At 35.6% G+C, this 144,179-nt stretch overlaps 5 protein-coding genes across 10 annotated transcripts in view; 3 read left to right on the top strand and 2 right to left on the bottom strand.

The window, feature by feature from the left end:
• The window catches only part of LOC115953802 (zinc finger protein ZAT11-like), an 805-nt gene extending 562 nt beyond the window's left edge, over window positions 1-243 (top strand). The window contains exon 1 of the mRNA XM_031071599.1: window positions 1-243. This exon is cut by the window's left edge and continues 562 nt beyond it. Within this exon, the coding sequence (XP_030927459.1) occupies window positions 1-65 (65 nt within the window). The 3' untranslated portion in view covers window positions 66-243.
• Window positions 244-36,475: 36,232 nt separating this feature from the next.
• LOC115954182 (type I inositol polyphosphate 5-phosphatase 8-like) lies at window positions 36,476-44,369 on the top strand. 3 transcript variants are annotated; one of them, XM_031072089.1, is made up of 11 exons: window positions 36,476-36,740; window positions 37,778-37,834; window positions 37,924-38,011; window positions 38,106-38,174; window positions 38,511-38,586; window positions 39,101-39,205; window positions 40,529-41,000; window positions 41,155-41,351; window positions 41,936-42,044; window positions 42,220-42,368; window positions 43,304-44,369. In XM_031072089.1, exons 2-11 carry the CDS (start codon window positions 37,805-37,807, stop codon window positions 43,584-43,586), a joined length of 1,578 nt encoding a protein of 525 aa, XP_030927949.1. In that variant the 5' UTR covers window positions 36,476-36,740; window positions 37,778-37,804; the 3' UTR covers window positions 43,587-44,369. The 3 variants fall into 3 exon arrangements, with proteins under 3 accessions (XP_030927949.1, XP_030927948.1, XP_030927950.1); XM_031072088.1 differs by having other exon boundaries at window positions 38,103-38,174; XM_031072090.1 differs by lacking the exons at window positions 36,476-36,740; window positions 37,778-37,834; window positions 37,924-38,011; ... (1 more) ...; window positions 38,511-38,586; window positions 39,101-39,205 and adding an exon at window positions 39,671-39,764.
• Window positions 44,370-72,314: 27,945 nt separating this feature from the next.
• On the top strand, window positions 72,315-76,612 carry LOC115953120. 3 transcript variants are annotated; one of them, XM_031070626.1, is made up of 6 exons: window positions 72,315-72,693; window positions 73,029-73,174; window positions 74,194-75,471; window positions 75,563-75,628; window positions 75,869-76,067; window positions 76,170-76,612. In XM_031070626.1, the coding sequence occupies exons 2-6, from the start codon at window positions 73,172-73,174 to the stop codon at window positions 76,238-76,240; spliced, it is 1,617 nt and encodes a 538-aa protein (XP_030926486.1). In that variant the 5' UTR covers window positions 72,315-72,693; window positions 73,029-73,171; the 3' UTR covers window positions 76,241-76,612. The 3 variants fall into 3 exon arrangements, with proteins under 3 accessions (XP_030926486.1, XP_030926487.1, XP_030926485.1); XM_031070627.1 differs by having other exon boundaries at window positions 72,316-72,693; window positions 74,203-75,471; window positions 75,560-75,628; XM_031070625.1 differs by having other exon boundaries at window positions 72,316-72,693; window positions 75,560-75,628.
• Window positions 76,613-76,691: 79 nt separating this feature from the next.
• LOC115953121 (WAT1-related protein At2g37460-like) lies at window positions 76,692-82,829 on the bottom strand. 2 transcript variants are annotated; one of them, XM_031070629.1, is made up of 8 exons: window positions 82,752-82,829; window positions 82,368-82,663; window positions 82,178-82,240; window positions 81,973-82,089; window positions 80,305-80,545; window positions 80,044-80,205; window positions 77,744-77,895; window positions 76,692-77,670 (listed from the first exon to the last, which is right to left on the bottom strand). In XM_031070629.1, exons 2-8 carry the CDS (start codon window positions 82,553-82,555, stop codon window positions 77,469-77,471), a joined length of 1,125 nt encoding a protein of 374 aa, XP_030926489.1. In that variant the 5' UTR covers window positions 82,556-82,663; window positions 82,752-82,829; the 3' UTR covers window positions 76,692-77,468. The 2 variants fall into 2 exon arrangements, with proteins under 2 accessions (XP_030926489.1, XP_030926488.1); XM_031070628.1 differs by having other exon boundaries at window positions 82,368-82,667; window positions 82,752-82,824.
• A 22,851-nt stretch (window positions 82,830-105,680) lies between these two features.
• Window positions 105,681-111,472, bottom strand: LOC115953688 (ras-related protein RABE1c-like). Its single transcript, XM_031071446.1, has 9 exons — window positions 111,322-111,472; window positions 111,096-111,198; window positions 107,930-108,002; window positions 107,735-107,835; window positions 106,927-106,992; window positions 106,600-106,697; window positions 106,390-106,452; window positions 106,200-106,292; window positions 105,681-105,965 (listed from the first exon to the last, which is right to left on the bottom strand). Exons 2-9 carry the CDS (start codon window positions 111,166-111,168, stop codon window positions 105,882-105,884), a joined length of 651 nt encoding a protein of 216 aa, XP_030927306.1. The 5' UTR covers window positions 111,169-111,198; window positions 111,322-111,472; the 3' UTR covers window positions 105,681-105,881.
• Between the last annotated feature and the right edge of the window lie 32,707 nt (window positions 111,473-144,179).

Raw genomic sequence — 144,179 nt, 5'->3', positions numbered from 1 at the left:
AGAATGATTTGAAGTTACTATTTGGGAAGAAGGCTCCTCAAATTGACTTTACTTTGATGGTTTGATTTGATACCACAATTTGTAGTGGGTGCTAGCTATTTTTCATTTCAGATTCATTGATTTATTTCATGTACAATACCATTCTTTTTATTTTTTCCAATTTTTGTATTGAATTACAATTTTTTTTCTTATTTTGGTTCATGTCTAATGTATTAAAACTTTACATCCTCTATGTTGTTGGTTTTTTGGACTAATGGAATTCTTAATATTAGTTACGTTCAATTATATTCGTCATTTTGTAAGCAAAACAAAAAACCAAAAGGTTCATCTTGGCAAACAAAAAGAAAAGAAAAACCATCCATTCAATTTTGAAATGAGTTTTTATTGAGTCACTGGTAAGACTTGAATTTCAGATCTAATCTCACTCTAGAAATGCTTGAATGCCTCCTTGAGTATGAAAGGATTTGAGTGATAATTTTCTATTTACTTTGATTTATTATTATATATTAAAAAAAAAACATAATTTGCAATCTAGAAACATTATTTCCAATTTGACTTTAAAAAAAATAGAGCAAGGGCAGCCAATGAAAAAGCAAAATAAAACTCCAATTTGACTAATCTTCCCTCAATCACAGTTTGGTGGTAAACAGCAAACACCCCAGCACACAAGTTAGGTTTCCACTTTAGTACGTAGCCTTTATGTTTTCTTTTACTTCTTTCAAAAAGAGAGAATTCTCATTCAAATATTAAGAAGTTAATAAAATTACCCAGAAATGCATGTTCTGAATTCTAACTTCTAAGTCAAGAAAAGGAGTAGTACACGCCGTGAAAGACTACAATAAGCCGTGGGTGGTCAAATCTGGCATGTGTTGTGGGCTTTCTTCGTGGTTTCCTTTTCTGGGCCATCCTAAAAAGATGAGCATCTTTCTGGAGATGGCCTAAAACAAACATGTCCTACTCTTGTCCAACACGACATTGGTTTCACTGGGCCTGACCTAGCAAATTGGGAAACGTTATCCAAATTGGCTACTTGGAAATCAAAATTATTAAATGCAAGTCAAGACCAAGTTTATAATATATATATATATATATTAAGAAATGTTAGTTACATAACACTTTCATAATATTTTCCCAACAATCTAACAGTAACAAAATATTATAACCAGTTACAGCATACCACCTAAGTTCGTTGTAAAAATATTATAAAAATAAAATTACTCTTTTTTTTTTTTTACATGACTAACTCTTAAATTGTTTATTACTACTGTACATTTAGTGTTTCTACATCATGCATATGTTTTTTTTTATTCCATATATAACATGTCTTGCAAAAAAAATAAAATTACATCAGCAGCCTAATAAGTCATAATATGCACACATAGTAACATTCTTATTTAAGCAACTAATAATGGAAAGGATCCTCGACTATCCTAAATAAAAGTGTATTTAAGGAAGAAAATAAAAACAAAGTTAAAAAAAGAAGAAAGTCATACAATTGTAAAAAGTCAAAAGAGGATTTTGATTCATTATGTTGCTTGTGAAAATTGCTTTCAATGAAAATGACCAATCATCTTTCCAATAATGTCAATGAAACTTTCCATTACCATTAGTATATCCAAAGTGTTCTTTCAAAACCCATGTCTCGTAGCAACCAGTCCATGCTTTTGAATAAATAGTCAAAAATTATTTATCAATTGAAATGTGGGTTTTGGACAAAATTTATGTATAATAAGTTAAGTGCAGTGCATTTAGTTCCTTAATTGATTCTTAAAAAATAATTGATTCTCAAAAAAAAAAAAAAAAAAAAAAAAGTTCCTTAATTAAATTCAAACATACAATTGAATTTAATTTAGCCTGTCACAAATTATTTCATTCTCAAAGAGATCATAATGAAATAGCGATGACTGTTTTAGCAACAAAAAAAAAAAATAGCGATGACTGAATTTTGGCCTTTTGCATTGGGATGTCCTTAAGCTTCAAATCCATTTTTACAACTAAGATCCATAGTTAAAACTTAAAAGGCTCCCTCTAAGTTAATCCATTTTGTATGGAACACATGACTAGGAAATTAACCTCATAACATGATCATTTCTTTTTAATAATTTTTTTATGCAAAGGTGACTAGCATTTATTTGTTCAACCATCAGGATCATTCCCGCTAAAAAATAAAAATGATTCCAAATTTTTTTTTTCAGTATTAATTAATTATACTAAAATGAAAAAGCTTAGCTAAATTTTTCTTGTGTTTTACAAATCATCATGCTTTCAAAGCAAATGAAAATGTTTTAATAAATTAGTTCGTTATAAGCATACCAAAATAGTGTATTGTCAAATAATACTATTGAATCTTGTCACTAAAAAAAATTATCTATGCATTAATTTAAAATTAGTTGTGGGAAAATTTCAAAAAAAAAAAAAGTTGTGGGAAGACAAGTGGTGAAGAGTGACCTAAACCGAAATTTGATTAACTAAATTAAGTAATCATCAAGATCTTGTTGGGAAATTTTATGTCTACGACGCCACGCAACCACCATGCCTCGCCGAAGGTATTTTGCTTGCAGCCTCAAGTCAAGTGTTACATCATCAGACATAAACATAGTAGTATTTCATTATTTAGAATTATTAGTTTATATATATGCCTGGTTTGTAGAATTTTCTCAAACTGATCAAGAACTGGAAGGAGAATGGCTCCTTGATCAATTCTTCTAGAGGGAAGTAGCTCTAGCTAATACATGCTCCAATCATAAAGCTGAAAACCAAAAATAATATATTAAGTTATTAACCACTCACACATGTATACCCAACAATTCTTATGTATTAAACTGTGCAAAAGTCTTTATATAGACGCACTATATGACGATGATATGCAACTGAGAGCAAAGAAATGAGCATGTGTGGCATGTGTCAGTGGCTGTTGGCACATGTGGGCACATGAGATCTCCTGACAACAAATGATTGGAGAAGTCATTTACTAGTTTGATCGATTTGAGTACAAGGAATTATATGGGATCAATTTCGCAATATACAAGCTCGGTGTGAAGTCAAAGGATGATTGGAGAACTCCTTTATTGATGGATCAAACTACATAGGGCCATAAGAACGTGGCTCTGATACCATGTTGGGAGAGAAAGAGTATTCTGTATATTTCTATGTATCAAACCATACAAGATCAGTATATTTATGTGCATCAAACTGTACAAGAGAGAGTCTTTATATGCACATTATATGTGTAGTACAAGTAGTATGAGTGTAGCGCATGTACAACAACACAATGGGCCAGGCCCATTGGGCTAATAACCACTAACAGTAACAGGTAGGAACTAGGAAGTGCTTATCTAATCTAAGGGTCTCTATAACAAACATAATCAACTTTATATTCAAAGGCCACTGGGGATTTTTGTGTTTAAACTGTCATGAATCATGATCGTCTATTTATATATTTTTGTTCGTAGAAATTTGTATTCAATGAAAAGCTTCCTTAAACTTACTATTGGGTTTGCCAAAACATGGTTTTCAAAGAAAATGACGGATCATTTTTCAAATCAGTCATTATAAGCTAATGTTTCTCCTAGATATATTACTTTAGAGCCCATGTCGGCAAGAAAATGATTGATGCATTGTATCTAATCCAAGCAGCAGCGCGTGCCTCCCGGAAGGTATATAGCTGCGTCAAGACTCGAGAGACAAACAAGTGGGTCAGTTACATCATGTGATATATATACGTAATAGTATTAGGGTCTAATTAAGTAATTAGAATATAACTTAGTTTACAAATATGCATGGTTAATTTTGTAGAATTTCTCAGTGTGATCATCAACAAGGACCACACTATAGTTCCTCTGGTATAGGGAATTAACTATTAAGGGCTAGATACTTGACCAATTCTAGCATACATCACTGTGATATAGGTCGGTCCAATATTATAAAGCTATTAATGGTCGTTTTTGGCTCTCGAAAGATCTTTTTTTATAATTATATATAAGGCTCTCGAATGATCTTATCCTCATTTAGTATTTTCAACTGAAGCGTACATCTCAGGTTCAAATCTTTTATTTCTATTTTAATTATTGAATTGAAAAAGGAAAATGTATTTTAGGATTAGTTCAAGTTGTGGGGAATATAAACTGCTCGCCACTCGATGCAGAGTAGTTTAAACAAATTTTAGATTCACCTAAGTCAGACATGAAGTCATTAATTTGGGAAAATTATTTATCTCGGGTGCAACCCATTCGTGCCTCCTGAGAGGTAAAATTGCAGTCTCAATAGTGTTTGATTAGTCAGACTTGCATTATGTTTTCAGGGAAAAAAAAAAGGCAGACATGCATTATATATATTTAGGTATGGGACTTTGCTGAAGTGATCGAGAGGACCACACTAGTAGCTCTATTTGGAGGAGAATAGAGCTCTATGAACAACTGTAATAGACTAAGTGTGAGTTTGGATAGCACTGAGAATGAAATTTTCAACTGTGTTTGGCATTTTGTGTAGGTCCCGTGCACTGTTCATGAAATCTACAAATATGAATTTCAGCAATTTTTTTTTAAATTAGGTCACACGGCACTATTTACACATTTAAAAATTATTTTGGTACAAAATTTTCAGTTTTTAGTAATAAGTAGTATCTCAAACAAACCCTAACACATCATTGAGATATTTTGTATTTTGCTTTAAGCTTGTATTTTTGTTTCTTGTTCTCTTAATTTCTAATTGAAGTACTTTTAAGCAAGAAAAAGGAGGGAGGGGGCAAACTCTAAAAGGACTAAAACGTCATTGAATTGCTAATGCATGTAAATTTATAAGGGTGCCCGTTAACAATAATCTTTTGCAGCTTTTTATTCTTTTTGACAATTTTTAATAGTTTTTTTTTATAAAGCTAAAAACCTTTTACCTCAAACCAAATATGATTTTAACAGGCTCTCCTTTTTATATGCATCACTTACCATATGTGAGTCATGAGTCATGACTATGACACTAAGCTTTAATCCGTAAATTTATGTATGATGGTCAACTGAACTGTTTTAAGTTTTGATTTTACCAATTGTCCAACACAAATTTAAGTTGTTAAGAAATAGTAAATTTAAACATTTAACATAATTTATAAAATCATATCAAATAAATATCATTGCTCCTAACACATGGAAAGAGAGACAATGATTCTTTGCTGGATATATTAATTCAAGCTCATGCAGCTTCATGCTAATCTCAAGTCCTTCACGATAACATCATTTTTGTTTTATAATGTGTGAATTGAATGAATTTTCTCTTCGGTAAAACACTGCTGCTCTATCTGGCAATATCATTTGCTTATTATGTTTAACTTTGTAATAATAATTTTATGCTTCTCTAAATTGCAGTCTCTAGATCTATGTCATCTAAGAAGGAAAGGTCAATCTTTCCGATTATCCAAACCACATGTTTTCTGCCTTTGAATTGAATTTTCTTTTCTAAAGAGAAGCAGTTATAATGGTCCAATCATGTGATTATTTTTGACTAATGAAAAGAGCCTAATTGTTTGAGAGAATCTCAAACTTATATACTTGCCACCTTCGGTTGCTATCCATGCATCACAATTATTCTTCTCAGAAGTCAAAAGACCTCAAAGTTAAATCCTGGTTACATGCATTTCAATGGACCAATAATTTGGAGATCCAAAGCACCAATCACAGTAATGATAACAGTTTAGTAATCGACTTTAAAATTCCCTTATAATGTAAATAACCAATCAATGTTGGCAATCCATACTAATCAATCCTACCCAACTTTGATAATTAAATTTCACTATAAAAAAATAAATAAAAATAATGGTTCTTAACTTAAGTGGTGGAGGACCATGCTCTTTGAAAATGCATTCCTAACTGGTAACCAGTTATGCAGATTCTGAAGAAATCAAATTTGTTTGATTCTAATGGGATAAACAAACAAAATTTCAACTTTACAACTCGCAATGTGCTATAGTTGATTAGTTTAGCTACCCTCTTGGTCCCTCATCTAATTCAAGTTTACATTAATCGTAGATTCTAAGGATCTCTCAAACCAAAACAAAATTAGAGACTATTTTCCAATTCATGGGGTTCTATCACCTGAAATCATCAGTGACGAAACATTCCAATTTTATGCAAGGCTTTTAAGAGTCCTCGGTAGTCATTCAAGAAACTCATTGTACAACTTAATTTTCTAGTTTTATTCTTTAAGTCAATTGGTGAGAGCTACTTTTTTAGTGGCTCGTGTTCCTTATTATAATTTTGATTATATTCTGCTACTATGTGTATCACGTTTCTGCTGTCAATTTTACCAAAATCATTTTAGAGAAACCATGATTTAGAGCAAAGAGACAATTAAAATGAAAGTCACTGCTGACCTGATTTATAGTGGGAAAAAATGTTTCTTGGTGGTTTTTATTTTTTTTATTCCTTATTGGAGTAACAGTTTCGCATAATGCCAGACTGAAAAATACAATGGAAATTTCGTTAAGACTTATTCGGCAGATGTCCCATATGTTATGGCCAAAACGCAGAAGATTCCTACTGAATCAGTGATAATGTGCTCATAATAGAGAAATTCTATAGTGATGAATTTATATAACAACCTGTAAAAACTTGCAAACTCAACTATTATAAAAATGTTGTGATTTTTTTTTTTTTTGGTATATAACATTGCTCTCATATAAAAACACAGCATATTGCAACTAGCCTGGCCCATGAAGATCCATGATCCGTCTCTGTTCTTGCTATTTCTCAAGTCAAGGAATAAATAATTAAGGAAAATGATCAAATTAACTATCAAACCATGTGGCAATTAATTTAATATATGCCTTATAATCACTACTTGGAACTGTTCTCTAATATATTCAGCAAAAAAAAACAAACAAAAACTGCGCTCTTGTTTATATTTATCAAAAGTTAACTTTTTTATTTTATAAAAAAGTTAACTTTTGGGAGTTGGGAGGCCCCACATTTGTTTATGGAGTAGTTGAAAGCAAAAATAAGTAATTATGATAACATACAACTATGACATTGGGGTATCGGCCATGGGTGTGATAATTTGAAAAGCTTTCCAAATTTGAAGTTGGTATAGCTAGCCTATGATGTAACCTATACCCTCCTTATTATTGCAAGGCTTCAAATTCTTCCCTTGTCAACGTGTCACAATAAAGCTTCACAACATTTTTATAATATATTAAATTGTCAACTCACTATATCACAATAAAATAGAAAGGGTTGGGTCCAAGTTACATGTGGTATAATTTTAAGTAATGTTACACTATTCAATAACTTGTTATTGAATTAATATTTTGAAAATTCAACCGTTAAATTACATGTTCCATATGTTCTTAGCATGCATACCAATTTTCATATCAATCGGATGCTATTTACCATTTAATTTATAAACTCATCTTTTATGCATTATTTTAAACTACAAAAATTTGAATTTTAACAATTGATTGATAACATGACTATTAATCTTTGATCACATCAAAATTTTGCAAGCATGAAAAATATACAAAGATAATATAATTTAATATATATATATATATATATATTAGTATATCTCACAAAAAATCTAAATAACAGTATTGCCAAAATATTATAAAATTTTATTATGTGTTTAGGTATTTGAATATTGACCCCACCGATTCTTTCAATTCAAGTGATATCAAGAAGGATTCTATATGGAAATCACTTAGAAGCATATTAGCATATTTTATGTGAATGGAAAATGATCATGACAGTTACTAGAATTTATTATCAAAAAAGTTTTGTGAAGTTTTAAAAATTTATAGTTACGAATTTAATCATCTCTTATGGTGAACAAAAATAAGGTGAATTCATTTTCAAGCAACATCGAATTTAATCATCTCTTATGGTATATTGTTATGGCTGTGATGGGGGTTAGGTCGGTTTTTCTCTTTGAGGAAAAAGGGGAAAATGATTTAGCCAGAAGAAAATAAGTTGGGTTAGGTTTATTAATCAGGATTAGGTATGATTTGATGAAAATCCCTGACTATAGTCCATAGCATGGCTAAAAAGCACTAATGAGTGGGGGTCATGCCACCCAGTTCTTGAAGAGCACAAAATTATTACCACGATTATTATATTATGCATGCTTGAAGGATCCCCTATAGAGCATAATTATCATAATAGAGCTAATGATTAGGAAGCTAATTACCAGAAATCATAGTAGTCCTAATCTGATAATTGATTGGCTTCTAATTGCTACACTCATCTTTTTTTAAATAGTTAGTCCAATTCTCATTGCTGTTTTTGTCCAGCCATGGCCTAAAGTGAGGCATAGCTTGTGTTCAAATAAGTTTTTAATTAGTCTTGAACATATTTTATATCACTGATTAGTGATTGCGATTATGAATCTTAAACAACCCAACCCGCCGACACCACATGATTTGACAATTTGTGGGGACTAACAAATTCTCACCTTTTGAGTGACCCTTTCGAAGGAACTAAATCCTAACCTATGATTGAGGCTGATGATAAGGAATTTTACCAAAGCAAACTAATCTTCACTACAAAAGAATCTCAGAAAAGAGCATAATAGCATTCAGTTTCGGGTCCAAGTGCTTTTTTGGGGTGAAAAATGTCATGTAGGAATGTTCACTTAAGGAGAGGATTGAAATAGCTTGACAATGACAATGATATAATCAATTTCATAGTTATAGGCATACATACACTCATTCATGAAAGATTAAATTTTTTTTCAGGAATTAAGTTGTGTTGTGTCCCTCCTAACATTTGCAAAAGGTTGTAATCATTTACCAAAAATTACACATGTTGATCAAGTACTTACACTTGTTTAGCTAGGCAACATCACTACATGAAAAGTTATCACCATATATCCAAGGAGAGAATGCAAGATATGAGGAGTGAGGACACACCATTGTCATGGTGTTGATCGCCCCCACTCTTGCAGTGCAGTCATGCAAAAAAGTTTCAAGAATATATTTTAACCCTAATCATGCATGTATGAGCATTAAAAAGTGACAACGATGAGTATAAGAAATCTATTGAATAGGTTGTAGTAGGACCACACAGTTCTCATCTACTCACATGACTGCAGGTCAGTTGCATAAGAAATATAGTGAGGGTCCCCAATAACTTATTTCTCAATTCTAACAATTGAAGCATGTTGTTTATCTGTCAATGGCCATTAGTCTTTTGGTCTAATGGCTCCTCGATCTTTATTGGTGGAAAATGTCAAGGATTCAATCTAGAGGCCGGGGGTAAATCACTTGAGCCCAAGAGGTGGCAAAGTAGGTTTAGTTCGAGTAGACCTAATATTGTTGGCACAACCAAACAGGTTAAGCCAAGATGCAACCATCGACTGCTCATCAAGTATCTTGATCAAGACCCTAGCATAGTTCCTCAATCAAGGGGAACAAGCCCACCAACTAACACTACCGAGGAAACACTATAGAAACCCCTCTAAATTAACTAGCGAGTCATGTACACTCTATTATCTAAACACTCTTACCACCTTTCTTAAACTCATTATATGATTTAGTTCACACTCTATTATCTAAACACTCTTGCCACTTTTCTTAAACTCATCATATGATTTTCTTCATTAACTTAATCGTCAAAGTGCCTCTAATCAAACCCCATTGCTTGGTCTCAAACATAGTAAGTCATTCTTATTGTATTAGTTTAGAATCCTTGTAGTATTTTGATTTTCCATTTATCCCACCTACACCATCATTCCTACTTTGACTGGGGATAAAAACAAATAACTTTCACCTTTTAAGCTATTCAATTTCGATGCATCACTTCTTTGGTTGGTTGATTTGCATTATTGAACAACAATTCCTAATCTCTTTCTGTTATGTTGTGTGTCTTTTCCTATCTCGCTCCCCCCCCCCCCTTTTTTTCCTGGTTAGCATAATAATGCCAACACAATTATAACATTTTAGATTTTAATTTGTTTTTGTAATGAAAAGTAATTTAGACGTTTAGTTACTTTGTAACGAAATATATCAACTTGTTGAATTAACCACCAATTATGCAATACTGGTTATTACCAACCACAGTTTATGCAAGTCATCAATTATAAAACATTAAGTGATAAAGTAAATAACACAAATATTGGTAACAAAGTAGAAAACCTATGGACATATTCAAAAGAAAAAACCACTATAGTGTTTCCAAACTCAAAGGAGAAATTCATTTATATGGAATTAATGTTTATACATGAATCATATCCATGAATCTAGACTATACACGAATCATATCCATGAATCATCGCCAAATCATTTAGACTATTTGTTGAAGTGGGCCGTGTGTGTGGCTTGAATTGCCACAAGCCCAAGTCAATTACAAGTATACCAAATACTTGTTGTATTAGGAGTCCAAGGCAACCGACCTAACATATATCCTTATATATATATATATATATATATATATGTTATTAGTTACGGCAATACAGTTATTCCTAATAACCTAGCAATTGCAGCCGTGAGAGAGAATTAGAGTAATTCCTAAAACCCTAGCAGTAGCCGCATAAGAAGAAGAATAGTGTTTTTTTGTCTTGTGGGTGAGAGAGAGTTAGGGTGTATTGGGATTTGGGTTTCTTGAGAGTGTTATTGTGCACTATTGTATCTCCCTATTTTTTTATAGTGAAATTTCTCCATCGTCTTCGTGGAGGTAGGCAATTTGCCGAACCACGTAAATTCTTGTGTTCTTTGTGTGTGCTTGTTATTTAATTTCCGCTTATTTACTGTTATTGATTTGAGTCCTAGGATGCTATTTGCACAACAAGTGATATCAAAGCAAAGTTAGGATTCAATCCTTTGAATATAGTAAAGATGTCAAGCACAAAATATGATGTAGAGAAGTTTTGTGGTAAGGGAAATTTTTCACTTTGGCAAAGGCGAATAAAGGATCTCCTAATTCAACAAGGAGTTCACAAGACCTTGCTTGGGAAGGAGAAGAAACTGGAAACGATGAAGGATGTAGAATGAGTAGAGATGGATGAGAAAGCAGCTAGCGCTAGTCGTCTCAACCTAGGTGATGAGGTCATTCACAACATCCTAGAAGCAAAGACCACAAAGGAGGTTTAGGAAAAACTAGAAGGTCTTTATATGAGAAAGAATCTGATGAACAAGTTATACGTGAAGAAGCAATTGTATAGTTTGCGTATGAAGGAAGGTTGTGATCTGTTGGAGCATCTCAACACATTTAATATGTTGAACACCCAACTGTCAAGTTTTGGGGTGAATTATGAGGACGAAGATAAAGCGTTACTCTTATTAGCGTTGCTTCCTACTTCTTTTGATCATCTAGTGACTACGTTGATGTACGGGAAAGAAACTATAGTACTCGAGGATATGACTAGTGCTCTCTTGTCACACATAAAGATAAAGCAAGATGGTAATGGTTCTAAGGCTAATGGACTTATTGTAAAGTCTGAGTCGAGCAATAGGGGTAGAAGTAGGTCAAGAGGACGGAACTCCAATAGGAACAGATCACAATCTAAATCACATGCAAAGAAAGATGTAGAGTGCTTTTATTATCACAAGAAAGGGCACTACAAGAATCAGTGTAAAGAGTTGAAAGAGCATTTAGAGGAGAAGAAGAATGGAAAGAAGCCCCTAGAATCAGCTAGTGTTGCTGAAGAAACATTAGATTACAGTGAAGTTGGTGCAGATTTACTTTCAGTCTCATCAGGTAACAATGTTCTATTGGAATCTTGGGTTTTAGATTCAGCATGCTTATATCAAAGACTCCAAAGAAAGATTGGTTTGACACGTATAAGTCTTACAACGGTGGTATGGTCCAAATGGGTAATGATGCTACATGCCCAGTTATTGGAATTAGTACCATAAAGATCAAGATGTTTGATGAAGTTGTGAGAGTTCTTAGTAATGTCAGACATGTTCCAGATCTTAGAAAGAATTTAATTTCTTTAGGAGTGTTGGATGATTTGGGCTATTCATACTCATCAAAGGATGAAATCATGAAGATTACCAAAGGTGCTTTCATGGTGATGAAGGGACAGAAAATAAGCACACTTTACAGATTGATTGGGAACACAGTTGTAGGAAGAGTTGCAATCACCACTCCGATGGAGTCCAGCACTGACAACACAAAATTATGGCATATGCGACTTGGCCATATTGGTGGACATGGTATGTTAGAGCTGCACAAGAGAAATTTATTGAAAGGAGTGAAGACATGCAAGCTAGACTTCTGCAAGTATTGTGTGTATGGGAAGCAGCATAGAGTTAGTTTTAAGATAGGCTCTCATACAAGTAAGAGTGTTCTTGACTACATTCATTCAAATGTTTGGGGCCCAGTATCAGTTTCTTCTCATAGCGGTGCTCAGTACTTTGTCAGTTTCATTGATGACTACTCTAAAAAGGTATGGATTTATTTTATGAAGTATAAGTCTGATGTGTTTGGCATATTTAAAAAGTGGAAAGCACAGGTTGAGAATCAGACTGGCAAGAAAATAAAATACCTTAGAACAGATAATGGACTAGAGTATAGAGATAAAGAATTCATAAGATTTTGTGAATTAGAAGGCATTACTCGTCACTTCACAGTTAAAGGAACTCCACAGCAAAATGGGGTTGCAAAGAGAATGAACAAAACCTTAGCAGAAAGAGCCAAATGCATGAGATTGAATGCAGGGTTGTCTAAGGTGTTCTGAGCAGAGACAGTTAACACAGCAAGCTTCATTATTAATAGATCTCCATCATCAGCCATTGATTTCAAGATTCCAAAAGAGGTTTGGTCAGGTAGACTAGTTGATTATTCGAGTCTAAAAATCTTTGGTTATCCAGCTTATATGCATATGCAGAGTGGAGAGCATTCTAAATTGGATTCGAAGTCAAGAAAATGTGTATTTCTTGGTTTTGAAAAAGGTGTTAAAGGCTACAGGCTTTGGGATTCAATCTCAAAGAAAACGATGACCAGCAGAGATGTCATATTTGATAAAGCCTTTATGTTGAAACAAAATGAAGCAGAGACTTGTGATGATAGTATACAGGAGAAATTAACCGTTGAGGTGGAGTTTAACGAGAATAGTTCACCCAGTGATAAGGGTGATGTTGAGATTGATCCACAACAACAACAACAAGAGTCTTATTCAATTGCTAAAGGTAGAGAGAAGCGGGTTCACAAAGCACCACAAAGATATGGCTTTAAAGACATGGTTAGCTTTGCTCTCATAACTAGTAGTGGAAATCCATTGTCTTACTGGGATGTAGAAGAGATGGGATCACTACAAAAGAATAAGACTTGGGAATCCTTTAGTATGTTGACAAAGTCAGTTCCAACAGATAAGTTCAAGAGTTACTTGGACTTGGTTGGTGTTTGCAGCTTGTGAGCCCTTAAGGGCTAAGGTGGAGGTGATGGAGGAGTTTGCTCGTGTAGCTTGATTAATTCAAGCCAAGGTGGAGATTTGTTGAAGTGGGCCGTGTGTGTGGCTTGAATTGCCACAAGCCCAAGTCAATTACAAGTATACCAAATACTTGTTGTATTAGGAGTCCAAGGCAGCCGACCTAACATATATCCCTATATATATATATATATATATATATATGTTATTAGTTACGGCAATACAATTATTCCTAATAACATAGCAAGTGCAGCCGTGAGAGAGAATTAGAGTAATTCCTAAAACCCTAACAGCAGCCGCATAAGAAGAAGAATAGCGTTTTCTTGTCTTGTGGGTGAGAGAGAGTTAGGGTGTATTGGGATTTGGGTTTCTTGAGAGTGTTCTTATGTACTATTGTATCTCTCTATTTTTTTTATAGTGAAATTTCTCCGTCGTCTCTGTGGAGGTAGGCAATTTGCCGAACCACATAAATTCTTGTGTTTTTTGTGTGTGCTTGTTATTAATTTCCGTTTATTTACTGTTATTGAGATTTGAATCCTGAGGTGCTATCTGCACAATACTATTCTATCTAGAATTCCTTCCTCAAACAATGACTGTGACTCCAAGGACTGCCTTAAAGGGTTGGATGAAATGAACCCAATTAATTTTAATCATCGGAATAATCAAGATTATCACGGATGAGATATCTTGGCCTTGGTTTATTTTATTTACCTGTAAAAAAAAAATAATAATAACAAAAATCAATGGTCTCTTTTTTTTCATCGAAATTAGGTACGTATCGCCAAAAATTGTTAGTTAACTTAATTTTGATATTTCCTCACAATCCTAATACGGATGGGTACATTGATTAAGTAATCTAGAATGTGAGATTTGATAATCCACAAGTAGAAGTCATTTTAGTGCATATCATAAAAGGTCCACTAACTAATGCCTCGAATAATTTAATGACTCAAAAGCTAGCTTCCCTCGTAGATGAATCCTGCGATGAAGCAAAGAGACAATTCACTTGTAGGTTGGTTGTAGCATGGGGTCACCTTTTGACAATTTCTTCAGCAATAATATCATTTTTTGTTAATTGCTAATAATATCGTATAACATTCCCGTATCCCAGAATTCCACTATATCATTCCTTTATAATGGCCTGAAACATGGAAGGTTCCAAGGACAAAGATTGGACCGGCCATATATATAAGCCACTATCTGTGAAATGTGAATGCGTTTTTTCAAGCTGCTTGCTATTGCGCCCGTCAAAAAGTTCTCCGAGGAAATTGATTAGGACATACGTGATACGTGTCCACAATATATGATTTAAAACCTAATTTTTAATATTATACTTCATTAAAGATTGTTTTTAATATTATACTTCATTTTCATTAATAAAGTGTGATGGGGCCATTGAAAAGTTTGAAATGGTTGGGGCCGCCATATTGGCATCAGCAATATAGATCATCAAAAATGCGTTGGGATTGTTAAAGTTGTTGATGGATTGAGGGACTAAAAAGAAAGAAAAAATGTGAAAGTAAGAATTTTCTGTGGTTGGATCTATCGATTACATTTACAATAGAAATTAAGCTCCTAACGATTACATATTTACTATTAAATATGTATGCTAATAAATCTAATATAGAGTTTATATACTAAAGAATTCTAGATTAATCCTAGGATTAGTTTGCTTGTTGTATAAACACATGACCCTACAATTGGTTTAGGTTTTTAGGGCCATGATATCTTTACACCAACCTTAAACTTCAAATGGATCCTTAGTTTGTAAGGTCTTGAATGCATAACGTGATTAGTTTGAAAATGTGGAAGGCGTTCTAAAGTAGCAAACGGCCACAGTTGATGATTATCGCCGACACAAATTGCTGCAAGTTGCTCCAATTAATGGAAGCATTGTGTGTGACTGGTGTTGCTAATGCTACGCGACATGTGGTTCATGAGAAATGTGTACCCTAAAAAGACTAAGGAGTGATCATGGTCAATGGGCGATTTGGGATGCATGCACAGTGGGCTTGCATGGATTGGCATGATGCCGGAGATTGGGCACTAGGCAAGTAAGATGTTGGTATGCATGATAGCTGGTGTTATAATGTGATGAGTGACATGGCATACTAACGTTTGGTTGGCATGACAAGATCTTTTGTTATAGATATGGCATTAATGATAAGACTAACGTTTAGTTGACATGATAAAATCATTTGTTATAGACATGGCATTGATAATAAGACTAACGATTGGTAACTTTGCTTGAAATGACAAGACCTTATATCAATACTTGACATAGGGGGCACTTTGGCATAGCTAGCTAAGTTGCTAGGGGGTGACTTGGAAACACATATTGATGCCATGTCAAGCGTGGTGGGGATTTTTTTTTTTTTTTTCTTTGAATTAAGTGAATCACAATGGCTTGCAAAATATTTGGTTGTGACGTGTGGGTATTTGGATTTTGGAGTATCTGGCATTGATAATTGATAGTATATTAAAATTGTTAAATGATTGAGGTATTGAAAGAGAGAAAAGAGAAAAGTGGAAGTAAGAATCTTACATGGTTCAGCTTAACGGTCTAAGAAAATCCTTGACATTATATCTTAACTATTGAAATTGTGTTTTATATTGAATTAATCTAATGTGGGGTTCATTTAGAACTCTAAGACAATCTTAGACTAATCCTAAGGTTAGTGTGCTTATTTTACAATTACGTGTGCCTATAATAGGTTTGGACCTTTTGGAGTATAATATCTCTAACATGATAATGCAATTCGATTTAAGTTAGAATGCAAAAATATTATGATAGGTTAATGTCTCATACTTTGTTTGAAGACATGAGAAAAAGGTCCTAACCACATCAACAAAAGGCAGGATACACTAAGTTATAACTTAAGAGATTCAACAAAATAACAGTCAAAGGCGTGCTAATAAACAAATGCACACTCGCACAAACTTGAATTGTACAAGTTAGATAAATCTGAGTTCAAAGATTAGGGAAGAACTTTCGATGCAGTCAAGCTTCACATAAGCTAGGATAAAAGTACATACACTTTTTATTTTCCTGATAAATAAACAAAAGTACGCATGCACTTTCTTCTTTACTTTCCAATGCTTTCTTTCTTTTGGTAAACGGATAGGTTTGCTTCCTCTCTCTGTGTTAGAATTTCTGCAGGTCTGACGTGGCCATGCCTCCCTTAAGGAGTTTCATGACGTCCTAGCCAGTCTATTTGTTTAATTAAGCCCTATCATATATAGAGGCATATTGGGTTAGGTTGTGGAAATGATTTTTGTCGAATCTCCAAAAGCCAATGGCTGAGAGCCACAATCACTAGAACACAACGTGGTCATGACACTTAGCAAACCAGCATTGGTACGTCTCTTTCTCTTTAAACTCCTTATACCCAACAATACTATGATAATCATATAAAAACTAATCTCTTTTGAAAGTTCAAGTTATCTTTGTAAGGAAAACAAAAAAAAAAATAGAAAAGAGGTTCAACGTATCTTTGTTTATCTCAGATTAGAAATTAAGGACGTTTAATCTTTTTTATTGTCACCTCTTACCAATAAAACCCTAATATGGGATATGATTGGTTTTCTGAGGAGATTTTCTTTCTTCACCTTCTCCCTAATCCTCAAGTTAATATTGACCGTAACATAAGGACATAGCACGTGTACGAAATAACATGTTACAGGTCGATTATGTTGAGGTAATGGAGGGTCTATTTTACAATAATCACTCGACACATGTTCATATATGAAGGATATGCTTTCGTTGAGACAGCGATGTTACAAGTTAAAAGGTAGAAAAAGGCTCCAAATATGTACTTATCGTGCCACTTAGTAGCATTTTTTAAAAATAATTTTTCTGTGATAATGATAAATCTTTCAGAATCTTCGGTTGGCAACATGGCCAAGTGTATGTAGTCATATTTGGCTCGCTCCTATGAAGAATTAGATGTGATTTTGTAGAGGCCGTTGCTTTTACCTTACCTCAATTCAGGGACGTAGTTAGCTTTGGAATAGGGGGGCAATGACCCCCCTAAATTTTAAAAAAAAATATTATTATATATGTGTAATAATTTTAGCAATTTTGTTCTATAATTTTTTTTTCCCTTAAACAATATCATTGATTCTTTTAAGAGTAATGTTATACTCATAAACTTTTTTACAACATTCTTACAAAGTATTTTGGTAGCAAATTCTTATTGGTTCACACATGTACCTTTCACTCACATCATTTTTTTACTTACTGGTAACCACTTATTACATCAATAATATATAAAAAAGTTTGTAGTGCTAGTATTTTCTTCATTTTAGTGACTATAAAAAAAATTATAGATCTAAAATCTAAAACAAAATATACAAGCACAAAAAAAATAAAAATAAAAAATAAGCTCAACAACAAAAATTACCAATAGTAAAACTTTAAAAAAAAAATTAAGCTCAATTAACCAATTTTATTTAAAATAAACAACCCTATCATTTAAAAAATTATAAACAAAAATAGTTTTGTTCTTAATAACATAAAAAATAAATAAATAAATAAAAAATCTCAGTAGGTAAGTAGTAGTAAAGTGAAAGGTTGAAATCACTGCACACAGTTAACAGTAAAGTCACCTCCCTTAACTCAAAAGTCTAACTCTGGCTCCGATTCCTACCTCAATTTAAGATGAATATGCCTTATCAATTATTCATTTTATTGCGTTAATTTGTATAACATGATCATATGCTACTACTGCATTCAAAATTCCAAATTGAGTATGAAAACTACATCAAAAAGAAGAGAGGGTAAAAAAAAAGTAGCTTAATTTTTCATATATGCTTTCTTATGGAGATTGCACTTGCACTGATTCGCCAAAAGAAAGCCAGACAAAACTGCAATTGGGGGCGTAGAAGTCATTATTGAATTGTTGGAATATATACCAAGGCACAGTTGATTGGCACTGTATTCTTCTTATAGATCCACCAAAAAAAAAAAAAAAAAAAAAAAAAAGGAAAACGATCGAGAACTTAGAATAAAAAATTATAAATAAACGACCACATTTTTAGTTGAATAGTTTTATCCAAAAAAGAAATTAAGTGTTTGTTGAATTTTTACTACCGCCAGTAGTGCCCATTGTTTTATTTTTTCTGAAAGCCAGTCAGATAGATAATACTTTTTTCCTAAATACTTAAGATTTAAGAAGCCTATGTGTGTATATTCCTTCAGGATCTGGATTACCATCCGCAGATACCAGCTGGGTGACTAATTAATTTGTGTCACATCAAGGTTCAAATTGTAGCCACCATTTCAGTTTATTGGCTTTTTTTTCTTTTAAACTACAACTATTGAATTTGTCCATTAATTAGGGTCTTGACTCTTGAGGCTGGAGCTTTAAATGAATTGATAGAGTATTTTATAAATAAATTTTTTTTAAAGCCATTTCTTTTATTTAACAAACATGCTAATCAAACTCAATCTTAAATTTAGGCTTGATTATTAAGTGAGTCAAGCACAAATAAATTAACATGTTTAGAGGGTTATAAATAAGTCAAGCTTTGTCAAGTAGTACTGCATATTCAAACTTGGGTTGTCTGTAAAATTCAAAAGCTTAAACTTAGCTTGAGTTTGAGACAAGCCTATAATATTGTTTGAGCTTAAACTCATGGAAAAGTAAAAAAAAATCTTGAGCTTGACTTGACTTAGCTTGATTCATTAGTCAAGCCAAGCTCAAGTTTAATATCAAACTCAAACTCGAGCTCAGATCAAGCTTTTGAACTTAAGATCCAATAAAATTATATTATCAAATGCTCAAATTTTTCAAAATCAAGTAAACAAAAATTAAAAAATAACATACTCATTTTATTGTGCTTTTAGTCTGACCTATGATTAGCCGTTGTTCAAATTACAACTTTACAAAATTAAATCATTAATTCATCATTCATTGTCTATAGCTTCATCAATTGTTTAAAATATAATTTTTACATCCAAATTAGATGGCAAAGAACTAGAAAAAGACTTGTGCCCCACTTATAATTTTTTTTTTTTATTAAAAAGTAACTAAAGTCTAAAGTGGTGCTTGATAAATTTAGAGAGAAGTAAAAAAATTAAGGTAAAGGATGGTCCAATATGAGACATGTTATTATTAAAATATGTGTAATGAATTTATTTAGAAAGCAAATATCAAGCTTATAAATGAGTTTATAGTCAGCTTCTTTTGTATCGAGCTTTATAGCTCACGAGCTACTTATGAACAAATATTTTTGCTTAGGCTCAGCTTGTTTATTAAATAAGCCTAAAACTAATGCTCAAGTTTTGGCTTATTTATAAACAAATAAACATGAACAAGCTTTTTATCGAGTCAAGTCCGAATTGTTTATAAACAGTTTGATTCATTTACAACCTATTAGGATTAAGCTTGGAAGTATAAAGTTCAAGATATATATATATAAAGAAATTCATAAGATTTCAAATTATTATTTATAATATATTGATAATTAAAAATGATTTATTTTGTAGTAAAAATTATATTTAAAAAATATAGGCTGGCCGGCTGGGTGAATTTTTTTTTCTTTCCTTTTTTTGAGGCAGTGAATCTAGTTTCTATAAGTTTCATATAAGAAAATATGTTTGGAAAGTCATAGGCCTAAGGTCCATTTCGTTCACATTCCTGTCATGAGTAATGACACAGCCGTTCACCCCTTACCATTACTTCTTTCTACGACCTCCTTTTCTAAACAAGACCATCTTTAATGTTTGATATGACCAACCCAAACAAATCAAATCAAAAGGCAAATCATCACAGTTGAATAATGATGCATAGACCGCTAAGTAAAAGTTCAATCAATGATTAGCGTGTAAAGGAAGCCGCTTTTGGTGCTACCCACACCCCTTTTTATGGTGTGTTTTTTGGATAGGGAGAAGAGACAGGACGGCGAAGAAGACCAGATGGAGAGGATAAACTATTACGCCTCCTGGAGGAGTTGTTCCCACTCTCTTCAATGGGGGAAAAAAATCAGATTATTACTCATTTGATACTTATTTTTAAACATCAGTTTTTAGTTTTTATGAAAATATATATAGATAAAAAAAATATATAAAAATACGTATAATATTATTTAAAAATTAAAAATATATGTTTAAACATATTTATCAAATAGACCCTATTTACCACATTTTGCACAAAATTAATGTTCAAAATGTGATTTACTTTTTAGTAAAGTTTATAAACCCTGCCTTTTAGTCTTGGGTTTTTTTTTTAATCGTGTTGTACTAAATGATAGCAATAACAAAATATGGTTTTTTTTTTTCCTTTCAAAAAGGTTAAATCAAATTTACCCCTTACATCTCTTTCACAATAAAAAAATAATATGTCTACAATATTTTTACAACAAATTCTAAATGGCAGGTGTAAGGACGCGATTCGTGACGGACCGTAACAGTGTCGGGTTCGCACGTGAAAAGACCCCTAACAATATCATTTGTAGAGCGTGGGTTTGGAAGGCTAGGCCTTGTTCGATAGGCGGTGGGTTTCTCGCGGTGTTCGTATGAACTTAAGCTTTCCTACACCCCTGGAGTCTTTCTCCTGGAGGTGGGCTGGGAGGCCCTGGTTTCTGGCCATTTTTCCCAACCTCCTTTTAGGTTACTTCTTTTTCCTTTTATATTCGCCTGCGTTCATTGTCCTTCGTCCACGTATAGGGTCAATCTTTCCAAAATTGATACTTGTCCCATCAGCCTATCCCCCAAAGTCGTTGGGGATGGTTGTAAAAGCCAAAGAATGCGGCTCTGTCAGGTTCAGAGCATTAAATGGCAATAACAGCAGCTTTCCCTGGATATTTTAGATCTTTTGTCCTGGTTTCGGTCCTATACCGTTTCTGCCCTCCTTTCAGAGGGGGAACTTTGGGTCTGCCGAGGACTGAGCCGTCCTCGGCGATGTCCATAGGCTATTTGGTCGAGTTTGGGCCATAGCCCTCCTCGGCTTGGGCCTTTGGATTTTCCCCAGGTAGATGGGCCCGGCCCGTAAATCGTTTGGGCCCCACAATAGCCCCTCAAAACCCGGCTGTCCAACCTCTTGGTTGGAAAGGGGGGTTTTGGTGATGCCAAACCTCTCCTGTGGCCCAATCTATTCGGCATATTTAACATGCTGGCGGTTCCTCACGAGCGTACCTAATATGGCACCGGCGTGTTAGGAGTCAGGGCGGAGGCAGGGGCTAAGTGCTTCTGCTTCTCCCTCTTTTGCTCCTTGGTGCCCTTCCCCTCCCTCTTCTTATTGTCTTCCCAGCACCAGTTCCGCCCTGGTGCTGTTTCTTTTCTATCTTTTGTTCTTCTCTTTGTCTCTTCATCTCTCTCTCTTCTTCTCTTCCTTCTTTACTCATGTCCTCCATCTTCTTTATTCATCCCCCTCATCTTCGTCATTGATTTCTTCCTTACTATTTCCTTCTTCTTCATTCATTTTCTTTTTTAAAGTGAGTCCCTCTCTCAGTATGAGCAGCAATGAGGCAGAGATTGGAGAAACTTTGAAGACGAGTTTAAAAGACGCTTGACAGTTTACTTTTTTGTACTACAGATGTAATGGTTGCTTAGGCAGTTTACATTTTGTATAGGCTCGTTTGAGCCCCTTTTTGTATGTTGTAATGATTTTTTTATATTAATAAAAATTGTTGTCTACCTTATTTCGCATGTTATGTCTCTATGTTTTCATAAATTTGCAAGCGCTGATCGGCACAATAATATAGCATCTAAATCAATGACGACTAAGACCAAAATATTTGATAATAAAATGATGTCGCCATAACTTTAATAGAAGTGCTTGGCACAATAAGGCCGACCCGTAAAAAATAGTACTCACCCGGAACTAGCCGAGGAGAGAACCGAAGGCTTGATGCCTTGTGAGAAATAGCCGTCCGAGGACATATCCCCTACCAAATGAATAGCCCTCTTATACGACTAAATGCTGGGGCGTTCCACCCCTTTCCTTACACCTTTACTGGCCTTAACATTCTATGGTGTTTAAGCCGTGGATGAAGTGACCTGACATTTTGACCAAGTAACCTTTCTTATGAGAGTCAAACCTTTTCTTATCCAAGTATTTGGTTTTCCTATAGGCTTGAGTCCGAGGACCATGCAAGGCCTTGGTTCTGTCCAATAACTTGTAATTTTTATAATTTTTCGTGCTTGGCCTCCCCATAGGCTTGAGTCCGAGGACCATACAAGGCCTTGGTTCTGCCCAAAAACTTGTAATTTTTATAATTTTTCGTGCTTGGCTTCCCCATAGGCTTGAGTCCGAGGACCATACAAGGCCTTGGTTCTGTCCCTGGGCCCATATGCCGAACGGGCCTGGGCCGCGAATTTACTGGGCCCACAAATTAAGAGGTGTTTCCATAACTTTTGATCACGCGGTACCTTTTGGCGTCCCAGTGTTCAAGGTGCACCTTCTCGAGACTCCTTTAACCTCAGGGTTGCAGACGACGTTGGAAGTCGAGCCAGAGACGTTTTGTCTGTAGCGTTCCTTGGGACGCTGCGCGAATTAAATGCCACCACCTTATCTTTTAACATAAATAGGAGAGAAAGTTGCTCCTTTTCACACACAAATCCTTCAGATTCCTCCCTTAGTGCATCATGCTTGAGGCAGAGATTGGGAAAAAGGAGCTCCCTCCGCCACAAAGGCGTCATGTCCCCCCGAGACTCAGAGTAGGGAGGTACGGGCCAAGGAGGTGCAAGTTCAAGGGAGCATTCCATTTCGTCATAGGGGAGGGGGTCCTCTTCCCTCTTTTAGTCAAAATCCGAAGCAGGTTCTGGTCATGCCAGTTTTTCGGTATGTCCAAAGAAGGAATTTCCACCATCAGCACTGTCTACCTTGTGGCAGGCAAATTTTTGTGGGGGCTTCCCAACCTCAAGCTCCTAGCACCTTTTCTGTAGATGGTGTTAGCATGAGGTCAGGTTCTTTGGCTGCCTGAGTTATGGGCATGCAGAGGTGTCGAGGAATGGTTTCCTTAGACAATAACTTGGCGCAGTAGCCAACCTCTCCTCTGAGCTGTCCCCACGGCCTTCTCTCCACTTGCTTGTATTTTCCTTTACTTATGTGGTCAGCTTTAGTGTAAGCTTGTTTCAGCTTTTCATTGTACACTGTACTGTTCCTTTGTCTTAATAAAATATGTGCCTATTTCTCCATACATATCTTTCTTCTCCGTAACAACTACTTTATGCATGAATATTAAATGCAAGCTTGCCCTTAAGGATATTCCAGGCAGAAAAAATGCTTTAACACGGGTTCCTACTAATTTAAACTCACAAATATTATCAAGTATAACAATGGTAACTTTCAATAAATTAAATTCTTGGAACTAACCGGGATAAGCGTTGAGTACTACGCGATGCATGTTAGACCAATGTCCGAGAACGATAATCTCTAAATAATTCGTCTGAAAGGGTAGCTAAGTAGCGAGGGACTCTGGTTGTGCTTTTGGGGCAATATGTTGCGCCGTATCGCATCAACCCCTTTGATACTGGGGATCCGAGGGTAGACCGAGGAATCCGCGCAATCAAGATATTAACCCGTCTGCTAACGCGGAGTTCTCTTCGGAGGGATTTCGAGGTTTACGGGCCATAGTTTTTTCTTTAAATAGTTGGTTCCTCATCCAAGTAGTTGGTTTCCCCTGAGGCTTGGGTCCGAGGACCATGCAATGCCTTGGTTCTGTCCAAAACCTAGTTTTCCACATCCAGGTAGTTGGTTTCCCCTGAGGCTTGGGTCCGTGGACCATGCAATGCCTTGGTTCTGTCCAAAACCTAGTTTTCCACATCCAGGTAGTTGGTTTCCCCTGAGGCTTGGGTCCGTGGACCATGCAATGCCTTGGTTCTATCCAAAACCTAGTTTTCCACATCCAGGTAGTTGGTTTCCCCTGAGGCTTGGGTCCGAGGCCATGCAATGCCTTGGTTCTGTCCAAAACCTAGTTTTCCACATCCAGGTAGTTGGTTTCCCCTGAGGCTTGGGTCCGTGGACCATGCAATGCCTTGGTTCTGTCCAAAACCTAGTTTTCCACATCCAGGTAGTTGGTTTCCCCTGAGGCTTGGGTCCGAGGACCATGCATGCAACCTAGTTTTTTGGTTGAGGCTTGTCCATGCAATGCCTTGGTTCTGTCCAAAACCTAGTTTTCCACATCCAGGTAGTTGGTTTCCCCTGAGGCTTGGGTCCGAGGACCATGCAATGCCTTGGTTCTGTCCAAAACCTATTTTTCCACCCAGTAGTTGGTTTCCCCTGAGGCTTGGTCCGAGGACCTGCTTGGTTCTGTCCAAAACCTAGTTTTCCACCAGGTAGTTGGTTTCCCCTGAGGCTTGGTCCGAGGACCATGCAATGCCTTGGTTCTGTCCAAAACCTAGTTTTCCACATCCAGGTAGTTGGTTTCCCCTGAGGCTTGGGTCCGAGGACCATGCAATGCCTTGGTTCTGTCCAAAACCTAGTTTTCTACATCCAGGTAGTTGGTTTCCCCTGAGGCTTGGGTCCGTGGACCATGCAATGCCTTGGTTCTGTCCAAAACCTAGTTTTCTACATCCAGGTAGTTGGTTTCCCCTGAGACTTGAGTCCGGTGGACCATGCAATGCCTTGGTTCTGTCCAAAACCTAGTTTTCTCATTGTGTGGGATCTTGGCTTTAGGGGAGTTAGCTCCTCGGCCAAGCCCCTAGAGTTTATCCATACGGTTAACGTTACAAGGTACCTAGTTTACTCTTTACAGGGGACCTTGGCTTTAAGGGAGTTGGCTCCCCAACCAAGCCCCTAATCAAGAAACACAGCCCCTAACAGAACTTTATACTAGAACTCTATAACCGACGGTTAGATATAACGAAGAAGCTCCATCGACCCACTTCCTATACCAACACACAAGCCTTTCCCACAGACGGCGCCAATTGTAAGGACGCGATTCGTGACGGACCGTAACAGTGTCGGGTTCGCACGTGAAAAGGCCCCTAACAATATCATTTGTAGAGCGTGGGTTTGGAAGGCTAGGCCTTGTTCGATAGGCGGTGGGTTTCTCGCGGTGTTCGTATGAACTTAAGCTTTCCTACACCCCTGAAGTCTTTCTCCTGGAGGTGGGCTGGGAGGCCCTGGTTTCTGGCCATTTTTCCCAACCTCCTTTTAGGTTACTTCTTTTTCCTTTTATATTCGCCTGTGTTCATTGTCCTTCGTCCACGTATAGGGTCAATCTTTCCAAAATTGATACTTGTCCCATCAGCCTATCCCCCAAAGTCGTTGGGGATGGTTGTAAAAGCCAAAGAATGCGGCTCTGTCAGGTTCAGAGCATTAAATGGCAATAACAGCAGCTTTCCCTGGATATTTTAGATCTTTTGTCCTGGTTTCGGTCCTATACCGTTTCTGCCCTCCTTTCAGAGGGGGAACTTTGGGTCTGCCGAGGACTGAGCCGTCCTCGGCGATGTCCATAGGCTATTTGGTCGAGTTTGGGCCATAGCCCTCCTCGGCTTGGGCCTTTGGATTTTCCCCAGGTAGATGGGCCCGGCCCGTAACTCGTTTGGGCCCCACAGCAGGTTATTACTAGTTGTTATTGATAGGGCAAAAAATTAATCTTAGTGTTAATTTCAAATTTGAACCAATAACAACTAACCACTTATGATTTATTGTAAAAATATTGTAGACATAGCATCTCTCTTCATAATATATTACATCATTTATATGTGACCAGAGAGAGATGATGATGTGTATGATCTATAAGATACTACCTCCTCTAATAGGGGATGGACCTATAAGTAAAACCCACACTGCAGCTTTTGAGGGAGGGAAGGACTCCACGAGAAAGGCTTTAACTCATGGTGTTTGGATTTATTTTTTTGAAAGGATGGCATGAGATTTGGATTTTGGAGGGTTAAAGTATCCCTCCAAATCCCTTAATTTCATTGTGTGTTTGAATAGAAAGGGGAGTAGAAGGAAAGGATAGGGGATGATTGAATTCACTTTTCTTTGATGTTTTTAATGGGAGACGGAAAGGGTTTGAAGGGATTTAAATGGGTAAGACACCCCTCATTTTATATTCCCCTTCACTTTTCTTTGATGTTTTTAATGGGAGACGGAAAGGGTTTGAAGGGATTTAAATGGGTAAGACACCCCTCTAAACCCCTCATTTTATATTCCCCTCCAAATTTCCCCAATTTGGAGGGAAAGGGGATCCACCTATATTTAAAATAAAATAAAATAAAATTTAATTGTCAACTTTACCTTCATGGTGTCAATTTATTGCTATTTCTTTAAATTAAACAAAATGAAGGTAATTATCAATTTATACAATGTCTTATTATTTCATCCCATTCTCATTTATTCTTTTAAAACATCCAAATAAAGGAAGAAATTTTATTCCGCTCCCCATACTTAATTTTATAATAACATTCAAATAATGGGAAGAGATACCATTCCCCTCCCATCTTCTCTCCTTTCCCCTCATACCCTCTATCCCCTCTCCTTTCAAACTTCCAAACACATTGTTAATTCCTCTAAAATGGGAGAATATATAGGGAAACAAGTTCCAATTTTTTTTATATAAAATAAACATTAAATTATCAATTTTGCTCTTAAGATGTATTTTATGTCTATTTCTTTAAATTAAACAAAAGAGAGATATAATTGTTAATTTGTATGGTGTTTTACATGTCATCTCCTTCCCATTTTAATTTTTAAAACATTTGAAAAAAAACAAAAAAAAAAGAGAGGCAATATCCCTCTTTTTTTTTTTTTTTTACTTAAAATCCCAATAAGGGGAATGGATAACCATTCTCCTCCCTTCTCCTACCTCTCATTTCACTATTCTCCTTTCCTTCCAAACATACCACTAGTCTTTTACGAAGTCACCACCTTTTTATTTATAGAAAAAAACACACAACGAAAAAGGAATAACGTTCTAACACAGAGATGCATCACAAATTCCACTTGAAAGTAAAGGTAACTTTTAAGGAATTGTGGAGCAAATTATACTACACACAATACACTCTCTAAGTAACCACCTTTTGTTACCACTAATCTAAAACTGGCTCTCTCAATTATTTAATTTTAACTAGGAATCTAGAAGTATTGCTTTTTTTTCTTAATATGGAGTAATTAAAATCATGGTGCCTAAACTATAAATTTATGCACTTAACGATCAATGCCCTAATTCAAAATTAATATTTAGTTAGTATTATGCACATGCAATTTATAGAGTATTCAAAATTATATGTAAATTAAGAAAATACTTCAATAAAATTAACAATACTTTATGGTACTAAATGTTGGACTATTTAGAAGCAACATGTTCGTAAAGTGATTGCAATTGAAATGTAAATGTTATTTATTTTTTATTTTTTTTAGAAGATGAAATGTAAATGTTGAGATAGATAAGTTGAAGTACAACAAAAATATAAGTTTAAATGAGAAAATTTACTTAAAGGTAGGGTGGCTCCTATTGATGAAAATAAGAGCTACCATAGTTAGTAAAATATGGTAATTATAAGAACGGTTCCAATTCGACGTCTTTCAAGAAAAGTACGTTTCAAAATTTTGGCAGAAAAATACGGAAACAGAGAAAGAACGACACGTGTATAGTACGAGTATAATATGTCTATTTTATTAAACAAATTGCAACAAAAATACGGAAACATTTTTCATGTAATTTTTGTTTAGATAACTACACGCATACAATATTAAATCATTTCTAGGTATTTCTATCTTATATTCAACAACAACAAAAAAATCAAATCAAATCTAGCTAGGTAAAGAAGAGTAAAATGTATTACGACAAATAACTTTTGTGCTGGGAACTGTAAGACACTTTTTTTTCTTTTCTTTTTTTTAATTTCCTCGAATCTGATAGCTTTTGTTTCAAGGGGAATTACATTTTACCACCCTAAACTACATCTCAGATTACATTTTGCACCCTAACTCTAAACTATGACCCTTGTTACACTTTGCACCCTGACGTTAAGTTTGCTGTTAACTTGGATGGAAAAGTATGACATCATGTGAAATAACCTAATTACCTCTCTTCTCAATCCATTAAAAACAAAGAAGAAATTACACTTTACCAGCCTAAACTATACTCTTGATTATACTTTACACCATAAACTTTATATTTCCATCCAAGTTAATGGTAAACTTAACGTCAAGGTGCAAAATGTAATAAGAGTCATTGTTTAGGGTGTAAAACGTGCATTTGAAAAGTTTAGGGTGCAAAGTGTAATTTAAGGTATAGTTTAGGATAGTAAAGTGTAATTTTTCTTTTGTTTTGAGAAATGATATGCTTACATATTTTTACAATACTTTTACAATAAATTTTAAGTGACAGGATGTTATTATAGCTAATACTGTTAAGCAAAAAAATAATTTCATAGATGGGTTCAAATTAGAATTAATAACAACTTACCATCTAGAATTTGTTACGAAAATGTTGTAAAATTACCATTTCTCTTTTTATTTTTTATTTTTTGGAACCTTTTAAGTTTCAATATTTAATATAATAAACATATTACACTGATACGTGCGTATGATAGGGTTAGAGGTTGATAGCTAACTATATATAGGTTTCATTTGAAATAGTTTATCATCATACATGTGGCCTTAATCTATCTCTATTAATAATGTTCACCTGCAATTGGACAAGTTGATTATTAACTTTGTACATTACTTTTATTTAAATTTGTATTGTTGAATTTTCAAACATTGTTGGGTTTGATTATTGCTTAGTTTTTTAATTTGATTGGGTTTTCCAGGTTCATATCTCATGGTTTTGGAGATGCTTGAGTCTCATTCATTCATTGAATGCAGCAATCTAAGGTTAGTTCTTTTTCTTCTTTCTATTTTTGGTGGATATATGATGGCCTGTGGGTTATCTGCTTTTGGTGGTTGTATTTGGGAGTTTTGAACAACATTTGATGATTTGTTCTAAAAATGCACACCATGTGTTTTATGCTTTGTTCTATAAGCTTTGTGGTAGCCCAGTGGAGCTAGTGTGCCTACCTTATGCAATTTTAACTTACTAATTTACTTAATCATGGAGTAAGTAAAAAATTGACAAATTTTCAATTAAATCTTGATGAAATAATAGATAGTAGATTGACAATGTTATTTAGATAGTGTCTTGCCGAAGTGGCATAGCATCTCTTTCTTTCCCTTTTTCTCTCATTCTCAAAACTTACATTTAATATGATGCCAAATCATTTTGCAGGAGCAGAATTCCTGCGGTTTGTTCCACGGTGCAATCTATTTGTGACTCTTTCTCCGAAAATTTTTATGGAATATGCAAGTTCGGACATTAATTTTTTTTTTCTCCCCTCTAAATTGCTGCAATTAAAACGGTGGTTTGGAATTATTCTATAACTAGTTTCTTACCGTGTGAAATTGTTTTCAAATGCTGGTGTATAATATTCAATATTGTGATAACTTTGAAATGTAGCTCTTCATTATGAAAGTTCAGAATATATATATATATATATACTATTTTGATGGTTAGCCACGTCAGTGTTTAGTCACATTGGATGGTATTGGCCAATGTTCCGTGGGTACCATCAAATGTGACTAACAAAAAAAAGAACTGTCAAATGTGACATTGGTATTGACAAATGTGACATTAGTACCATCCAATATAATTATTAAAATAAAGAAAACATTATATGAGATAATAGTACGGTTATATGTGATGATAGTACTGCTTAATGCAAAGTCAAAACCATCCAATGTGAGTAAAAAATAAGGAGACCACCAAATGTGGCAAACATATAGTCATATATAATGTTAATACTGCATAATATGATAATGGAACAGTGAAACGTGGGTAAAAATATAAGAGAACCACTAAATATAACAAAAATATGATCATATGTGATGTTAGTACTGTGTGATATGATTATGAAACTATTAAATGTGAGTAAAAATAAGGGAACTATCAAATGTGATAAACGTATAGTCATATGTAATATTAATACTACATAATATGATGATGGAACAATGAAATATAGGTAAAAAAAATAAGGGAACCACCGAATGTAACAAAAATACGATCATATGTGATGTTGGTACTGTGTGATATGACTATGAAACTATTAAATGTGATTAGAAATAAGGGAATTACTAAATGTGACAACAATACAATCATATGTGATGGTGGTTGTAGGGGCACAATTTTAATGGTCCAATCTTTGTCGGTCAAGTCTTGGCCCAAGAAGTCCCACACAATGAATTTTCTGTAGAGTATGGGTTAAAGAACTTGGTTTCAGTTAACTTAAATGGTTTGCTGCATGGGTTCAGGAAACACATAAACAAGAACAAAAGGAGATAGCAGTGAAGAGAGATCCTTCTCAAATGATAAGGTCTCAAACTTGATTAATGGGCACAGATAAAATTTCTCTACAGTGTTTTCTCCTCTCTTTTTCTTCGTCTCTTATCCTCCTCTCTTGGGGGACTTTTACATATTATATAGGTCTTCTCCTATCATCTGGCTTTTACACTTGTTGATCATCCAAACTCCTACTTGAGCACCTGTCCCATCAGACACCCTTATCAGTTCTTTGTGAGTTGCAGTGGCTAAGGTAGCACTGTTCAGGAGTCTTCTCTTCATTAATGCAGCCAGGAGAGTAGTTATGGTGCATTTAATGTGGTGGTGGCAGCCTTTGCTGAGATATTTTGGGTTTCCTTTCTTTTTACGTACTTGGAGGGAGGATTACAGTAGCTGGGACACACCTTTGACCCGGATTTTGGAATTTCCGAGGAGGAATTACTCCTCAGACACGTTCTCTTTGCCCTAGTGGGCCTAAACAAGGATTCTGGACCACGATGTCTTCTCGGATGGATTGGTCCTCGGACAGGTCCAGGGCCCAGTCAACCTATTATTCTGGGCTGGTCCCCACAGTGGTATTGTCTAATGTGAAGATGAAATCATCAAATATAAGTAAAAAATAAGGAAAATACTAAATGTGACAAAAGTACAATCATATGTGATGTTAATACTACTTAATGGGACGATGGAATTATCAAATGTGAGCAAGCAATAAATGAATGTGCAAGAATATTTTTAAAAGTAAAGTAAGCTAATAAAAAAATATAATATATATATATATATATATATATATATATAAATTTCAAGTCAGGGGTTCATTTGAACCCCCACAAAGAACACTTAACGTGGCCCCTGTCCTAGATTTTTTTTTTTTTTTTTTTTTTCATATTTTTGGCAACTTGATTGGTAATTTTCAATTCCATTTTTGGCTACCTTTGGAATCTGGAGTATAGAAACACTCTGAAAATCATGGGCAAGAAATTTTGCACGTGAGTTCCATTTTTGTGGTTGTATAACCAGTTGCGGCTCCAATAATTTTTTTCAAAGAGGTCATTAAAATAAAACTGGACTATATTGAGTTACCAAAAAATAAATAAAAAAAAACCCAAATGTATGTAGTTTCACAATTTCTTTCTACGATTTTTCATATGTTGAAATCATTACATGATATTTAATTTATTAGTTGTCATTATCTTTTTTCATTATATTTAATTTATGGGGTTCGGGGGTTGAGCTCGAGCACTAAATAATAAATGTACACACCATTCATAAAATTTATGGGGTTAGGGAGTAAATTACATCTTACAGTATGGTGTTTGAAAAGTAATAAATTAAATAAATCATAATATTTGAAAAGATAACAAATTAAATATTGTAGCCGGTTTCGATTGTTGGTACAAATATAAATTAAGTTAGGTGGATTCTACCATTCTGGAGTTAAAGTACGTCGTGGTCAATTGGTGAAATTAGAAACCAATATAAAGTCTGTTTAATAAATGGGTTACGATTTACTTTATCCATGGGACCGTATTCTCTTGTGGTAAAATTGAATACACAATTGTTTCTTTTGGTTTGGAAGCCCTTGTTCATGATTTTATGTGGCTTCTCCAACAATTTCCACTTAAAGAGATTAAGCATGTCCCTGGGACTAAAACAGGCTCAAAACTTTGTCCTTTACTCCGTCATTAATTCCTCTTGAACTTTTGTTTTTGTCGTTGCCTTTGACATTTTCTATGACATTTGCCTTTGATCTGATATTATTAATTATATATTCTGTGTTTACCCAGATAATTTACCAAAAATCAAAGTCGACAAACAAAAGAATAAAGACCTTCAAAGCCTAATAATTTGGCCAAAGAAATATGGATACAAATGGAAAAAGAAAGCGAGCCAATAAAAAATAAGAAAGATCAAGAGAAGTCAACAAATTTATCTGCACAAAGGTTAAAATTTGAGCAGAAATATAACTCAAATAAGGCTGCCCCAAAAAAATTCATCCGCATCACTATCTTACCATCTTTATAGTTACCACAATTAGATCAGTGGGACTTTAACCACTTAATCCCCAGTGCATCTAATATGTTCATCAAAAGTTTCTTTTTTTTTTTTTTTTTTTAAAATCTCCTAATTAAGAAGCACGGATATGGGAAAAATATGGCGAAACAACATTTAAAATATATATATATATATATATATATATTTAGAACACAAATACTGTAAGGACACAGTTCGTAACGACCCGTAATAGTGTTGGGTTCGCACGTAAAAAAGCCTAAACAATATTATTTATAGAGCGTGGGTTTGAAAGGCTAGGCCTTGGTCACCGAACGGTGGTTTTTTCGTAGAGTTCATACATAATTAGATCGTGTTCGCCCTAGGAGTATTTTTCCTGGAGGCGGGCTGGGAGGCTCTGGTTTTTGGCCATTTTTCCCAGCCACTTCTCTGGATTGCTTACTTTTCATTTTATACTAGCCTGTATCCTTTATCTAACGTCCACGTGTGGGTTCGACTTTCCAATACTGATACTTGTCCCATCAGCCCATACCTAGAGTGGTTGGGGGTGGTTGTAAAAGCTGAAGAGTATGGTTCTGTCAGGTGCAGAGTATTGAATGGCAGTAAGGGCAGCTTTCCCTTTGTACTTGGTCGTTATACTATCCAGCGTACCCTTCTCTATTGACATAGATATTTTTAGATTTTTTCCAAACTGTTCCTATACCGTTTTTGTCCTTCCTTCCAGGGAGACCTCGGACATGCCGAGGACTGAATCATCCTTGGCTGTGTCCCAAGACTATTTTGTACTTGTATTACCTATCCTGGGCTATAACATTCCTCGGCTCGGGCCTTGAGCCCCAACGAATAAATGGGTCAGGGCCACAAATTATTGGGCCTCACAAATACTATGGGACATATCTATTAAATAATTATTAAATATTTTTTTTATATTTTTATATTTTATTAAGCATTTATTTTTCACATAATGTTAAATATATATTAATTTAAGAACAAAAATATATAATAAAGTAAATTCATGACTATTAAATGATATTTAGAAATTAGAATACAAATCAAGAATAAGAATATATATATATATATATATATATATATATTGTAAGGACACAATTTTGCTCCCAAGCCCAAAGGATGGATGAACTTAGGCTTAAAGAGTCCAATACAATGAATTTGTAAAGAGTGGGTTGAAATATTGAGTCTTAATGAGTCGAACAACAAGTGAAATGGATCCAGATGACAAGAAAATGAAGATAAACTGATTTAATCTAAAAAAATCGTTCTCGACATAATTCGAGGAGATCAATTCTTATATATTTAAGAAATTAATATTTCTCTTAATTTCCCGATCCTTTCTTCTCATTGCCTTCCTCCTATTTTATACTATCCATTTCCCTTCATCTCTGCTTTTCACGTGTAGATTAGATTATTGGTATTGATCCCTGTCATATCAGCACCTTCCTGAAGTCTTTAGAGAGTAACTGTAAGGCTGAAAACTACTATTCAAATATCACTTTCTCATTAATGCAGCCAGAGAGTTAGCTGCAGAGCAGTCAATGCGGTGGCAGCAGTTTTCTCTTAGATATTTCACACCTCCCAGTTGTCCTGTACGTTCACAACGTATATCGTTATCACTAGAATTTTCCAAAAGGTCACTCTGGATGACAGGACACTTTTTTTGACCTCTGTTTTGCTTAGCTGAGGAGATATTCCTTCTCAGTTTACCTTCCCTAGCATTCTCACTAGTAGCTCGTTCATGGGGCCTTGAGTCTTACATAGTCGTTACTATTTATCTGTCATCGGACCGTAAAATGTCCTCGAACAAGGCCCAAAGCCCAACATATGTTCTTAGACCCCTTATCCCTACATATATTTTATTTATATATATATTGTGAGGACGCGATTTGTAACGACCCGTAATAACGTTGGGTTCGCACGTAAAAGGCCCAAACAATATCATTTGTAGAGCGTGGGTTTGAAAGGCTAGGCCTTGGTCACAAGACAGTGGGTTTTCCATGGTGTTCATACATAATTAAAGTGGGTGTGCCCTAGGAGTCTTTCTCTAGAAGGCGGGCTGGGAGGCTCTGGTTTTTGGCCATTTTTTCCAGCCCCCCCATGTGGTGCATTAACCTTTACATTATATAGCTCTTCTTGGTTGATCTTAGCCCTCCACTTGTTGGTCAGGCAGGTGCCAACTTCTGTACCCGTCTCATCAACTATCCCTCCTTGCTTTCTATTGTTGCGATGATCGAAGTCGTCCTGCCCAGGCGTCTTTTCTCATTAACATGGTCAGGACGCAGGCTGGTGCATTTAATGCGGAGGGGACGTGTTTACCTTAAACCAATTTTGCACCGTACCTCCACGTAGGCCCCATTCTGCTCGCATCCCCTTCAAGGGGCTGTTTGGGGATAGCCTTCATCGAGACGTTGTTCTTCCCCTTGAAGTCCTGGAGTGCCGAGGAAAGGGTCGTCCTCAGCTGTCCCCCTTGACTCCTCGGCCTTTCATCATTCGTCCTCGGCACACACCCTCCTCGGCATGGGCCCGAAACCCTAATAGAACGTGGGTCAGATCATAAGTTCCCCGGCCCCACATATATATATATATATATATATATATATTTATATAACCAAAACTCAAAAAAAAATATAATTAAATTTTAATTGGATTCTCAATTTTGTGCCAAGTGTCCTATTTAATTTTTAATTTTGTATCAAGTGAATTATTAAGTGTAAAAATTGAAGAGTCTAAATCCAATTAGATTTCAATTGGAGTCCAATTTTTTCCATGTGTCCATTTATTTTTTTAATTTTTGTAGCAAGTGAATTATTGAGTGAAAAAACCAAAAAGTCTAAATTTAGTTAAATTCTAAATCAATAATGAGAAGCCATTACATATTTTAAAAATATATGGTTTAAAAAAGTTTAAGTTAATACTATGTATAATTTGAATCTTTTCTAAGAAAAAATAAAATTGTGATTGTTTTTAATTGTATATGTGCATATACACAAGACTACATACTAGTATTTATTAATTTTCAAATACATTGTTACTATTAGGGCATGAATACTCTCTTTATCGTGTGAAAGTGTATTCGATTCCTCTTGTATCTGTGTCCCACACATTTTTTTTTCTTTTTAAAAAAAATGTCACAACTAAGATACACACGAAGAAGTATTCTAGGCTTGTCCTATGTTCGGTAGAATGAACAAAGTTTTTGGAGAGAAACCTTACAAATTTATCTTATATCTTTATATTGAGTATGAATTTTGCATGTTCTTATTATATTATTCATATTTGCAAAATTTTAAGCAGATCAAAGATCAATTATTATATCATCAAATAAATGTTAAAATTTCAAATTTTTGTAATTTTAAATTGTATATAAAAAATAAATTTATTGATTGAATAGTAAATATGTTCTGATTTAAACAAAATTTGATATGCATGTTAAGAACATAAAGAAACATGAAATTCAATTGTTAGAATTTTTAAAATTCATACTAAAAAAAGAAATATATGAAAATTTTGAAAAAAAATTTTTGATAGAAAAAAATTTATTCCAACTAATTTAGTGAGAAATTTTGTTACTGTTACTGTATTGGGCAAAATATAATGAGACGGATACGCGTACGGTGTGGTGGTTCAGTAATTCAGTTACATTAACAAAGTGTCTTTAGGCGCTTACTATAATAATAGTACTACTAATTAATGTAGTAAATGACTAAAATACCCGCCAATCAAAGGAGTGTTTGGTCTTTAGAACGTGGAACTTGGACTTCAACATCCCCATCTCTCTCTCTCTCTCTCTCTCTGAAATCTTTTCACTTTCTCCATCTCACACTTATAAATTTGAGGACCAAAGTCACTTTTTTCTTTTACGAGGAGGAACGCCTCCAAACTTGTTCTGCATTTTTTTCTCTTCACGAATCTCCTCCACCAACCAAAAGAGGAGAATCAAGTACACATCACAACAGTACTTATAAAAAAAGTACGCATCACTACACAATCCTGTGATTTCTCTCTCTCTCTCTCATAAAAGGGTTCTTTTCAATCTGAAGCGCACACTTTGATCTTTCTCTGCAAAAACTTAAACCTTCCCATCTCCATTTCTTGTAAGTTCTTGTGCATCTCTGAGATTTTCTTTTACGTTTTTTATTTTTTATATATATAATTTGGTTGGTTAACTTCAGGCCTCAGTGGATAGTACTTGTGGTGTATGTAATTATTGTTTCTTTTACCTTCTTGATTGTGTCTTCCTTTTCTGCTAAAGTGACTTAAATCAATCTCTAATTAGCAATGTTGTTGACCCCACTCCCCAAAACCACTTTTGATGATTTCTCTGCTTCATTATCCCGCTTTTCTAGTGTACTCTGTTTTTCTCTGTTTTTTTTTTTTTTTTTTTTTTTTTTTTTAAATTATAATAAACATCTTTCTCTTGCATTCACTATTACTGTTTCAACAACACACAAATGGGTTAAACCGAAAAACAACTTTAAGATCTTGGGGCACAGTTCGGTTTTCTGGTGTACTTTTCTGTTTCTTCATTATAGTTTTCAATGCCTCAGATTTATATGTATGTTTTCTTAGGTAGTTTCAAAGAACTAAAAAAAGGTGAACTTTTCGAAATGGGTTTAATTGAGATTGATCATTAATCTTTAAAAAAAAAAAAAAAGTGAAGTCTTTTTTGTTGTTTAATCCTTGATCTTCCACTCTGTCTTCCTCTCTGTAAAGAGCAAAACTGGTGCTTGTAAAGGATGTATCTGGCCTCTTCTTTCTTTCTCTTTCTTCTATATTTTATTCACAACATTTCTTTTTCTTTATTTATTTCTTTATTTTATTTTCCTTGCTTGCTTATATATATCTCTCAGAAGTTGTCTCCGTTTTCCCTGCAACTGGGTTTTTAATATTGCCGTTGATTTTTCCATTTGAAACTAATAAAACCGTCTTAATAAATATCTTTTTTTTTTTGGTACCCTCTTGTTGTTTGATAACTTTGATTAATAACCCATTTTTGTTTTTATTGAAGACTTTCAGTTTTCAATCGAATTTTCTAAAAAAATACAAATCTTATAGATTCGGATGGTCTTTTACTTATACATTGAAATACCTTCTTCAAGTCTCAACCTTTGGCAACTGTGATTTGATTCAGTTTCAGTGATCGGACGGTGGTGGTGCAATGAGAACCGAGCGTGGGAAGATCTCCAAGGTACGAAAATTTGATCCTTTACCGGTAAATTATTCTCTACCGAAATTTCGGCGTATTACTGAAACCCAAATTGTTTTATTTTATCGCAGTCTTCTTGGCCGAAAATTATCGTGAGAAAATGGCTAAATCTACAGAGCAGAGGAGACGAGTTTCACTCCGATTCTTTTGCGTTAAAAGGTAAAATTTTTTCCTTTTCGTTACTTTGTTCTGTATCGGGCACGTTTCGGGTTTCGGTATCGGATTTAAAAACGTACTTGGAAATTTTCAGCAGATAAAACCGAGAGGAGGAAAAGTTGCTCGGACAAAGACTGCTACGTCGTCGTTCCGGAAAAGTTTTCAGGTAATTTTACTGTGTAGTGGCACTGTAGTTTTGGTTCGTACAGCTTTATATTCTCGGGTACGTTTGAGTCGTCTGATTGACGGCTCTGATTGGACACCCGGACTTTGGGATCATCGGGGTTTGCAAAGCACAAAACTTGGAAAATGGGCTTTCTTGCCCTTTTATTCTAGTTGGGTCCCCCTAATTTCATTTTGTAAGTTTATGAGGAGGAGTAGGGCCCATATGCCACGTGGACGGTGGAAGATACAGATTCTTGAAATGGACCTGTAATTTTCCTTTGGATTTTGATTTTTTGTTTTTTGAGTTTCTAACTTGGTCTTAATTTTTGGCCGCAAGGTTGGTTGATGGAGGCAAATGATGGGCCAAGATTTGAACCAGTAGCACCAGCTTTGACAGATACACAAAACCTCAGGTAAATTAGAGAAAATAATGTTTGTTAGGCTCAAATCCATCATACTTTGATTGGAAATGCACAAATTTGACAGCTTTTGCGTGCTTTATAAGTGGAATTATTATTAAGGCTGCTTCTTAAGACTTAATATATATATATATATATATAGAGAGAGAGAGAGAGAGAGAGAAAGAGAGAGAGAGAATGAATTAGGGTAAATTCCATTTACGTGTGTCTTGAGATTTGAGTTAATGCTTACGAGGTTTAAGAATTTTCAAAACTACTAATTTTTAGAAATTAAATTAGGTTTAAGGACCAAATTGATAAATTTTGAAAAATCTTAAGTTGATATTAATTCAGACTTCAAATCTACCATGACTCATAATTGGATGTGTTTCTATTTTCATATTCTTTGAAATACAATGTCAAAATATATATATATATATATGTATGTATGTATGTATATAGTGTAATGTGATGTCTTGATTATGATTTGGGAGTTGGTAGTGACTGTGGCATAGTTTGCATTGGTTAGGATGTTCGTGGGGACATGGAATGTTGGAGGAAAATCGCCCCACGAGGGCTTGAACTTGAAAGATTGGCTGAGGTCCCCTGCACCTGCTGACATCTATGTTCTTGGGTAATAATGCTATAAATATTTCTCTGTTTTTTTATTATCTAACCCTCAATTCCAAATTTGCTTTGTCCTCTTATGCTTCGTTTCTCTTTTGCCAATTATAAGGTCAATTTTAGAGTTGTGAGCTACACAAAAAAAAGTGGGGTTGGTCACTCATTTCTTTTCTCTCTCTCTTTCCCCAAAGTTTCTAGTGTAAACGGGATTTGATTCCCATAGTTGATATTTTTCTAATGCTGATGACAAAAACAGTTCACCAGAGAGCAGTAGAGGTTGATGTTACAAGAAACGATTCGTGTCCATGTGGGGAAGTCTAAGCATTAATCATGGTTTTAAGTTCTGACAACTCCTACTTTACTAGGGTAGCTGTTACTCCAACTTCTTATTAATTAATGAGAGAGCCAAGTCCAGAAGTAACGTAGAACAGTTTGATACCAAAACTACATAAATTTTCTCACCCACTATCTCTACTCTTTAAGCTTTTGCTGTTGGCAGTAGGCAGTTTTCTAAACAGTGGAAACTCTCACTCGACCAAGTTGCCCATTGATTATGGAGTTATATCAACGTACAGTTTTTCTGACGTTCATTTCCCTTTTTTATTTATTTATTTATAAGAGTAATGTTACAAAATAATTTTTTTTTTACAATTTGTTCATAAAAAAAAATAAATTTTTTTTACAAAATTTTAATGGTAGATTTAGATGAAATCCAATAAAACACTGACCACATCAATCATTTATAAAAATATTGTAAAATAGTTTGTAATTGTAGCATTACTTTTTTTTTAAATTAGTTTTTTTTTTCCTTCAAATATTCTTATTAAAAAAAAAAAAAAAAAGCTGAAAAATGAACCTTAGAGCTTAACCTAGCAGCCGATTGAGAATTTTTTTTTTGGGTGGTTTATAAGCATAATGTAAAACAAAAAGTTAAAAATTAATTTATTTTCAAAAAACTGAAAAATTAGTTTTTTTTTTTTTTTAAGAAAAAGTTTTAACCTATAAGGTCCGTTTCTGATGATAGTTTTTTGTTATAAGACCAAAACGTCAATCAGTTTTTGATATAGATGGAGATTGAACCTTAAATCTTTTATACAACTATTAGAGACTTTATTAGTTGAGTTAACTAAAACTCACTTGAAAATTAGATTATTTGAAATAAAGCTGAGACAATTAGTAACCTGAGTCTACAAACTAAGATAACTTAGCAAAAATATAGTTTATAATTGGTTGTCAATGCACACTTAATATTGAATAAAAAGGGGTATTTTGGTAATTTGGAAAAATGGTTTATACTTCTCTCATTTTTTTTTCTTTGCTGTTTGTATCGTAGGTTCCAAGAAATTGTCCCTCTAAATGCCGGGAACGTACTGGGCGCAGAGGATTACGGCCCAGCTACCAAGTGGCTCTCCCTCATTCGTCAAGTTCTGAACACAAAAGACCCTGAATTTCCACAATATAACAACAATGCCACCGCTACAGAACTTTCACCACAGGATGACGAGCATGGGAGCTTGAAGCCAAGACTGAGTTTCTCAGACTTGCTTTCATTAGAAGATGAACTTGGCATAGAGGATTTCCAAAAAATGGTGGACTCAAATGTGAATTTGGAAGAATGCTCGCCCGGCTCACCATTCAACTCCGAACAAGATGGTTCAACTCAGCAACGTTTCTGCCTAGCAGCGAGCAAGCAAATGGTGGGAATCTTCTTATGCGTGTGGGTTCGAGCCGATCTTTACAAACACGTTAGTAATTTGAAGGTCTCCTGCGTTGGCAGAGGCATTATGGGATATCTTGGGAATAAGGTTAGCTATTCATCACACAATGCATAGAGTTTTAGACACGTAACATAGTTGCATTATGTTGTGGAAAACATTATTAGTGAATAGGAAATTAGTAAAGTAGCAAGTTGCTATTTTGGTTTTGATATTTGTATTCTTCTTTTCAATGGTAATATAGGGTTCAATATCAATCAGCATGACATTGTACCAGACGACATTTTGCTTTGTATGTACCCACTTAACCTCCGGGGAGAAAGATGGCGATGAGGCCAGAAGAAATTCAGATGTGGTGGAAATTTTAAAGAAAACAAGATTTTCACATTCATCTAGAGGTCCTGAACAGCCAATACCTCCTGATACTATATTGGAGCATGAGTAAGTCCTTCACTATTTATTTATTTTTACTGTTCTTATATTTAATATATTTGATTTTGTTTTTATGTGCTCTCAAGAAAGATTTTGACTTTTTAAGCACTTGAATGCCTTATAATACATGGTGGAAACTGGATGCTATTTTTCACAAAGGCTTCAACCGCTAAATCATTACCTTTGGACCTTGGTCTATTCTGTTTGCCAACAGATTTGGTCATCGGATTTGAACTTAAGCAAATGACTGAACGTATATAAATTGACAACTGTCTTGGAACTGATATCGACATGAAGTTTCCACCAAACATTCTTTCTATAATATTATAAATTATTAAGGGTGATGTTAGGAATAATACAAATTTTACTACATGTGTCTTATAAATTGATGTATCATTAGTCATAAAATGGTATTTTTAATAGGACTTTTATAGGTTTATATTGTACTAGCAATGTAAACTAATTTTTTTTTTCTTTCAAATATTCATTTATTACTAATTGACCACGTTAATTGTAATATCAGTTTGTAAACATTTTATAGTAAAATTTGTGATAACTCTAGTTTTGACCCCTTTTTTTATATATAAATTCAGCAAGATTATTTGGCTTGGGGATTTGAATTATCGGCTTGCGGTTGGTTGTGGTAACATGCATGATCTACTAAGGAAGCATGATTGGGAGGCACTTTTAGAGAAGGATCAGGTGAGTGATTGTCTGATTGATCACTAATTTTTTGGTTCTTAATTTGTGTTTGACTTTGGATTCTGTTTTATGTGAGACAAAGGAAATTGAGATTTATACTAGAAAATTAATAAATGTCAGTTTGAAATACCCTGTTTTTTATCCAACTAATGCGTTGATTCAATTATGTCGGCAGCTAAGGATAGAGCAGAGAGCTGGTAGAGTATTCAAAGGTTGGGAAGAAGGGAGAATATACTTTCCACCTACTTACAAGTACCTCACCAATTCTAACAGTTACGTTGTCCAAACCTCTAAATCTAAAGAGAAAAGACGAACTCCTGCCTGGTAAGATTCCAAATCTTTTTTACCCTATCTTTCCCATTTATGAAAAAGTTTCTAGATTTTTGTATCGTACTTCACCATCGACAGGTCCTCCCTCCCTCATTGGTTATGCCATGTGATGTGACTGACCTTACTAATATGTTAAGGATCTATCTATAGTCGATTTCAAAATTTTGGGACTAAAACTTGTCTGTCATTATTGTTGTGCAAGTCTCCTTTGAAATAAATTTTTAATTATATGATTACCCCTCAATTGAACGTGATCATATGCCAATGAAAGATGCCTAAATTAAGCTGACATAATTAATTGATATTTTCCTCTCCCTGATGGATCTTATGCCGGGGTCACTGTGTCAATTTAGATGAGCTTAAGTTGACTTAAGCTGCGGTCAGTGTTGTGCTTGAATAGGGTTTCAACTATTTCTTCTATAGTGTGTTTCACATTTTCTTTTGAATCAAAACTGAGTTTGTCAACGGAGAGCATTATTTGCATAATTGGTCTTACTATGCAAGTGGATGTGTGCGAGAGCGAGAGAGTTGAATATCATAAAGCACACAGACCAGTCCTTGAGAGGAGGCAAGCAAGAGTCATATTATTCTTTTTAAAATTTACTTCCGTGTGAGAAGAATAATCTGGCTGTAATTATTGTACATCGTTGATTCAAAATATTACAAGTCTCAAACAAGTTGTGACTTACTTAGTTATATTTGACATTTCCATAGCATGTTCATTCTTATATTATTATATCTTATCTTACACAATCTGTGTGCATGTTATGTTTGCTTACAATAGTTTCATTCCACCTAAGCAAATAATGATACGAACAAGTTATGTCCCATTCGATGACATTTTATGTACAATTATATCCACTAAAGAAAAAACACAACTTGCATAATAAAAAGCTAATTGATTTTGCTTTGTTTGGATACAATGACAGGTGTGACCGCATATTGTGGAAAGGTGAAGGGCTAAAACAAATATGGTACCTTCGAGGAGAGTCCAAATTCTCAGACCACAGACCTGTCTATTCACTATTCTCAGTCCAAATAGACATAGCAAACAAATACAAGCCAACCAGTACCACATCCACCAAGTTCTGCACAAATAGACTGTCAACAAACACTGCCTTGTCAACCACGTGTGCAGCCAAAGTTCAAGCCGAGGAACTTTTGTTAGTTAGCAGAGCACGAAGCTGCATACACACTGCGTCCAGGTTTTGAGTCACTCTCACTCACTGCCCAAATTTGTGAAAGAAATACACTAAAAATAGAGTACACCCTAGAGAGCTGTAATACTCTGACAGACTAACAGACAAAGCTCGAACACCGAAAAGCATATATCCCACTGGCAATTTTTTTTAACAGGGTGGGCCGGCGTGCAAGGTGGGCGATCATGGAGTGGCCTAGATAGAGCCTCTGTTTCTTTGTGTCTTTTATGTGATTTTCAAAGCAGATGAAGAGAGAGAGAGAGTCAGAGAGAGAGCCTTATAATTAAAAATCACGTGGGTGCGCCGTGCCATGCTTGTGCCAGTGTGGTAAAATTTTGAAATGTGGAAAATTGTAAATACTTAGGAGTGATGATGAGGAACATGATGACTATAGGTTGGTGGTGAATTTAAGGAGTGAGTTTGAAGCAAAAGACAAAGTGGGAAAATGGATATAGGGGAAGTTGTTGCTGGATGGATCTGTGGGGTTTTGAAGTCATGCGTGTCTATAATTTTTTTGAAGCTGTGTTTTTTGATTGAAGGTCTATTTTGTATTTGGTTCAGTGCTTAGGGAATTGGTTCAGCTTTTGCAGAGAAATGGCTTACTATATTCATTTATTATTTTGTAGGAGAGAAGAGACAAATAGAGATTGGTTTACAACTAGAACTGTACAGTAAAAGGTAGATGGTGTTTTGGTCTTTGCCTTTTCTTTATAAAAAACAAAATTTTGATTTTACAACTAATGAAATCTACCGCTAATGTTACGAATCTACCAACATGTTTGTTGGATTTATTATCTGTTCTATGTATCTGATGGCTTATAAATTGAATTCTATTGCAAATGCAAGGACCACTTTATGCTTGGATTCGAATATTGTTTTTTGCAGGAAATATGCAAAATTGGCATTATACGTAATCTTATCTTCATTTGCCCATCGCTGTGAAAGGATGGATTTTTGAGGCCATTACAATTGGACGCTTAATCCATTGTGTCTGCTGCTTAAAAGAACATTCTCACCAGGCTAGTTAAACTAATATTTGGGGGGAAAATAACTAAACCTACATAAATCTATCATGCATCAGTCTTGAGAAACTAGAACACAAAAGTAAAAAAATGAACAGTGTCTCGATATCATTAAGGAACCAATCATCTACAAACTAATTAAAATAAACTCTTTTTTTTCCATTCTTTGATTCTCTCTCAAGTCAATTTCTCAATGGGTCCTCTCTCTCTCTCCCTCTCTCTCTCTCTCTGTGTCTCTCTCAATTGATAGATAGATGGTGGTTGTGGAAGAGCAAGATTTGTCACCTTCATCAGTGTCAAAATCAAACAAACTCAAGGGAGTACCCGCCGGAACGAATGCGGTTTGGTAAAAGTGTCTTTTTAACTTCCACGAGGTTTGGTAAAAATGTCTTTTTAACTTCCACGAAAAACACCATTTAAAAAATAGGACCACTCTCATGGTCTCAAACTCAAAATTGGCTAAAATAACTGATCCCAAAATTCCCAATAACAATTAGATCCTTCATTGCCCAACTACAACCGTATGGCGCAAAATTTCTATCCGCTACTTTTCTTATGCAACTGAAAACTATCTGCAATAAGGCTGTAACATGATTGCAAGGAAAAAATGTTCTTGGATTTTATTGAGAGTGAGAATGGACCAAGGGAGGTGAAGAATCAAAACAGAACACAAAAGGACATTGTTTGAATTAAAACTTGATAAAAATGTTTTTTTAACTTCCACGTAAAACACCATCTAAAAAATAGGACCACTCTCACGGTTTCAAACTCAAAATTGGCTAAAATAACTGATCCTAAAATTCCCAATAACAATTAGATCCTTCATTGCCCAACTACAACCGTACGGCGCAAAATTTCTATCCGCTACTTTTCTTATGCAACTGAAAACTATCTGCAATAAGGCTATAACGTGACTGCAAGGAAAAAATATTCTTGGATTTTATTGAGAGCGAGAATGGACCAAGGGAGGCGAAGAATCAAAACAAAACACAAAAGGTCATTGTTTGAATTAAAATTTTTCTTTTTCTTTCTTTCTTTTCCTTTTACAGTTCGATTATGTAAATTTTTGGGTCTTATTGTGTTTTGGCTATTCGTTGTTTTACACTTTTACTATAGGCTTTAATGATGATAGTGATGAAGTGACATGTGGGTGGCTAGAATTACTGATTCGTTGTGACAGGGGTAGTGGTATGGACATGTTGCAATCCTCTGACCCAAGAATGAAAACCTTGCAAGAGAATTCAATCATTTCTTTCAATGCAGCCTTTAAAGTATCTGACGACTCTTTATTTCATTATACCCCTAAGTTTTTTTTTTTTTGTGATTAGAAAATATAGTAATCCCAAAATATAATTGTGGGGCCAGAGAGCTCACAACCCGGCCCACTTCCCATTAGGGCCCAGTGCCCGTGCCGAGGATGGGATATGCCGAGGACGAGCAACGAAAGTCCGAATTGCCTGTACTCACAGCCGAGGATATCCCTGTCCTCGGCTTCCCAAGACTTCAAGAGAAAGATCAGCCTATCGTCTAAGGGAACCTCCCAAGCATCCTCAAAAGAGGAGGCGAGCAGAATAAGACTCATATGAGAATAGAGTATATAAAAGGCTCACGAAGAAGACGTCACCTCCGCATTAAATACGCCCGCAAACGTACTGACCGTATTAATGGGAAAAGACTCTTGAATAGTGTAGTTTCGATTAGCATAACTAACAAAAAGTTGGGTGAAGCGGCTAATGGGACGGGTGCTTGAGTAGGTACCTGCCTAATCAACAGGTGGAAGGTCAAGATTGACTGAAAAGGCCTATATAACATAAAAGCTGATGGGCCAAAAAGGGGGGGGGGGGGGACGATCAGTCCTCCCAGCCATGGCGTCCTTAAGATAAAGAGAATAATAAGAGCTGAAAGCTCCCTAAACTCCTCGGATAAGATTCATTAACCGGACCAAACCAAACCACCGTTCGGTGACCAAGGCCTAGCCTTTCAAACCCACGCTCTACAAATGATATTGTCTGGACCTTCTTTACGTACGAGCCCAATATTATCTTGGGGTCGTCGCGGATCGAGCCCTTACAATAATAAATACTCTAAATTAACTCATACCAAAAAAATAGAAGACTCCCAATCCACTATACAAAACTATTGGTGCAAAAAGAAACAATACCTGAGAAGGAAGGTGTTCACACAAGAAATATTGTGTATAAAGATGGGTTTGGACATGGGATTTGAAATTTTATGGATTTGTTTTTAACATTCAGTTTTTTTAGCAGAGTAGTTATCTGAAACTTTTGTTATAGATTTCAAAGTGGTTTTTATTTTTGATAAGTTTGAACGTGGGTTTTTTTAAGTGAAAATTTGAACATGGTTTTTTTTTTTTTTTTTAATGTCTAATTCTACTATTTTAACTTTACAAACTGGTAAATTTAAGAGTATTTCGAACATTAAAATTGAGGATTCCAAACAGAGGAAGCCTCATAAATAATAATAGTAGTAGTAGTAGTGTGTGTATATATATATAAAATGTTAATGTAGCTTATATTTGCAATCTATGTACTTATGTGGCCATTAAAATTTAGAAATGCTGACATTAGTCATGCAAACAATGCACATAATTTACCATGTAGGCATTTTTAGTAAGACAAGCATAGAATTATGCTTCCTGAAGATGATAAAATATAGAGCCTGTTGGGCCTACCTTAATGGGCCTGACGGATTGGGACTGTTGGACCTGTGTGAAGATGGTCCCATGCGCTGTGAAAGCCCATCGCTGACAGACGCAGTATGGGCCCATGATCCGAAATCTCTATCGCCCAGAAAAACACTAAGATCCAAAAAGGGAAATCGTTGCTCACCACATTTTGGAGAATTGGTATCATAGTCCCACATTGGAAAGATCTGGAGGTCAAGAAGAAAAGCCACCTCTCCACCACTATAAAAGGACTGACATTCTCGGAAATCGGGGTAAGATTAATTGACCCTCTCTTGCGCTCTAAAAAGTAAAACGACGAATTCTGACTTGACCTTCGGAGAGTGTTAGGCCGGCACCACACCGGTGCTCTCTAAAGGTTTTCTTCGATTGTTCTTGTCGTGCAGGTTCGCTTTGAGTCGCGAGTACGGTGTGATCTATTGGTGACAATTTTCAACGTCATCAGTTGGCGCCGTCTGTGGGAAAACGATCACTTCCTAGACAAAAGAGTTACATGGTACTCACTCGCTCAATGGCAACCACGAACGACGTTCAAGAAGAAGGAGCCCCTACAAATGCCCTTGAGAAACAGGTCAGGACGCTCGCCACAGCCGTGGAGCGCCTCACCAAACAAAACCACGACCTAGAAGAGCAGCTGAACCAAAAGAATGCGGCGGTCAATAACCAAGGAGAGGATCAAGAAGGGACCAGCGCTGAGAGGAGAAATCAGGACGGACAACAGGAGAGTAACGCCCCGAGCAGACCAGTGCGACGGGACATTAACATCCCTTCCCCGACGGAGACGGTTCCACAATCCTTCATCGCGGAGATGCAGGCGATGAAGGAACAGATGGATGTAATGATGAACGCTCTCAAGGGTCGAGTGTCAAGTGATCTTGACGACCTCGTCAACAGGACTGACTCGCCATTCACGACATCCGTCAACTCCTTCCCCCTGCCGAATAAGTTCCGAATGCCAAATATGGATAGTTATGACGGAGTAAAGGACCCTCTAGATCACCTAGAGACCTTCAAGACCCTGATGCACCTTCAGGGAGTGGCAGACGCGATCATGTGCAGGGCCTTTCCTACGACTCTAAAGGGCGCAGCAAGGATTTGGTTCAGTCGGCTAGCACCCAACTCCATCAGCACCTTTAAGGAACTGAGTGCTCAATTTACTACGCACTTCATCGGAGGACATCAGTATAAAAAATCCACGGCTTGTCTGATGAATATCAAGCAGCGAGAGGAGGAGACGTTGCGAGCCTACATATCACGCTTCAATAAGGAAGCGCTCTCGATCGACGAGGCCGACGACAAAATATTGGTAGCAGCGTTCACGAATGGGCTGAAGGGGGGTAAGTTTTTGTTCTCCTTGTACAAAAATGATCCTAAGACCATGTCGGAGGTGCTTTACAGGGCCACCAAATATATGAACGCCGAAGACGCGCTACTAGCCCGAGAAGATAGACCCAAGAAAAGAGACAGACAAGAGGATACCCGGCAGGACCAGGGACGGAAAAAGGGAAGGATGGGAGACCGAAGGGAGGACAGACGTCCAAAACCTACGGGCGGAAGGTTCACAAGTTTCACCCCGTTAACCGCGCCGATAGACCAAGTCCTAATGCAGATTAAGGACGAAGGGTCCCTGACGTTCCCAGGAAAGCTGAAGAGTGATCCCAGCAAAACGCCCAGAGACAAATATTGTCGCTTCCATCGTGACCACGGCCACGACACGGCCGATTGCTATGACTTGAAGCAACAAATCGAAGCCCTTATCCGACAAGGGAAGCTGCAGAAGTTCGTTAACAAGGGAAGAACGGATCAACCCCCACAAGAACAACATCCTTGCCGAGAAGACGGGCGGCCAAGACCCCCGTTAGGGGACATAAGAATGATAATCGGAGGAACGGCTGCGGCCGGATCGTCAAAAAAGGCTCGCAAAACATACCTTCGGATGGTGCAGAATGTCCAGCTGACGGGCATAGTGCCAAAGATAGCAAACAGAGAGAGCCCTGTTTTTTGGTTCTCGGAAGAGGATGCACGGCGCCTACACCATCCACACGACGATGCCCTCGTCGTCAGCCTGCGAACAGGAGACTACAACACGCACCGAGTTTTGATCGACAACGGCAGCTCAGCCGATATCATGTACTATCCAGCATTCCAGCAAATGAGGATTGACAGGGAGCAGCTAATACCTACAAATGCTCCGCTCGTTGGTTTCGGAGGGAGTAGGGTATTCCCTTTGGGCTCGGTAACGTTACCGGTGACGGTAGGAGATTACCCCCAACAAATCACCAGGAACGTGACATTCTTGGTGGTCGATTGTTCGTCCGCCTACAATGCTATTCTTGGACGACCTACACTCAACTAGTGGAAGGCGGTAACATCAACTTACCACCTAATGATCAAGTTCCCAACAGAGTATGGGATAGGAGAGCTACGCGGAAGTCAAATTGCCGCACGAGAATGCTACGTAGCTATGATGGAAATGCAAGACCAAATCCAGGCCTTGAGCATAGAAGAGCACCGAACGATGGCAGAACCCACAGAGAGGCTGGAGGAGATAACTCTCGACAGTTCCAATCCGGACAGAACAACCAAGATCGGAACGCTTGCCAAACCCGCAATCCGTTAAGAGCTCGTAGCTTTCTTGAGGAGCAATAAGGATGTGTTCGCCTGGAGCCATAACGATATGCCGGGAATCGATCCCTCGGTCATGGTACACAAATTGAATGTATTGCCCTCATTTCCACTCGTCCGACAAAAGAAGAGAGCGTTCGCACTGGAACGAGACCAAGCAATAGCGGAAGAGGTCCGCAAACTCCAAGAGGCAAGTTTCATCAGGGAAGTCTACTATCCCGATTGGCTGGCGAATGTAGTAATGGTAAAGAAAGCGAGCGGCAAGTGGCGGATGTGCATGGATTTCACCGATCTTAACAAAGCGTGCCCTAAAGATAGCTACCCCCTTCCAAGGGTCGACGTCCTAGTAGACTCGACGGCTCAACACCAATTATTAAGCTTCATGGACGCTTTCTCGGGTTATAACCAGATCCGCATGTACGAGACCGATCAGGAGAAGACTTCGTTCGTAACCAGCCAAGGACTATTCTGTTACAAAGTAATGTCATTCGGCCTGAAGAATGCGGGGGCAACATACCAGAGGCTAATGAACAAGATGTTCACGCAGCAAATCGGGAGGAATGTCCAAGTATATGTCGACGACATGCTGGTAAAGAGCCGGAAGGAGGAAGACCACCTAGAGGACCTTAAGGAAACATTCGGTACGCTCCGATCCTACAACATGAAACTCAATCCGGGAAAGTGCGCATTCGGCGTAACGGCAGGCAAATTCCTAGGGTTCATGGTTTCCCAGAGAGGAATTGAGGCTAATCCGGACAAAATTCGAGCCATAGTAGAGATGGCCCCCCCGCGAAATGTGAAGGAGATACAAAGCCTCAACGGCAGGATAGCGGCATTAAATAGGTTTGTGTCGAGAGCAACGGACAAGTGCTTGCCTTTCTTTCGCATATTAAAGAAATCATTCGAGTGGACGGACGAGTATCAGCAAGCGTTTGAGGAATTAAAGGCATACCTATCTTCACCACCCCTATTGAGTCCCTCGCAACCAGGTGAAGAACTTTTCCTCTACTTGGCCGTCTCCTCTGTCGCCGTCAGCGCGGCCTTAATCAGAGAAAAGGATAATGCACAGAAGCCTGTATACTACGCCAGCCGGGCTTTCCGCGGTGCCGAAGAAAGATACCAACCCATGGAGAAACTCGCTTTTGCATTGGTCACGGCGGCTCGCAAGCTCAAACCCTACTTTCAAGCCCATACCGTGAACGTAATGACCGACAAGCCCTTGCGAAGGGCACTGAGTAATCCTGAAGCCGCTGGTCGACTAACGCTGTGGGCAATAGAATTGAGCGAGTTTGATATCAAGTACCGTCCACGTGTAGCCATTAAAGGACAAGCTGTAGCCGACTTCATAGCAGAGTTTACGCATGACGAGGACAAGGGGCAGAAGAACCACCCTAGTGGAGCATCTACACCGACGGATCATCCAATCGGCGAATAGGAGGGGCCAGCATAGTTTTGCTGTCACCTGAAGGAGACAAGATCGAATGTATGGTCCGTCTCGACTTCCCCATTACCAACAATGAAGCAGAATACGAAACGGTGGCAGCAGGAATCGACCTAGCCAAAGCCGTCGGAGCTGAAAGTGTGGTCGTTCATTGCGACTCTCAAGTCGTGACCAATCAAGTAAACGAAGATTATGAATGCAAGGGGGAAAGGTTGAAGAGATATCTTGATCAAGTAAGGGCGAGTACCAACGGGCTAAAAGTGACGGTCGTCTAGCGAAGACCGCTTCAGCAGAACATATGGTGACACCGGGTAATGTACTTTCCTTTGTTCAACTCTTTCCACTAATAGACCCCGACAACATGCAGGAGATACACTCCGAAAGAAACTGGACTACGCAGATAACTTCATACTTGAAGGACAGGTTATTGCCACAAGAGAAGGAGGCAGCGAGGAAGCTAAAAGTCCAAGCGGCAAGGTTCGTCTTGATAAAAGACATTCTTTACAAGAGAGGTTTCTCCCGCCCTTATCTAAGATGCCTCGGGGTTGAGGAGGCAGACTACGTAATGAGGGAAGTTCACGAAGGGATATGCGGGAACCATTCTGGATCGCGGTCATTGGTGCACAAACTGGTACGAGCTGGGTATTACTGGCCAACCATGCAGAAGGATGCCGAGTCTTACGTTAAAAACTGCGACAAATGCCAGAGGTTCAGCAATTTTATTGGACAGCCAGCTGAAGAGCTGACCCCTATAACGGCTCCATGGCTGTTCGCTCAGTGGGGACTAGATATCATGGGACCTTTCCCAACGGCGGTAAAGCAGCTAAAATTCTTGGTAGTAGGTATTGACTACTTCACAAAATGGGTAGAAGCGGAAGCCTTGGCCACCATTACAAAAAAGAACATTAGAAGTTTTGTCTGGCGGTGCATCGTATGCAGATTCGGTATTCCTAGAGTCCTAGTCTCAGATAACGGGAGGCAGTTCGACAACGGCCACTTCCGGGATTTCTGCGCACAGCTAAGAATAAAAAACCACTACTCATCACCCGCCCATCCTCAGGCTAATGGCCAGGTTGAAGTCACGAACCGATCCCTGCTAAAGATTATCAAGACTTGGCTTGAGGGGGCAAAGAGCATATGGCCCGATGAATTGCCGAGCATACTGTGGGCATACAGGACAACGGCGAGGACTCCAACAGGAGAGACGCCATTTCGACTGACATACGGGAGTGAGGCGGTCATCCTAGCAGAAGTTGGGCTCACAAGCTACAGGGTTCACAACCATGACGAAAGCAGGAACGACGAATCCATGAGGCTACAGCTGGACCTGATAGATGAGGTAAGGTCGGCGGCGGAACAAAGAATCGCTAGATACCAGGATCGCATGGCCAGACATTACAACTCCCGGGTCCGACACAGAAACTTCCAAGTAGGAGACCTTGTACTCAGGAGGGTCATAGGTACAACTAGAGACCCTACACAGGGAAAACTCGGCCCCAACTGGGAAGGACCTTATAGAGTCACGGCATGGAAAAGGAAAGGAACATACCACCTGGAGACAACAGACGGAAAGAAGCTACCGCATCCATGGAATGCTGAGCACTTGAGAAAATACTACCGCTGATAGTAATACGGCGAACGGCAACCATGTTTCTTTTTGGCTTTTTATGTTTTTTATAAGTTTTTCATTTTACTGTTTTTCTATTGCTACAATCTTGTCGTACCTTTTTTAAGCCCAGGGGGGCAGGCACTTTTCCTTTACGCATCTCTATAATTAGATACAATTATGATCTTCTACTTGGATGTCATTCCAATTGTCCACAAGAAGAACGGAGCATCCCACAGGGATGATATCATCCTACAGGGATGATTACTTGGAATCAACAAGATGGGCGTCCGACGGATCGTCCCTGAAGGATAACTACATAGTCCATAAAATGGACGGATCACCCCCTAACGGGTAATAATTTTACAAGTCCATAAAGTGGACGGATCACCCCCTAACGGGTAATAATTTTACAAGTCCATAAAGTGGACGGATCACCCCTAACGGGCAATAATTTTACAAGTCCACAAAATGGACGGATCACCCCCTAACGGTGAATAATTTTACAAGTCCATAAAGTGGACGGATCACCCCCTAACGGGTAATAATTTTACAAAAGTCCATAAAATGGACGGTGTATCCGCCACAAAGAGGACGGATCACCCCTAACGGGGAATAATTTTACAAGTGGACGGTATAGCCGTCACAAAGGGGACAGATCGCCCAAAACGTTTTATAAATTATATACGTACATAAAGCGGACGGTGTAGCCGCCACAAAGTGGACGGATCACCCAAAACGGTGAGTAATTTAATAAGATCATTAATTGGACGGTATAACCACCACAAGGTGAACGGACCATCGACTTGATAAAAAACTGCCCATAAAAGTGGACGGATAGTACATCGTATACGTCATAGACGGGTCCGATTAAAGGTGAGGAAAACTTTTTAAGTGGACGGATAAACAGAGCAGTTTGTCCAAATTAACACTTAATATACAAGAAGACGAAGAGAAAATCCTTAAACGGATACAAATAATGAAGAAGCATATTATGAAAGAAAAACATTGTTCAGTACAAAAGCAAACTTAAAACAAACCGTTTACAAAGTACTAAAAATATATAAAAAGAGGACGGATCCTCCTCAACAATTACAAGGGGTTAATCAGCTTTCTTGGCGTCGGCAACAGGAACCTCATTCGGCATAGCGGACTCTCCGTCACCCTGAGCTGCTTCGTCTCCAAAAAGGTCCTCCGTATTTTCTGAGGCGACGGGCAGAGCAGACGTCTGATCTTGATCAGTAAGTGTTATCATGGACACGTCCAGATCTGGGTAGGCCTTTTTTACCTGACGGAGTGCATCGTCAAAACCTTGAAGGAACGATCCCCCAAGCTCTTTCAGCAAAGCCTCAGAGTCGCGATACTCTTTGACGGCGTCCTCCCTGGCCTGACGGAGCTTCTTCTTCAAATCCTTCACTTCATCATCCTTACCCTTCAAGGCCTTCCCAGCTTCTTCCGTCCTCTGTTCAAGCTCTTTTCTGGTCTTCTCAGACAGTTCGAATTTCTGCTCCATTGTGGACTTCCACTTGTGCAGTTGGCTAAGCTCCTCCTCCGTCTGCCCAGCTTTTGACCGAACACGTTCCAGAGCCGCTTCACGGTTGAGGCAACGGTCCATCAAGCCCTTCATCGTAACCAAGGACTGAAATAAACAAAATTAAGAGGGGTTAAACATAAAACTAAGAGTGGACGGACATACACTGACGGATAAAAAGGTTACCTGTCCAACGGCGAATAAACCCGTCTCCCCCATTGCCTCCGTCGAATGATTCCCCAAGTCCTCGTAGTCTTCTACGGAAATTATCGACGAAAGCTTCTCCAAAGCAAACTTCGAGTCGTCACGGAGAAGGGGAGGGGGTTTCTCCTCGCTGACGGGTGGGGCTTGCATGAAGCCCTTACCAGATCCGTGTTTGGCTGGGGTGACGGCTTTAGAACCCTCAGCCATCAGGCCCACAACGGGTTCCAATGAAACCTTCGGCTGCTTGAACGGACGGTCAGACTTCGGCGCTTGCTTCCTCTTGGCCGACGACCCCGGCGCCTTGGGACCTACAACCTCACCCGTCTTCTTTTGCTCGACGGCCAGCGTTTTTATCATTGCCCTTCTCTTCGCGTCGTCCATTTCTGCAATACAGGACGGATGAGTATGTTCTCAAAATTAAAGGCTATTTCCAAGGGTAAAAGCTGACGGACTTACGTCTGTGTATTCTTTCGTCGTATGCAATGGCCTCGCGTGTAGGTTCTGGACCGTCACAATACCAGTGTATTGTTTTCGAATTCACTAACTTAGCCCAGGTCCTCTCTTCCGGCTTACTTTTTCTGCAAATCTTTTCAAGGAAACTGAATTCTTCAAGGCTAACTTGCGGGCGCCGTCTACCTGCAGAGAGAGACGACTAAGACATACAAAAAAAAATGGACGGATATGAAAAGCATTGCAAAATTAAGACGGGTGCAACCAAGATTGATTTATCACTGCCCAGGTTGTGTCAACGGGCAGATACTCCGTCTCCCCTGGACGGTTCATCCATCTGTCACCCTCAAGGAAGAAGTAACGACTCTTCCAGTCTCTGTTTGAGTCTGGGGTCTCAAAGATCACCTTCAACAAGGGGCTCCGACTAGCAAAACTATACATTCCCCTTGATCCAGAAATCTCGTCTGGACGGTAATAGTGAAGAAATTCACGGACCGTCAGTCTCCTTTCTCCATTCGACATGGCACCATACAGAATCTCCATGGCTATGAAGACCCTCCAGGCGTTAGGGGATATCTGTGTGACGGACAACCCCAGATAGTGCAAGAGTTCTCTATGAGAGAGCGGGAACCGAAATCCTGCCTTCAACGCCTGTTCGTATACTCCGACACCCTCAACCCCTTCATAGTAACACTTCTCCGACACGTAGGGTAGACGGATGGAAACATAGTCTGGTATTTGAAAGTTGGTTCTGAAAGTATTGAAATGTCTCTCCCTGATGATGGATGTGAACCTATGCACTGTCCACTCTGGCAGCATGATGAACTGCCTTAGTCCATCAGCACCTACAACGGACTCCGGTTTCTGATTCCCGTCGTCATCAGAACCCTCTATTTCGACTATCTCCACATCCTCATTTGTTGAGGACGAAGAGGAGGCAGACGGACTCCTATCTTTGCCGGGGCTCTCTTGGTCTTTATGACCGGACGGGTATACATCTTCGTATTCCGCCCCGTCACGAACCACCGACTGGTTACTTGACGCACTAGACATTTCCTACAATTGACGATGAAACCTAAGACTGACGGGTTTGAAAACATTGACGGGTATAGTAATCCTAACAACAATGCTTGGACGGAAATGTAACTTGATTATTGTATTAAAGTAAATACTTACCTCCCTTGGCGGAGGATGGGTGCCGGTTGTTGTAATCGGGGGATGCTCGTCCTCGACGGGGTGCTCTGACAAGGTTGACGGTTTCGCTCTGACAGACGATTTCTGGTTGAAAATTGTGTAAATGGGATTGAGGCGCCTTATATATATATAGAAGATGCACGGAAGACGAAGCGACGCTTCGATCCCATACAACGGCCACTCAGAGATTGACACGTGGCATGCTCAATAAATGCTGACAACCTGTCAGTACACATCAACAAATTGTACCCTTCATGTAACCGTCAACTTGATGAATCTTCTTTTGACGGGTTGATCCGCCTGGAACCGTCATACTATATTGCATGAATCCGTCAATCAGTTTAATCTTTCTTGGTCTCACGGATACCTTTCCGTCATAAAAATACCCGTCATGCCCCTACGTTAGGATCGTCACCCCATTGATCCTTTGACCCAAAAAACAGACGGATCATTGGGGTGAAGGGGGCAATTGAAGATGATAAAATATAGAGCCTGTTGGGCCTACCTTAATGGGCCTGACGGCTTGGGACTGTTGGACCTGTGTGAAGATGGTCTCATGCGCTGTGAAAGCCCATCGCTGACAGACGCAGTATGGGCCCATGATCCGAAATCTCTATCGCCCAGAAAAACACTAAGATCCAAAAAGGGAAATCGTTGCTCACCACATTTTGGAGAATTGGTATCATAGTCCCACATTGGAAAGATCTGGAGGTCAAGAAGAAAAGCCACCTCTCCACCACTATAAAAGGACTGACATTCTCGGAAATCGGGGTAAGATTAATTGACCCTCTCTTGCGCTCTAAAAAGTAAAACGACGAATTCTGACTTGACCTTCGGAGAATGTTAGGCCGGCACCACACCGGTGCTCTCTAAAGGTTTTCTTCGATTGTTCTTGTCGTGCAGGTTCGTTTTGAGTCGCGAGTACGGTGTGATCTATTGGTGACAATTTTCAACATCATCACTTCCTTTTTGTAAAATTAGCCCAATTGGATGCTTTTCGGGTAATGGACTATTTGAGGTCCATTTTGAGAGCACAATAAGAAAATGAGGAAAAGGAAATGTTGGACAAGACGTAACGGAAAAATTTATGAGGTCATGAATGAGAGAATTGAAAAAGGTGTCTAGGGAATAGATTTGAATAGTTGAATGTTGAAAAAAAAGAAAAAAGAAAAAAGGAAAATTGGCTACTGATTAAGAAAGTATCGGAGAGAATTTAATAATTATTAATAATGTTATTTTCATAGGATAAAAAAAAATTTTAAGTGGTAGTGCAATAGAATTTTAAGGGAATCGATGTCAATTGAGAACCAAATAGTTTAAACAAGTTAGAACCACTTTCTTTTTTTCTTTTTTTCTTTTTTTTTTATATTAGGGACAAGTTAGAAACACTTAAGAACCATCGCGCATCTTTTGCATGATGGTCACTCCACAAATATATGACTAATTTTATTACGTGTGATACATTTATTAATCCATTTGGTCCAAACATAAACTATCTTCTCAACATAATTAAACAATCCACTAAACTCACAATTTTAACATGTTCTTATATAATACTAGCCTTATTACACATGCTTTGTGTGTGCAATGAGACTTTTCTTTCCTTTTTGATTTAGTATCATAATTTTTCATTCATTTATCTCTAATCGGGCAGTGAAAATTTATGGTGAATTTGAGTTTGCTAAATGCCTAGACATTTTTTTTGTTCAAAATAAAAGGGAACGTAAAAAAAGTAAGGAAAAAAAAATAGTGTATCTTTTTAAATTTAAACTAGTCTCTGAGCACGCGTGTGAGAGGCTCTTCTATTTTTTGGGTAAAGGTTAATTTAAAGCATTTATCATAATTTGGGATTACTACATTTTCTAATCACAAAAAAACCTAGGGGTGTGATGAATATTATGTGTGGTGAAATAATTTTTCATCACACCCCTAGATTTATTTTGTGATTGGAAAATGTAGTAATCCCAAATTATAATAAATGCTCTAAATTAACTCTTACTCAAAAAATAAAAGAGTCTCTGAACACGCGCTTAGGCTAGTATATAATAATAACAACAATAGGCAAACTTCAGTAGGATTTGTAGCAATAGGATTCAAGATAATCATGCAAATTTTTTTTTTTTTTTTTTTTGGGAGAAACGTAATCATGAAAACTTTGATGGCCTGTTTGGATGTTAAAAAAAGGATGGGGAGTAGAGTAGAGGAAGTGAGAGTAATTCAATTACCTTGTTTAGAAGTTTTTTAAAGAATGAGGGGGAGGGGTTTCAACTACCTTTAACCCCTCATTTTTAATTCTCCCAAATTGGAGAGATTTGAAGGGAGAGTAAAGTAGATAAATTATTGACCAAATGAATTTCCTAATTTACCCTTTTTAAATTAACAAAATTACAAACTGATTATATAAATAATCAAAAAAACGAAACAATTTTCCATTTAGTTTTTTTTTTTTTTTTAATTTCCTCGAGCTTTCTCGACAAACAAATAGGGATTTAGAAACGAACCTGGTTTGGTTTAGGAGGAGTTTTGTTGCAGCAGAGGATCTCAACCAGTGGGACCACGAAGGGTTTTGCCAAAGCCGGTGGTGGCGTCGATGACGACGTCTTTGTAGCTACAAAGTAAGGGGATTGTGGCGACTTGGACCGACATGCAGAACTCGAAGCCAGCTTGGGTTAGGGCTTCGAGAACTGGTTCGAAGAGTGAGGGTTGAGATCGGAGAAGCGTGTTTTGGTTAGCGTGCTGCTCTGGTTGGGGGAGATGGAATCCATGGATTCCGAGAGCTAATATCATTTCTGATTGTGTGCATTTTGGGGGATTCATTTTGTGTTTCTATGATTTTTTTTTTCTTCTACTTGTGCTTGTGTTTGGTTGCTCAGAAAATGTGGAAAAGAAATGAGAATTTGGATTTTAGTTGGAGTTTGAAAAAACCTACTAAATTAGGCACTATTTAGTTTTTATTAATACTGTTATGAACGCTTTGTTTTCAAACATTAAGAGAACAGTTGGATTTTGACTGATAATGATTTGATTTTAGGAGATTAGGAAGCTAATCTGTATCAAGCTTTGTATTTTTTTTTTTTGGTATGATCTGTAATAATAGAATTTTTAGATACGCGTTTGTATGTATGAACTACACTAGTTGTTGAAAATCGTGGTTTCGTGTTTATATTCTGAGATTTGGATGAATTATAATCAGGTTCAAGACTTTACAAAACTGATAAATTAATCATAGACTAATGTTGCAAGTCCATTTTTAAATAGGGGTAAATTTGTCTATTTAAATCATTTCCTCTCTTCTCCATTCTAATTTTTAAAACATCCAAACAAGAGGAAGGGTTAGTTACTCCCTTCCCCCTTGCTAATTTTAAAAACATCCAAACAAGATAGAGGATAATCATTTCCTTCTACTCTCCTCCCCACTAATCTCCTCCCCTCTACTCTCCTTCCTCTCTAAACTTCCAATCAGGTCATGAGTCATTTATGGATTCTAATACTCTTTATGTCGTATTTATCTAAAAGTTTTGGGTGATAATAATCTTCTTCTTTTTTTTCTTTTTTCTTTTTTTTGGGTGATAAAGTAAAAGTATAAAGTATTTGGTGATAAAGGCAGAAAGCATAGAACATTACTCACCTTTTTTAAGGTTGTAATGTCCATTACTTTCTCTGGCCCAATTCTGCATGTGAAGCTATGTAAACATTGGGCCCAAAATACGTCAAGAAGAGTAATGTCTTGATTTGGTGGCCGAGCAAAGTAGATCTTGATTTGGTGACTGAGTAGAGCAAATCCCACCCTGCTCGGCCCATCCTGTCAATTAGGAATTCTTGGGGGTCTATAAATAGGTCATTTGGTGTTTTTTTTTTTTTTTGGATAAATTATAAATTACACTCCTAAAGTTTGGAGGTGATTGGATTTTACGCTTTGTCCTAACATTTGAAGGTGTTTGGATTTTACACCATGACGTTTTAAAATTTAGATTTTACTCCTTATATTTTATTATATTTTAGGAGTGATTGGATTTTAATCTCTAAATCTTAGGAGTATTTGGATTTTACACCTCTTAGGGTGTAAAATCCAAATACCCCTAATTTTAGGGGATAAAATCCAAAGTTTGAAACTTTAAAGTATAAAATCCAAACACCCCCAAACTTTAGGGGTTGTAATTTGCATTTTACCTTTTTTTTTTTTTTAATGTTCCAATAAAAAAAAAGAAACCCATGTTTGAATTGAAATTGAGATACTGCTGCAAGTTCTTCCCCTCTGAATCAGATAAACTCATATCTGAAGGAGGTTTACAATAAGTTCTTTCAAAATTGACTATTTGTCCCTCTGTTAAAGGTGTTCCAAAAATGTCTGCGATCGAGTAAATAGCTCTACGAACGAATGGATCGGATCGAATTGGAAAATGGAAAGATTTGTACAAGTTATACCTTCTTTCGTCACCACTTTGTGGAAAATCGTTAGGTATGAATATGTTTTCCTTTGTTTTTCAGAGTAATTGCAAAATGCTTATTTTCATTTAATAAAATTTATTTTCATTTAATAAAAAATGAATTTAGATTCTTTATAAATTATTAAAAATATTAATAGTAATTAGAATAATATCAAATTTGAATTGTATAAAATTAGATATTATTCTAATAGAATACTATATATAGTTAACAATAACTATATAGTGAAATTAGAATATATAAATTTAAAATTATAATCATTCAATTTTAATAATAATAAAATTGTTATTATCAAAAAATTATTATTATCAAAATAGTATTCTAAATATTATAGAAAATTTCTACTATTTATAAATAATAATATATTATAAACATAAATAAATAGTATAATAAAATTATTTAATTAATATATATAGATTTTTTAATTTCATTTTTAAATAGTTAAATATAAGAAGTTTGTTTGACCCCTCCTATACATCATATTTTCAATTTGATCTCTAACCTTTCAATAGTGTCAATTTGGTCCCTTCAGTTATCTTTCGGATGAAAATTGATGATGTGTCTAATAGCAAAATAAAAAATTAGCTTCCATTGATATGATAATAAACTTAAATTTTATTTTGGCTGTTTACCATGTTAGCAATTTTCATTCAAGATATAATGACAGGGACTAAATTGACACAGCATTGAAATGTTAAAGACCAAATTGACACAATTGAAATGTTAGAGACCAAATTAAAATATAATGTAAAGGATAGGAACCAAATATATAGTTTACCCTTTAAAAAAATCTTATTGTGGAAAAATTCACTAGACTCTAACTAAAACACTATATACTCTACTTATCTCCCGTTTTCTCTTTTTGCCAATATTATATGTTCTATAATTTTATTTTATCTTACTCAAAGATATGTATGCCTTATCACCGCTACTAAATAAGTACATACATGAATCTGATTCTTGAAAATGTATGGGATTTATAAATTGAAAATTGTAGAAGCATTTCAATTAGATGATTTTTTAAATTATCATATGAAAATTTTATACCAATATTCAATTTGATGGGTTAGCACACATCAGCAAAAGTTCTGTCAACTCTTTTTTGTTGACTCTTTTTGTTGGGGGGAGAATCGGTCCTATTAGTTGACTTAATTGTGATACTTTAACTTTGAAAAACAAATCAAACTTGGAACTAAAGATGCTTATGGATAATTCTTTACTAACATTTCAAATGAGAGCATCAAGATTCAAGATGGCCAAGCGGCGTTGTTCAAACATAGTTAGTTGAGGAGCAGAAGGGGCAGTGTCATGCTTTTGATAAGCTCACTGTCTCTTTTTTATTTATTTTTTAAAATTTTTATGAATGATCACTCTCTTTTCAAAAGTGATAACTTCATGATAATTAATAGTTAATACGCAATTTTAATACTTAAAGTAAAGAATAGAGTGTTAAATTTTGAAAAATATTACTATACATTTGAGGTACTACCTAAACCTTAATTTTTTCTAACAATAAAGGATAAAAAAAAGAGGAGAACATAAATTATATACCATATGATATAAGTTGTGATTGTACCAAGTGGATATCATATTTAATTGCATTGCACCATCAATTTTTTGGATAGACTCATCAACTTTTATTTCTTTCTTTATTTCTTTTTCTTTTGTCATTTTCATTTTTTACTTTTGGTTTTATACTTTGTTGAAATCAGATTCTCTCTCTCTCAATTTTTTTTTTTTATAATTTCTATGATAATACACTACTTCTTCTTTATTATCATGATTATTTTTAACATTAAATGTGACAATTTTATTCATAATACACCACTTTTATTGTTAATAATTCTCATTCTCTTAAAATTTATATAGGTTGATTAAAAATCTAACTTCAGAGCATTCCCATCAGGTGTGCTATGCTAAATGCCATTTTACCACATCAAAACCTACTTTATCAATTTTAGCACATTATTTTACAATACGCTATATATCAGATATTCTATTTAAATATTACACTACATTAAAACAATAATTAAAAAAACCCAGCCATTGTACTGTAGCAATAAAAAATTATACTGTAGCAATTTTACATTCTACTAGTACAAATTGTTATATAATTTGAAACACCTCATGCCAATACAATTGTTATTTAATTATACAACATGCTATAGTACAATTCTATCATAGTTGTCAGTATCGTACGATACGTATCATATCGTGTACAAAAAGTTTCGTATCGTAAGTGCTCATGAATCGTCCGATACATAGGTGCGAATCGTATGAATCGTGATTCGTACGTATCATACGATACATAGACATGTGGGTTTAAAATGAGTTTTTTTGGTTAAAATTTGTGATTTTATTTGATTTAAACAAGTTTTTAGACTTTGTTAACACAAAATTATTGGAAAACTTAATTGAGTCTAATGAAATAGCAAGTCCATGAGTTTTTTTCCTCCCTTCTATTTCTCCTACAAAACTTAGACTATACTCATAACACTCACTTTCATATGTGCAAATTTATTTTCTATACTATTAATAATGTATTAAATGAAAATATATTTTGGTTTAAAATGAGTTTTTTTGGTTAAAATTTGTGATTTTATTTGATTTAAACAAGTTTTTAGACTTTGTTAACACAAAATTATTGGAAAACTTAATTGAGTCTAATGAAATAGCAAGCCCATGAGTTTTTTTCCTCCCTTCTATTTCCCCTACAAAACTTAGACTATACTCATAACACTCACTTTCATATGTGCAAATTTATTTTCTATGCTATTAATAATGTATTAAATGAGAATATATTTTGAGTCTAAAAAGCTAGAATTTAAAAAATATAAAGAAAAAATTATTAGAATAAAAAAACCAAAAAAAAAAAGTGAATGTTGATAATAATAAAGAAAATGTCTATGAAAAAATAATTTTGCAAGATGCTGAATATGATGATAACATTGACTTAGATAGAGTTGATTAACCAAGATGACGAAAATATATTATTATTTTGGTTCATATATCATGTATTACTTCTGAGTTTAATCAATTTGAATGTGCATGTTATAAATATAAGTTAATTTGATTTATTTAGTTGGCTTTGTTAAATTTTATTACATAAGTAATGATTAAATTGGTCATTAGTTAAATATATTTTGAATTTATAATGAATATAACTTTTATATATGTATATCTATAATTATTTTATAATTTTATTAGGTGTTTGTGTATAGATACAATACAAAACAATCAAAAATCGATTCACGATACAATTCATGATTTGACAACTATGCTCTCAATACAATTGTATTGTAGCAAGTTTGCTAAAAATGCTAAATATTTTAGCATATGAAACACCTTTTGAATCTTGTTTTTTGATGTTTGGTGTGCCAAATGCCAAATATTTGACATTTGGAATGGGAATGCTCAATTTGAAATTCTATATCTATAATAAAACTCTTCCAAGTTGATATATTCTACCACCTATCCTACCTATGAACATTGCATATATGTATTTATCTTCTTTGTTTTTGTTTTTGCTTGTTTTTTGGTTTTTGGTTTTGCATGCATAAAATGAAATGCATCAAGTTAATTAGGTTTATGTGTAAGAAAGATTTCATGTAGTTTAAAATGTTCTATGTGGATCAGTTAAACTTTCAAATTTGTTTATATGATGTTATTGCTATTCTGAGAACTTTATCTTTTTCACGTAATTTAGTTTATTTCATGCATTCATAATTTGTCATTTTATACTACTAAAGGATTGTGATTGTGTGCCAATCGTGTTTCATGGTTATTTCTTTTACATCATGAGTAAAAATCATATACTAATATTAGGCTCATCCAACACATTTTGCGCATGCGATAAAATTCTTTTTATTTATTTGTTTTTTGGATTTAGTGTCATAATATTTAAAAGTAAGATAGAGATAGTGTATCTTTTTGTATGCGATTTTTTTTCTTCTGATTAGTTATTTGTACATAAGTTAGTGGCTGATGTGAATAGAAGAAACTATTTGAAATTGAAACTCTTTATTTTTTTTTTTCCAACTCTTATGCAGAGGCATTATAATTCAAATAGGAGAAGTAATCTTTCTTTATATATATATATATATATATATATATATATATAATGGTGTGTATCTTTTTTTTTAAAAAAAGATGTAAGATAACATGGAATAATATTCAAAGGTGAGTGGAGAAGAGAAAGGAAAAAGCCTAAAACTTAAAAGTAATAAATTACTTTTTTAACTAGTTTATGTTTTTTAATTTAAAATTATTTAACTAAAAGATAGGGATATTTTAGAGAGTTTAAGAATTTGTAGGAGGATATTTTAGTACGCAAAACGATGAAACTCAAATAGAAAATTCTATTATTAGTGGTATAGATAATAAAAATTAGGTTTTAAAAATTATGGTTGCACCAAGTGCATGTATTGTCTAATTGTCATGCATATTACTTTAAGGATCTGTTTGGATATCGCTTACTTTGCTAAAAACTGAAAACTTATTACTGAAAACACTGTAGTAAAATATTTTTTAAATGGCAAAACACTGTTCACACTGTATCATGGGTCTGCGTTTTTCTTCATTTGTTTGCAACAGTTCCGTGGGTCCCGTGCCTAAAACGCGTGAACAGTGTTAGTACCAAATGTTGCAAAACGCGTAAGGTACTGAAAACTGAAAATACTGTAGTAAAATATTTTTTAAATGGCAAAACACTGTTCACACTGTGCCGTGGGTCTGTGTTTTTCTTCATTTGTTTGCAACAGTTCCGTGGGTCCCACACCTAAAACGCGTGAACAGTGGGTCCCACGCCTAAAATGCGTGAACAGTGTCAGTGCTTAATGTTGTAATACACGTTACCCAAACGCACACCAAATCAAATTATATTTTTACCATTAACTTATTTGTTTTTATTTACCTTTTTTTTCTTTAATAATTCTTATCATAACTTTTAATTGTTTGTTCTTATATCAATAACCTCAATATTTGAATAATTTATATTATATGAATTATTTATATAATTTTTTTAAAAAAAAACACTAAACTAAACTAAACTAAAAGAAGCTTTTCAAAAAAAACAAAAACAAAAAACAAAACCTCAATGATGCTTTCTCGAAGTTTCATTTTTTGATATGGTATAAAACTCGTAGCTGTTATTAGAGCATTAGCATTGGAGAATGCTAATGCCAAATCTATGGGAAATTTGGAATTTTAAGCCCCAAAACCATTTGCATTGGAGAATGCTAAACAACAGTATTGCAAATTTTTTTGCAATACTGCTACAATGCAATTCTAAACACAGAATTGCACTGTAGCAAGTATTGTAAAAAAATAATAATATTTTATTTGACTCTCTCTCCTTTGTCTCTCATCTCTCGTCTTTGTCTCTCATCTTTGTCTCTCCATCACTGAACCCAAAAACCAACACCACGGCGAAACAGCCACCCAGCACCATATCACGCCAACCCAAAAACCAAAACAGCCACCCGCAACCCAGCACCACAGAGCACAGCCAACGATCCACGACCATAAAGCACAGCCACCCGCAACCGAGCACCACAGAGCACAGCCACCTGCAACCCATATCATGAATTTGGGATCCATGACCCATGATCCACAACCGTAGCAGTGCGAGTACGACCCATGAAGTTTTGGGTTTTATTGAAGCCGAGTTGTGAAATTTAGGATTTTTTGTTTGTGGGTTTTGTTGATTGATGCATTTTTGGTTGATCTATGAAGTTTTGGGTGTTTGAGTTTATGGTTATTGTTGGACTATTTCACCACCTCGCCGGAAATGAAGGCTCCGACGGAAGTTACAGATGGAAGAGAGCTGAAAATGAGAGAGAGGAGAGAGATGGGAGAGAAAATATATTATTTTGAGATATATTATTTTATTATGTAGAAATATTATTTTAATGAGTAAAAGAAGAAAATAAAAGTTTGGGATTTGGAAGTATTGTAAAATAATATGGTATAATGATAAAGTGACTTTTTAGAATTGTAAAATAGAGTAGCATTGGAATTTTCCAATGCTAATGCTCTAAATATCTCGGTTGCTACCGCTATGTTAGCACTTAGCATCGCTATGATTTTTAGTGATAGGATTCAAGATAATGCTGCAAACCTTGAGTCATTAATGGAATCTAATACTCTTTATGTGTTTGTCCTAATCTAAAGTTTTCGGTGATGATAATCTAAAATATTCAGTGATAAAGTAGATAATCATCACAACTTCCTTCTTCTATAATTCTTAATAAGTGAATTAAAGATCCTAATTTTATTATAATTTAAAATTCTTCATCTCCTCTATTTTTCTTTGTTGAGTGTGCCTCCAACTCTCTTTCGAGGACAACAGTTCAATTAGTTCAATTATTTTCAAGCAAGTCTTTTTTCTAAACTCTGCTTTCATAATTATATATATTTTAAAATATTTAGAAATTTGGAATATTTTAATTATTGAATTAGAAATTTAGTTTAAATTTTCTTTCAAATGCTTTTTGAATTGTTTTGAATTATTTAATTTCAAACCACTCGAAAATATTTTTGTCTAAAACTTGAATGATAAAAAAAAGTAAAAACAAATCTAGAAAAAATATAATAAAATAAAACACTTAGTTGTGGGTAGGGCTGTCCAAACAACCCGCAGATCCGACCCACCTGGTCAAACCGACCGGACCCGAACCGTCCGCCGTCCGATCCGACTCCTCCGGCGGTCGGCGGCGGGTCCTTATTTTCCAAAACTGATTCCGGCGGATCGAATGCGGGTCTCTTCCTCCAATACTCGAGCCACTCGACCCGACCGTCATATCAATGGGTTTAAAGGTCTGAAGCTTGTTAACCAGTCTCATTCCAGTCCTTGCTTTCTAAAGTCATCCTCTCACTCTCAGTTCTCACCCTTCGCCGATCCAACCGCCGATGTTTACCCTTCGTCGATTGTCGTCGTCGATATATGCCTCTCCATCGTCGATCTCTGCCTCTTTGTCGTTGATCTGTGCTCTTCGTCCGCAACGTCCCAGCTCATCTTCGCCTCCATCTCTCAGATTCAATCTTTCTATTTCCTCTCTTAGGTTCGGTTATTTGTGGATTTGTGGATCTGTTCTTTGGGTTTTTGTTCTTTGGATGTGTGGATCTGTTCTTCGGGTTTGTAGATCTGTTGATTTTGTTCTTCAGGAATCAAACCACTGAAGTTTGATTTTTGTTCTGTTTATTTTTGTTGATTTTGGTTCTTCAGTGTTTGTTACAATTTATTTCGGTCGAAATCAACTCCGACCGCTGCCCACCTGAGTCCGATCCGACCCGATCGGTGGCTTTTCATGGTTGGCGGCGGGTCTGGAATTTCTCCACCCGATCTGATCGGGCCGGTTGCGGGTTGGACACAAACCCAACCCGGACCGACCCGTGGACAGCCCTAGTTGTGGGAACATATCTATTTGCCGAGTCTAATTTTAACCCATGTCAATTGCATGTTATTTTGTCTCGAGTAACAAGGTATGAAAATATAAAATTAAAAAAAAAAAAACAATAAAAACCAATTCATATCTCGGTAATAGGTTTGAAATATTATTGTTCCTATATGAAAAATAAAAACAAAAACAATGACAAAAGAAAACATGGATACATATACTACAGAGGGGTTCATGTTAGAGAGTTGGTAATAGAGCTTCTATCCGGATTCTTAAGGAGACTTGGATTCCCAACCATCCCACAAATAAAGTCCTACATCCACCACTGAATATTGATGAAGAGATGATGGTCTCAGAGCTATTAGACCCGGACCTACAATGGTGGGATAGAGGTCTCATTATGTAAAATTTTAATAAGGAGGATGCTGAAGCAATTCTACGGGTGCCTTTTAGTGGAAGATATATCCCGGACTCCCTTTTTTGGCTCCACAATAAAAATGGCGAGTACTCAATGAAATTGGGGTATCATGTAGCGAGACAGTTGGCAAGGGAGGAGAAGTGGGTAGAGAGCTCTAATGGAGTATATGGAGGGAAAGTATGGAAGAACCTGTGGAAGTGATGCAAATTGGTTAAGGGAGAAGAAAATATTTTAATATTTTATATTGTTTTATCTTTCCTAATGGAATTAGGATTTATTTGCTTTTATTAGTTTAATTAAAATCCTTTTCCTAGTTGAATTAGGATTTTAATTGTTTTTCTTTTCATCGTTAAATTGTTTTTCCTTTCTCAAGTAGAAGTAGGTTTATTATTTCTTTTTCTAAAAGGAGTAGGAGAAATTTTATTCCTACAAATACTCTTTATAGAGAGGTTGATTAATGTTATGCGCCTACATTGCTCTGATACCAACTGATGTAGCATAGGCATGTAGAAGCAGAATTTGTAACACATAATTACTACAACTCTTCCACAAAACTTAAGTTCCACAAAAACACTATGCTAGTAGGCAAAATAATAGAGAAAACCTCTCTAACAAGCTTTTATTAATCAACGCATAACATTAATCAACCTCTCTATAAAGAGTATTTATAGAAATAAAATTTCTCCTACTCCTTTTAGAAAAAGAAATAATAAACCTACTTCTACTTGAGAAAGGAAAAATAATTTAATGAGGAAAAGAAAAACAATTAGAAGCCTAATTCAACTAGGAAAATGATTTTAATTATACTTATAAAAGCAATAAATCCTATTCCATTAGGAAAGATAAAACAACATAAAATATTAAAATATTTTCTTCTCCCTTAACTGATCTACATCTGGAAGCTTAATGTACCAAATAAAATCAAAGTATTTGGTTGGCAAGCTTGTCGTAACATCCTACCCTCCCGAGCAAACTTGTCACAAAAAAGAATTATCCAAGATAATTCTTGTGAATTTTGCAAGAGTCATCTCGAAACTGGAATTCATGCATTGTGGGAATGTGGAGTGGCAAAGGATGTATGGGCTAGGTGTTCTACACGATTGCAAAAATGCCCTGCGAGCCAAGCTAACATGCTTTAGTTAATGGACAAGTTAATCAATCGGCTTCCTCCTAATAAGCTGGAACTTTTCTTGGTTCATGCCTGGTTTATTTGACACCAACGGAATCTGATGATTCATGGTGGACAATTGCAGGGAATTGGGGTATTGAACAAGAGAGCAAGGGACTTCCTAGATGAGTTTCTGAGAGCCAACACTCAGCTTTCCATAAATTCAAATATGGCTAGTCCGACCAATTGGTGCCCATCGCCATTATCTCGCTTCAAACTAAATTTTGATGTAGCAATATTCAAAGACCAAGCAGCCTCAGGGGTTGGTGCTATTATATGAAATGATAGAGGTGAAGTAATGACTTCCCTACTAGCTAAGGGACCATCGGTGACTAGTAGTGAGGAAGTAGAAATTCTTGCTTGTCGCCAAGCTGTTGAGTTTGCTATTGAGTGTGGCTTTTCAGAGTTGGTTGTCGAAGGCGATAACAAGACAGTCATGCATTCTCTGAGGTTGAAGAAATTCTCGCCTTCTTGGCTGGGACACATTTTCCAAGACATGATTTGTCTTCTCAACGATCTATGATGGTCGAAGGTTCACTATAATAAACGAAGTGCCAACTCAGTAGCTCATTCATTAGCTAGGCATGCTAGAAATGTTATGAGTGATGTCATTTGGATTGAGGATTCTCCTTCCCCTGATGTGGAGGTTTTGTACTTGGATTCTATTTCTATTCAATGAATTTTGAGGACAGTTTCCTTTTTCAAAAAGAAAAATCCTATAATGTATTAGGAGGTATTCAACAAGTTCTCAAAGTGGGAAAAAAGCACCTACTTTTAATTTCCTTTTTCATTATTATTAAGTATGATCATTGATGATGCCGAAAAATCGTCAGTGAGCTACACGGCACTCACGTGCTCGAAACAACACCTGCACAACACAAAAAGAGAAGACCTCGCAGAGAGCACCGGTGTGGTGCCGGCCAAATATCCTCCGAAGGTCAAGTTAGAACTTCTCACAACTCTAAAGTGTTAGAGAGGGTAAATTATGCGTACCCTGGTTGGTGAGGGTATTGGGGTTTTTATAGTGGCAGAGGGTTGACCTCTCCTTATTGGATTAGAAGTCTTTTCCTTATAGGAGTCTCTTTAGACGTATTTTGCGAGATCATTTCCTTGTAGGAGTCTTTTTATTTAACACCAAGCGTGGGGCGCAAGATATTTCTTTATATATGCAAATATGGAGACCAAGCAAGGCCACGTCAGGGTCGTCAGCTTTGCCTACCCCCTCGTCGGGGTCGTCAGTTTCGCCTACTCCCTCTTCGGGGTCGTTAGGCTCGTTAGGGTCGTTAGCTTCGCCTACTCTCTCGTCAGGGTCGTCAGCTTCGCCTACTCCCTCATCGGGGTCGTCAGCCTCGTTAGGGTCGTCAGCTTCGCCTACCCCCTTGTCGGGGTCGTCAGTTTCGCCTACTCCTTCGTCGAGGTCGTCAGCCTCGTCAGGGTCGTCAGCTTCGCCTACCCCCTCGTCGGGGTCGTCAGCTTCGCCTACTCCCTCGTCGAGGTCGTCAGCCTCGTTAAGGTCGTCAGCTTCGCCTACTCCCTTGTTAGGGTCGTCAGCCTCGTCAGGGTCGTCAGCTTCGCCTACCCCCTCGTCGGGGTCGTCAGCTTCGCCTACTCCCTCATCGGGGTCGTCAGCCTCGTTAGGGTCGTCAGCTTCGCCTACTCCCTTGTTAGGGTCGTCAGCCTCGTCAGGTCGTCAGCTTCGTTAGGGTCGTCAGCTTCGCCTACTCCCTTGTTAGGGTCGTCAGCCTCGTCAGGTCGTCAGCTTTGCCTACCCCCTCATCGGGGTCGTCAGCTTCGCCTACTCCCTTGTTAGGGTCGTCAGCCTCGTCAGGGTCGTTAGCTTCGCCTACCCCTCGTCGGGTCGTCAGCTTCGCCTACTCCCTCGTCGGGGTCGTCAGCCTCGTTAAGGTCGTCAGCTTCGCCTACTCCCTTGTTAGGGTCGTCAGCCTCGTCAGGGTCGTCAGCTTCGCCTACCCCCTCGTCGGGGTTGTCAGCTTCGCCTACTCCCTCGAGGTCGTCAGCCTCGTCAGGGTCGTCAGCTTCGCCTACTCCCTCGTCGAGGTCGTCAGCCTCGTCAGGGTCGTCAGCTTCGCCTACCCCCTCGTCGGGGTCGTCAGCTGACACTACTCCCTTCAGCTTAGTAGTGTCAGCTTTCCATTTATGACAAGTTAACCCCGTCTTCCTAAAGCTGTAGACGTCCTAAAGTTGTTCGACTGCCATTTATGACAAGTGAGGCCGACGGGTCTATTTTGAACGTCGCTTCATGATACTATATTCATGAATATTCACATTCACAATTTTACCCTTATCAATCATTAATTTAGTTATTATATTATCAAATAAATTATATATTGTATAAGATTACAAGAAATTAATTAAGGCTTTAGTAGTCGTACGTACCTCAAAAAGGAAGAGATTATTAAAAAGTCAATTTGAAGATAAGATCACATCTCTCCTAAGTGGGCCACGCTTTGGACGCAACACCTTCTTATAATCATAGCTTCGTGGACCCAACTCCGCGAACTAAACACTAACACAAACACAAACACGAGGCGCCACTGCCAATTTGCCAAACCCAAACCGATCGAACTAGTTTCTGGTCCACGTGTACGGCCACGATGAGGCTCCACGAACTCTGATCGTGCGGCCCACCATCTAAATATCTTTCTCCTCAAACAAACACACAGCTACAAACACAGCAACAACAACCCAAAAAATAAAAAAATCCAAAAACGGAAAAAGCCTCTCAAAATCGAATCCAATATCCAAACTGGCCCCATTTGCTAGATCTCGCCGCAATCCACCGTCCGTACAATCTCCGGCGATTTTTCCGGCTGATATTCACCGTATCTTCCATCGATCTCCGATCACGGATCGTGCGGTTATCAGAGCGTCTTGTTGTTCTTTCTCGCGACAGGTACGTTTCACGGAGATCTCTGTTTTTCTCTGTACTCAGAGCTGTAGAGCTAGGGTTTCATTTGCTTTTCCTTCTTTTTGTCTCTGTTTGGTTGCTTCGAAAATGAGCGACTCTCTTTTAGTTAATTCATCGAATAAACTGTTGTATTTGCTTTCGTTATTCGCTGCGATAAATGTGAACTTTCAGTTCAAGTAAGCGCCATTGTTGCATTGAGCTTATTTGAGTCGAGATTTTTTCCTTTACTGCATTATGACACTGAGATTCAGAAACAGAGGATGAAACTAAATTACTGTGGATTTGTTTCATTGCTAATATATTGAATTTTTCTTTGGCAGATAAGGTTTGAATAATTGGCGGCGAGCTTAACGGTCCACTACGTTATGTAGCATTTGTTCTTTCATTAGCTATCAATTTAATCATCGACCAATTAGAGAAGTGCGAGGAGAATCGCAGAGAGGAATTTGAAGTACAATACAAAATGGTATGTTTTTGGACCTAAAATTTAGAGATTCAAAATGTGTATTAAATGAACCATGGAAATTATTATAGTTTGTATCTTTTTGTTAAATGTTTAGCAGAAATCAAAGCATGTGAGCTCGGAATAAAACTAATGGGGCCCTTTATTTATTTATTTTTAAAGAAATTTTGTCCGTGTGTGTAATTGAACTAGTGAATGCATATTTGTACTGCTTTATCGCCCTTCTTGTGGTTCTTGGAAGAATGGAGGCAAAGGAAGATGCTATGGAATGTGTGTGCGTGCGTGCGTGCACGTGAGTGCATAATTATAGTGTTTAAATTCTAGATTGAGACACAACCCCTGAACTGATGTGCTGCTCGTGTTTTAGGAAGGACTCAAGCTTAATTAGACTTTGAAACACTCTATTTTGATTGGAAGCTTAAATAGGACTTGTCAGCATTTGTAGAAAACAAAGTTCTGAATCTGTTTCCTACTGACAACCCCAGAGGATTCTTGGGGACTGGAAACTGATAGTGGGAAACAAAAGCATCTCTAGGCTTTACATGATAGTGTATTGTGTTGGATGGAATCTGATTATTGGCTTAAGTCATGATCTTATTTTTACTGTATTTTTTTAGTTATCAAAAACATGGAAGTATTATTGCTGTTGTGTGTGTTTCCTCGCTTTCTTTCTCATTGTTGTCTCTAAAGTACATGTTGATTGGTAATTGTACTTATGGTAAGGAATATGATTAAGCGTGGAGAGTGGAGAAGAATGAGGTGAAAAGATTTCCATGAATGCTTAAGTTTTATGTCATTCAATTTTTGTCATTCATGGCGGAGTAATCTTGCATTGTTAATTGAATTGTTGAAACTAAAACAGTTGTACTGATTGGTTAAGCAGTTCTAATGCAAATAATGTGAATGGTTCATTGATCTTAGTTTATAATTATCTACTAGATACAGATATAAAGTGTTCTCATTACTCTCCTTTTAATTAGCTATATGGTAAAGACATATTTGTAAGTAATTATTTGTGACAGTCTTTCCAGAATCAGGGCTTCTGGATGAACAAAGGTGCTGGATGTATAAATGATGGTGAGACAGCTTATGATAATTCTTCCAGGATTGAGCCGAAGCGTGCTCATCAGTGGTTCATGGATGGCCCTGAGGTGGAGCTGTTTCCCAGCAAGAAGCAGGCAGTAGAGGTTCCAACCAATAATTTATTTTCAGGAATGTTGAATCCAAATGTTTCTCCATGGGGAAATGTGCCCAGTTTTCATTCATTCTCTGGCCAATTTACTGAACGGTTATTTGATTCCGAAACAGCCAGGACTGCAAATTTTGATGACAGAAATATTCCATCACTTACCACCACAGAGAAAATGAATGTGGGAAGAAAGCTTGATGAGGATACATTTGGGAATGATTCCTCATTTGGTCTATCAATGTCACAGACACTAGAAGATCCTAGACTAGGTTTAAATTATGGTGCATTTAGAAAAGTTAAAGTCAGCCAAGTTAAGGACTCTGAAAATGTTATGTCTGTATCAATGCCACATGCCTATAATCGTGGTGATGACAATACCATGTTAACAGCTCATGCTTACAAGGCAGATGACAATTCAATATCAATGGGTCTCACATATAGCAAAGGGGATGACATCATATCTTTAGGCGACGCCTATGACCGGGTGGATAACAATTTCATATCAATGGGACAACCTTATAACAAGGGGGATGAAAACATATCAATGGGTCAAACATACGGAGAAAACACTAATTCTATATCAACATGTCAGACAGTCAGCAATGGTGACAACAATATCATTTCTATTGGTCAACCCTACAACAAGGCAGATGACAATACCATGTCAACCTGTCACATCTTCAATAAGGTAGAAGACAATTCGGTACCGATGGTTCATACCTTCAACAAGGATGAAAACAGTACCCTATCAATTGGTCACTCTTATAATAAGGGAGAGAGTACTATCATATCTTTTGGTGGCTATGATGATGATGATGATAGAAATCCCTCAGGAAAGCTAATGTCTAGTTATGAACTGTTGATGGGTCATCCTTCAGTGCAAAGATCAGAGTCGGTAAATGAGAAAGAGTTGGTTAAAGCAAGTGCTGATGCTCGTACAAGTACTGGCCTGATAACTGCTTCTGGAACTGAAAATGTTTCCAAAAAGAAAGATGATCTAAAAATGTCCAAGAAGGTTCCTCCAAATAACTTCCCATCAAATGTCAGAAGTTTGCTATCAACTGGTATGCTGGATGGAGTTCCTGTAAAGTATACTGCCTGGTCACGGGAGGTAAATATCAGTTCAAATGTTTATTATATTCTTTTAGATTAGCTTATCATTGATGAAATGACTGGTTCATTCTGTGCATGGATGGTAGAAGGAACTTCGTGGCATTATAAAAGGTTCTGGATATCTATGTGGCTGTCAGTCATGTAACTTCTCTAAGGTAAGTTTCTGTAGATTTAGTTTCTTATATATGGTCCGTTTGGTTAGGCATTTTGGGAGCCTAAAAGTGCATTTTTAAAACTCAAAACTCTGTTTCACAACAGCAACTCCTCATATTTTCTTTACAAACACTCATTTTAAACCCAAAACACCGTTTTGCAACAACTTATACAAACACACCCATAATAGGAATTTTATGCACAATTAGTTGACTCAATGGACCAATTATTTGATTTTCTAGGTGATCAATGCATATGAATTTGAGCGTCATGCTGGATGCAAAACAAAACATCCAAATAATCACATCTACTTTGAGAATGGAAAGACTATTTATGGGATTGTCCAAGAGCTCAGGAGCACGCCTCAAAATATGTTGTTTGAAGTTATTCAGACTATAACCGGCTCACCTATCAATCAGAAGTCCTTCCGCCTTTGGAAAGGTGATGCAAACTCTCTTTAACCTGTACTGCTTTAGAATTTTGTGTCAAACATTGTCCTTTTTTTTATGTCTTTCTTCTCATGCCTGCTCTTGCTACTTTCAGAATCCTTTCTAGCTGCAACACGTGAACTTCAGCGTATATATGGAAAGGATGAGGCGAAGCAACTATCATGAACCGAGCTGATTTAAATTGTAAGGTAGGATCATCTTCGTTTTGTGCATAGAAGTCATCTTTTTTTGTCTATATCTTGTACTCATTATGGTGATTGCACCACTAACTTAAGGGTTTGGATACTTTTCTAATTTGAGGGCAAGGTACATGGTGGGACTAGGAAGTTCTGTATGATGACAGTTACTTATTAAAAAAAGGAACACTGTATGATGACAGATTGTAGTTCGTGGTTTTTTTTTAAAGAAAAAATGAAATTTAAGATGTAACCTGTTGGCGGAAAGGATATTTTGTTACTTTTAATATGCATTCATTCTCATTGATCTTGCTTGTATATGATTGTGATATGCTCATTAATGGAACTAATTGTTTTTGAAGGAAGATCTAGGGCTACATCTGTTTAGTTTTCTTTATTCAGTTTGAATCATATAAGAAGTAACTCAGCAATATTACTGATTTTTTTTTTTTTTTTTTTTTAAATCTAAATTGTATTGAAGAGATATGGTGCTAAGACTCCATCTACTTAAGTCTATATTATTTAGCGCCATTAAACTGTCTTATGGAACTTTTTTTTTTTGCTGGGTAAATTGTCTTATGGCATTTAATTACACAATTTGGTGTTTCTGCATTGTTAATAAACAAAGACCATCTGATATATTAGTGAGAAGCATTATGGTTGTGTCTAAGGGTTTTAGGAAGAAGAGAGCCCAAGAAGGCATTATGGCTTTGTTTTAGGATCTTAGGAAGATGAGAGCCCAAAAGAATGTATTTCATGGTGCAAGATGAAGGAAATGCTGGGCCCAATGCTTCACCTGCCAAATTAATATCCTGGGAGAATATGCTAGGTGATACTCGACATCGGAGTAGATTCAGTTCCTGATCACTTAATTAATGTGGGAAACTGGTGCTGATCAGACACTACTGCATATGTCCTGAATCATGACATTCTCTTGTAGAGAATCATCTGATCTTCATTCCACCATATTAACTCAAGTGCTATCTCTGATTCATTATATTTTCAAGTCAATTGTCATTTTCCTTGACATAATTAGAGACCAGTTCACATACAAATAGAAAACCTTTTGACGCAGTACAACCAGAACAAAACTGAAACAACAATAAAATAAAGGGATATGACCTAAGAGTTAGCACCTAGGCCTGGCTTGGAGTCATACCCTAGACAGTGATTGGACTCCTTTGCTCATGAACTTGTTCATCTCTAGTTACAATTTCTCAACCAGACACGTCAATAGTGATTGAATTTTTTTCTGTTGATTCATGATTGGATTCTTTGTTTCCAGTGCTACCTGCTTGTATTATTTGCTTATCTGGTGCTGTTTTCTCATCGATCAATGAAGTTGAGGACTTGTAATCTTTGCTTTTACCCCACACCACAAGATATAATCCTGCAACTATGATAATCGCACCTAGTATCCTGTACAATTGACGAAATTAGTTAGTCACTTTGTTCTGGTATGCTGTGGTGGTGGATTAAGCTTGAAGAATACCTTCCAAGATACAGTTGCTCAGCCAAAACGAATGAGCCCATGATAGCAACAATAACCATGCATAGGGGATTAAAAGCTGTTACAAATACAGGGCCTCTGTCTTGCATCACAACCCCTTGAATGTAATATGTCAGTCCCGAACAGATTATGCCCTGCATCAATAAATATGAAGAGTTGTAAACATGTCATTTGCTGGCCTAGAATCTGATTATTCCTTGGGCAAAATCCCTTTTTCCATGACTGGAGAAATGAAAATATAGATGCTAGTAGGATTTTTTCCGTTTCTTTAGAAAGATGATTTTTTCCCCTTTTGTTTGTGGAGATGCAATGATGCATGAGTTTTGGTAGTGGTGTGTCATGGTGGGGAACTCTGGACAGGTGATACAGACGAAGATTTATAACTAAGTCGGTGTTTGAAAGTCTGTGTCCAGGCATTTCGGTCTTTCTCTCGGGTTGTCTAACCCTATGGTGGTACAATCTCCTGTATTATAGCCTAAGATTTTGATATGATAAAAAGGGACAGATAATAGCTTAAAGGAAATAAAGTTCCTAGGGCAATGACAACCTCCCTCCCTCCCTCCCTCTGCTTCTCTCTTTTGGTTGGACAAAGTCCTTTATAAATTCTCACAAATTCTCGCTACAAGATTAACATAGTTACATATATTGAAAATTTAACAACTAAATTGCATGATCTTTATATATATATATATATATATATATATATATTTTTTTTTTATTAGTGCATGATCTTTATATTCTTAACATGCATATCTACTTTTGTTCAAATTGAATTTTATTTACTATTCATTCCATAAACTTTTTTTTTATGCATAATTTAAGATTAAAAAAACTTGAAATTTAAACATTTTGATGGAGTAGTTATTGATCTTTGATCTTTTTGAAATTTTGCAAACGTAGAGGATATAGTAAGAAATTGCAATCTAATGGTGAATTTGTCAAATTTCACATTTAATAAAAAGATATAGGAGGAGTGCTCGAAGAGAAACCTTGTCCTATTTGATTGGTGCTTCTCCATTTGTCAAAAAGGAAAATGCTTATGCTTTTGCTTTTTATCTCTTTTTTTTTTTTTTGAAAAATCCTAAATTAGCATTTTCCAAAAATAAAGTACCCTTTTATAAAATTATTGTTATGAATTCTGTTCTAGTTGAAAAATACAATTCCAGTATGTAAATCGGAATGAGAAATCTCCATATTCCATCTTGGATAAAATTTCAAGTCATTCTGGATAATTTTGGCCATTTTATTTTGGCGAATTCGGGCCGAAATTGAAGTTTTTGCTAGTATGAAGTATAAGCTTCAAATTAGATTTGCTACGATGCTATCAAATGATTTGAAAAAAAAAAAAAAAAAAAAAAAAAAGAGAGAGCAAAAATTCAAGAGAAAAAGAAGAAAAGAACAAAAATTCTCAAGTTTTGGTTGCGTTAGAAATTTTTTTTCTTCAATTTTGCACTAAAACTTATGGGTTTCTAATTTTTAAAGACAATATAGGTCTATTTGGGATTCTCTTATTTTGTTGAAACTATAAACTTTTTGTTGAAAATACTTTAGATAAAGGTAAAAATTAGCTGAAATAGTATAATGAGACTCATGAATAGTACTAAAAAATATAGTGGGACCTATAAATAGTACTCAAAATAAGTTGAATAGCTGAAGCTGAACATGCACAAGGAGTGAAGAGATTTTGTAAGTTGTAAGTTATAACTAATGAGATTTAGAAATAAAGAAGAATAGGAGTGTAAAAGTCATTGCACGAGACAAGTGGTGGAGTGGGATGTAGGTGAAAAGAGATCTTCCTACTTTATAAATATCCCAATAATTTTTTTTTATTTACAAAAGTACCCAAACTTGATTTTTAAAATAATCGATCTAATCACGTAATGATTATGATATTTCTTTTAAAACACTTTATATTACCTTCATTAAATGATATTACATTAATTTATATCATTTGGCTTAAGAATAATAATGAGTAATAACATTTTTTTTATTAATTAATATATATATACACACACACAAAATGGTAATTTCAAAACGGTTCAAAATGGTATATCAAAATGTGTGTAATTAAAGTGTGTGCATGTGTGTTTAGCAGTTTGTTTCTCAAAAAAACAAAAAAAGGTCAGTACTGAAATATACAGACAAATTGAAACGGGCACCAAAGCGATATTCAAGACTTTCAAAAAAAAATTTTTTAATTTTTATCTTTTTGTTTCACATTTAACAAATAAGTTACTGAAAATTTCAGAATACCAAACAGACCATTAATGTTATATTCTTACACTGTAGAGAGCTGCAAATAGTTTAACGTCCCAACTGATCGCCCAGATTGCAGCTTTTCCCCTCTCCATCACTAGTGCCACTATGGTGCCTTCGAGTGAGCCTAACAGGCATATCCAAGCTGTTAGGGAAAGCTCAGCAGGGTATGTTTTTAGTGTGATGGCCTGGAAAAATAGAGAGCAATGAGAGTATTATATTTGGGACTTTGTTGTGAATTACTCATATTGTACCAATATATAAATTTATAAGGAGGAAAACTTTACTTGCAGATTAACAAAACAAGCCCAGCTGAAGCAGCCCATTGTTATCATTATGGCACCCGTAATCGAATGATGAATATTGGTCCCATTGTTTTGCTGGTCATGGTTTGTTTTTCCTTTAGTCCAAATCAAGTCAAGAACTGGGCCTTTTACCAGTGTTATGACCATGGCTCCCGCTACCGTTGCTAGAGTCCCGACCACTTTAGCTTGGCTTCGGATACTCTTTAATTTTACCTTCTCAAGCCTAGTCAGATACATAAAAACAACATTTTATACATTTATAAACAAAAATCCTACTAAAAAAAAAAAAAAAACTTGTATTTATACCATTTAATTATCTCTTGATGCATCAAATATGGTAAGAAAAATAAGGAACGCAGTAAACCGAGAGAGAAGACGATGAAAACTTAATTGAATTTAGGATTCAACGTTGGGCCTATCTATGGATTTTACATCTATAAAAATTGTCTTGAAAATATTTTTGGAAGCTAACAGTTTAACAAATAGAGAATTCTGTTATTAGAACATCTTAACACAGTACATAAAATATTTTTCCCTTTGTTTAATTAAGAATATATTCTATTATATTTAAAACTTTTTTTTTAAAACTTTTAACATTAGGAATATATTCTATTTGAAAGTTTAAAGTTTTCTACAAGTTAGGTTTGGACTTTTGCTAATGGAGAAAAAAAAAAAATTATGGTGGGTAACGCACTTTGCCATAATAGAGCCTATCGATGTAATCTTTTGGAAAAATCCTAAAACTAAATCCCTAATTTGTCATTTTGTGTTAAAATCATTTTCTCTCTCCCTTGTGTGTGTTTGTTTCTCAAAAAATAATTTGTCATTTTGTTTTGAAAAAAAAAAAAAAAGAACTAAAAAGAAAAGTACTACAACAAGAAAAAAGAGACTCAAAGAATCAGATTGCCGGGATTAAGCATTTCTCTTGATGATAGATTTATGGAGTCGAAATGTTGGAACCCTTAATCTTATTTATTTATTTTTTTTTTTAAACATTCTCTCTTAGTAACAGTCGTGATTAATAGATTGTGTAACGTTGAATTACATGGATAAGAATATTTGTTTACGATTACGTTAAGTTTGAAGCTACTTATTACTTAACAGTTAAAAATCTAATATCACAAGATGAATAGATTGTGTAAACATGGTTTTACAAGTGATCCTTACGGATTAAAATCAATCAACCAAGACCTCCCCAATCTTGCATTTTGGATTTGAGAATTTAATTAAAGTTTTTGAAGAAAAATTCTAATTTAAGTGACTTGATATGAGTTTTAATAACACGTGATGGAATTAAGCTTTCAAGATTTTACTCAGGCAAAAGCATCTTCTAATGTTGTATTTGAAATAAAATTTTACGTCTAATAATTTTGAATCTGGCCGATATCAGTATCGCCAAAAAAAAAAAAAAAAAAAAAAAAAAAAAAAAAAACAAAAAAGAGAGAATCTGACTATAAATTTCGTAATAGAAAAAAATTGTTTAAAAAAAAAATTTAATTTAAGTCATTTAAACTAAAAAATGAAATTCAAATCATTCTCTTCTGCAACTATTTAAACACAAATGAATTACTTTAATGTTTAACTTGCTTTCATGTTTTGTTCTTAGTGAAGTATATGCGGCTACAAGATCTTGCTTTACATATTATTTACCTAAGCAACCAAGCCATTAGGAAAGTAATGGCTGGAAGAACATTGGTTAAAGCTGCTGCAAACGTTGCTGTTGTGTACTTCATTCCCAGAAAGTACAAGTTCTGGTCAATGACTGGCCTGCCAAGAGAACAAGATATAAGATATGCTTAAACTATAGAATACTATGAATAATTACTATTAAGGCTTAGTATTAAAGAATACTTACTCTAGTAAGCTAAGCACAATTAGTTTGGTGAAGATAGGAACTGTCATCTTTGGCCTTACTTTCCTGTAAGATAGTGAGGGAAAATTTGTTTTAGTTATCTCTTCCCTCTGCATGTGTACGTGTACGAGTGTGTGTATATGTATGAGTTTATGTGTGTATGTGTTTAAGCAGAGAGGAAAAGAGAGATAACTTGTCAAGAATCACTGCAAAAGGGGCAATGACAAGAGTAGCAACCACATGGCGATAGACAACAAGTACGTAATTGCTCATCCCATGGTTTAGTGCAGCCTTAGAAAGGACATCCATCCCTGCAAACCCAAATTGCAAGAATACAACTGCAAGAAATGGTTTTATTCTATCAAACGTTTTCTTCTGCATCTTGTTGGTGCTTCCTCTTTGAACTAGAATACTCCACAAGCTTCAATTGTGAAACAGATATATATAGCTCATAAAAGTATCTAGTGGTACCACTGATTCTGCTTAGATCTAGCTGCATGAGAAAAACATGATATCACACAATATATTCCCAAATCCACGGATTCCACTAATAAATTAAAACTCAATTATTACTCACCAATTATTAGCACTAATTAATTAAGTATCTGAGGACCATAAACTAGGTGATCATACACCTATATATACCTAGGCTTACTGATGTAAGAATGCTTTAAACCTTAGTGCTTTGGTTTATTTATATGGTGCTTCGGTGTTGGTGGTGAGGGTCACTTCACTGGTGGTGGAGTTTGCTTTGTAGCCATTTTCAAAAAGTTGGATTAAATTATTTGTGACCCTTTTTAGTCTTCTGCAATTTTCAAAGACATTTTTAGAATAATGCATAAAGGAAATGGATAAAAAGTTTTTGACGTAGGAAGCACGAACATTGACATGAGTACGGGTATATGTATGGACATGGATATGACACGATGATACAAGCAATTTCTGAAAAATTATAATATAAAATGGCCGACATGACACCAATATGATATGAGTAAAACACGGATACGACACCTAAATGAAGTGTCCATACTTCTTAACTTTCTATACCTAATGAAAGACAAAAACAAAAATATGATTAATTTTGTCTCAGAGGCGTGCTCCCTAAAAATACAATATGGTCTTGAACCTGCAAAAAATCAAGAATAAGGTGGAAGAGCCAAAAGGTTTGCCCATACACCAATAATAGCTTAAAAGTGACGGATAGCAAGCTTTTGATCATGTACATTATTAAAGGTGCCAAATGATTTTTTTAACTTATTGGTCAAAAGAAAAAAAGAAGGATGGCTAGCATTACAATCTTCTTTATATTGTCTTTCTGCTTTAAATTTTGGTTTTAGCGAGTCTGGGAAATTACCTAGTGCAAGGTCAAGCTTATGCTGAGCACGTAAATCCCCACTAGTTTTAGTCTATACTGAGCATGGTTTTATTTCCTTATGCTTTGTGCACTACTTGTAACTTTGTGCACTATTTGTGACTTTGTGAGACCCTACCCACTCCCACTCTGGAATCCATTTTCATTTTGTGCACTTTAGTTTCATGATTCAGTGGCTATCCCTGTACTAGAGAGTGGTGTTGTACATCAGCTCTTAAACGTCAGAACAATGTTTCGTTATTGGGGTGTTGAAGGTTGAGGCTTGCTGTGTTACACATAGATTGCCATATTTTTAATATGCCTTTCCGAATTGGAAAACATACAAACACAAAAACAAAAACATCAAAAAGAAAACATGTTTGGCCGACAAATAATTTTATGATTTGGAGAGAGAAGTACTTTGGGGAGATTCTTGACACATTAATATAATGGCAAATGATTATAAGCTCAGCTATGTTATATTGACTACTCTAATTGAGTAGTAAATATAACATATATGGACATTACTTAATCCAAAAACTTAAATCTAAGAGTTTGAGCTCAACTATGTTATACTAACCATTAATTCTTTTTATTAGTATCTAATGTGAGACTTCATTATTTAACCAATCACACCACTCACATATAAATATTTAGATATTTTATTAATATGGAGAGCGTCTCTCTGATCAAATGTTGTAATATACTCACTATAGGTATAGAGAATTGGATTCAGAATTCCTTTCTTAAAATCTGTTATGTTTAGGCCATGTGCATGAAGCTAAGGGGTGGCCCATCAAAGAAAAAGCCAAATATTTGTATGGAACTTAAATGAGCAACTTAAAGTAGAACAACAATCTATAGCAATTATAAATTTGTTGGAGTAATTGAAAGGCATATGCTGACCTATTTTCTGATCATATAGGCTTCTATAGTTTTTAATTTTGATGGTTTATGTCATGGTAACAAAGCCTAATTTAACCAAGGGGTCAAACATATGGTTCCCTTATTCGATGTGGGGTCAAATTTAGCACTTGGAGTTAAGAGGCGACTCTTATATTGGCTACGTGTAGCATTTCTAACTTTGCCTGGTACTTAGTCGTTGACGGTTTTTTTCTTTTTCTTTTTCTTTTTTGGTCTTTGATGAAAAATTATTTTGTTTGAAAATTTTAAAATGTCAAGTTATTTATTTTAGCTAAAATTGATTAATTGGCTTAATTTTTTTAATCTATTTTAGAGTTCATATTTTTAGGTTGGAAAACAATGATCAAATTTAATCAATTTATAGTATATTTGGTGATATTGAGTTATTGACTATACTAAAGGTGTATTTTAAAGTTCAAGACACTGACTCAAGCTTAGCTCAAGTCAGACTCAAGTTTAGCGCAAGAAAAATAAAGTTTCTATAATTTTGATTGAAAGTTCAACCGATCAAGATGAGTTCAATTCCAGCTCGACACCTAGTTTGACCGATCGAGGTTATGTGTATCAGCAAAAATCAGAAACACGAAAAGGCCATAACTTATTCGTTCCAAACCCAATTCATAATCCGTTTGTTGTGCTTTTTAAAGGATATCATAAGCTATCACCAGAGAGGCTTCTCATTGAGAGAAATCATCGTTTGTACAGATAGGGTTTGTATAACCAAGTTTTTCTCAATTTTACTGTATCGGAAACATTCAAAGTAGATTGTAATAGTTCAAGACCACATAAAGAAAAATTAACTTAGTGTTGCTGCTACCATAGTGCAGGACTTATATGAAGTTATAGAGCAATCTAGTCTACAATAGTTACTAGACAAATTTTCAAATGGATTTCTTGGAGCCACAAACAAGTTTTGTGCAATCAATTAACCACAATTACTTATTAAATCTTTGAGAGTGGATCTTGGAGTCACGAATAGGGGAGTTCATGTGCAATTCTTCAGAATGGAAGAGTCATGGATTCAGAATTATATGTAGTTACACTAGTAAGTACTATATGAACTAGTAAGTACTATATGAAATAGCAGTAGATTTAGAATTAAGTCTATTGTATAATCTTCAACTCTATTAGTGGACATGTTGCCTTGAGGATTGTTTAGGCTAAATCCTCCCTAGTTTATTTATTTATTTATTTTTGAAACAATTTGTTTCATCAATTTTCCTGAATTACCATATTATTTTCTTATGTTATTTCCACTAGATCTACTGCTTTATTATTTTATTGGTGACATATTTAATTTATGGAAGTTAACCTGGAAATCAATCTAAATGCATAATTGGTTAATTATATAAAGTTAATTAATTTTTCTATAAAATCAATCAAGGGATCTAAAAACCTAACAACTTTGTTATTGGTAATTTTTTTTTTTTTTTTTTTGGTTAATTTTTTTGAGGAGGTATATTTTATTTTAGATTTTAGATCTATAAAAATTTTTATGGCTTTTAAAATGAGGAAAATGCTAGAGCCATTGCCCTAAATCTAAGGATACCTCCATCCCTGGTTGGATGTGCTTGCAAATACCTCCGTCCTTGGTTGAATGTGCTTGCAAATAAGGGAGATGTCAGCACTAGAATCCACTTTCTCAGTGTTTAAGCTTTTTGACGTTGATGCTTCCCAACATAGGCATAATTGCATTCCTTGATTAATATTAAAAAAAATTGACTTTTGCATGCTTGAAACAACTAGCATTGGAATAATAGTCCCAATAGAAATTTACCAAACAACTAAATAAATAATTATTCATTCTTTCACCACGAAGATTTCTGCCATATTCACTTGCTTGATATGATGGTGATTGTCACATGATTACTACTTTCCTTGCCATTCTTACTTGCATTAATCAGTTCCCTAGCTAGCTGGTGGTATTTGATGACAATGATGGACAGAGAGAAGTTTTATCCTTGCCATTGGCCGAGATAAAGGAATTTTGGTCCTTGGCTTTACCCCACATAACAAGATATAGACCTAAGATGATCACAATAATGGCGCCAAGGACCCTGTACATATATATGGCATTACATAATTTGCAATCATCTTTCATTCATAATAATGTTCTGCATGTATAGTTATGGTGAAGGAAACAACTTGATAGATTATACCTTCCAAGGTTCATCTGCTCGGAGAAAATGATGGAGCCTATAGCAGTAACTATGACCCTGCAGGTGAGGGGACTAAAGGCTGTTACAAAAACCAAGCCTTTTTCTTTCATTGCCACTGATTGTAAGTAAAAATTTGCTCCTATGCTGATTATTCCCTGCATATATACGTCATTTTCACACCATGAAGAGCTGAGAAAACATTACACCCACATTTCTATTCACGTGTTCAAGTTTATGCGTGTTTATTATTATTATTATTATTTTTTGTGGTACCTTGTATAGCTGGCAGTTACAGATATAAATTGGATTTTAGCTTGAAGAAAGTTGCACATTGATGAATGATTTCATTTTTAGACTAGTGCATATTTTTGGTCTTTAGTTTGGAGGTGTTTTAATTTTGACCCTTACTTTTCAAATTTTTCATTTTGATCCTTTAGGTTTGATTTTGTTTTCATATTAACTTTGTCATTCATTTTTGTTGATAACCTAACCATTCATAATATGGTTTTTTTTTTCCTTATAATAATAAATTCTTACATTCTACAACATTTTAGACAAGTATCTCAAAAAAATTAAATATGAAGGGAACTAAACGAACATATTATTAACGAAAATGGATGATACTCATGGTAGAATCAACATGAATGACCAAATGAAAATTTTGAAACGTAAACAACCAAAACGAAAACATCCACGAATTTAAGAGTTAAAAGTGTACTCTAGTCTTATTTTTTTTAAAGATATTTAAATTTATTAACAATGTTGTCAATTCTATTATGTTCCAATTTTATTTTTGTTTTAACCGGATGATCACAATATTCATTTTTTCACTAAATCGACATGCTTATTAAACCCCCCCCCCCCCAAATCTCGAGTCAAATTACAATATATTTTACTATTTTAGTATGTTTTGGTCAATATTTAAATTTTGTCCATTATAAGTTCACCCACTCCATTTTCTCCCTTTTTCCCCCTTTCTTCCCTTCATATCTTTCGCTATTACTCTTCTTTTGTTCTTGTTTTTTACCGATTAATGATGATGTTATTTATCTTTCATGCACATTGACGGTAATATGGTTATGTGTAAAGGAGAATCATTAATGCACAAATAAGAAAGAATAAGTTAATTCAAGTTGAAGTAACAAAAAATATTGTTGAGAAATACCTAAAAATAATATTAAAAGTAGTAGTAAAAAAATAATAATCAAGAAAATAACAAAGAATATGATTTTAGATAGAATAGAAGAATAGGAAAAAATAGAGCCAATTCTAATTAATCTATTGAAAATCTATAACTTATTCCAAAAATTGAGATTAAGGCTTGATTTTCAATGTTGCTCTAAATTTTCTTCACTTTGTGTTATATAATTATTATTCTTTAATAGATATCATATAAAACCGTATGTGATGAGAAGTTAAATATATTTATTTTCTCTTTTTTAAATATATAATAAAAATAATTGTAACTTCAAAACCGTACGTACTTCAAAATAGATCAAAATTTAAATATTTCTTATTAAATTTCAATTAACAAATGAGAACAGTCACTGAAATGGAATTAACATTAACTTTGCTTATTACAAAGGGTTAAATTACTAAAATTCTATTCAGTTCAAATATCCTTACATAATAGAGAGCTACCCAGAGCTTAGCATCCCAACTAAGAGACCAGGCTGCAGGTTTCCCCCTTTCCATCACAAGAACCAGTATGCTACTCTCAGCTATGCCTACCAGGCATATCCAAGCAGTAAGAGAGAGTTCAGCTGGTTATAACCTTATTGTAATTGCCTAAAGAAATAAAATGCCTAGTTATTAGGGCTTTAAAACAAACCATTATATTAATGTTCTTTGAATTGGATTGTAAATATAGAACACATATTGACAGTGCACTTACTTGAAGAACAACAGAAAAAGCTATGACAAAGCAAGAAGCTGCAAGCATTATGGAACCTGCAATTAGATGTTGATCGATGATTTTCAGTGCCTCGTTCAAGTTCTTTGTTACTTCTTCTTTTGTAAACATAAATTTAGGTCCTTTTACTAGTGTCATTAGCATGACTCCTGCAACTGCTGCAATGGATCCAAACACCTTGGCTTGGCTCCGGATATGCTTGATATCAATATTCTCAAGCCTATCAATCCAAAATAAAAATCTCAAGCCTACCAAGTTACGCATGCATGTCAATCATGTTTCAGGATAAGCACAAGTAGAATTATGTTATTTCTATGGAAGTGAGAAGAATGTTTGTCCACACTTGGGAATGGTGCTTGTTAAATGATTAATTAAATTAAATCATCATTTTTTAACAGTTTAAACTTTTGATAATTTATTATAATATTAGAGCATGAGGTCCAAACTTTGCCTCCACCTTAGCTCCCATTTAAAAATTTTCAAATGTGTTGAGCTTTACTTAATAAGAACATTTTAAACCCACACGTGAAGTAGGAGTGTTAAAAGAAACGATCAAACTCACAATTTTCTAACAATTTAAGTTTTTGAAAAAATCAATAATTTATGGACATGTACTCAAGATGGCCTGCTAAATAATAAGCACCATTAATGGGCAACAGATGTTGAGTATGGGAGTTACCTAAGAATGCAATCCAATAAAAAGGTTAGTGGAAGAAGAATATCATCAATAACATATCCAAATGAGGCTGATGTTAGAAATCAACACTAACTTTGTTGTCTCTAGAAACTTCTAGAAATTTCTAGAGTTCCACTCAATTTGCTTCTCTCTGGAATTCTCTAGAAACTCCTAGAACATCTCACACATTCTCTAGAACCTTCTCTTGCATTCCGGATTTCTCGATGAGATGTCTCTCTTTAGTTCTCTAGAGACTTCTATGTAAAAGTAAAACTCAACCGCATGTTTATAGAATAGTCTAAAAGGTTGGAGAATGGCATTCATCCAAGGCCAATAAAAAAGAAGATGCTAGAAGCTTCAAGTTGGTTTCCTAACTAACATACACCTAGTATAAATAGATGTGGTGGTATGTGAAGGTGTAAAGTGGGAGACTAGTGAGACTAGTAAGAAGAGTGCGAGATTAGTAAGATGTGTGAGAGACTTGTGAAAAGTGTGAAGTGAAGAAATAAGTAAGAGCTATTGTGTAGTGTCAATACATAGGTGTTTAGAGAGTTGGTGTATGTGTCTTGTAAAAGCATTAGTGCTTGTAAAGTGTTGTAATTCAAAGAGTTAAGTTTTAATTAAAGTTCTTTTGTTCAGTTATTTGTTCAACAATTTAGTGTCAGAGCTGCCGCTAACTCAACAGCTGATGTGTATTTAATCCCACTAAGATACAAATTCTCATTTAAAACAGATCTGTCAGGAGAAAATATGATTAGATAGATACAGGAAAATTTGCATAAAGGAAATGAAGTTGACGAGTCTGAATCTTACTCCAGCAAGCCTATCAGCATTATCTTTGTAAAGATAGAAAGAGTCATCTTAGGCCTCCTATTCCTGTCCAAAAATTTTCTGTTGATTCCAGCATATTTAATCTTTCTAGAGATAAATAAATAGATGAGAATGTGGGTTGAGGGAGAGAGAGATAGACATGTACAGAAAAAATGGCAAAGGGGGCAATGAAAGCAGTAGCCACAGCAAACGACGTAATTGCTCATTTGCTGGTCCATTGCTACTTTAGAAAAAATGTGTGTCCCTGCCAACCCAACACATAACAGAATCACCGCCATGAAAGGTTTCAACCTACATAAACAGTCGTAACTCGTATGATAATTGATTTCTTATCTTCACAGGCCTTGTATTGCCTAAGTTCTATGAATTACTCAGAACTGAAACTTAAAATTTATTATAAAGAAAAATTTTATCACATGAATAACTTCAACGTGCAAATTCCACTCTAGTATCACAAAATCTCATCCCGCTTGGCATAACATCAATATAAGGTATTGAACTATAGTCACAGCTGAAACTACTTGCTGCATAGCAATAAGTGATATAAAACCAAAACTTGAACATTGATAACCTTGTTACACACACTGTTACCACAATTCTAATTTCTTTTTTGTGTATGTGTAATAAAACACTACTCTTTAGGCTAAAGGGTGCTGCAGGTTATTTAAGTTACAGTGAATACTAAAAATGTCTGCAATCACGAGAGATGGCAGAATTGCTTGTAGACAAAGACAGGACCCACGCCTCACACACAAAATTTGAACTTTTTCTTAAAAGAAATATTAATGAAATATTAATTATTTAAAGTTTGCTTTCCTAAAAATTCAGTTGATCTAAAGAAACTACAATAAAATAAAATCATCAGCTAGCGTATATAATTTATTTCCCTCCTCCTATAAATACAATTTTTTTAACATAATACTTCAAAAAAAAAATTAAAATGATATATACAGCTCTAATAATATTTTGGTAAACCAAAAAAAAATTCTTAGTCACTAGAAAATTAAGGGCAAACTAAAAAGTAAGAAGTTTAGGGTGTTGGGTTTTGTAGAGTCAAATTTTGTTTGATTTAGTTCGACGAGACGACCCGACCCGACCCGAATAATATTGCATGGTTTTTAATGGGAGATTTACTGAGGCTTAGTCCATGGAGCAGTTTTTGGCCCGTTTTGTATATAGAAACCGACTTTGGTAATTAGGGTTTGATTATAGGTGTTGTTGCCGTGTTTTGTGTGAGAGAAAAATTGTAGCCGCACTTTGTACTTTTTCCTAATAATAGTGAAATCCCTGCAATTCTGTGGACGTAGGCAAATTGCCGAACCATGTAAATACTGTCTTGTGCATCTAGTTTTTTTTTTTTTTTTTTTCTTTAGCATGTGTTTTCTCTATTTTTTGTTTCTCACAGGTTGAAAATTCGGGTTAATTCCTTACATAGGACCTTCAAGAAAGATCACTTGTTTATAGCATTCTAAGATAATATCTTGCTCTTATATGCGTGCATGTGTGCGCTCTTCCAATCCTTATCAATATATTTATTTATATTTTCTTTCAAAATTTCGATGGGATGATAATAAATCTCACATATTTTATATTAAAAGGTCAACAACTTATCTGCTTGTTTATAGAGTAACTGTATTTACGCTTACTCTTTTTGTATTTAGTGCAACCACATTCAAGAGACGAGAATTTTCGGTCATAAATATTGCTTTACAAGATAAAGAAAGATGATTTTCTAATTAATTACTGCAAATTTAGTACAAAACCAATCTTATTGTTTTGGGGATTTAAAAGAATGACAAATTCTGTTTTGATAAATGATTGATTTGGCATGTATTGAGAAAAAAAAATATTGTGACTTTTCTTTTATTTATATTTTGTTAATACTAAATGGATACTAGTTTTATTTTTCATGGTATATATTTTTTTTTTGAATATTAGTATCATATTCATTCTTAAATTCTATAAAATAAAAAAATAAAATAAAAAATCTATGCTTTGGCCCCTCAAAACTAAAATTTTGGTTTTGTTACAAGAGAATATGGCCTTGTACCTATTTTGTTTTTAATGTGCAAAGCAATAATTTTAATATAAGTTAAACCTTACATCAACCCAATCAAAAATGTAGAGGAAACAATAAAAACACTAAGGGAATGATTGGTTCACGTAATATTAGATTGCGTTGTAATCTTAGATTACTAGAATCTTTTTTCCTAGAATCACATTTTAAAGCTTTGAGGATATTTTTGGTCATTTTAAAGATTTTTGGAGATGGCAGAGGTGGCCCAGTAAACTAGACAAACTGGAGGCATTACCTCACATACTCTAGAAACTCAGGAACAAGATTTTGGTATTTTATACTATACTAGAAGAAGATCGTGTAGACTCTAGACCTATAGTATGATTAGTCCAATAGTACAAAGCACAGAGACTCCTGCTAGAAGAAAATGGAAGTCAATCTTTCCGATCCCAGGTCACTGTTATTGATCTTTCCGGATCAAGGTTAGCAAGCTTGCCTCTTTCTTTATTATTGATCAAAAAAAACTCATTTCAGAGTTTTTCGGGTTTTTTTGTCATTAAAGAGGCTTTGAGGGTATTTTTGGTCATTTTAAAAATTTTAAATACTTCTAGAGATTTCTTGGTATTTTAGTCATTCCCATGAGTGAGGAATGTAATATTGCAATCATTTAATAAGGTAATCACATTACAATAATTTATGGTCATGAGAATGTTTTGGTAATCTTACATTAATGCAAAGTTGTGTATAGATAAATGAACCAGACTTTGTAATGTCCACGTTACAGTAATATATTGTTTGTAACTTTTTTTACATTACAGCGTGCAAAATTATAAAAAATCCCCCTTTAAGATCAAATAATTCCATTGAATTGAGTATTATTGAATGTGTGATAGCATCTACCATAAAGCCAATTGGTAATTCACATGTTCAAGCCAAACAAAACACAAATAATGGAGCATACATGGTAGGCACGTTTCAAATCAATACACGATCGAAGGAGATCTCACACAAAAACACGAGGAAGTCAAAACACACTTAAAAAAAAGTATAAAAAGGTGCTAGAAATAAAGGACAACTTTCTTTTGCAAGGAGACCCACATAAGGGATCCTTTGTTTCCCCTCCTAATAGATAGTAGAATAACATTATAATTCATAATTAGGAATCCCGTTCAATCTCCATATTAGAATCTTCATTCCACTCTGTGCCACTCTGTGGGACAATAATTGGACTTGTGAGTCTGTCCAAGTCCAACTAGAGAAAGTAGGAATGTGAATGTCCTGCGAACTAGTAGGGCCAAAATGGGCATTTGTCTTTTTCGTCCAAAAGATATAGCAAGCATTTGTTCTGAAACTATCTAATAAAATGCCCTTATTTTGAAACTCAATTTTTAAAAAATCGAGTTATTTGGAAAAATTCACATGGAACTCGAGTTTCATAAATTTTTTTTTTTTTTTTTAAAGTTTGATTGCCTATAACTCGATTTTCTAAAAATCAAGTTTCAATGTAAAACTCGATTTTTAAAAAATCAAGTTTCAAAACAGAGGTATTTTGCTAGATAGTTTCAAAACATGGATATTTTGCTACATCTTTTGGGTAAAAGGGGCAAAAACCCATTTTTGCCGAACTAGTAGTTAGGTTCACAAGGGAGTCCCTGTACATTCCCAATTTCTCATTGTTTGCACAAGATGATCATCTTCCTTCTATGAACATTCCAGTGTTTTGAATGTAGCCATTTCCTCTTCCTCTTCTTTTCTAAATACCAAAAAAAAAAGTCTCTAGTATAAACTTATCGACCTCACTCATTTTCTCTATTTTATCTTTTTTAGTGTAAACTTATCCACCCCATGCCTTTTTCTCTATTCTATCTTGGAGATATTTTATGATATCTTAGTAACATGCAATTTGCTGGCCTACAACAAAAAACCGACAAGATGCATTATGATGAAAAAAAAAATTTGACAATAAATGGGCCACAAAAGAGTCTAAGGTTTAACAACACCGACAACATTACCTTTTCCTTTTTTTTCTTTTCTCTTTTTTCTACATCTTTTTGACTGAGGATTAGTGACAGAGATATTCACATTATCACTTTGTGAATTCACTATATATGTATAATTATATATAGTTAAGTAATAGAATGGTCGGCTTGCTTTATTTCTTTGTCTGGTTGTCTGTCTCACATTTTATATAAGTTTTTAAAATTTCAATATCAACAAATGGCATTTCTCCACCACGAATAAATAATCTAGATATCTTCTTGTAGTTAAGGTGAACAGCTGAAATTTCTTCATTTGATAATTGGAGGAAAATGACAATCTTTCCCACCAAACAGTTCTTCATTTGATACTTGTAAGCTAAAGAGTGTTGACCAAACTAATTTTATTTTTGTTACTTATCCCTAAAATAAAAGTGTGTAATTTATATTTCAAAAGATCTTAAGCTATTGCATTTGGAAAAGAATCTAGTTTTATATATATATATATATATATAATTTAGTACAGGCTATTTTCTTATGTTTTTAGAACTTCTTTTAAAAAATTTAACTCTGAAAATAAATCTAAACCATCAACATTATAATAAATATCATATTTAGTAGTAATTAATTATATATTTATTTGGTATTTTAATTTTCACAAAACTCAATTTATTATTTAAATAAAAAATAAAATGACCAAGGATTTCGCTTGAACCCAAAAAAGAAAGGAGGGGCTAGATATGGTGAAACGTGTGGAGAAGGGTGTGGACCAAATAAAAGAGGTCCACTACCCATCTTTTACGGGTAAAAACCTAATAAGTAAAGACTAAAAGTAGCACTAAAGAACCAAACAAAACTGTAAAAGGCAAAACAAACATGGAAAAAATCTCAAAGTCTCCAACCTAAAGGAATGACAACGTACTAGAGAGTTTGACTGATGCTGCTTAGTCATGTTCAACGACAAATGCAAAAAAAGGTTTTTTTTTTTTTTTTTTTTTATAAAGCAACTTTTTCCAGTGATGTGCAATAGGAAAAAAAAGAGGTATGAGCTTTTTTTTGGGGGGATTTTTTTTTTTTTTTTTTTGCTCTCCTTTGTTGAGAGAGAGAGAGAGAGATTTCAACTCTTAGGTCAAAAGAAAATTAAAATTTTTTGTTTTTTTTTTTAATATTATGGGTATAATTTATTACTCCAACATTAAAAGCCTTCTTTCTCAATTTTTTTTTTTTTTGACATTTTTTCCCTAATTTTTTTGGCTGTAATTTAGGGTTTAATTTATTTATTTTATAGTTTTTTATGGAAATAAAAAAACTAACGTAATTTGTTAAAATTTGAGGGCCTTAGGCTGTTATCTAACTCACCTAAGACTAGCCACCCCCTGTTTCCCCTTTAGGGTTGATAGAACCTGCCTAGGGTGAGCCACAGGCAGAGGTGTTTTTCCGTCATTAATTAAATGGTTTTTTTACTAATGAAATAGAGATAAGAAATGAAAAAGGAGTGGCAACTATGAGAGTGTTGAAAAATAAAAAGAAATGACACATTCACTACATTTTCACAACAAATTCTTTGTGATAGGCTGTTATTAGAACTAGTACAACTTAACACCTATGATGTGTTATAAAAATGTTGTGGACATAACATTACTCAAGAATAAAAAATAAGTGTGTTTAGGAGATAGTAATAGAATATGTATAAAAAATTAGATTATAAATAGGATATGTATAAAAAAAAATTTAAAACATTTTAACAAATATTTTTAAAAATTCTGTATTTATTTTGAATTTTTTATGTTTAAATTTAATACCACTAAAAATCTTTGGCCAACAAAGAAAAAAAATATATTTTCTTAATCAATAGAAAAATAAGGTCAAACTGAGCCAAAGGGTCTTTAAGCCAAATTACTCTTTTATATCTATTTCTAAGATAGTTCCCTACTTGTTTATGTGTGTGCGCGCATGTGTGCGCGCATGCGCACACACACTCATCCTCTTTTTTCTATCAATATTTCAAATTATGGTTTAAAAAAAAAAAAAAATGATGGGGATGGTAGTAGTCGAAGCTCACATAAATTTTTGTTGTTATTGTTGTTATTATTATTATTATTCTTTTTTTTTTTTAATTTTGACAAATGGTGGGTAAGGATTAAAAAACCAACTACTTTTTTTTTTTTTTTGGGTGAAAAGGGAAGTTTTATAAACTAAGCAATTGAAATAGGAGAAACACTCCGCAAATACAAAATCCCAGCATCGTCTAAACTCAACAACAGAGCAACGTCTGCTAGGGGGAATCAAAAACAAGAAAATTACAAGGAAGCAACGCACCCCTCCTAGCTAGTGCATCCGCACATTTGTTGGCCTCTCTATAACAGTGTTGGATTTGAACCCTTGGAATTCTAATCATTCCTTCTCTGCAATCAGCAACAAGATTGTTATTTCCATTCGGGTTGTGGTTTGTATTCCTTATTAGATCAATAACAAGCATAGCATCCAATTCAATAATCACCGCAAGGAGATTCAGCTCTAAACATAATTGAATTCCATCTATCAACTCCCACAATTCAGCAGCAACGCTAGTCGTTTTCCAATAGCTCTCGCATACCCCTCAATCCACTTGCCCTCTGCATTCCTCGCACGCCCTGGGTTGCCCATTGAAGACCCATCCGAATTGAGTTTGACCCACTGCACCAAGGGCAAAGTCCATCTATCCTGAATAATAGTTTTCACTCTAACATTCCTCCCATTCACACCCAAAAAGGCAAATTCTACTACCTTAATGATCACTTTGCAGTTGTTCAGCTTTGGGGGGTTATTGCCTCTGAAGATAGCCTTATTCCCGTGCAACCAAATACTCCAAACACCAAAAGGAAAAATAACATTCCAGAAAATTCCCAAATAAGAGCAAGCATTAGATTTGCAATTGGTACGCAACCAGTTCACCAAGGTTGAGCCATAGAAAGTATTTATTACAGAAGGGGGAATAAGGGAGTCCCAAACATGACAGGCCAGTGGGCAATCTCTCAACATATGGATGATTGATTCAGCTTCATTATTGCAAAGGGGAAAAAGGTGGGAAATATTCAATCCTCTGGAAGCAAGAGTTGCTCTGACGAGATACTTAGGTGGCAACATTGCCAAAGAAAACACCTGATTTTTGGAAGTGTAGGAATCTTCCAAACCTAACTACCAGTGTCAGTATTAAAGGTATGGCTACCATCTTCAATACAAGCAAGCTTATATGCATCTTTCAAAACAAATTCTCCACTTGGGGACAAAAACCAAGAGATGCGTTCTTAGCTAGTAGTCATGAGCGGCATAGGATTTGCTTTAATATCCTGCATTAGAATCGAAGGAAAAGCAAAGGAGATGCACCTCAAGTCCCATCGGCCCTGTTTAAAGACATCTTTAAGCTGGAGGTTTTCTTCCTCTCTATTAAAAGGGCCGGTAATAAGATCTTGCAGTGTCCCCTTATTGAGCCACTTTTCATACCAAAATGATAAATTGCTCTCTTGACCTGCAATCCACTTGATACCTTTCTTAAAAATAGATTCCCCATCCTTAATACCTTTCCACATAGTAAAGCACCCTTTAATTATTCCCACACTGGTCCAGTTCCCAACACTCCTCCTATAATTGATGTTTTTATGAGTCAACACCTGAGCCCACAGGGATTCTTTTTCACGGTGCATACGCCAGTTCAATTTAGCAAGCAAGGCAATATTCTTTTCCTTGGCTACCTGCAAACCAAGATCCCCATATTTCTTGGGCTTCATCACCTTCTTCCAGCTCACCATATGGATTTTCTTTTTATTTTTAGTAGACCCCCATAAGAAATCCCAACTAAGCTTGTCCATACGCTTGATAATTTTGGGGGGAAGGATTGAACACTGCATGATATAACTAGGGATGGCCATGGTAACAGCTTGTGTGAGTACAAGCCTTCCTGCAAAGGAAAGAAAATGGGATTTCCAACCAACAAGTCGGTTTTGGACCCGTTCAATGACAAATCCAAAATCATGAGGATCTGAGGTATGCTTGATGGGAAATCTTAAATACTTCCCTAGAGCTGGTATAGACTGGTACCCAAGCGTGCTGCATAATTCCTCACGAGCTTCTCTAGAGATATTCGGGGAAAAGAAAACTCGGGGTTTTTCATCACTCACTTTCTGCCCAGAAAGCACACCATATGTCTCAATGTCATTTTTTATGGCAATACAATTTTTCCGACCAGTCTTAGTAAAGAGTACCAAATCATCCACAAAGAAAAGATGTGAGAATGCTATACCCCCTAGAGCAACTTTAACATGGTTCCACAGTCTAGCTTCACACTTCTCAGTAATTAACGCTCCTAGAACTTCCATACACAAAATAAAAAGGTATGGGGATAAGGGGTCCCCTTGGCAAATTCCCCTAGAAGGATGAAAATAATCAAGACCCCCACCATTAACTAGCACAGAAATGGAGGAAGTGGACACACAACTCATAATTAGAAAGGTCAGATTATTAGGAAAGTTGAACAACTTCAACGTATCTCGAATAAAGCTCAATTCAAGGCGATCATATGCCTTTTCTAAATCGATTTTTATAGCCATCAACCCTGTCTTTCCTTTCCTCCTTGACATGGAATGCACTATCTCCTGGACTATTATTGCATTGTCCACCTCTTTTCTGCCAAGCACAAATGTAGTTAGTGAAGGCAACAGGTGTCTTATATGGCCAACAATAATTTTTGTGACAAGCTTGTAAACTATATTGCAGAGACTGATAGACCAGTAATTATTTAGAGACTTAGGACTCTTGCACTTAGGGATCAGCGTAATAAGAGTTTTATTTAAATATTTTGGCATAATCCCAGTGGAGAATATAGATTTTACCTTTGTTTTGACTGAATTCCCAACAATGAGCCAGAAACGCTGAAAGAATCCCCCATGAAGCTCATCCGGACCAAATGCCTTATAAGGCTTGAAGGTTTTAAGAGCATCAAAAATCTCACCGTCCGTCACTGGTACTTCTAATCTGCCTTTATCCTCATTACCTAATCTACATTACCAGCAAGGTGGTATCCAATCTTTAATAGGCACACTAACTTGCGATGAGAAGAATAGGCCAATAAACCATGGTCTTATGAATTCAGCAATTACATAGTCTCCATTCAACCAATTTCCCACTCGATCCTTAATACAGGTGATCTTATTTCTTCTTCTATGGACAAGGGCCGACGTGTGGAAAAAAGTCGTGTTTCTATCTCCTTCAATAATTCAGGTGATACGCGACTTCATACTCCAAAATTTCTTCAAGGCGAAGGACCTCTAAATATTCAGCCTTTAAGCCCCTCTCTAGGTCAATGAGAAAGCTACTAGGCCTATCCACAAGTGCGGATTGAACGCCCTTAAACCAAGCACCAAGTCTCCGTTTCCTATGGAAAATGTTACCAAATTTATTCTTATTCCACTCCTTTGCCTTAGCCGCAAAATTAGTCACCGCAACATCCAAGCTATTAGAAGCACTCCACGTTGCCTTTACCACACTAGGAAATGAAGGATCAGACAATCACATTGGCTGGAATCTAAATGGCCGGGGAAATTGCACTCCAGCTTCATGTTTCAACTTAAGAACAATGGTACTATGGTCCGAGTAAGCCCTCTCCAAGTGAGTAACACTTGCTTCCGGATAGATATTGTTCCACTCAGTATTCACAAACACTCTATCGATTCTCTCCTTAACTAGCTGAGAGAAAGGGCGAAGGTTAGACCAATTGAATCTTGGTCCGGAGAAGCCAAGATCAATCATTCTACAGTTATTTAAGCATTCCTAAAACTTCATAACTCTGCTCAGATTCACTCTTCTGCCCCTAAATTTATCTTCACCATCTAGCACTTCATTGAAGTCATCAACCATAACCCAGGGCATGGAGTGTTGACCAGTAACGGTGGCAAGATTTTCCCACAATAGCTTCCTTTTAGCATATCTGGGGCTAGCGTAGATAGCTAAGAGAAGCCAGGAAGTACCCATAGAAAAATCCTTGACAATGGCATGAATTTCCTGTTCAATGGACGATGTCTCAGACACTTCAACCTAGCCTGAATCCCAGAGAACCCAATCCTCCAATCAAACCAATATTATTAGCATGGATGGCTCCATCAAATGGTAATCAATCAATGATATCCTTAGCCCTGGTGCCACTAACCTTAGTTTCAGTTATAATCAAAATAGCAGGAGACCAAGTTTGAACTAAATCACGAACAGAATTATTAAAGGAGGGGTTAAGAGCACCCCGACAATTCCAACTAACAATATTCATTTATAACAAAATAAATAGGTAGTAAATAAACTCAAAAAAGGTGTGAATCACTTCCCTCATCACAACGCATTTCATTGTCATCATGGCCATTCCTACTGTCGGCCTGCACTTGGTCTTCGTTGTCATCAATATGATGAGGATCATCTTCTTCATTGTTCTGTCTAGCTTCCGGTTTGGCTCTCAAAACTGGATCGATTCTTTTCAAAGAAGCCCTCAAGATGTTCACAGTAGTGTCTGACTGAGCACCTGCCACTTCCCCACTTCTGCCTTGATCCTAATGTGTAATGTCTCACAACGAGCCTGTTGTTGGGGAAGACGTCATCTCTGCCTCATCAGGATAAGTGGCGGAATCTCCAGTTTCTACTCCATTGGATTTGTTTGGATCCTTAGAGTCCTCATCAGTGAACACTTGAAAATCTAGCGATGTCTGATCGGAGGATCTCCATACCGTCATCGACATCCTGGTGGACTTGCTGCTAGTCCAAACAGAGTTTTGGAGTCCAATCTCTTTGTCAAAGGAGCTCATCAAATCGCCTCTAGCCCCAGCAAGAATCCGGGCTTTTTACTTATTTTTCTACTCTCGATTATGACCTTTGCTTGGTGCATGGTGTTGTGTCAGTCTAGACTGATCCTCACCATTGAGAGGTGTAGTGCGATCTGCAAAAGGACCCCTGATAGTTGTATGTGTCACGTGATTACGATTCCCATCACTTCTTTTAGCCTCCGAATGCACAAATTTTGGGTGGGTTGGGCTCATAGTTTTACTAGGGCCAGATTTCGATGGGCCTTGATGTCCAAATTTAACCAACTACTTATTTACTTGTTTATAGAGTCATTATTTTTATTTTAATCACAACTAACAAGATGAGAATTTGCTAGTGTGTGTTTCACAACCCTATAGTTTCCAAGGACGTATATGGCTGTTTCAAGGTGTGCCAACAGAGTTTCTCAAAAAAAAAAAAAAAGGTGTGCCAACAATAATATCATCAATAATATCAATAAGTAGTGGGTCTAACGTGACAACTCACTGCACATGGGTCCCACAAAGTCACCAAAATAACAACAATGCAAATGAAACTCAAATTTGAAGATTTGAAAACTCAAAAAATTTGTTCCCGTTTTTCATCACTCAAACTCAATTTTTTGAGTTTTGGAAGAGTCTTTAGTTTCCATTATCCATCACCAATTTAATAAACTTTTGGGTTTAGTTTGGCTATAAACCAAGTAGTAAGTGGATGTGTTAATTTGACTTCCTAAAGATGAATTCTTGGCAACACCACTTTTTTTTTTAAGTTATGTAATATGAGTACTTTGGATCTTCAATTTTCATTAATAAAAGAGTTTTTCTTTTTCTTTTTCTTTTTTTTTGAGAAACAAACACACACACAAGAGAGAGGGAACGGGGTTCTAACACAAAAGAGAAATGTTATGTCCACAATATTTTCACAACAAATCTTAAGTGGCATGTTGTTATTGGTTGTTATTGGTAAGCAAAAAGTTATTTAAGTCGTAAATTCAAATTAGCATGAATAATAACTTACCACCCTATGATTTATTTTAAATTTTGTTCTTCTAAGATACAAAGAAATATTCACATGATCAACTGATTTCTTTTGAGACGCGTTTTTTTTTTCTTTTTTTGAGAATCAAACTTTTTTATAGTTAATCGGATGGTCTGCTACCCTTTTTTGTTGTCGACCACACATTTAATGACCATTGTATTATCAACAATGGCACATCTCTACCACAGATAAATAATCTAGATGTCATGTAGTTCAAGTGAACAGCTAAAACGTATTCGTTAGATTCATGGATACTTGTAGGAAAATGCCAATCCTACCCACCAAATTGTGACTCTGTATTGAGGTTACTCCAGCATCGAAGATTGCTTTCATTATTGTCAAAACTGGAAAACTTTGTATTGAGGTTACTCCTGCATCGTAGATTTCTTTCACCGTTGTCAAAACCGGAAAACTACGTATTGAGGTTACTCCTACATTGAAGATTGCTTTCACTGTTGTCAAAACTGGAAAACACTGTATTGAAGTTACTCCTGCATCGAAGATTGCTTTCATTGTTGTCAAAACCAACCAAATCATTCTTTATCATTTAGGTTGACTAGTGTTTGAATACTTAATTCTTAAAAATGAGTGTACATAGGGCACTTCAAAAGATCTTAAGAACGCTTTGAACAAGCATAAATATAGAATGCATGATTTTTATTTATTTTTTATTTTTGGTCTGCACATCAATATTCAATTTATTGAAGTCTCAACAATTTGTCTATTACTCTTTTTAGTTTTTTTTTTTTTTTTTTTTGGCTGATAATTCGATTGTTACAAATGGAAAGAGAGAATTTGAACCCTTTAGAGCATTTATAGTAATGGTGCTAAAATAGCTAGTCTTTTGCACCTCAAAAAACTATTTTATCTATTTTACTACCTCACTTTATAATACATTTAACATCAAAGGTATAGAATGCATGAATAAATATATATATATATATATATATATTTTTTTTTTTTTTTTTTTGGGTGTCTACACATCAATATTCAATTTATTGAAGTCTCGTCAATTTGTCTATTACTCTTTTTAGTTTTCTTTTCTGCTAATAATTCGATTGTTACAAATGGAAAGGGAGAATTTGAACCCCTTAGAGCATTTACAGTAATGGTGCTAAAATAGTTAGCCTTTTACACCTCAAAAAACTATTTTATCTATTTTACTACCTCACTTTACAATACATTTAACATCAAGGGTTCTATTTTTTATAACACTTCATTCAAAATAATATAAACAACTCATTAAAATAATAAATAAATAAATAAACAACCACCACAAAAACTTATAGCAACTAGCTACCGCACCACCAGCCACAACAACCCACCATCACAACCACAACCCACTGCCACAACCAAACCCACAATTTAAATCAACCACCACCACCAAACCCACAGCCACCAACTCGTATGAACACACACAAAACAAAAGCCCAATCACAAAATATACGTACCCAAATTTTGATCTCAATCCCAATAAAGAGAGAAGAGATATGGTCTACAGTGGCAAAGTGGTGGTGAGAGGAGGAATAGAGAGAGACAGGTGAGGCGAAAGAGATAGAGGAAAGAGGTGAGAGAGGAGAACAAGAGACAACCACAAGAGAGATAAGTGGGACCGACAGTGTGTTTCAATGGAGTGGTTAGGCGAGAGGGCAGTCAATTATGGAGAGAGAGAGAGAGAGAACATCATTTTATAACTTCTGAGTTACAATAAACTGTCATAGATGGTAGTTTACTATAGCTCATTAGCAAAAAAATTTAAGTATACCACCATCATTGTGAATGCTCTTAATGTCTCCATTGAAAACACCAAAAAGTATCAACTAATTGAACTATAATGCTCTTGGCCACTTCTTGGTCATGCTACATGTGCTTTTGAGTTAGGAAGGTAAATATATAGGATTAGGATTTAGAAATCATCATTTTTTTTTTTTTTTTAGCTTGAAGTCCACTTATTTCCTACATAGGGTGAATTAAACCCCATCCTAATTGATCAGAATTTACCTAATTTACTTCCAGACTGATTTGAAGAAAAATTTCTTTAACCCAATATATGACAATTCAAACGATGTGCTTTAATTATATGACATATTTAATGCATTAAGTAATTTAATACATATAAATAGTTTTGTTAATCATCACATAATATATTGGAGAAGTTCCAAATCAATTTCAACGAAAAAATTTGTCCAATTAGATATGCTAAATGTCAGTTTGTTGCTACCAGAAAAACCCACTCTTCTATTTATAGGCTGCCCTACATTCCATCTGAATCAATCAAACGAAACAGAAGTTGTTACTTAGGAAAGAATTTCTTTAGCGATGAGGTAGCTTTCTTTCCTAACTTACAACAATAGAATCTTTTAGTTCTAATTTGGCTAATCTTAAAGAATAAAAAATAATATAAATAAAAATAAATACCCCCATTTGACTTTTGTGTCCGGATCTTTTTAAATGCTCACTTTTCTCTATGTACAAACGTACAATTTTATTTTCACCCAACTTATTTTTTAGGATAAATTTCACTAACCTACCTTGAGGTTTGGGCTAATGCCAAGGAGATCCAAAACAGTTTAAAACTAACCAACTTCATCCCCAAACCCAACTTGGTCCAAAACGCCGTTTAAGCCTCGTTAGTCATTTAAGCCTCTCTTCTCTCTCTCCCCTCTCTCAAACTCTCTCATATTTCTCATCCCTCTCTCCTCTCATCTCAACTTTTCTCATTCCCTCCCTAACCCTAAACTCAGATCAGATCCCTCAAAATCTAATGGTTATTTCCAACAGGCCATAGCCAACACGAACTACCACAACGATGGTTATCTCTCTCTCTCTCAAGCTTAGCCATAGCTCCATGAAGCCCACACCACCACAGATGGTAGCTGAGCTCAACGACACCACCACAACCACTGATCGCCGCTTTATCCTCTCTATCTCTCTTATACTCTTCTTTATTTCCTCCGGTTGTTTATGGCCAAAATCTCCTTTTGTCTTTGGTTTTGTGATTGGTTAATTTAGTGATTGGGTTTTCTTTTGGCTTTAGGGATTTAGTGATTTTGATTTGGGTTTGTAAACTGGGGCACTAGGTGTTTTAGGGTCAAGAAAAAGAGATTTTGGGGTTGATTTTGAAATGGGTTTGGTAATTTTGTAAAAAATAAGTTTCTATTTCTACTAGAAGATGATGGGAAATTTGAGGCTCCACCACCATTGAACACATTCCAGCCCCACCTTCTAGCCTGTTCATATCAGTAGGCTGCTTGAGAAATATGGGAATAACATAATTTTAGATCTTAATTTTTTTGGTGAAATTGATACTTTCCCTTACTCAAGCATTTTATTTTTGGCAGAGGATGTTCATGGATTCAAAACTAAATCTTATGATTTTTGTGTTGGTTTCTCGTGGTTTTGTACAAGAGACTTTGTTTTGGCTGTCTTGAGAGAGAGAAGAGAGGGATGACTGCCAGAGGAGCGAATTAGAGAGAGGAGAAGGGTAATCGGGTACAAACTAATGGGTCTAACGGTGGTTAGGAGCTAACTTGGGTTTAGGGACTAATTTAGCCAGTTTTGAAATATCTTGGACCTAATTGGTATTGGCCCAAACCTTAGGGTAGGTTAATGAAATTTAACCAATTTTTTATGCAAAATAAGTCAAAGAAAATAAGCTAACCTAGACACAGTTATCATGAAAAACTGAAGAAAAAAAGGCAGGCTGGTGCTAATCAACTATCAACATCAGAATTCGTAATGGCAATCTGACAAGAACAAATTAGATTCTATCAAGCTCCCAAAAAAACAAAAAACCAACAACCGAAAAAGGAAAACAAACTAATATATAATTAATCTTAGAATACGAAGATCTACCGTTCATACCCAAATGAGTAGTGATCGTAAAATAATAACAGGGAGAGGCAATACAGGCAACAAAGACATTTATAACAAAATTAGTTTTTTCCATCAAACTGGTTGCTTTGAAAATGTATCCTTGTGATCCCATCTTCAGGACGATGTGCTTAAGATCCACAGCAAGCTGATCTTTGGGCAGTTTGGGCAGCCCCTGCAGCCTGGTCTGGTTGGTTAATCTTAATTGTCTGTGGCTGAGAAGATCCAACAATTAAAACTCTGTTAGAACAAGCTACAAGAGGACATATATATATATATATAGGATTGGTGTAGATTTTTAGTTAAATGTAAAATACTTCAAAAATAGAGATAGTCATAAAAAAATAAAAATACGCAAGAACTTAGCCATGCAAAGAAGAAAACCCATTTACATTTATTTATTTTTATCACTTTATGACTTCAAAGTTCGAACAAAGTTATAATTATACCTCAGCCCTTGAGTCAGTATCCGCCAGCCTTTGCTTAATATCCCTAGCTATTGAAAAGAAAACCTCTTCCACGTTTAAATTTGTCTTTGCACTCTGTAATTTTCAGGCTTCACAACATAAAAAGAAAGAAGAAAGAAAGAAAAATCCAACTAGTACTGTAAGCTCAATATAAGCAACAAAGTTTACTCACAGTCTCAAAGAACTTGATACCATATTCATCAGCAAGAGCTTGACCCTTTGAGGTAGGAACAGCCTGAGAATAAGGTCATCATCAAGTCAACATAAGTAATAACCAAAGGAAAACTGATGCACGTATGCATGCGCACACCTGCATGTGCATGCATGTGAAGGCACATGCACACACACACACACACACACACACACACAGAGGAGGACAGACCCTTTTGCTTTCATCCATGTCAGCCTTGTTACCAACCAGTATCTTGTTGACATTGTCAGAAGCATGCTGTTCAATGTTACGAATCCAATTCCTAATGTCTGAATGTAAAAATAAATCAGTTTGATTAACATTTATACTCAGAAAAGTTAATATTCACCATTGATTGAAAAAAACTTCATCCAAGCAATGAAGCTCCTCAAGATATCAAGTATCAAATTATAGCAACATGAAAAATCTAGTCTGCTCTATGAAATACAGTTAAGCGGAAGAGTGATCAATATCACAGGATTCCCAACTTCAAATAACAAGAGTAAAGGAAGACATTACTGTTAAAAGATGACTCGTCAGTGACATCATACACAAGTAAAATTCCCATGGCTCCACGGTAGTAAGCTGCAGAAGATAGCAATACTTGATCAAGCTTCTAAAACACTTCCTTTTCTTATCTTTCTTTTTTTGGCTGAAAGCTTCTAACACTTGAAATTAGGCAAAGCAACACTTGGATGGTAATCAAACATAAATATTTATCAATTAAAACAAAGCTCTGCAAGTATTATTCTTGAATAAATAAACTATAATTAAAAGATTAAAGATTAAAAATTAAAATTTTAAAAATTAAAATTTAAAAAAAAAAAAAAAAAAAACTATATTAAAACAGTATAATATCTGAGAAAACACAGCTCTGCTAAAATTGAGCAAACCATATATATTTACCCCTCAATGATACCACCAAGCCAAGAGGCTCAAGTACTTTACAGTTAATCCATACATGCCATGCCTTTGTGCTCCTGCTTTTGGCAGGAGACACCAGCTAAAATGTCAGCCTGTTAATCCTTACTGCAACTCCGATTTGATTGATTATGCAAACTATTTAAGCTCCTGTTAGTTATATCATACTATATGTTACTCCTCTATAAAAACATGCTCTAATACATAAAAAAAACACCCACAATTGTGAGTTTTCTCAATCACCTTTGTGCCAAAGATAACAAACAAAAGTTTTGTAAAACTTATGAAAACTCCAAACAATGCAACACAAAACTGCATTTCCCATAATGTGTGCAATACCATAAATTTTGTATAAATAGTACATTTACAACCCCAATTGATATCACCTTCAAGGCCAGATACTAACCAGTTGTAATCGTTCGAAACCGCTCCTGGCCAGCAGTATCCCAAATTTGTAGTTTGATTCTTTTGCCATCAAGCTCTATGGTCCTTATCTTAAAATCAATACTGTAAAAGATAATCAAACCCAGTGACATTAGAAACTGATCATGGAGAAACAAAAAAATAAATCCCAGTATATACTGGCTTAGAAATCACTTACCCAATAGTTGTAATAAAACTAGTAGTAAACGACCCATCAGAGAACCGCAAGAGGAGGCAACTCTTACCCACACCTGCCGTGTCAAATACAGGTACAGTAGAAGTATTCAGTATCCTAATTCAATATATACAAGATGCAAGTTATATCTCAAAAAAATTATATATATAAAAATGAGAGGCCTCTAGTGATTATAACATCACTCTTTCTAGTCCCACTTTTTTTTCGATAATACAATAGCTATTGGGGAAAGAGGGATTTGAACCCTAGATGTCTATGTTGGAAACACTAAGTGATGTCAGTTAAGCTACAAGGCTCTGAACACTATTTCTAGTCCCACATTACAAGCTAGCACTAAATTCAGGTGACCTTTAGTGATAGTAAGGTAGGAGAATTTAAGCCAACAAGGAAAGAAAGGTCCATTAGTCCATTGTATTGTATTTCTTTATGTTATGTTTTATCTAATTATTATGTCTTTAAAATTTAACAAGGTAATGTGATTGGCATGTAACATTTTTTTATAGATATGCTAAGATTCAAGCCTATGATGTCCACTCTATAATCATTGCTCTTAATCATCAAGCCAAGACACCAATTGGTTTTTGGTGTAGATGGGATTCAAACTCAGGTCCCTTATTCGAAAACAATAGACTTTATTAGTCAAGCTAACTAAAACCCACAATTGGCATGTAAGTAATATAACCTGTAATAAAGTTGGGATTAAATTGTTAAACGTAGGAATAAAGACCTTTATAAATAGCCTCTTGAGTCATTGTAAGCAACCTTTTCTCCAACCCTTCTTCTACACTAGAACTAAATTATCCTCACCATATCAAGTGGATTAAAGCAAAAGATCCTAGATTTAAGCCACAAAATTTAGATTTGAGTCAAAGGTCTCAACTCTCAACTTTAAGTGGTAGAGATCTTGGGGTAGAGGAAATCAAGGCCAGCAAACAGAGATGCTGAGAAAAGGCGCATGATTGAAGATTTGCTGTACAAGTTCTTCAGCAATGGGAACCAACAGTAGCCTATATGGAGATTCCAAGAGGCAACTGCAACCCCTAGGACATACTGATATGTGGTCTTGAAGATGAGAATGATAATAGAGAAGAAAACTCTTTTCATGATGCTGGACCCATAAAATATGTGGCAAGAGGCAGATTGAAGGATAGGTTGGTGTGAATATTTGAATTGAATGATGAACTTTTAGATGGTGCCACAGACTAGGATTCTCCACCGGATTATGATGTCTACTTTGATAATGGGCAATGTTGAGGCAAGTACTTCAATACATATTAAAGAAACTATCCAAGAGATTGATGCACACCACATGTTTGATACAAGTCCTAAAGAGTGTTCTTTTGGACAAGGAATGTTTGCATAAACATGTTTATTTGAATAACCCACTAGTGTTCTCAAAGAGAAAAATTTAAGTGATGATGGACACTTATGCTCGTAAAGAAGTGCTTTTTAATAATTCTTTCATCGGCATAGTTTTTAATAATCATGAGAATCTTTATTCTTATAAGTTGTGGAAAATACTGATGCAACAATTTTTTTTTTTTAATACTAACAAAGTTGTCCCGATCTCTTCAAACACTTGATTAATTCCCCCCCCCCCCCCCCCCCCGGTGTACGCAATCCCTCCGCGTCCCACATACATCAAGTAATTTCAAGGAGCAATTCCTTACGGGTGGCCCCAAAAATTCTAGCTAACGGTTTTGAACCCAATACTTCATGAATCTTATAAAGCCTCTCAAGAACCACTAACCCTACCTCTTGAGGTTAAAATATATATCCATTTAGTCTAAATTTAAAAGAGATAAAATTAAAACATTTGAACAAGGGTGCTCAAATAATGCAAAATCTTGCTATAGTTTCACCCTCCTCCGTGCATCAGCACACTTGTTGACTTTTTGAAAAGTAGTGTTTCACCCTTGTTAGAGGTATGCGGCGTATTAGCTTGCTAAAATCAGCAATAGGCGAAGAAGTAACATTGTCAGTACTAGAATTTTGTGATGTCAAGTCCACAAAAACTTTTGCATCTAACTCCACTTTCACAGTTTGTAATTTCAGTTTGTTACATAGTAAAGACCATCCCACACTGTCTACTGACTCTAGGCCTAGTCAACCAAACCTACCCACAGACACTGATGATTTTCTAGTTGGTCTCTCTCTTTGGGTGTGTGCGTGTGTGTGTTGCCATTGTTTGCTTATGCTATTTGAGCTTGTGAGTTGAGAACCTGCATGGCAAGTGAATAAAGTGCACGGAGGCATCACTGATCACTGGAATTCTTAAAGTCTAATTGGTCACCTATGTATTTGGGAAGAATTTATAGAGCAAGACTCAATTTGACAAAATTAAAGAGATGCAATGAGATCCAATTTTTATAAGAGAGTTGTATGGTGCTTGATGATGGTAATTCATTTTAAATGACTTGTTCATGTTACAAATGGAAGAAAGGATCTCAAGCTTATTGCGCACAAGTTCTTATTCACATATTAAGGCTGAGGTATGGAAAAAAAAATATTATTCAGGATTCTGACAGAATGGAAAACCAAAACCAAACCTGCAGACGAGTTTTCTCCAACTCAAAGAGAACAGATGTAGGAGAATCTCAAAAAATGCACAATCAAATTGAACTTTTAAGACATAAAATTTGACAAGATAAATGGCATTCCTTTAGTTTCGTCCCAACGACAACCCATAGATCAAAACCTATCTTCAACCAAACAGAACTTACTTAGCTTTTTTTCCTTTCATTGGTAAGTTACACACACCCTCCCCCTTCATCCAATCATTACAGTAGGAAATGCCATTTGACCTAGAGTTCATTGGCATAACAAGTTTAACACGCGTCACCATTTTCAATTACACCGCGCTAAAATCATATACAGAATTCTATTAAAGTGGCACTATCAAATAACCCCAAACTCAGAAGCAGTCAGTTAATTAATAACACAATTACCAATCAAATCTAAAATGCATTCCACACTACATACCAAAAGATCCACCATTATTTTCCTCATAAAAACTACTAAAATTTAGCCAATCGTTGGTGTTTAGCTCAAAGTAACATAAACTACAATCGAATCAGGCCTAAAATACGATCAAATCAAGTAAAGGAAATGGCAGATTTTTTGATAGGGCAAAAAAGTAAAATCGTACCGCTATCGCCGATCAGAAGGAGCTTTATGAGGTAATCGTAATCGGCTCGAGCTCTTGCAGGTGGAGCAGCCATTGAAAAATTCTATCACCGAAGAAGCAAACCCTAAACGAAAATGACACTGATTGATTAATAAAATAAATAAATAAATGAAACAAAAAATGAATTTAAAATTTGAAATTTAAAAAATTGAGACGATAATTTGGAGGATTTGTGAAAAGGAAGTACCAGATCGGAGGGAAGAGTGAGAGAGAGAAAGAGAGAGATTCGAAGTTTTTGAGAGAAAAGAGGAAACGAAGCGTCCCTGGTGAAACGTCAGCACCGGTCGGCCGTTGAGAAAAATGGTTTTCGAGGAGAGAATAAAAGTTTGGAAAAGGCGCGTTATTACTAGTAAGTTATGAGAGGGGACTTTTGAGCCGTTGGATTGTGAATGCATTGAGATCTGGATCGATCGGACGCACGATAATAGACTTGACGGATTAATGAAACGACGATGTTTTGATTCGCTGGGGAGATGAAAGACGTCGTTGACGACACTGGTTTAGCCGGTTACAGGTTGCTTTGTGGAAAATGCCAGTGCATGTGCAACGACTTTTTTTTTTCTTTTCTTTTTTTTTAATATTCAAATATCTTACACCAAATATCTTACAAGCAAAAAAAATATATATATATATATATATATCTCTTACAGCACGTAATTACAATGAGTGAATAATTTCTGGAAACAGCCCTAAGAGCATCCGTACTAGTCATTACAAAAATTATGTCATTTTACCACATAAAATATCTACTTTATTATTTTATCACATCATTTTACAACATCACATTTATCAGATGTTTTATCATTCAATTCTATACATTAAAATAATATTTACTACACATTAAAATAATATTTACAACTCATCAACACAATCAACAGCCATCACACTACTGCCAACAACCAACAGTCACCACCACACAACCACCACATCCTCCACAACCAAAAACACAACTCAAAGCAAACCCAAGCAAATCCAGCCAAATTCCACAACAAACAACCATAACCCCAACCTAAACAAATCCAGCCAAATCCTTTGCCACCCATCAACTACCTTAACCAATTACCGACCCAAAACCCCAACCCATCAACAAACAAACTCAAGTAACCACCGGACCAAAATCCACAACGCTGCCGCAACCAACCTCAACCCACAATGCCGCCGATCCAAAACCTTGACCCACAACCCATAGCTCACCAACACCAAATCGGAAGCCCCACCACCACCACCACCTCAATCACAAACCTCGACAAACCCACCGCCTCCCACCTCAACCCAGACTCCAAACCCACCATCTTCATCGCCATCATCGTCATCGCTGACCCACACAACAGACCCACACCGACAATAGACCCACACCGACATCGCCAACCCATAGCCTAGCCTATCCGAACCCACCCACCTCCATCGGAACCAAACCCATCAAACCACATCCAAAAAAAAAAATAGAAAAACCATTGCTAGAGAGAGATCAGCGTCGACGTCGGCGTGGAAGTGATCATGGGCATGGAAGAGCAGTGAGGATTGGGGTGAGAGAAAAAGGAGAGGATTGGGGTGAGAGAGGTGAGACTGACGGAGAGATGAGAGAGAAAGAGGAATAAAAAAAGAATAAATCAGTTTGCCACACGCGTTCCGTACCGTTGCAAATTTGTGACTTTACTGTAGCATGTTGCAAAAAATATGAGATATGACACATCTGATAAATGGGGTCAAATGGTGTTTGGTGTGGGATATATGCCAAATATTTAGCATTTGGCACATATCCCACATCCACTATCGGTGCTCTAAAATGTTAAGTAAAGGTTTTTAAATCAATTCCTCATGAATCTTTCAAAGCCTTATGAACCATTAGGTCCTTAGGGATAAACTACATGTACATTAGTCTAACTCTATAAATTTAAAAGTAATAGTAAAACATTTGTACGAAAGTTCTCAAATAATGCAAAATCTTGCTAGAGTTTCCACCCTCCTTCACATTAGTGCATCAACACATTTGTTGGCTTCCTGAAAATCATGTTTTACCTTCATTAGAGGTACGTGGCTTATTAGCTTCCCTAAAAGTAAAATTAGCAACAAGTAGTGATATATAATGTTGTTGTTCTACAATTTTGTGACATCAAGTCCAACAACTTTTGCATCTAATCCCACTTTCAAAAATTTTATTTTTATTTTGTTACGTGGTAAAATACCATCCCATAGTGTATGCCAACATTTGGCATGGCGACCGAACCTACCTTCGAAAGGTGATGATTTCCTCTTTGATCTCTTTCTCTCGGTGTGTAACTATTGAGTAACTAGTATTGAATGGAATAAGCAAGTACATTGATGCATTTATAAATATATTAAGTTGAGAATAGTTTCATTATTACAATAAATATAAATATATATATAGTTGTTAAGGTACACACTTTCATACCCGCCACGTGTTTTATTTTTATTCGATATTAACATTACCCATTCACACAACAAAACAAAAAACAAAAAAACAAAAAAAAAAACCCCAAATACCATTAATAAATTATTATTAGGCATCTATATATATCTTTTATCCCATTATCAAGTTTGCCCATAAATATTCTCCTTTACATCACTAGATTGCGCTACAAATATAAACCATTACAAAAAGCCCAGTATTTTGCATCCTATTTAATTCTATTATCATGATTTAACAAAGCTCATGGTTGTTTCCTAAAAAATAAAAAAAACAAAAAAAAAAACAAAGCTAAGCTCATGGTTCAAACTCAAGGCCAAATTATTTTATCAATAGGATTCAAATCCTATAATCAAAGCCCATGGTTCAAGCTTAATGCAAAATATCTATAAAACCCAATTCTTATTAGCATCATAAAAAACTCAATTTTTATTGGCACTATCAAAGCTCATTGCCACATGCCATCATCAAAGGTCGACTCTTATTGGCAACTTGAAAAACTCAATTCTTATTATCAAAGCACATTGCTACATGGCATCATCAAATCCCAATTCTTATTGATAACATCAAAAATCCAAGCTAACCACTTGACACTATTTTATCAAAAGACCAAATTTATTAATACTTGGCAAATACTATATCATAAGTATTTTACTTAAAACCCAATGATAAACAATTCTTGACAAATAAGATTATTTAAGTTCCTAAACCCATAACCATAATTATTTTAAATCTTATTAAAAAAATAATAATAAATAATTATTTTAAATCATATCACAAACTCATGGTAATTCTCTATTTTCAAAACTCATGGTAAGCTCATAGAAGGCTATGATTGTTTATCTTAAACCCATGAAATCTATATAAAAACTCATAGTCACTATTTATCTTATTGACAAAACTTAGGTACATTACCTTTGTGTTGTTCCTTAGATTCCCTTCTTAAGAATCAGTCATGTGGCTATTTAATTAAAAAAAAATACCCTTACATCCCATGAGAAAAAATCCACATGGTAGAATCTTAAGAAGGTAACCTAAGAAACAATACCTAAGTCTTGCCCTTATCTTATATTCATACTTTTTTACTTTCAACACCATGGTAATTATTCATCCTACAAACCCATCATTTGTTAAAAGCTCATGAGAACGTCATGTTAACTAAATCTTATTTAAAGCCCATAGATATTGCCTCTGTTAAGACCTATGGCAAATGTTATTCCCAAAAGAACCATGGAGGTCATTATTTAAAAACCTTATAGTAAATATTATTAACAAGCATTTTGAAATAATTAAGCTTATGTCAAATACTATTATTATAAAGCCTTGCAAATTATTACCCAAAACAAATTACAAATATTCATTAACCAAAGAATACATTATATTTTTATTAACAATAAAAACCCATGAGGAGTAAAAAGAAACACCCATAGCATTATGTGGCAACATTTTCCATATTGTAGGACCCAAGAAGCGATGGAAAATGAACAAGCCTAGGTGGAGAGAACCACAAAAGCAAGGCCCAGCTAAAGTGCTCAGTCCTCAAGGCTAAGCCAACCCAAAATACCAACCAAAACAGTCCAAAGCAAGTAGCTAAGCCAGCTGGACAGCATCCCTTCAATTCATCTCTAACAAGACTCAATTGGATAGCTCCTTGAGAAGAGCCAAGCTCCCAAACCAAATTAAGAGCTAACTACATGTCCCATTAGTCCTGCTACCACTAACGCTCCTGACATGAACAATACCCAGGGGTTGGGCTGGCGCCTAAAGTCTGATGGACAAAAAATGTTCATTTTCTTCCCCAAGTCTAGTTCCAGCAGAAGGAGGCCATGACCAAATTACTCAAGGTCCAGCAAACCAACTCTCTAAGTGCCAAATATGTCTAAGAATCAATTCAAGTTTCAAGCCCATGAACCCCAAAAGGAGAAATTTAGGGAAATGTGGTTGGAAGGCATAAAGAGATCTCCAATAGAACCCTTTAAAGTCGGCTAAAAACTTGACACCTGGCTTGGGGTGACAAGTCCTACTCTTTAGGGCTCAAATCTCAGTTGCAATAATCAAGATTCTAATCCTAATACCTGCCTTAACCTCATTGGTTGTAATCAATCCCTAGAATCTCAACATTTAATGCAAGATTATCCAAATATTCACCTCTAGCTAATATTACTCAAAAGAGGGAAAAAATCCCAAAAGGAAATCACCCCATTTTTAGCCAAATCCTAGGTTAAATACTCTAACACTCTTCTTGCTAATCAAACCCAATGTTTTTTTAACCCTTCCTAATCACCCCCTAAGCTCCACTAAAAAAGAAAACCCCCATTAACTTTCCCAAGATAGACCAACCTCTCTTAAATTATATGTCGTTCTTGTTATTTCCAGCCCTTTGTTCATAAATAAGACCTCCTTTATCTTGTAGATCAGCACTTCCAACCCATAAATAACCTCTTGCAGTCCATAAAAATCCATATTCACCTATCCACAACACATTCCTTTCCTTTTTAACAAATCCCAGCACCAGAAATATTCTCTAATTAGTTATAAGTAGCCTTTCATCACCGACGGCCAAAAATATCTAAGTCTCTCCACCTCTTCCTTTCCCTATCACCATACATTTATTCGCCAACTCACTTGAAAGTAGCCTTCACTACCCATTATGCATTTTCCATAAGAATCTTGGTTAAATATTTGCTGCATTAAGCTGGACTCTCTCTTTCTCCCTTCATTCCATACTAAATAGCCATCTTCTTCTTTTTTCTTTTTCTTTTTTTTATATATATAGTCATGGAACCTCTAGTTTTTACCACTTGTTTCCATTGAATGATATAATGTATTTGTGACAATAGAGTTTTTCCCTCGTGTTGATATGGTAGTAGGAAAAAGTACTTAAGGCCCTTTTGATCAAAGAACATAATAATTTTCTGATGTGGACACTTATCTGAATTTGTTTAATAATTAACTATTGGACCGTCAATCTAATTCTACTCTACCGTTGGACTATTTTATTTTTTGTATTTGTTGTAATAGAGTTATCCTTGTATTTACTAATTATCACAAAATGTTTCCTTGAGCCCTGATGTTGTCTTGCTAAGGTATAACATTTACTTTTTGCTTGGATAGGCTTATCACTACACCAAAAGCCTTTGGACTGCAATTAGGGTTGTCCATAAGTTGGGCTGGGTTTGGAGTTGACCCGTACTCAACTTGATTGAGTTGGGTGATTGAAAATTGGACTCATACTCGATCGAACATACTGGTCCAACCCGACGTTTTGGGTCATCAATTGGGTAAGTCGGAATCATCGGTTTGGCAAGTTTGGGCTACAAATTGGTCAACAAAATGAATCAAAAAATATTAATAAAACAAATCAAACAAATGATCAATAAAATACAAATCAGATAAACAAAATAAAAATGTGATAGGGTTTTAAATTTTTATGTTAATGTTTCAAGTTTGATAAGTAATAACTCAAATCTATGACCAAACAAATCAAATCAATAACTATAAAGTGATTTGAACAAATGATAAACTCATATCTCAAAATAGAGAAAAAGAGAGATGAGAAAGGAAGAGAATATACTGAGACTAAACTCATTTTGACCGTGGAGGAAAGAAAGTGAGGTAACGACATGGTGATGATAGAGATAGCTGGAGAGGAGTATGGAGACTGGAAAGAGCTTGAAAAGTGAAAAGTGAAAACTAAAGAGAGGGAGAGAGGGAGAGAGAGAGATATCCAAATTTTTTATTTTGAGTTTGAGTGGTTGTTTTTGATTTTGCATGTAGGAAAAGTGTAAGATAACTGTATACAACTTACCTAGAAACTAATGAGAGATGAAAATATATATATTTTGAAGATAGGTGGTAGATTTTCTACCAGTGAGAGGAAGACACGCGGGGAAAAAATCTTAAACCTTATCACTTTGACTAAACATTATGAGGGCTAAACAAAATATAATTTCTAAAGATAAGTTGGTAGATTTTCTACCAATGAGAGGAAACGTGGGAGGGGAGGGGAGGGGGGGGGGGGATTTAAAAGTAATTTTAATATACTTTGATCAGGTTGATTTATATTTTCTAATCCTTTAACCTGCCACTAGAACCAAAGTTTTGGTTTTCAAAGGAAGAAAACCCGTATCCGACAGACCAAGCTATTCAGATCCACCTGCTGGGCTTTAGGTCGGTCAGATTTGGTTGGTTTGGTCGGGTCCCTGTACCTTGAAGCCCAATGTTGAGTCTCAGTTTAGCCTCCCCGCATATTTTATTCAAGGGCATTAATCTCTCCCCTTACAATAGTTATGCTTAATTAATATACATTTTTCTACTTACTTTGAGTTTTATTTTTTATTTTTCCCTCTCTTTATCTAACTCAGTAGAAAAATATATATTAATTAAGCATAACTTAATATAGCCATTTTTGGTATCCTAGTGATTAGAGGTGTTTGGTCTTACATCTTTCTCTCTCATGTCTCATGTTCTAGCCCCTTAAATTATTTTATTATATATTGCAGGCTACCCCACACTCGTCAAATTATTTTATTATATATTGTAGGCTAACGGGCTAGCCCAATGGGCATCCATGGGCTGAAAAATCAATCCATTGCCTAAGTCATTGGGCTAGTGGCTACCAAGCCTACCATGGGACTCAAAAGTACCGGGTCGGATCACGAATTGGTCCGGTAGTCTATTGGGATACAAATATAATATAAGATGTCTACACTCGCCAAATCCATGAAGCATTCTTAGTTTTGTCATCATTCAACCTAACCAACGACTCTCACTCGACATATATACTATTATATTTGGCTTTTAAAACTCCACACGCAAGGTATCATGGTTTGAGGCCAGCTGCCGACTGATTGTTGCCAACAAAACCAAGTTGTAGTCCTAGTACCTCCTAAAAAAGTCACAAATTTATCATTATTATATGATTTTTTATACACCAAAATTTCCAATCTTTTTTTACCCGTTCAAGTCTTCTAGATAGATTGTCTTTTTTTTTCTTCTTTTTTTATTGATGTCTCGTCGTGTGGCATAACTGAGAACAAAATGCATATACATGTGTTTTTAAATATTTAAATTATTTCTTTGCCTTGTTGGTCAGTTGGTTGCATGCCATAATAATTGAGAACAAATGCATTAGACACTTTAAAAATTTAACAAACAGGACAAGAAGAAGAAAGTATACTTTAACTTTGTCAGATGTTATTATGTTAAAAATATTTTTATTTTATTTATTGGTAATAACTAATAAGAGAAGTAAAGGGAATAAATCATGGTACATATAACACGCTACAATGGGAATTTTATTTATTAAGAATGGTTTCCATTCACTTGAATATGCTTTTCGAATACTTAATTGTATTTATATATTTTTTAATGCAAATGTCACATATGCCCATGTGGTCAATTTATGGTGGGTAAATTCCATATTAAAAAAATGAGTGTGGGTTAAAAAGGTTTAAAGTCTGTACTGTATATCTAAAAATTAGACCCTTTTGGATATATACTACTATTAGTTTCTTTAAGATCTTCTTCATTTTTCCCATGTGTGTTAAAATACTTAGGGGCTATTTGAGTTAAAAAAAATGTCCACTCATTACTCTATAATTCATTTCCTGTCACCCATTAATGATGAAATATCTCTTAAAGCCTGTTTGGCACCTAAGGCTGCATTTGTTTTGGCTTCAAAGGATTTTCGAAAATGCTTTTACACCCGTGTGTATGTTTGGTAGGTACTGAAAATTGGGTCAAACGGAATTGGTATTCCGCATTGACTATAAAATAAGGCATTTCGGGCGTAAAACCATTTTATTTTACCTTCCAATGAATTACACTCCTCTCACACACGCACCAACCTCATTTTAGCTCCAGTTCACGCACCAAACTCAACTCCACACACAGTCCGACGCCAAGCTCCAGCCGCCCAGCCAAGCCAAGGCCAGCCCAAATCGTGCCTACCCCATTGTTGCCCCCTCCGCCCAGATCACGCCGCACCGCTGAGATCGCACCAAGATCGCACCCACTCAACCTCACCGCCATGCTCCACCGCTGCATGTCTCTGATCCACCACCGTCATCACCACCCCCGCCATCATCCAAGCTACCCTCCTCCATGAGCTCCGATCCACATCCAACATACCCATCTACCCATATAACCCAATCCCCATTTCGACAAACCCACACCCACCTTGCCCGATCCGCACCCACCCAATCTAGCTGCTGCCGTCCTCCGTTGGTACCGATTTCTCTCTTTTTCGATCTCGTCGCTACCGTCCTCCGTTGATACCGATCTCTCTCTTTCCCGATCTATCTCTCACTCTTTCTTCCTCCTCTCACTGAGTATATTATGGATATATTGTGAATAAATTATTTTATTTTGATTTTTGATTGTGTTAAATGTATATTTTGAAATTTTCTGTTATAAAATTTGTTTGAAAACTGAGAAAATGTGAAGTATTTGTAGGAAAATAGCATTTTCAGAATGTTATCAAACACCAAAAATGATTATTTTCTATTGCAAAACTAAACATCTGAATTTCATTTACTTTAAAAGAATTCATTTTCCCCTGCATTCATTTTACGCTCGAAATTCGATTTACATCGAAACCAAATGCAGCCTAAAACCCGGTTATGTTTTCAACCTAAAAAAATTGGGACCCACGGACTGGCCATTGTGCAGTGCCACAGAACGGCTACCTGCGAAGCCCTTCATGACCACATATTCTCCTTTACTCTTATTTCCTTCAGCCCCCATAACCCAACTGCATCGAACCCTTACTAGGAACTTCTCCACCCTCACCCAACTACACCGAAGCCAGAAATTCGCTATACATAGTCTTCCTCCGTCCTCATCCCTGATACCGAACCCAGAAAGTAGTTGTAGACCTCCTTTCGTAATCCTCAGCCTTGAAACCGAACCCAGAAAACTTCATTGCGTGCTCTGCTCCTCGACCAGATCGGTGGTGGTCAACAATATGAGGAATCAAATGGCATAGCTCACTGCATTGACCAATGGAGCTTTCACACTCATCATCACTCTTACCCCTTAGTCGCTTGTAGAGTTCCAATCACCGTCACTCTTACCCCTTCGTTTGCGAGGTGTTTGGCTCGGAGGAAAATTTCCAAGAGCAGTTATAAATTTTTCTCTCATCTTTTCTGAAATTTTAGGCAAAAAATGAGCGTATTTTTTCTGGTTATGTCATGGTATTCAATAGAGTTTATTTCTTTATTGTTGCTGTTGTTTATGTGTCTATGTTGATTGGTGAAATGAGGAATGGATACAGTATACATGGGTTTTCTTTTTGATGTGGTATTGGTTTCAAATTGTAATGATTCGGTTGGGAGTATTGTGTAGAGATTGGAATTTACCATGAGGGTGTTGTTGCTGAGGATATAAAAGGGTGAGAATATGACAAAGGAATTAAGTTGATTATTGAGTTGAATTTCACTACTTGTTCTGTATCAAGCAGGTTTGTAGTTTGATGAGTTAATTGCACTGTAGATTCTAGTTTGTAACTTTACTATGGATGCTCTTGACTGTGTTCTTCAATTTGGTTTGGGAGCTGAAGAAAAAGAAAATGTAGTGTGAAGTATAGAAAAAAAGTTGGTCTCAAACTAAATTATGACCATTGGTGGGAAGCAAAGCCTGAACTGTGACGTGACAGCACTATGACCGTGAGTCCCATTATGTGAGAGAAATTACCATGTCACCATAACTATGTTTTAATAACTCAAAAACAAGTTTTTTTTTTTTTTTGGTTTTTTGTTTTTTACCTTCTCTATCACTCATAACTCAATTTGTTGAGATATGAACGATGGAAATAGAAAGTGGATACTGATCCAAACAAGGGATGTAAGATCCATAATTTTTGAGTAATAAATGGTGAAAATAAGGTGATGAGTGATTGAAAACACTGAATCCAAACAAACTTTTAGGATTCTTTAAAAAAGAAAAAAATACACGTCAATTTGGACTCTTTCTCAATGCAATGAAGGATGCTTTGTTTTCTTTCTACTGTGTCGGCCACGTTCATTTATAATTTATTTCCCTTCTTCTTCTTCTTTTGTTTTTTTAACCCAAAATACATGGTTGAGATCTAACGCACTTTGTACTTTCTACAATCAAATTTGACTGAGTACGTAGGCAATTGCCAATAATCTTCGGCAACCTTTGGCGCTTTCAGCCGGCACCCGCATATACACATTAATAATTAATAAACAATAGTCACTTTCTGCAATGGCAATTACAAAAGATCAGTAATGCATGACAACAATTATCATCTCCCTTTCTAATTGAGGGCGACTAGTCTTCAACTCCCGGGAAGATGTTATTTTGGGTATATTGATGTGCATATTTCTTATGAAAAAAATGCTGCGTCGTTGCTCTGTTAGCTACATATAGTCATTACGATTAACTGTAATTAACAATATAACTAGTAAAGTTTATTTAAAAAAAAAATAGAAACTAATTTTGCTCGCTTGAAAGTTGAGGACCAAAAACATTCACCTAACAAACTTTAAACTAATGGTGTATTTTGACATATTTTTATATAGGGATAAAATGCTTAAAAGCTTTGTGTTAATAGAAATTAAATTTGCTCCAATAAAGATTCACTATTATTTGGGATTGATTTGAGTATTTATAGTAGTTAAAAGAAAGGAGTTCTAAACAAAGAAAAATTACAGACTTTCCATTTATAAATTAGTTATTTCCTAAAATAGCTCTAAGTTAAGAAGCTTCAAGTTTACATGTGTGAATGCCAAAAAAAAAAAAAAAAAAAAAATACAATTCCAATATGTTTTATTTATTTATATTTACTTGTCATTTTCATTTAGATTTTTTTAAAATTGTAAATTAAGATTAAAAAAACGAATTAAATAAAAAAATATAAAATCAAACAACAAAACTGTCTAGTGTCTACCTGAATCAATCCTATAAATTAAGAACACAAGCAGAAGGAGCTCCTAGATCCTAACAAGTTACAATTGATTATTGGTTATCAAATTTTAGATCTACCTAATTGAATTTATAAAGTAAAAAGTGAATAATTAATTCATTCCATGACCATCTAACGTCCATGATTACAGGGTATTTGCTCCTGTACCTTATATTTAATGTAATGAGCGCCATGGTTTCTTTCATCAAGAGTATTTATTTTATAGTATTTTTACAAATTATTTATACGACTTAAAGTATTTTTCTAAATAATTTTTAGTAAATAAAAACATGATTTTAGTGACAGTTCAGTTTAGAATCAGTAAGAATTTACCGTATCAATAATTTATAAAAATATTTTATAACTTTAACATTACTCCTACATTCCAAAAGCATCATTTCCTAACTACATAGTATCTAGATCTAGATGGTGGATATGCGTATGTCATATTAAATTGTCGGTAAGGGGTCATTAATGTAGTCTGGTCCCTTACCTTGCTTCAAAGCTTGCAATGAATATATAAGAAAGAAAATTCCAACCTTTTTTCTCATTTAAAAACTCAACCAAATAAATGGGTACTCACAACGTGTAACTGCCGAATGATTTTGGCAATTAAAAAAACAATATGAGCATTATTAAGAATTTATTAAGGTCATTTGTTTACTATTTATTGAAGGTACAGTAAAGAATCATAGACAGAAGGTAGTGAAAAATATTAAAAAATACAAGGGCTAAAGATAGCACCAGCAAAAGCATTAACCTTTTTTCGTCAGTTTTGCAGTCCGGTCGGCTCGATATAATTTGTTTTTATATATGTAGCAAAGTTGTTCTCGTACACTTTGGTTGGAAATTCCTTAATGGTAGGGGAAAGATTCTAAGGGAATTTTTTTTTTTTTTTGAAAAGTAACCGAGGACAACCGTTGAGCCAAGTAACAGAGCATTCACATCAGTCTATGCATTTTATATATCCATTTTTACACTAAAAATCTACTTTTTCTATTTTACACTCTCACTTTTACAAAATACCCACATCAGTTCATCTATTTTAACACCTTCTTTATTAAAATAATCAATATTCTCAATTTTTTTTATTATTTCCTCAACTACCCGTGCGTGTTCTCTCATTTACCAGATAAAGCTCTTTCTCTCTCTCACTCTCTTTCTCTTAACCCGTTTTCTTTGTTATTTTTATCTGATAAAGCTCTCTCTCTCTCTCTCTTTCTCTCTGAACCCAACCCATTTTTCTCTCATTTTTTCTGTTCAAAGCTCTCTCTCGCTCTCTGTCTCTCTCTCTGAACCCATTTTCTTTCTCATTTTTCTGATAAAGCTCTCTCTCTCTCTCTCTCTGAACCATTTTTCTTTCTCATTTTTTCTGTTAAAGCTCTCTCTCTCTCTGTGAATCAACTCTCCCTCTCGGTCTATACCGATCCACAACTCCCTAGCTCCGATCATCTTTATACCGATCTCCCTAGCTCCGATCCACAGCTCCGATCAGGCAAGCACCAATCTCCCTAGCTCCGATCCACAAGCACCGATCAGTTATTGTATCTTCCTAGCTCCGATCAGGCAAGACCCATACCCACGAGCTCCGATCAAGCGAGACCCACGAGCTCCGATCGTTTCGATAAGCACCGATCTGCCTCTTTTTTGTTTTTCCGTTTGGGTTTGTTTGTTTTTCCGTTTGGTTTTTTTTTTTTTTTTTTTTTTTTTTTTTTTTAGCAAGTATATCTCTGTGTTGGTTAAGCACCGATCTGTCTCTTTTTTTGTTTTTCCTGTTTGGGTTTGTTTGTTTTTCCGTTTGGGTTTTTTTTTTTTTTTTAGCACCGATCTGTCTCTTTTTTTTTTTTTTTTTTTTTTTTTTTTTTTTTTTTTTTCCGTTTGGGTTTGTTTGTTTTTTCGTTGAGGTAGTTGTGCACGGAGAAGAGAGAGAAAAATTGGTGCGAACGGAAATTAATAAAAAACTAAATACACATGCTACAGTGCCCGTGTAAATTTACACGGGTACTGTAGCTCGTTGAAAATTTTAGATGATTATGCATGATTTTAGCTGAACTGATGCAGTGTGGTTTTTGCTCCAAAATGTGTAAAAACGGTCAAAATGTGTATTTTACACAATTATGCCAGAACTGATATGAATGCTCTTATCTAGCTTCTTCTTTTCTTTTTTATTTATTTTTTATTTTTTTAGAATACTTTGAAAGTGTACTATAATATATATACTTGTATCTTAAAAATTTGAAAAAGTGAGAAAACAAAAGAAAATATGAGGTTTTTAAAAGTTACATATAAAAATTAAAAGCTAAAAGTTGATGTCAAACACACTCTTATTTGTAAAGTCTCTGTCAATACTAAAAATCAATTAATTTCTTAGCTTGATGATAAAAAAAAATCATTATGGAGCAGATTCTATAAACTAAAAGTCTATTTATCCATAATCTATATAATTCCAATAATAAATAGATATCTAGAATGATAGCCAGCAGTATTACAAGTGTTCATTGCCCCTACAATCTTACGAAAATTCTAAGCATATTACCATCTACGAATTATTAAACCAACACAAAGAATCAAACTAAATAATTTTATCCCATCTTAGTTCAGAAACAAAATAGAATAGTTACAGTTATTTACTGCCCTTGCCGTTTGAAAATTCTAAGTAGACAATTAAGAGATTAAGTTGAATTTTATTATTTTTTAATAAAGGATTGAGTTTTTTTTTTTTTTTTTTTAATAAATGACTAAGTTGAAACCAAGAGAGTCAATCTCGTACTAGAGACTCTACCAATTTGACCAATAAACAATATATTTTAGTACCAGTCAATATTGGTGTATTGTTTCGGATTTACTGTTATTTATATATATATATATATATGTATGTGTGTGTGTATAAATATTATAATAAATATAAAGTTTACCATAAAACACTACCTCAATTCAAAATAAATTATTCATGGTTTTATACTTTAGCATCAATTAAAAGAAAAAAAAAACATAATATAAAAAATAGAAAGCTTAATTATTCATTGTATACTAAGAAAACAAATACTATTAATGAGTTAATGTAAGTAAGTTACCATTCTACCCTTACAAAAATTCAAAAAATACAAAACTAAAATAAATTTTTTTTAAAAAGTTTTTTTTTTCTCTTTTTGTAACAATTGGTACGCTTAGTACTGGCTGATAATGCCAGAAATCGGTCGATATGGCCGATACATGGCCAGTACAACTGGTATTTAAACCGGTACAAAACGTTGGCGTTTCGATATCGATATACGTATCGGTACGGTATCGATCACTTTGGTTGAAACTCAAAACAAGAAAATATAGATAGGAACTTGATTCTATTTTACATTAGAGAGAGGGGCAATAGAGTAACCAACAAAGACATATATAAAGTATAATTAAAATATATATTAAACGTAGGTATGTCAGGTTAAGTTAGGTGATTTTGTGAATCTATTGACCTGCACTAAAACCTAACCCACAGCAATATATATATATATATATATATATATGGAAATGCTAATGGATACTCTTAGGGTAATAGTTAACAACCCATTTAAAGAAAATTTTGATGGAAAAAAAAAAAGTAATTAATGTTTTGACAATTTTTTTATTTCCCATAAATATGGTGTCAAAATCTTCCTAAAATGAATTGTTAACCATTGCCCTAAGGGCACTCGTTAGTATAATTCATATATATATATATATATATATATAACAATCCAAATCCAACTCATCAAACCTTAAAAATGAAACCCGTAAATCGGTAGATTGATTGTACACCCTTAGTTTTAATGAACTAAGAGCATTGGCATCGACTTCCTTACATTTTTCTCCTTATTTTAGGATAAAAACTTAATTTTTCATATTTTAGCTAATCACTTCTCAAAATACCCATATCGGATTCTCTATTATAAATCCTATTTCATTCAAATATGTTTTCTTCATTCATTTTTAAAAAAACAATTTATCTCACTTTTTAAAACACCCAATTTTATTTATGTTAGGTTACCAGGATACAACAAATAATAAAATAGTGGTTTGGGCAATGAACAATGTACTATAACAAAAATCCTAATAACAGTTGTTTCAGCTCGTGTAAATTATTGTCTATTTTATCATATAAATAATATTTTTACATAAATACTGTGGGTCCCGGCCCAAAAATAATGGGCTATTCCAAATTCAGGCCCGTCCGAGGAGCGTCCTGTCCGAAGAGAAACCACATATGAAGCATTACTCAATCCCCATAACGCCAAGGAAACCTGTCCGAGGAGTAACTCCTCCTCGGACATCACGAAGCCCAGACGAGGAACTCTCCCCATCCATTTCGGTTCATCCTCCCAACATATAAAATGAATAAAATCCAAAATATCTTATGGAAAACTGCCACCACCACATTAATTGCGCCCCAACCACACTTTTGGCCGCATTAATGAGGAAAAGACCCTCTGAACAGTACCACCTTGGCCTCTGCAACTCACAAAGGGAGAGATGAGGGCGTCTGATGGGACAGGTGCTCAAGTAGATGTTTGGATGATCAACAAGTGTAAGGTTGAGATGAGAGGAGGGGAACTATATAATGTAGTGGAGTCCCTCAAAGAAGGGGGACAGAAAAACTGTATTATGAACTGAAGAAATAGAATCATACGTGAGAGATCCATTCTTATGTTTTTACTTTCTGCAACAATACTATCCATGTATCAGACCGAATAGGCTCACTGAGGCTAAGTTCTTTGACCCATCCTCTACAAATATTTATTGTGGGTTGCGCTTTGGGCCAAGGCCTAATCAATAGAATTTGGGCCAGGAAAATCGTGTAACTACAAATACTTTTCAAAAACATCAACTTTGGATTATATATTTTACACTATATATCATCAAAATATTATTTATTTATCAATTTCTTATTTCTCTCGCTTTCTTTCTCCCCCCCCCCCTTCAAGTGGTGGCTCTAGGATTTTTTTTCAAGTGGGTCATTAAGACACTTAAATTAAACAAAATTTAATATATATATTACTTGAATATATCGAGTTGTCGACAAAAAAAAAAAAAAAAAATACACAAATACATGACATATTACTATTTCCTTCTACGAGTTTTCATATTTTGACATCATAATGAGTTTTCACTATTTATTGTCAATGTGGATAAGTGTAACCATTTTATTCTGTAAAGTTTGTATAATGTTTTGTATTTTTATGTAATTGTCATTATCTATTTGCTATTGTTTCTATAAATACTTCTTAATCTAAATGACAAAAGTTAACCCATATACATTTTATTAATTATTGACCCAAAGAGCCATACACATCCATACATATATAAATATATAAATAATACACTATGTTTCTATTTAACCAATCAAATGTATGAAGAAACACTAGCATGATAACAATACACATACATGTAACATGATTTGTGTTGTTTAGTTTTGGGTTGAACTGATCCTATGTTAGAGTGTGTAGAGATATTTTTAAAGGTAGATTAAACTAATAAAATACTATTCTATACACATAATTTTTTTTATCAAGTTGAGGGGTTCATTTGAACCCCTTAAAGCATTAGTAATAGCGTTGTCTCTTTCTCTCTCTCTCTCTCTCTCTGAGTAGAGAAAATATTAAAAAAAAAATATTTGCATATGAATAGGATCTACAATTAATGTTGCTAGAATTCTATTTTTCACAATTTTGCATGACCTGATTGAGTTGATGTGGAAGTTTTCTAGGATTGGTTGGGTAAATTGTGAGGCATATACTATTTTAGATGTGATGTGAGTTATCTAAAATTTATATAATCATCGTAAATATGTGATTTTTAAATGAGACAATACCATATATCTTGTTAGATATAATAATAAATTCTTAATTATGAAATAAATCATTTCTCTTTTCCATAAATTGGAGAAAATTCTCAATTTTAATAATAACTCAATATGTATTGTATATGTTGTAAGGCCCTTGGGCCCTGAGGTTCATTATCTACCTGTATATTGGGCTACAAGCCCAAGCCGAGGACAAGGACCCACCTGAGGAGGAGAGGCCTTCATCAAAAAAGACTGTGTTGAAAAATAGAAAGGTGGGATTTGGTCATAATAGCTCTGGAGAGTGTGCCGAGGATGAAAAAATCCTCGACTAGACTAGGCCGAGGTCCTGAAAGATGGTTTGACAGCAAGGGTGACAACCCTAGAAATTCAGCTGGGGCGGACAAGCATTGCAGAGATATCAAATAAGGAGGAGTCCCAAAATATATAGGGAGAAAGCTACTATCTCTGCATTAAATGCATTGCAGCTAACTCCCTGGCCACATTGATATAGAAGTGATACTTGAATAGTGTATTTCAGCATTACAACTACTACATGAGGACTTATGGAAAGTGCTGATGGGACAAGTATTAACACTAACCATCTAGCACACAGGTGGAAGGTGGAGATGAAAAGTGAAGAGAGTATAAAAGTATAGGGAGGCAACGAGATTAAGGGAGGGAGAAAAAACAATATAGCATTCAAGAACCAAACTTGTAATCGGACTTGAGAATAATATATAAGAATAGACTTCCTCGGACTTTGCCAATGACAATTTTTCTTCAATACAACCCTTTTTCTTTTCATTCTCTTATCATCTGAATCCCTCCCAGTGTTCGTTTAATTAACTAAAATCTAATTTTCCAACCCACTCTCTACAAATTCATTGTTTTTGGACTTTTTGGGCCTAAGTCCATCCACATAGTGGGCTGGGAATTCAAATATGGTCCTTACATATGTAATACGCTATTATGATTTTTTTTTTTTTTTTTTTTTGGTTTTTGAATTATGATTTGAACTTACTTCGTGGTGCCAAATGGAATAATGGACATTAAATTGCCATTACAAATAATAAAAATGTTGTTATAATGAGCAAATCATAAGCATAGTTATTAAACCTAGATTGGCCACTAACCTGGTCTATAAGTGGGTCACTGGGTCATTGGTTCAACCAAAGGGTCAATGGACAACGGTTGCATGGTCAAATAAAAAGAATTTAAAAATTAAATATATAAAAGTAAGTTTGAGAGTCATAACATAAATATGAAATTTTTTAAAAAAAATGCCTAAATTAAACTTTCCATTATAATTCAAAATGAAGGTTTCATAAGCAATAGCATTAGAACTTCTATAAAAGTCACAAGCAAAATAAATGAATTTCATAAGATTGCAACAAAGTTTTTGCTAAATAAAACTTTGTTACATGTCCTAAAATTTTGTATAGTAAAAAAAAAGAGAAAAAAGAAGAAGCAAATCTTAAACTACATAAACAAAAGAAGAGAAAAAAAAAATTTAAAAGCACAAACAATGTAAATAAAAGAAGAGAAAAGAAGGTTTAAGTAGTAAATTATATAATATATACTCATATACTCATATTTACGGGCTAACTGGCTACGTAAAATTGAGAAGTGCATTATTTATTTAGGTTTTCTTTTATTTAAATTATATGGGCATGTTTAGTAGCGGTGTTCTAGTATTATTATTTAAAATGATGTGAAAATATGTGTTTAAAGTACTTATAATACAAAAAAATTACTCTGAATGTGTTCTCAAAATAGTGAAAATACAATGTTTAAACTAAATACCTTAAATTGAAAACTGTGACTGAAACACGGTTGATCAAATACTCTTACCAAACACATTTTTATTTTTATTTTGCCCACAATTTTCAGTGTTTAAACATTGAAAACTGCTATTTGAGCTTGCATACTAAACAAACTTCATATTATTACACATTAAACAGTAAATGAGTCATTGGGATGGACCTATTAACGTAAATTTACACACTTCACAAACCCAATAGAGTTATTAAAACCCAACTGGGTCACATAGTTTGCTTAAAACCCTTCCAATTTTACCAGTTTTGATAGGGTCTTATGCACATCCGATGCAATTGATGACCCAGACCGATTTGACTGCCCAGGCTGGGTTTAATAACAGTGTAGCTCGGTAAGACTATGAAAGTAAATTAATTACAAACAGATGGGATGAAAAGTTGAAAATAAATTTCATACTGTTATTCTTGTTCAATTCCTCTTCCTTTCAATTATTTTGCATATTTTCGGAAAGTACACAAACCATTTGAAAATGTTATCCATTATCATCAATACAATTAACGACCTCATATTAATTTTCTGAATTTACTATAAATGATATATCTCCAATCCCAAATTTTGCTATTATGGCAAAGTTTTTATATATAGCCTGTGGCTAAGACAACCATTTATTTTTTGACAATTAAGACAGCCATTTCAGAAAAATAAAAAACTAATTTTAATTAGCTTTATTGCAAACTAATTGATGTTTTAGCCTAATAATAAAACGTAATCATCTTGAAATTGACACTATTAGTGTGCGTTTGGTTCTAAATTAAAAAGCTGATTTGTTTTAAGTTTCAACTTATTTTTGCTACGATTTATGGCTCCACTATACTTTTTGATATTATTCATAAGTCTCAATATATTATTTCAACTAACTTTTACTTTTATCCATATTATTTTTAGCCAAAAAAAAATCCCCAATAGATCCTTACATTGACAACATGCTTTCAATTCTAAATGGAATTTCAAAACATGGCCCAGATTCATAATGAGAGAAAGAGAGAGAGAGGAAAAACCTAGTAATAAAACAAAGAATAAGAACTGGTTATAGTCATGAAGACTCCATTAGTCCTCCCATTAAGTTGAAGAAGTCACGTTCCTTCAGGAATTGTTTCGACCCAATTGTCCTGGTCAGATAACAGTAACACAATGATGAAAATTCAACGTCCAGACGTGACCAAAACAACAACAACGGTTTGAATGTCCCGAAGAACTGTCTAAACTTACAAAAGTCGAGCACGATAAAGAATTTAATATTTCAAAGAAGACTGGTAGGTTTTAGTTGGGCAAGTCAAATAGAATAAAACTTTTTTTGGTGGCACAGACAGAGTGATTGAATGGATTGGATAGGCATTCCCACAGGGATCACATGCTAAGATAGAAGAGGAATTGATGCTGTGCGAATTTATTGGTCGAGCTTACTTCAACGCCACTTCTTCCGCTAGCTCCCGCGAACCCTAAAATTACGTGTGAACGCAATTACGCTTAACTTTTTTGAGCTGCCATGCCCATTTTGACTTTCTACCTAATTTTTTTTATTTTTGTAATCATGTGAATTGTGCGATGGAGTGTAGTGACCAGTGAGAACGAATTTCTTTTCCGCATAAAAGATATTCCATAATTAATCATTATTAAATTAAGAGAATGATTACTTTTACAAAATTTTCACAATCAATTACAGCTAGTAAGTTATAATTAGTTCTAATTTGAATTTATCATGGAAAAATTAGTATTTTCTTACCCACTAATAGCAACCTCTAATAACCTACAACTTAGAATTTGTTGTGAAAATATCGTAGAGATAGTATTTTTATCTTAAAGTAATGACGAATCCCTTAATTCGGAGAGAGAGAGAGAGAGAGTATTTGCTTCATGTGTAAATTATGTAGCTTTATGTTGGTTCAAGTTAGCTTAATTAGTAAAGTGTATTGTTATTGAATAAAGAGTGGCTCTACCATCAGCCCAAGGGTTCAAATGAACCCCTGACTTGGGCCAAAAAAATTTATATGTAAAATTTTTTAATTTTTTTTTAACACCTTGAGCATAAATTTTGTTTAAATCTAGCTTAAATGAGCTTGAATATGCTCAATTTTGTGCTACTTTCACAATATTTTCATAATAATTTTAAAATAAAGTTTAAGTGGCAAGTTATAAGTGATTTTATCTTGACCCACAATTGACATCACTTTTTTACATACTTTTAACAAATTGTCATCTAAATTTTAATGTGAAGGTGTTGTGCAATAACACTACTATTAAAAATGCTCATTCGTTTTAAAATAAATAAATAAATAAATAAACCTTATCTAACTCTGGCTTCCTATATAGTTGATGGCGGAATAAAACTATTTTTCCTTGTGCTTTTCTTCTTCATGAGAAAAAAAGTACACCACTTGAAGGCGCATTGCCCTCAAGCTTGGTGAATAATGCATCTAAAGAACCACGAAAGGAGGAACATGCTTCGGAATACTTGGAGTAGAGGGAAATAATGTCAAGCGGAACAGAAGCTGCAGATCAAGGTTGTTGTGCTTTCTTTTTGTCCAAAAAACTAAGTAGTTGACGAGGTCTCATTTCTTGACTACTAAAAGGCAACAAGCCTTGTTTGAAAAGTATGTAGGTATCTAGGGGGTGGGGGCGGAAGGAATTGGCAGAATTTTGTTAGGTCCCCAATTGGGGGGGGGGGGGGGGGGAGATGGGGCCATGCAACAGGTACAAGCTAGACTTTGAATTGAAGCATAAAATCCAAGATTTCATAAAAGAAGGAAAAATCATCGTGGCGGATGAACTAGAAACTCCTAAGAACCCCCTTAATTTGGCAACAAGAGTCGGTTATGGAATAGTCTTTTGGTCAGCTTTCCCGTTCTTGAGGACTTTATGATTGGTGTACTTGTGATGCACGTGGCGATATAAGTAGAATTGGGTTTGTGGGCAATGGACTCCGCAGGTGTTGGGAGCTCAAGTGAGGGAAGCCCCTCATTCTTGCTAGATGAACAAGCATTATTTCATTTCATGCAAGTAGTGCAAAATGCCAACATTATTTTTCTTTGGTTATAGGTAATTACCAGGGTTCGCTTGGCACTAGTTCTACTGGCCCCAAAGTAAGGAAGAACCATTCTAGTGGTTTACTTTTTTACTCATTCTCTTTATCACTCTTTTTCCCTTCTATATTTTCTTTCTATCTAATCAAGTCGGTTGATAAGTGCTTTATAGATTTCTAAGTCCAAGAAGTTTTTTAGTGCTTGCTCCAATTCCAAGAGAATGACCATGTGTAAAAAGTCATACACTTCAAAAGCAAAAACTTATATCAAATACTATTTTTTTTCTTAGTTCCGCATTTACTCCCAAACCAAATCTTATGTGTGTTACTATTCTTCTTTATCATTTTTTTTAATTGTTAGTACATATAAATATAATAAATTATTATTAATTTGACAAAAATGTTTAATTAGTTATTTAATTATATTTATTTATGCATTAAATGGTTGTTGTCTTGTCAATCTTTAAACTATTAATAATATTTTAGGCTATTGTACAATACAATTTGTATACTAAATTGTATTTAGAATACTATTTTAAATTATTTTATATAATATGGAAGTTGTATATAAAAAAAATAATAATCATTTTATGTATTACTTCTTCCACAATAAATTTATAGCTTCGACACTATTGACCCCTCTAAAAAAAAAAAATCCTGAAGCCGCCACTGTATTGAATAAAAGATCTGAGGTTGATCTTAACTTACACAAAAAAAAAAAAAAAAAAATAGTTGATGAAAAAAACAATTATTAAGAGTGAATGTCATAAGTTAAAACTATTTTTTAAATATATTGCCTCTATTTGAAAATAAAACAAATGTTTAAAATTGCTAAGTCAGTTGTCAGTTTTTTATTTTATTTTTATCTACAATTGACTCAACAATTTTAAATACGTAGAGATTTTATTTAGTTTAAATGATAAAATTTTTACGATGGAATAAGAAATGTGATTTTGAATTCTATTTAAATAAAAAAAATTAATTGGTGTTTTGGCAAAATAGTAAATGACAAATAATTATAATGTCAATGGCCATCAATTAAAATCAACAGTATCAATATATATATATATAGTTTTAAATTATCAAAATTATATGTATAATTGATATCGCACTTTTTCTATATGCTTTTGTGGGGTCCAACAATTCGTGGACCAGGCCCATTTATCCTTAGAGCGTCCGAAGGCCCAATCCGAGGAGAGCTGTGGCCCAAGCTCTACAACGCAGAGCACAAAACAATTTTTGGGAAGCAGCCGAGGACAGTTTAGTCCTCGGCAGATCCATAATCCCACCAGAATAAAGGGGCAAAACTGGTATAGGGACGAATTAGTAAGGAAATCCAGAATATCTTGGGGAAGTTATCCATACTACCCTTCTAGATAAGGCCCGACGCCTGACAGAGCCGTACTCTGCAGCTTTATCAAATCATCCCCAACAATTCCGGGATTGGACTAATGGGACAAATGTCAGTGTTCGTAAAGATTGACCCTACACGTGGACGAAGGGCAATGAATGCAAGCTAGTATAAAATAAGGAAGTAAGTAGATCTAGAGGAGGCCCTTTTTTCCACCTCCGAAAAAAGAGAGACGACATGGGGAAACATCTCAGGAACACCGAACTTCATGGAAGAAAGTCCGTCATTGGGCAACCGAGAGAAGACCTCAACAGGTCCTCGGATCAACTCCGAGGAGCTCCATCCCACGGGGTACGACGCCTCAGGGCTTAAATGTTCATACCCAATCCCCTTTTTCTACGTAGATTCCTCTAAAGCCATGACCGGACAACGCCACTTGACCAACGGCTAGCTTCTCAATCCCACTCTCTACAAATCATATTGTGAGGGATCTTTCGTACGCGAGCCCAACATCCTTATTGGGCCGCCAGAGAATTGTGTCCTTACAATTGGCGCCGTCTGTGGGAAAGTTTGCGCGTTGGCGCAGGTGGCGGTGGAGTCAGCTCTCTAGCAAGCAGAAATTTCCGGGATTTCCCCCGTCTCCGGCGGCATATAGTTGTTGCTCCGACGTAAGCCTCTGCTAGGGGCTACGCCTCGCAGTGCTAAGGGCGCAGGCGTCTCTAGGGGCTTCCGGCCTCAGGCCAACTATCCCCGCCTTGGTGAAGGGGCTGGTGGTTGAAAAATAAAACAAATAAAATAAATCTTACAAGTTTTGGACAGAACCAAGGCCTTGCATGGTCCACGGACTCAAGCCTATGGGGAAACCAAGTACATAAAAGAAATCTTACAAGTTTTGGACAGAACCAAGGCTTTGCATGGTCCACGGACTCAAGCCTATGGGGAAACCAAGTACATAAAAGAAATCTTACAAGTTTTGGACAGAACCAAGGCCTTGCATGGTCCTCGGACTCAAGCCCTATGGGAAACCAAGTACATAAAAGAAATCTTACAAGTTTTGGACAGAACCAAGGCCTTGCATGGTCCTCGGACTCAAGCCTATGGGGAAACCAAGTACATAAAAGAAATCTTACAAGTTTTGGACAGAACCAAGGCCTTGCATGGTCCACGGACTCAAGCCTATGGGGAAACCAAGTACATAAAAGAAATCTTACAAGTTTTGGACAGAACCAAGGCCTTGCATGGTCCACGGACTCAAGCCTATGGGGAAACCAAGTACATAAAGAAATCTTATAAAGTTTTGGACAGAACCAAGGCCTTGCATGGTCCTCGGACTCAAGCCTATGGGGAAACCAAGTACATAGTACATTAAAAGAAATCTACAAGTTTTGGACAGAACCAAGGCCTTGCATGGTCCTCGGACTCAAGCCTATTGGGGGAAACCAAGTACATAAAAGAATCTTACAAAGTTTTGGACAGAACCAAGGCCTTTGCATGGTCCCTCGGGACTCAAGCCTATGGGAAACCAAAGTACATTAAAAAAGAAATCTTACAAGTTTTGGACAGAACCAAAGCCTTGCATGGTCCTCGGACTCAAGCCTATGGGGAAACCAAGTACATAAAAGAAATCTTACAAGTTTTGGACAGAACCAAGCCTTGCATGGTCCTCGGACTCAAGCCTATGGGGAAACCAAGTACATAAAAAAATCTTACAAGTTTTGGACAGAACCAAGGCCTTGCATGGTCCTCGGACTCAAGCCTATGGGGAAACCAGTACATAAAAAGATCCAAGTTTTGGACAGAACCAAGGCCTTGCATGGTCCACGGACTCAAGCCTATGGGGAACCAAGTACATAAAAGAAATCTTATAAGTTTTGGACAGAACCAAGGCCTTGCATGGTCCTCGGACTCAAGCCTATGGGGAAACCAAGTACATAAAAAGAAATCTTACAAGTTTTGGACAAACCAAGGCCTTGCATGGTCCTCGGACTCAAGCCTATGGGAAACCAAGTACATAAAAGAAATCTTACAAGTTTTGGACAGAACCAAGGCCTTGCATGGTCCACGGACTCAAGCCTATGGGGAAACCAAGTACATAAAAGAAATCTTATAAGTTTTTGGACAGAACCAAGGCCTTGCATGGTCCTCGGACTCAAGCCTATGGGAAAACCAAGTACATAAAAGAAATCTTAGAAGTTTTGGACAGAACCAAGGCCTTGCATGGTCCTCGGACTCAAGCCTATGGGGAAACCAAGTACACAAAATAAAAACTGTTACTAGAGCATTAAAATCCATCCGAAGAGGACTTCTCGTTAACAGTTGGGTCAGTCTTTAATTGCACGGGTTCCCCGGTCTACCCGCAGATCCCCAGTGCCAAAGGGGCTAATACGATACGGCACAGTATGTTGTCCCAAGGGCACGATCCAAGTCCATCGCTGCTTGGCTGCTCTCTCGGATATTCGTCTAGCGTGCATCACGCAGCGCTCAGCAGCTATCTCGGTTAGTTCCATAAATTCAATCTATTGAGGATTACCATTGTTATACTTGATAATATTTGCGAGTTTAAACTAATAAGGGTTTGTATTAAAGTGTTCTTCCGTCCAGAATATTGTTAAAGGCATGTTTAGACTTAATATTCAGACCCAAAGTGGTTGTTGCAAAAAAAAAATAATAATAACATATGTATAAAGAAATAAACACATCTTTTATTAAGACAAAAGAACAGTACAGTGTACAATAAAAGCTGAAACCAGCTTACATTAGAGTTAACTGCGTAAGCAAAAGAAAAGCACAAAAGAGTAAAGATGATGCCGAGGAGATATCTCAGAGGAGAGGTTGGCTACTGTTCCAAGATGTCGTCTAAGGAAACTATTCCTCGACGCTTCTACATGCCCATAACTCAGGCAGCCAAAGAACCTGACCTCAGGCTAACACCATCTACAGCAAAGATGCAGGGAGCCGGCAGTTGGGAAGCCCCCGCAGAAGTTTGCCTGCTACAAGGCAGACGGCGCTGATGGCGGAAATTCCTTCTTCGGGCATGCCAAAAATCTGGCATGACCAGAACCTGCTTCGGATTTTGACTAAAAGAAGGAGAAACATCCTTTCCCCTCTCTCGAATTGAGATATTCTCTTGAGTCTACGCCTCCTTGGCCTGTACCTCACTATCTGGAGTCTCAGGAAGACACAGCGCTTTTGTGGCGGAGAGAGCTCCTTTGCCCCAATCCTCGCCTCAAACATGATGTACTAAGAGAGGAGACTGAAGAATTCGTGTGAAAGTAAAGCAACCTTCTCTCCTATTTATTTAAAAGAAGAGGTGATGGCATTTAATTCACGCAGCGTCCCAAGGAACGCTACAGACAAAATGTCTCCGGCTCGATTTCCAATGCCGTCTGCAACCCTGAGATTAAAGGAGCCTCGTAAAGGCGCACCTCGAATACTGGGACGCCAAAAAGTACCGCGTGACCAAAGGCTACGGAAATGCCTCTAAACCTGTGGGCCTAATAAATTCGCGGCCCAGGCCCGTTCTGCATGGAAGCCCACGGACTATGGCCCACACCAAGGAATAACCATTACCGAGGACAACTTCCTGCTCGGCAACTTATGAGACACCTGAGGAAAGACAGGTGCAAAAAGAAAAGGGGAGGGAATAAAGTTTTGGACAGAACCAAGGCCTTGTATGGTCCTCGGACTCAAGCCTATGGGGAAACCAAGTACAAAACATTATTATTATTAAAGTTTTGGACAGAACCAAGGCCTTGTATGGTCCTCGGACTCAAGCCTATGGGGAAACCAAGTACAAAAAATTATTATTATTAAAGTTTTGGACAGAACCAAGGCCTTGTATGGTCCTCGGACTCAAGTCTATGGGGAAACCAAGTACAAAACATTATTATTATTAAAGTTTTGGACAGAACCAAGGCCTTGTATGGTCCTCGGACTCAAGCCTATGGGGAAACCAAGTACAAAAATTATTATTATTAAAGTTTTGGACAGAACCAAGGCCTTGTATGGTCCTCGGACTCAAGCCTATGGGGAAACCAAGTACAAAACATTATTATTATTAAAGTTTTGGAAAGGACCAAGGCCTTGCATGGTCCTCGGACCCAAGCCAGGGGGGTAAGTATTACTTTTTATTGGTCTGCCTTATCATGCCGGGCACTTCCATTAAAGTTATGGCAACATCTTTTTATTATTAAGTATTTTGGTCTTAGTCGTCATTGATTTAGATGCTATATGATTGTGCCGAGCGGCGCTTACAAATTTATAAAAAACAAAGAGACCGAACATGCAAAGTGAAATAGAAACAAGTTTTATTAATATGAAAAATTATTACAATATACAAAGAGAGGCTTCAACCAGCCTATACAAAAGAGGGGCTGCCGAAGCAGTACTAACATCCACAGTACAGATAAGCAAACGGTCAAGCGCCTTTTTAAACTTGTCTTCAAGGTCCCTCCGATCTCTGCCTCATAGCTGCTCATACTAAGAGAAGAACTCACTTTAAAAATAAAAAAATAAATAAATAAATAAATAAAAAAAAAACGAAGAAGAAGGAAATAGTAAGGAAGAAATCAATGAAGAAGATGGAGGAGATGGATGAAGAAGATGGAGGACATGAGTAAGGAAGGAGGAGAAGAAGAGAGAAGAGATAAAAAGAAAGGAAATGAGCAAAAGAGGGAAAAGAGAAAGCACCAGAACGGAACTGGTGCTGGGAAGACTATAAGAAGAGGGCGGGGGAGGGCACCAGGGAGCAAAAGAGGGAGAAGCAGAAGCACTTAGCCCCTGCCTCAGCCCTGACTCCTAACACGCTGGTGCCATATTAGGTACGCTCGTGAGGAGCCGGGTGGTGCTGGTCTTGGTTGTTCTCGACTCAGTCACGCCGAGAATTCGACATGACGAGCCCCTGCTTCGGATTTTGGCTAAAAGAGAGGCGGGACAGATCTTAAGTCTGCGCCACCCTTGCCCTGACCGAGCCATTTCAAGTTTTGTCAGGATATGGTGTTTTGAGGAGGAGTGTGTTTCCTTCATCATTCGTTATGGAGGACGTGTACGGATATGATGTATAACAAACAGGCTAAGCAGACGCTAAAAGAGGCTACGGGTTTCAGATCTCAGAAGGAAGGGGAGGAGTCTGTACGAAAGTGATTGCCTCCTGCTTGCCTTCTTATAGGAAGAACCAAACAGAGGGAATTAAACGCATTCAAAGTTTCCAAAAGAATCTGAAGAAAAAGAGGCGTCCCTTCCGCTTCCCCACCTTATCAAATGAGCCGCCGGACATAAATGAGCCTCGTAAAGGGGATTTACTAAAGGCGTGTCTGGGATAGTCAATCGGCAGGAGCAGATCACGAGCAGATTAAACGGACTCCCTTGAAAAACGGCTAACTTCGTGGACAGGCGGAAAACCGCTCACATAAATGCGGGGTCAAATTAAATGGGCCATATTGAGGGCCCGGGTTTGCCAAAACCCTTCTTTCCAACCCGGAGGTCGGACAGAAAGGTTTTGAGGGGCTATTGTGGGGCCCAACAATTCGTGGACCAGGCCCATTTATCCTTAGAGCGTCCGAAGGCCCAATCCGAGGAGAGCTGTGGCCCAAGCTCTACAACGCAGAGCACAAAACAATTTTTGGGAAGCAGCCGAGGACAGTTTAGTCCTCGGCAGATCCATAATCCCACCAGAATAAAGGGGCAAAACTGGTATAGGGACGAATTAGTAAGGAAATCCAGAATATCTCGGGGAAGTTATCCATACTACCCTTCTAGATAAGGCCCGACGCCTGACAGAGCCGTACTCTGCAGCTTTATCAAACCATCCCCAACAATTCCGAGATTGGACTGATGGGACAAATGTCAGTGTTCGTAAAGATTGACCCTACACGTGGACGAAGGGCAATGAATGCAAGCTAGTATAAAATAAGGAAGTAAGTAGATCTGAAGGAGGGCCTTTTTTCCACCTCCGAAAAAAGAGAGACGACATGGGGAAACATCTCAGGAACACCGAACTTCATGGAAGAAAGTCCGTCGTTGGGCAACCGAGAGAAGACCTCAACAGGTCCTCGGATCAACTCCGAGGAGCTCCATCCCACGGGGTACGACGCCTCAGGGCTTAAATGTTCATACCCAATCCCCTTTTTCTACGTAGATTCCTCTAAAGCCATGACCGGACAACGCCACTTGACCAACGGCTAGCTTCTCAAGCCCACTCTCTACAAATCATATTGTGAGGGATCTTTCGTACGCGAGCCCAACACCCTTATTGGGCCGCCAGAGAATTGTGTCCTTACAGTTTGAATTTATTCTTTAATTATACATATTTTTTGGCATTTTGGAAGTTTTAACATTTGATTTGTGTAGTCTCACACACACACTCACACACACACACACACACACACACATATTATCTATAATTTGTAGGTTCTGAATCTTTTGATTTCTTTCAATAGTTATAACTATGGATTATTCTTTTGAATGTAACGCATCTTTTGCTTATATTTCTCTATTGTTTAGTCATATATATTTTGTTTTGTTTCAATAATTTCTAAGCAGCGAATTATCTAATTTTTTTAATATTTTTTGGTCTTTCAGAAGTTTTAATATTTGAATTTTTTAGCAGTATCTGAAACTGTTTGACAAACTTTTTGTAAGTCATTGCACGTTCAAGTAATGACTTCTTTATCAAATTGTAACACAAATTGAAATCACAGAAGAGCAAATCATTCAATAGTGTAGTTTTTTAATCAATTTAGGATTTTATAAAATTATTTTAGTTTACCTCATAAATAGGTAGGTTTCCGTGTATAGCACGGGTTAGTGACAACTTATTATTAATAAGAGAGCTTAACTATTTAAAATTTGCTTATACATTACTAATACAGATAAGCTTAATGGGATTGTGTATATATCCTAAGAAAGTAGTGTAATTTCTTACAATTAAATAAATATTCTTTTGAGAATCAATTAAATAAATATCAAGCTAAGTATATATATTTTACATGAGGTTTTGTGAAACCACACTTCCTTTCTCCCCTGTTTGAATTAAATATTGACCTTCTTTATATCTAGAATTTTAGATACTGATTAACATTAATATACTAAACCTAACTTTTTTTTGACTGAATATACTAAGGCTAACTAAATGGACTTTACTTGGTATAAAAATAGAAGTAGAAATTAGTCGTAATATAAAATACTGCCTTTTCCTTTAAAATACAACAATTTTAATTGAAAATTTTAGATTATTTTTCCACAAATCCTTTGCTTCTCATTCAGTTGTGAAGTTTTTATTTGATTTTTTCATTTTTAATTAAAATTATATTTTTTTAAAGCATTTTGCATTTTGCATCTTGTGATTTTTATTTTTGAAATTAGGAGAAAAATTGGAAAACTAAAATTGAGGTTCCAATAATAATCTTTTAGGGAAGCGAGTTTTTTTCCTTTGTTTTTGGTACGTAAGTCAACAAAATAATTCTAAAATAGTTTTTTTTTTTTGAGAAGAATGGTGTAAAATATTTTCCTGTTCAAAAGATATCAACTTATCTTTTTTTTGAAAGGGATATCAACTTATCTTTCAAATAAGAGGAATATATTATACTTTTCACGAAATAACTTGGTCAGAGACTCAGAGGTCAATAAATTTTTTCCAAAATATTTTACGCCTATATGAGATTGTGAGATCACGATTGTGATCAGTTACTATTAAAATAAGGCATTTTTTTGGTTTGCTAAATACTGATAAAATAAGACTTGCAACATATCGGTCTACTTTTCTTTTTTTAAAGAATTTTTACTCATTTATGTCAAAATGCATATATTGTGTTTTTTGTGTTGGGGGGGGGGGGGGGGGGGGGCGGGCGGGGGAGGGAGTCTTAGGTAAAATAGACAGATAAACTAAATGAAAATGTTTGGCTGCAAACTTAGTTATAGCCTCGGTCCCATTCAATATCTATTTATTATATATCCTCTATGATTGCAAAATTTTTAGAAAATCAAAGACCAATAGTTATATCATCAATCAAATGTATTAATTTCAAGTTTTTGAAGTATAAAATCAAAGATCGATAGTTAATGTTCCTTCAATTACCAAGGGAGGCATAGGGCTCCAATGTTACAAGTGCGAAATTTGGACAAGCGTGGAAAGGAAAACCATGTTACCCTACTTTAGCATTATCAATATTTAATAGTTGAAACTTGAAGAATGAATTTATATATACAATAAAATATATTTTATATGATGCAACTTGACAATATTTACATGGAAAATATTTTAATTTTTTTTATCCATACTTAAAAAATCCAAATTGAAATGAAATATAGATTAAAAAAAATCTTTATTTTTTTAATTTATTTTTAAACAAAAATATACATTCAACCGTGAATTATTAAAAATAATATCAGCGGGAAAAATGTAATCCCCAAGGTCAAAGTATATTTTTTCATGTATAATTTCTTCTTTTTAACATTTTCTTTTTCTATCATTTTAAATTGCAACTTTTTTCCTTGATTAAATTCTCATTGCCATGGCCATGGTTTTTTTTTTTTTTTTGAGAACATTGTACCATTCATATTCATGTTTACATAAATTAAAAATACTAGGTTGTAACCCCATGCATATGCATGGATAAATTAAAAAATATACATTAAAATGCATAGTATAATTTTTACATATATAATTTAAATATTATTAATAGTTATTCTTATATTTTTTTTTAACTCTTTAAAAAGATTTGTAAGAATATTATTTGGTAGAAAATGTAAATTGTCCATTTTAAAAAAAAAAATTATGTTTATTAATTCTAAACTCTTTAGGCCATGTTTGGTTTACTTTTTCTCATCACTCAATTTCCATCACTCATCACTCATTACTCATCACTTATCACTCATCACTCAAAATACCCTACCCGTTTGGCACCATCACTCACTTGTCACCACTTAATATTTTTCACACTATTTGTGGGTCCCATACCTGTCACACAGTGCATTTTTTTTTTTTTTTTTTCAGTATCACCGAACCCAGTGAAAAAAAAAAAAAAAAAAAAAACCAGAATAGACCGAACCAATGAAAGAAAGAAAGAAGAAGAAGAAGAAAAAAAAAAGAACCGAACAGCCAACCCAAGAGAAAGGAAAAAAAAAGTCAAAAGTGGTCAAAAGTTGCGGCTGGGTAATGTTTGTGGGTCCCTTACGTGTGTTTAATTACAATATTGTCATTGAGTTATGAGTTATGGAAATTGAAAACAGCCAAAATGTGTTTTTAGTTTCTATAACTCATAACTCAAAAATCAGAGAATTGAGTGATGGAAACAGAGTTATGGAACCAGAGTTATGGACTTCCCAAACAACCTTTTTTGCTATGGGTCCCACCATTTTTAAATTATGAGTTATAGAAACGGAGATATGAGTTATGTAAATTGACAAACCAAACACCCCCTTATTTTTTATATGCATGCAATAACTCACTTGGATGGATATTTATGATGTGATCTCACATTCAACTCCAAAATTAAGAAATAAAATTTTCTCTAAAAATAAATAATTTAGGACACATGGTGCAAAATTGGATTCAATTGTAGAATCTAAACTCTTTAAGAATATATAATTTATGACACATGGTGCAAAATTAGAACTCTAATTTGAAATTCTAATATGAATTTTTCTCAATTTCACTTACTATCTGTATATATTA

Source organism: Quercus lobata, chromosome 7 (genome assembly GCF_001633185.2).
Source record: "Quercus lobata isolate SW786 chromosome 7, ValleyOak3.0 Primary Assembly, whole genome shotgun sequence".
NCBI lineage: Eukaryota > Viridiplantae > Streptophyta > Magnoliopsida > Fagales > Fagaceae > Quercus > Quercus lobata.
The sequence above is the reverse complement of the archived record's forward strand: the minus strand, read 5'-3'. Positions and strand labels throughout refer to the sequence as shown.

Bases quoted from the DNA above. Each gene is read 5' to 3' on its own strand.
- LOC115953688 (XM_031071446.1), bottom strand. From the start codon at position 111,168: ATGGCTGCTCCACCTGCAAGAGCTCGAGCCGATTACGATTACCTCATA. The intron at 106,993-107,734 runs GTTAGTATCTGG...TATCTTCTGCAG, and splicing joins GTTTCGAACGATTACAACTG to CTTACTACCGTGGAGCCATG. The intron at 105,966-106,199 runs GTATAATTATAA...GGATCTTCTCAG, and splicing joins ATACTGACTCAAGGGCTGAG to CCACAGACAATTAAGATTAA.
- LOC115953120 (XM_031070625.1), top strand. The intron at 75,629-75,868 runs GTAAGTTTCTGT...TTGATTTTCTAG, and splicing joins AGTCATGTAACTTCTCTAAG to GTGATCAATGCATATGAATT. The intron at 76,068-76,169 runs GTGATGCAAACT...TGCTACTTTCAG, and splicing joins GTCCTTCCGCCTTTGGAAAG to AATCCTTTCTAGCTGCAACA.
- LOC115953121 (XM_031070629.1), bottom strand. From the start codon at position 82,555: ATGCAGAAGAAAACGTTTGATAGAATAAAACCATTTCTTGCAGTTGTA. The intron at 80,546-81,972 runs GTAAATAATATG...GTATCTGACTAG, and splicing joins CTAATGGCTTGGTTGCTTAG to GCTTGAGAAGGTAAAATTAA. The intron at 77,671-77,743 runs GTATTCTTCAAG...TCAATTGTACAG, and splicing joins GAGCAACTGTATCTTGGAAG to GATACTAGGTGCGATTATCA.
- LOC115954182 (XM_031072088.1), top strand. From the start codon at position 37,805: ATGAGAACCGAGCGTGGGAAGATCTCCAAG. The intron at 38,012-38,102 runs GTAAAATTTTTT...GGAAATTTTCAG, and splicing joins CGATTCTTTTGCGTTAAAAG to CAGATAAAACCGAGAGGAGG. The intron at 39,206-40,528 runs GTAATAATGCTA...TTTGTATCGTAG, and splicing joins GCTGACATCTATGTTCTTGG to GTTCCAAGAAATTGTCCCTC.